This window comes from Caenorhabditis remanei, chromosome I (genome assembly GCF_010183535.1).
Source record: "Caenorhabditis remanei strain PX506 chromosome I, whole genome shotgun sequence".
NCBI lineage: Eukaryota > Metazoa > Nematoda > Chromadorea > Rhabditida > Rhabditidae > Caenorhabditis > Caenorhabditis remanei.
In genome coordinates this window covers 1663731-1783208 of record NC_071328.1, presented here as the reverse complement: position 1 = coordinate 1783208, position 119478 = coordinate 1663731, and the positions used below count along the sequence as shown (strand labels likewise).

Below are 119478 nucleotides of genomic sequence, written 5' to 3'. Positions count from 1 at the left end.
GAAATTTCTCTTAATTAAATTTTTCTTGAAAAATTCTCTCATTTTACTGTGAATGATCAGAATAATATTGTGTTTTCAGTCAGTCCGATGATCCCAAAAAGAGAAGCAGCAGCGACAGCTAATATGGAATCAATTCATCGGTTTTCTCAAAGGTTTGTAATAGTATTCAGCATTTTCTATTAAAAATAAACTTCTTTCAGTGAGGTGATTCGATAAAATTGGATAAAATTCAAGGGCAAGACTGCCGGACAAACTTCTGATTTCTAAGTCTAATTTGCTGTGTTTTCTTTTTTTTTTTAATCATTTTTAATGTTCCTTCCATCTTTTTTTAAAATAAAATAGTAATTTTATCTCAATTTTTCTTTGTTAAATGACAATCTCAACCGGAAAAAAAGTAGGAAGAGGGCTGGAAGTGCGAGCGACTACGTCCGCGCGCGGACTCAAAACGGACCGTATACGGACCACATACAATCCTCAGCGAATTCGTGCTGAGTCCACGCGCGGCCCATATATCGCCCATATTGCGTCCGTGGCGGACTACCTGTGTGTACGGAATGCCATTTTCCGAAAAACCGGAATCCGGAATCCGGAACCGGAATCAAAATTTTAATTTTCCGGAATCCGGAATCCGGAAAACTACTTTTGAGGTTCAAAACCGAAAAAAGAGGTAATGCAGTTGTCTTTAAAACTCAAAAATTTAAAACTTCAGGATTCCGGAAAAAAAATTCAAAAAACCGGAATCCGGAATCCGGAATCGGAATGAAAATTTTCACTTTCCGGAATCCGGAACCGGAATGTCAAAAAAACCCGGAATTCCGGAATCCGGAATTTCCGGAATCCGGATTCCGGACAACTATGGAATGCATTACAAAATATGTAGAAAATACTCAAAAAATCCTTCAGAAAATGATGGAATTCCTCTTTGCGGGCAAACGTGGATAAACGTCGTGTACTCCGCGTGGACAAGTGAAATTCGTAATTTTTGAATTTCCAGTCGGTTTTTCAACAGTTTTCTCGAATTCTTGTGGAATTATAGGCCTAACAACAAGGAAAATGAGTTTTCTCGAGTGGATTTTTATAAAATCGTAACTTTTTGTCATTTTTAACGGAACAATCTTGCAAAATTGTGACTTTTCGGTTTGTTTGATTTGAAAAGCTAGTTTTTTCGGAAATTTTGAAGCAAAAAACGTGATTTTTCATATAAAAACGGGATAAAAATGCAGTTTTAAAAAAAAAAGTTTTCTGCTTCAAAATTTTCGAAAAATGTGCTAAAAATCAAATTTTTCTGGTAAAAAAATCATAATTTTCAATTTTTTGCTGAAAATTGACTGAAATTATGATTTTATGAAAATCCGCTCAAAAATTCGTCACATTTTTGTACTTTTTTCTCACGAAAATCAGCATTTTTCGACAAAAAACAGATTGAAATCTCATTTTCCTCGATTTTCACCCTAAATTTAACTAAAAATGTTGTTTTTTCATCATTTTTTCAGCAATTTAAAGCCGATTTTCGGTAATTTTTCATGAAAAAATGTCATTTTTCGCTCAAAATTGGCGTTTTTTTCCGCCAATTTTTCGGTTCTGGACATAAAAATGCGATAAAAATGCAGTTTTTGGCTCTGAAATCCGTTATTTTCTGTTTTAAAACAGTCAAAATTTGATATTTTTTATCATTCTGAGCGATTTTCATCAATTTTTAGCCGATTTTTCATGAAAAAATGTCATTTTTCGCTCAAAATCAGCTGTTTTCTCTCTCAATTTTTCGGTTCTCCTTACATTCGCATTCTTATTGGGACTCTTCAAGTTCTCAACTCTCCAATAATACCCCCGTATCATCTCCTCCTCAATCATCTTCTCATCTTCCCAAGTGCAATCAGAGTACGGTAGTCCCGACCACTTAATCAAGTATTCCGTAGCAAAGGATCCATCGGGTGTCTTATCTCGAGACGTCTGATGAGCCACCACTCGTTCCACTTTTTTGTATTCTTCACACAGCTCTTCAGCCATTTGTTGCTCACACTCATAGAATTCAATGTATTCCTTATCAGCAGACCGTTTCCATTGCTCCACTTCTTTTTGCTTTTTCAAATAATTCTGCACTTTTTTTATTCCTTTCGCATTCATCACCCCCAGAGACCCTTCTGATTCCCATGTATTATGCAAATGACTCCATCCTGTCCATTTTATAAAAAACTGTTGCTCAGTCTTATCCGCACCGCCCGTCGTTTCATTCGGATCGCCCTTCTCTGCCACGTTGTAACACGTCGTCGGGGATCCCGTCGCTCCGGGAATTCCCATTCTCCATTTTATCACTTTCTCCACTGTTTCGGTGATGACGGGAGGCCCTTCGACGGGCTCCGCGGGTCCTTCGTCCCATTCCAATACGTCGTCATCGTCGATCTGGAAATTAATGAAATTTATGGGATTTTCAGAGAATTTGGAGTAAAAAAATGGGATTTTCACGGTTTTTCAGCCGGAAAAGTCGAAAAAATCGAAAAAAAAACTCAAATTTTAGCAAGATTTAAGTCGAAAATCGAGGAAAAATGCGGTTTTTCGTGGGTTTCTGACTGAAAAATTAAGAAAAAACAGAACTTTTTCATGAAAATCACTGAAAATCGGCTTAAAATTGCTGAAAAATCGCTTTTTTCATAGTTTTCATGTCTGAAAAATGTGATTTTTAGAGGAAAATCGTGGTTTTTGACTGAAAAAAATGTGATTTTCACGGTTATTTCAATCTGAAAATGAGAGTTTCCTTGCTTTTGATGTTTTTTTTTCAAAAAAAATTTCAATTTTTATCCAGTTTTGGGTCGAAAATCGCGGGAAAATAGAAATTTGACGGTTTTTGGCTTAACATAGCTGAAAATAGGCTTAAAATTGCTGAAAAATCGCTAAAAATATAATTTTAAAGGTTTTTTTTCTCATTTATTTTCATATTTTATTTTTAAGAGTTTTAAAATCGCATTTTTCCCTGTTTTTATGTGTTAAATCTCTATTTTCACATCTAATTCTCCTCTGAATCTGGAAAAATTGAACAAATGTGATGTTTTAGAAAAAAAAACACGGTTTTTAACTGAAAAATGTGATTTTCAAGTTTTTTTTCGTTAAAAATTGACAAAAAGTTACGATTTCTTATTCAAAACTTTCATCTAAAGAGACTCAATTCTCTGAAAAAAAATACCGAAAATTGCGGCTTTCTCTGAAAAAAATCAGCGGATTTTTCAATGAAATCACAATTTTCGTCAATTTTTAACGAAAAAAATCTTGAAAATCGTGATTTTTTGGAAATTTTGAAGCAAAAAAACGTGTTTTTATACATAAATACTCGAAAAATGCAATTTTGGCTCTGAAATCCAAAAAAATCGAGTTTTTAATCTTAAAAATTGATGAAAATACATGAAAAACCGTCAAAATTCGATGTTTTTCAGCAATTTTAAGCCAATTTTTGTGAAAATTCCTACAAATTTTAAATAACCACTCCTCAAACTCACATCATCATCCGAGTTCTTCTCCGCATAATTCACATTTCCCTTTCCTTGACACTTCCGTTTTATCACCGATTGTTGAACAGTGACTTTCTTCGTCACTGTGGTCTTCTTCACCACTCGCTTCTTATTCTTCTTCTCCCACTCATCGTCAGTGGATTCTGAATCGGATTCCGATTTGTCTGAAGGCGTCGCCGATTCTTGTCGTTTAGATCGTTGAGATCGTCGGAAATAGTTCTCTTCTTCGAGGAGCTGCAAATATTGTTTGAAAAATCGATTGATTTTGAGGATGCGGCGCCCCCCGGGTATGTCTACCGCCTCGCCCATCGGCCGCGAGCTGCTCGGTTGGCCTAGTGGTTAAGGAGACAGGCAGGTAGACAAGCGACCAGGGTTCGATTCCCACCCCCGATAAAACTTGTTTTTTTCTTTTTTTGCGGCTTATTTTTCGATGATTTCGATGAATTTTTCGTTGAAAAATATAGATTTTTGACTAAAAAATCTCTAAAAACATCATTTTTTCGATAAAAATCCCTAGAAATGTCATTTTTCGATCAAAAATACCGTATTTTGACCAGAAAATTCTTTAAAATTTCATTTTTTTGGATGAAAAATATAGATTTTTGACTAGAAAACTCCTAAAAATGACATTTTTCAATCAAAAATACCGATTTTCGAAAGTTGGCCGAGTGATTGAGGAGACAGGCTGGTAGACAAACGACCAGGGTTCGATTCCCACCACCGCCAAAACTTTTTTTTGGTTTTTTTGCGGCTTATTTTTCCATGATTCGATGATTTTCTCAATGAAAAATCTTGATTTTAGACTAGGAAATTCTTGAAAATCTCATTTTTTCGATAAAAATACCGATTTTTCAGCGATTTTTCACCCGAAAAACCCACTTTTCTGGTCTTCTCATCCATCCCCCGACTACTACTAATCGTCTTCTTTTTCGGTGCCGTCGGCTCCTCGGAACTCGTCGTATTGTCCTCACTTGACTCCTCACTATCGTCACTTGATGAACTCGATTTTTCTCCTAAAAAAATCGATTTTTCCAGAATTTTTTCCAGATTTTCAGATACCTTTCGTCTCCTCCTCAAACTCACTATCATCCTCATCTTCTTTGTCTTCACTCCCACTATTCACCGTCGTCGTCGGATTCAGATTCACTGGCTCGTCGTCGGGTTTCTCTTCTGATTCACCATCGCTTGCCGATGAGGATTCAGACGGATTCCACATTCCTTCAAATCATTATTTTATATTAATTAATTTAAAAAATTGAGTCTCGCCACGAAATTACAGTAAGAATTTTTTTTTTCAAAAATAAAAAATTATTTTCTCTATTTTTCTTCAATTTTCTCGGATTTTCAGCAATAATTCAGACAAATAAACCTTTTATTCATTTTTATTTCAATTTTCTACCTATAAAACGTCGAAAAAAAATTAAAAATGATTATAATTTGAAAATTTCAGAAAAAATCGATTTAAAAATTCCAGCACGTTCAGAATCGATTTTTGGCTTAACCATCGTGAAAAACGGATCGAAATATGCTATAAAACATAAAATTTAATAAAATTCATCGAAAAATTATTGAAAAATCTGCAATTTTCCACAAAATCTGGCGAAAAAGCCGTCCGAGATAATCGATTTTTCTCGGCCTATTTCAGGCGGTTCCCAATGGATTTTTGTGTTTTTTTATGCTGAAAATCGATTGAATTGAGTTGATCTACCCCTGGAAACTTTCAGAATTCAAAAATTTACATTTTGAGCCGAGAAAAAGGGTCGAAACGAGATGCGCACCCCGGAAAAACGAGAAATGCCAAGACTTGAACACCTCAGAGACCGCGACGCGACCGCTCGCAATCAAGGGTGCTCGTTTCATTCGCCGCCAATTCAAACTTGCATTCTTTGATAGAATTCGTCACTTTCGACTCAATATTGTTGTGTATTTGTGTGGAAAAAGTCGATATCCAGTGACCAGAAGGTTTATTAAAGGAATCAACGCTATAAACGTCGGATATAAGGCACCAAACGGTCCTTTTTACATCATAAAACAAGAAAAAACCGTGATACAACCGTCAAGTTGAAAAAATCTTCGATTGGAAAACCCTATACGAAGCAGCAAACAAATAAATAAATAAATTACATGAAAACAAGTGGGAGGGGATTGATAAAAATCTGCTAAAGTAATAATTCAAATTACAATTCAGTGTGCTTCTTCTTCTTTCCGTCGCGGTTGAATCCCTTAAGTCCATCAGTGGAGTGCTTCGAGATGAAGTTGACGAAATCCTTGACTTCGCGTCCTCCGTTGTATGGGATTGGGTTGGACTTGGAGTTCTTTGGAAGCCAGAAGAGAGTTGGGAATCTGAAAATAATTAATTGATCTACTTTCAGAAGATGTTGATTGTATTAACGTACCCTCTAACTTCGAAGAGTGGTGGCACATCGTTGGCAGTGGCATCCATCTTGGCAATGATGACATCTTCCTTATTGAGCTGAAAATAAACAAATTAATAAAAGACTTCCAGAAGTTAGTCATGAATATATGATCCTATCAAAGACTGTAATCCCGTATTACCTTCTCAGCGAGCTCGTCGTACTTTGGAGCCAAAGACTTGCAGTGTCCGCACCATGGAGCATAGAACTCAATGAGGACGTCCTTATCAGAATCCATGATGAGTTGCTTGAAGTTCTTTCCGACGGCAACCTTGACGTCTCCTTGCTCCTCTGGGATTGGCTCAGACTTCATGTATGGTTCGGAGTTTCCGGCGAGGACCTCGTCGACGAATTGTTGAAGATTCTCAACGCTAAAAATAATAAATTAGTTAAAGTTCAGTAATACTAGCTACACGACATTAAAATTAGAAGCTGGAACAATTATACTAACCTGAATTCTTGGTCCATTGGGAACTTTCCTTCGTTGGTGAGCATGGCAACAATTGGCTTATCAGAGTCCTTACGCTCTCCGAGTCCGTTGGTTTCAATTTCAGAAGAGAACTCTTCCTTGTTGGAAACAGCGAATTGAACCTTTCTCTTGTAGTTTTGAGCAACCTTGAGGACACGGTTACGCCAGTAGTTCGATCCCTTTGGATCCTTGACGTAGTCAACGTTGTAGTAGACAACAACGATTGGCTTCTGCTCGAATTGGAACAAGTTTCCTTGAGTACGGATTCCAGCAAGTCCAACACTGAAACAACATGAATCATTTTTCAGTTTAAGACATGAAGCAACTTACGTCTCGTGGGTCAAGAAGTTCTTGATCTTATCAGTGTCGTAGTTTCCGTCGTACTTGAACTCGTTGGAGTCGAACTTGTTGTGAAGCTTCTTTGGAACGAAGACGGCAATGTCACTGAAATAATAAACAAATTAATCATCACAAATTATATTAATAAGGGTTGATCGTACTCAGAGTATCCGGCCTTCTTGATGATGTCCTTGTTGGAAGTGTGGGCGAAGGCGAAACGGTCACGCTCGGTGTCAGCAACCTTGAGGAAGGAATCCTTGAGCTTGCTCTCGCTCTCGAAGAATCCTGAAAATGATATGATGATTGATATGATTAAGTAAGACCGTTACTGACCAACAACGACGTTCTCGTCTCCTCCGGTGAACTTTTCGAACTCGGCGACAGTCTTCAATTCCTTGGATGATGGTCCAGATTGTCCGCGCATGAACTTGACAATACCGTCAGCGTCACGTGGTCCATCATAGTCTTGAGCTGGAACTCCGTTACGGAAGATCTTCAAAGTTGGGAATCCCTTGACTCCGAACTTGTCACAGACGGTCTTCTCGGTGGTACAGTCGACCTGGAATTATAGAATATTGTTGTTGTGTACTGCAAAGTGGCAATGCCACGTCATAACTCAAAATCCATTTTAAGAACGTCCGTTCATTTTTGTGCATGTTTCAGGAAATCGAATATTGTGATGGATATTTCACTAAACAATATCTTGCAATCCAAACAGAATAGAACAGAGACTGATGAAACGCTAACTAACAGAATGAAGAATGAGGACACTTTCGATTCACAATGCGGCTGCTAAACACTGACTACAATTCACACATTCAACTACAATAGGACAGACTACATTTTCAGATTCGGAAGTAAAATGAAAACACATTCTTGGACTTTGATGCTTCGACTAAATAGACTATGACTACGAACTGCGATTATCGATATCGATAATCAAGGTTTAATTAACCTTGATAGTTAACCGCGATGCTTGTTTCATTGATTTTAACATTTTTGTCTAATGTGGAAAATAGAAGTGTGATACACTAATGCAACGGAAAGCTGAGCGATGAAACATTACATTTAAGCCTCATTAGTACATATGCCAATTCTTTTAGGTTTGCTAGCGAGAAGTGTCGTCACACTTTCCCTTACACTCGAGCAAGTCGCTTGAATGTAAGCCTTTCGAGCACGTCTGTTGTGCAACCACATGTTAATTAGAATCTCATGCGGACATTTGAGTAATAAGGAAGAAAACATGTAAACAAGTGAGAGCCACTAGATATTAGAGAAGCGCAGAGATTCAAGCTGACTTATTCAAATACGCACTGCTAAATCCGGGTTCCCAAATATTGAGGGGTTTTCAGCTTGTAAAAAAAGCAAGGTTTTTCATCTCTCTGCTCTGTTTCTTATCAGAACGTTTTCGTGAAGAGAGAAGTCTGTCGAGTTTCTTGTAATGATCAGAACGCTGCGTATATGCGTACACTGAAACGACAGCGTCTCTTGTTCGTCCTTGACAACTAGTAAGACATTGATTGGAGAATCTCCACTGGAGATAGTCACGAGAAATTGAGAATGAGGTGTTCAAAGGAGAGATAGAGCGATTTTGCAGAAATTAGATGAAACTAGTTCCGCCGAAACAGTTTGTCGCGTGATTCGAAAAAGGAAAGATTTTGTCAGAAGTTAAGTTTTCACGAAAATTGAAGGTATATAGGGACTTGTTATTCTGAAAATGCAAGCCATCTTCCTTCGAAATTACCACAGACCTCCAGTGGCAGAAATAGTGTGACGTGGCAACTCATGTTCTTGTTTTCTCTAACGTTCATCTCTATCACTATTTCGAGAACTCAGTTTTTAGCACTCTAAAATACACTTTCACCTAGCAGCAAACGTCCATTGCACTCTGAATGCACTTTTCTAATGATGAGATGATGCAATGTTTTCGAATTGAAAACAGAGCTCTCTTTTTCACTTTACATCGACAACTGTTGCTGTGTTGAAAACGCAGTCTTGTGATGTTTTCGGTCTCACTCTCGACCTTATCATTAATTACTTCTCCCCAGTGCAGATGAAGACGACAAACACCCGAGTGATACGTGGACAAGTACAAATTCCATTTAGTCAGTCATCGCTTTCGACAAAGCCATTATTACAAAACGACACAAAAGAGTGGAAAGCGGTATACATAATATATGTGTGGGCACATGTTTCAATATGCATAACGAAACCGCAAAACGACACAAAGGATCCTTTGTGTTTGTCTTCATCGTATTCAATTCGGCGATTTGCCGAGCTGTTTTATCAGCTTTCATTGTGTGCCATTCGTATGGCATCGCATCAATCCAAATACGACGATAAGCTGTACAAATAGACAGTTGATAGTTAGCTTACCTTGACGAGAGCAACTGGTGGGTCGTTGGAGGCGAGTTTTGGGGCAGCCTTCTCATATTCTGGAGCGATCTTCTTGCAATGTCCACACCATGGAGCGTAGAACTTGACAAGAGCAATGTCGTGTGTCTGGATGAGATCGTCGAAGTTACCGTCGGTGTACTCGAGGACGGCTCCTCCAGCGCTGGCGAAAGCCAGGAAGGAGGCGACCAAAGCTGCCTGGATCCAACTCATTACCTGGAAAGAAGAATAGGTTTAGAGGGGGATTTGTGGGGGATGGGAACGAGAAAATTGGCGAGTGAAGACCAAAATTTTGGAATTCTGGCCTAAAATCAACAAAACAAAGCTCAAAAATGGAATTTTCAGCTGGGAATCCACAAGGAGGGCTTCAAAAGACTTGTTTTCTGGTGAAAGCTTGCGAGAAAATCGGGAAAGAGACAGCGGTTCAAAAAACAGCGGAATTGTCATCATTTTCGCGACGTGAAAGGCGATTCAGATCAATTTTTTGGTTTCTAGACTGAATTTTCAGATTCAGAGCTCGAAAATCGTATTTTTCAGCTGAAATTGTATGCTTAGGTGTCAAAAATTCAATTTTTAAGCATTTTTCCGAGAAAAAACGAGCAAAAAAGAGACGAGCGGCCATGTACTAATTTTTACGATTTGTGGCCTAAAATTGACGATTCAGAGCTCGAAAATCGTATTTTTCAGCTGAAATTGTATGCTTAGGTGTCAAAAAGTCAATTTTTAGGCCTTTTTACGACAAAAACGAGAAAAAAAAGAGACGAGCGGCCATGTGCTAATTTTTACGATTTGTGGCCTAAAATTGACGATTCCGAGCTCGAAAATCGTATTTTTCAGCGAAAACCCGGTGTTTATGTGATAAAAATCCGTCAAAAATTAATTTTGTATGAGAAAAACGAGCAAAAACGCGCAAAAGAGAGACGGGCGGCGCCGGCGTCGAGAAAAACAACAGCGACCGCGCTCGCGCCACGTAGTTCGAGTGCCGCCAGAGGCGTGACGTGTTTTCGTGACGAGATATCGCGAACGCAAAATTGCATGTTCCTTTAATTTAATTTTTTTTCAATTTAATTCGCGGATTTTTTTCTGGATTTTTATGGAAAAATCATTCAAAAATGATGAGAAAAGGGGATTTTTGATGGAAAAAGTGGAATTTATAGGTGCAATAAATTTTTGTGGTGGTTTTTGAATGGTTTTTAAGCGTAAAAGTAAGAAAAGGTGGGCGAAAAATTGTATTCAAAATTTTTTTTTAAGTTTGAAAAATTTTTTTTTAAAGAAGCTAGAGATGGATCCTCACTAATTATAGGGTAGATTAGATCTCTAATAAACTAATAACACCCCTAAAAAGGGGGAAAAAGGACAAAATTCCGCTCAATTTTAGTCACTTTACCAGCCGCAAGGTCCACGTGGCACTATGTGTGGACACCAGGGATTGGTAGGAAGTGAGCCAATAACACGTCGCCGAAGACACCCCCTGATTCGCTGACTCCGCCCATTTCGGTCTCGACACGAAGAGACCACATGCGGTCGGGGGTAGATTTACGGGGGAGGAGGAAGCCAACGTTTATTGATCAATGATTATATTTTATTTTATTTATTAAAAATACAGTTTTTGGGGTTAAAATCTTTAAAAAATCTTTGAAAAACCAGGAAAAACTAAGAAAAACCCGAAAAAAACTCAAAAAAAAAAATTTCCAGAAATTTCTGTGTATATAGAATATTCTAGGGCTTTAAAAATCGATTTTTCGCGTTTTAAACTCGTTTTTTCTTGTTTTTTCTTGATTTTTATCAATTTTCTTCAATTTTTAATGTTTAGATGTCGGAGGAGAGCGCACTTATCAAGGTTTTCGTGAAATCGCCGACGCAAAAGTATGAAGTCGAAATTGCGCCAGACGCAACGGTGTCAGATGTAGGTTTTTCAGCTTTTTCAGCTTTTTTGAGGAAAAAAAAACCCAAAAAAAACTCCAAAAATCGATATTTTCAGCTTTTTTCGAAAAAAAAAAACCCAAAAATCGATATTTTTCAGCTCAAAGACAAGGTTTTAGTGCTCGTCCCAACTGCCAACAAGGAGCAAATATGTATTATTTATACGGGAAAAATTCTGAAAGACGAGGAGACTTTGTCGCATAATAGTGAGTTTTTTGTGGTTTTTTTTTTGGTAATTTATATGAAAAATCATAGAAAAATTCATGTTTTTCGAGAAAATTCGACCAAAAATCGATTTTTTGAAGGGAAAATGTGATGAAATCGGTTTTTTTGCTGAAATAAGCTTTCCGACGATAAATTTGAAGATTATTGCGGAAAATGATGAAATCGCATCAGAAACTTTGAGAAATCTGTAAAAAACGTCGAAAAACAGCGCTAAAATCGGATTTTGCGCAAAGGAAAACCAAAAATTTCGTAGTTTTTGAGCTAAATCCGGTCAGAAATGACTGAAAATCTATTTTTCAGTGAATCAATTGAAAAATGCGAAAAATCGCTCAAAAATCGGAAAAAAAAACGATTGAAAACTCCTAAAATGGGAGTCTGGCGTGCGTTTGGCGCGTTTGAGTACAATTTAATAGCTCAAAATGCGACTGAAAAGGGGGTTCCTTTGACGCGTCAAATAAAGTTACATCTGGCGTGCGTTCGGCGCGTTTGATAGGATTACTGTATCCATTTGGAGAATATGAAGCATGGCGTGCCTTTGGCGCGATGTTTCGTGTAAAAATCTCTTAAAACCCATCGAAAATCCATCTTTAAACCACTGAAAACTCAAAAAATGGGAGTTTGGCGTGTCTTCGACGCGTTGGAAATAGACTGTATTCTCTCAGAAGTATAAAATTTGGAGACTGGGGTGCTTTTGACGCGTCTCTGAATCATAAAAATCAAGAAAAACAGGAGTCTGGCGCGCCCTGGACGCGTCTGAAACTCGGAAAATACCCGATTTTTCTAGTTTTCGATTTGAAAATTCTGCTAAAATCTCCATTTTTCACTCCAAATCATCTCAAAAACCCCCATTTTCTTTGCAGAAATCTAATAAAAATTGACTAAAAATCGATTTTCGCATTTTAAAATGGGATGAAATGATCGATTTTGGACAGAAAACTGAAAAAAATACATTGAAATTTGGAGGAAATAGTCAATTTTTGCTGAAATCGCGGTTTTTCTATTGAAAATCGATTAGGAAAGCACATTTCTGTGTACTTTTGCATTGAAAACTGCGATTTTAACAAGAAATGTCGATATTCTTTTGCAAAAATTGTTGTTTCCCATCGAAATCCTTAGAAAACTGCTGCTCAATCTCCTGTCTGAGGCGCCTCTGACGTTTTCAGACTTTGCTCAGAAGTTAAAAATTTGGAGACTGGAGTGCTTTTGACGCGTCACTGAATATTAAAAATCAAGAAAAACCTAGTCTGGCGCGCCCTGGACGCGTCTGAAACTCGGAAAACACCGATTTTTCAAGTTTTCCATCTGAAAATTGTGCAAAAACCATCATTTTTCCTTTTCAGAAATCGGGGACGGCCACACCGTCCACCTTGTCATCCGTAACCAGAATCGACCAGCGGCCACATCTTCTCCTGCTCCAGCAGCCACCACCACCGCTCCATCCGCCACTCCATCCGCTACTCCATCCTCAACTGATGCCCCACCTACGACTCCTCCTCCAAATCCATTCGGATTATTCGGAGCCTCCGGAGGCGCTGCTCCAACGCCAGCCGAGATTCTTGCGAATCCGAATCTTTTGAGAAATGTGACGGAGAATCCGATTGTTCAGAGTTTGATGGGAAATCCGGAATTCATGAGAACTATCATCTCGTCTAATCCAACTTTCCAGCAAATGATCGAGGTGTGGTTTTGAATGGAAAAAAGTGGGAAAAATGGCATTTTTAAACCCGGAAATGTGAAAAAAACGCGAAAAATGTATGTTTTTCGCGACAATTCGACCAAAAATCTATTTTTCTTGGCAAATTCCAACCTGAAAATCGTCGAAATACAATATATTCGGTGGTTTTTGAGTCTAAAACCTTGCATTTCAGATTTTTCTCAGCTAAAAATCACAATTTCTTCATTTTTAGAACGTTTTAAAGCGGTAAAAGTGTTAAAAAATCTGTAAAAATCCAAAAATGCGTATTTTTCGCGAAAATTCGACCGAAAATCGACTTTTTAAGCGGAAATGTGTTATTTTTGATGAAATTTCGTTTTTCTGAGTCTGTCTTTGTGTCTAAATATCCGGATGTCCAGATTTTCTGTTTCAAATGTTGAATTTCGGACATGCAGATACACAAACAGACACCGATTTCTAAAAATAAATAAATTTCCGAATTCAAATCGATATTTTTGTAGCAAAAATGGTGAAAACGACATTTTTGAACTTGGAAATCGGAAAATTAAGCTGAAATTTATATGGAATAAGGCAAAAATGTAAATTCCACGTTGATTTTGCTGTTTTTTGAGCAGGAATTCATGAAAATGGTTGTCGAAACGAGATTTTTCACTTTTTATAGAAAAATCTGTAATTTTTGTGAAAAATCACTGAAAATTTCATATTTTTTCGAAAAAATTCGATTGAAAATCGGTTTTTTGAGGGAGAAATGTGATAAAATTTCTTTTTTTTTCCTGATATAATTATCACGACACGCTCCTTACAACCGCGCTCTACCGAAACCTGAGAAAATAGTGTGCGAAATTGAGAGACGCAGAGAAAAAATGACATTTTTCAATGGCATTTCTGTGGAGCGCAGTTGTAGTAACTGTGCCAGAGCTTATGAAAATTCCAGAGAATACGCTAAATTTGAAGATGTTTGCGGATGATGAATAGCAAAAATTTCGCATTTTTCAAGCTAAATCCGGTCTGAAATGACTGAAAATTCTGTTTTTCATCTAAAAAAATCGTTCCGAGCTCCAAGTTTTCACCTGAAAAACTATAATTTCAGCTGTTTTTTTTTTGCAAAAAAGGGTTCAGAAATTATATTTTTGATGAAAATGACAAGTAAAGACGATTTTTCCAGTTTTTAAGAGTTGAAATTCTCAAAAAAACCAATTTTCTGTTGAAAAAACCTATTTTTTCGACAAAAAACATCAAAATGACACTGAAATCTTGCAGAGAAACCCGGAACTCGGTCATATCATCAATGATCCGAATATGATGCGTCAAACGATGGAAATGATGCGTAATCCGAATATGATGAATGAGATGATGCGTAATCACGATCAGGCTATTCGCAATTTGCAGGTAAGACGATTCGGATCGATATTTCAGCTGAAAATCGATTTTTTAGCGTCAAAAGGTGTATTTTTGATGCAGAAATTGCGAAAATCCTCATTTTTTCGAATAAAAAACACAAAGTCGCGGTACGAAAACTCAATTTTTCAGCGAAATTAAATGTTACAGATGAATTTCAGCTAAAAAAGTGTTTTTTTGGCTGTAAATGATAAAAATCCTCGTTTTAATCAAAAAACTGTAATTTTCGATCAAAAATCATTGAAATTAGTTTAAAATCACCAGTTTTTCTTTGAAAAGCTCTTAAACTGCCTAAGAATTGCAGTTTTTCAGCTGAAAATTGGTTTTTTTAAGCGTCAAAAACAGTGTTTTTTGATTCAAAAGTTGCAAAATTGTGATTTTCAGCCCGTAAATCGTAATTTTTTGAATGAAAAACACAAAAATTCGGTACTAAAACTCCATTTTTTCGATCATAAAACTCTGAAATGGGTTGAAAAATCATCTGTTTTTCTCTCTCTGAAACTACCTTAAAATTCCAGTTTTTCAGCATAAAATCGCTGGAAAAATTGCTGAAAACCCCTATTTTTATCACTAATTTTCTATCTTATCCACGGTTTTCAGAAAAAAAGTGTGTTTTTTAATGCAAAAATTGCAAAATTGTGATTTTCAGCTCGAAAACCCTCATTTTTTGAATAGAAAACACCAAAAAATTGGCGTTTTTATCACGAAAACTTTGGTTTTTACTATCATAGTTCTATTTTTCAGCTGAAAATCACTTTTTTTCTCAAAAAAAGCCTAAAAATTACAGTTTTCAGCTGAAAATCACTGAAAAATTGTCACTATTTTTATCACTAATTTTCTCTCTCATTCCAGAGTATAAAATACTTTTTTTGGTTATAAAAAATCGCTGAAATCCATCTGGAAATTCTCGTAAACTCTATGTTTTTGTTGAAAATCATCATTTTTACTCTAAAAAAGCCTAAAAATTACAGTTTTTTAGTTGAAAATCACTGAAAAATTACTGAAATCCCTCCAAAACCCCTAATTTCATCAAATTTGTCACGGGCCGGGCCGGTCCGGAGTTTGGAATCCAAAAACTGTTCTTCAAGCGTCAAAAGCGCCCCAGGCTTATGATATCGTCATGACTTTTTAGAGTTTTCAGTCAGTCTGGGGCGCTTTTGACGCATCTGAATGTGAAAAACTAAGAAAAACCAAGTCTGGCGCGCCCGGAACGCGTCTGAAAATCGGAATTTTTGATGTAAGATATTTAAATTCAAGAAAAAGGTCAAAAATACTTTTTTGGCTATAAATCGCTGAAATCCATCTGGAAATTCTCGAAAACTCTATGTTTTGGTTGAAAATCACCATTTTTACTCTAAAAAAGCCTAAAAATCATAGTTGTCAAGGCCCGGGCAAATTGGCGCGAAAGTCAAATTTTCAAATTTTTTCGAATTTTTTGAATTTTTTCGCGAAAAAGTCAAATTTTCAAATTTTTTCGAATTTTTTGAATTTTTTCGCGAAAAAGTCAAATTTTCGACTATGATTCAGAATTAGAAGAAAATCTGAAAAATAGTAAAAAAATGGTCACATTTTCGATTAAAAAATTGAAAAAATTTCGTTAACAAATTAGGAAAAAAGGGTCATTTTTTGAAGCCTGGCCTTCGGGCCGGGCCGGGCCGGGCCTTGAAAATTTTCTACCGGGCCTTGACAACTATGCTAAAAATTACAGTTTTTTAGTTGAAAATCACTGAAAAATGTTCGTAAAATCCTATTTATCACAAATTTCTCTCATTCCAGGGTCTCCCCGGCGGTGAGGCAGCTCTCGAACGTCTCTACACCGACGTCCAGGAGCCATTGATGAACAGTGCGGCGAGCTCACTCGGCGGAAATCCGTTCGCCTCTCTCCGTTCTGATCAACAACAGCCACGTGTCGACAGAGCTGGACAGGAGAATAATGAGGCTCTACCGAATCCATGGGCTTCCAATAATAGTCAATCATCGAATAATTCGGCGCCGAACAATAGATCCAACGATTTTAGTTGTGAGTTTATTCCCAAAAATCTGGGGAAATCTGCGAAAAAATCGCTGAAAAACACTGAAAATTCGTGAAAATTGGAGTCTGGCGTGCCTTTGACGCGTTCTTTTATAAAATGAGGAGGCTGGGGTGCCTTTGACGCGTTAATTTAGAAAATGAGGCGGCTGGGGAGCCTTTGACGCGTTCGAGTACAATTTAGTGGCTCAAAATGCGGTTGAAAACTACGAAAAAAGTTTTGATGAGGCTGGGGTGCCTTTGGCGCGCTTAAAATCCGACGAAAAGCTATGTCTGGCGTGCGTTCGGTGCGTTTTATCCTGTCGAAACCGCTAGGCTCGGGTTACTGTATCCACCCAGGATCTGTCGAGAAATGGGTGTCTGGCGTGCTTTTGGCGCGATATTTCGTGTAAAAATATCTCGAAACTCGTCGAAAATCCAGAGAATTTGACTCAAAAAGACTGAAAACTCAAAAAATGGGACTCTGGCGTGCCTTTGACGCATTGGAAAATTACTGTATTCGCTCAAAAGCATTCAATTAGGAGTCTGGAGCACTTTTGACGCGTTTCTAATGTAAGTATTAAAAATCAAGAAAAACCGAGGCTGGCGCGCCCTTGACGCGTCTGAAACTTGATTTTTCCAGGGATGTGCCGGAGGCGCTTTGGGCGCTGAAAGATTTCAAAGTGGGCGAAAATGCGACGAGAGAGAGTGTGTAAAATCGAGAGAGTATGTCTGCGTCTCTCCATTTCGCACACTCTTTCTCGTCGCATTTTCAAATTTCGGCTGAAAATGCGAGGCGCTCAACGCCACCCGGGCACATACCTGGATTTTTCTAAAATTATTTTCAGCAATGATGGATTCGCCTGGGATGAGCTCGCTTATGGAGCAAATGATGTCGAATCCGAGCATTCAGGCGAGCATGTTCAGTCCGGAAGTCATCGATTCTATTCGTCAGAATATGTCTAGCAATCCGGCACTCATTGACTCGGTTAGTACCCAAAAAACTGGAAATTAATGATAAAAACGCTGGAAATTGACGATTTTTGGGTTGACGATCAACTTTTTCAGCATTTTTACATCTTAAAATAGAGAAAATTGATGAATTTCGGCCAAAAAGGACCCAAAAATTATAATTTCGTATTGGAAATGGACGATTTTTGGGGATTTTCCATCGAAAAATCTTTTTTTTTTCAGCAATTTTACTTCAAAAACGCTCAAAAAATCATAATTTCGCAGTAAAAATCGACGATTTCTAGCGATTTTCCTTGAAAAAATCCGCCTTTTCAGCATTTTTACATCTGAAAATGAAGAAAAGTGATGCATTTTATCTAAAAACGCATAAAACATCAATATTTCGAACTGAAAATTGACGATTTTGGGGATTTTTTAGAAAAAAAACCCACTTTTTCAGCATTTTTAGCTCTGATACGCTCCAAAATCATCATTTCGAACTGGAAATTAACGTTTTTGGGCGATTTTCATAGAAACAATCAATTTTTTTCAGCGTTTTTACCTCTTAGACGCTCAGAAAATTATAATTACGAACTGAAAATTGACGACTTTTGGGGATTTTCCTGCGAAAAATCGTTTTTTTCAGCAATTTTATTTCTAAATTGCTTAAAAATTATCATTTTGAACTGAAAATTGAGGATTTCTTGCGATTTTCTAAGAAAAAATCAACTTTTTCAGCATTTTTTAACTCTGAAAATGGAGAAAATTGATGAATTTCACCCAAAAACGACCCAAAAATCATAATTTCGTACTGGAAATTGACGATTTTTTGCGTTTTTCTAGGAAAAAATTCACTTTTTTGTCGTTTTTAGCTCTGAAAATGTAGAAAATTGACGAATTTAACCCAAAAATGCTCAAGAAAACATCATTTCCATCTGGAAATTGACGATTTTTTTGCGTTTTTCTAGGAAAAAATTCACTTTTTTGTCGTTTTTAGCTCTGAAAATGTAGAAAATTGACGAATTTAACCCAAAAATGCTCAAGAAAACATCATTTCCATCTGGAAATTGACGATTTTTGGAGATTTTCTATGAAAAAATCCACTTTTTCAGTTTTTTTTTACCACTGAAACTCACAGTTTCAGCCCCCGAAATCTCCAATACTCCCAGCGGAAAAATTGAGAAAAATTGATGAGTTTCGCTGAAAAATGCTCAAAAAGTCATCATTTCAAACTGAAAATTGACGATTTCTAGCTATTTTCTATGAAAAAATCCACTTTTTCAGCATTTTTACATTTGAAAACGGGAAAAATTGATGAATTTCTTCCAAAAACGCTCGAAAAATCATAATTTCGAATTGAAAATTGACGATTTCTGGCAATTTTCTATGAAAAAATCTATTTTTTCAGCATTTTCAGCCCCCGAAATCTCTCTCTCTCTCAATTCCAGATAATCGGCTCAATCCCATCGGCTCGTGACAATCCACAAATATCGGAAGGAATTCGCAGAAGTTTTCCCCAAATGTTGAATATGATGACGGATCCGTCGGTTCTCGCGGCGATGAGAAATCCAGCAGTGGCGGAGGCGTTCCGAAAAATTCAAGAGGGATTCAACGTTTTGAGACGAGAAGCACCGCAATTGTTGAAGTAAGAACGGAAAAATAGCTTTTTTTCCAGAAAAAATGGTCAGAAAATGTCATTTTTCGAGAAAAATGATTGAAAAATTGTCATTTTTAGAGATTTTGATCGTTTTTTCCAGAAAAAATGATCGAAAAATGTCCCTTTTTGCTTAAAGTCAGTCATTTTTAGAGATTTTAATCGTTTTTTGAGAAAAAACGGTAGAAAGTGTCCTTTTTGCTTTAAATGCGTCATTTTCCGAGATTTTCAGAGTTTTCGTTGAAGAAAAATAGTCGAAAAATATCGTTTTTCGAGAAAATATGGTCAAAATCTGCCAATTTTCGTAAAAAATGATCGAAAAATGACATTATTCGAGAAATAATGATGGAAAAATGTCCTTTTTTGGTAAAAAAAGCTCCCATTTTTCGAGATTTTTAGAGTTTTTTGAGTAAAAAATTATGAAAATATCGTTTTTTCGATTAAAAGAAACCGAAAAATGTTCTTTTTTTTGCTTAACAATGCGCCATTTTCAGAGATTTTCAGTTTTTTTTTTGCATAAAATTCTAGATTCTGAAATTTTCAGCATGTTCCAAGCGGGAGGTGCCGCTAGTGGACTCGATTCGTTGTTCAGTGGAGTTGGAGGAGCAGGAGGTGCTGCTGGAGCTCCAGGAGGTGGAGCCAATATCGCCGACTTGTTGAATGGATTGAATATGGGCGGTGGAGTGGTGAGTTACGACTGAAAATAGGCTGAAATTCAGGTGAAAATAGCGATCAGAGTGGAGAAAACGCGCCAAAAGGCGCCCCAGACTCGATTTTTTCGATTCGCTTAATGCCTTTTGATTCTGGATCCATAGTTCACTACCGTAGTAAGATTAATCCCACATCTGTTTGAAAAACGCGTCAGAGACGCCCCAGACTTGATTTTTGTGCGATTTTGGAGTTCTCTGCTGTTTCTGGGTCTGAGCTACAGTATCCCGATTCTCAGGTTTCAATTAACCCTAAAAACGCGCCGAAGGCGCCCCAGTCTCGATTTTTCGATTTGCCTTATGTCTTCCGATCCTAGACTATTACCGTAGTCCTATTCGACCCATATCTGATGGAAAAACGCGCCGACGGCGCACCCGACTTCGTTTTTCCCGTTCCGAAGGATCCAGCACAGCTACAGTATCCCGATCCTACAACAGTGTCTGCATCCAAAAGCGTCAAAGGTGCTCCAGTTTCTTGGGTTCAATTGACTCTAAAAACGCGTCAAAGACGCCCCAGACGGAGATTTTCGACTGAGAAATTCGTAATTTCAGCCCTAAAAACTTAATGTTCCCAAAATAAAGTCAAATCTTCGATATTTTCACTCTTAAACGTCTCATTTTCAGCCCGAAATCTTTATTTTCAGTTTGAAAACTCGAGCTTACAAAATTCTATGATTTCGACTAGAAATTCCCAGATTTTAGCCGAAAATCGAGTTTTTCTGAGTTCAATTGATCCTAGACGGATACTGTAACCGAACCACTACAGTATCCGGATCCTACTCTTCTCCTGAGTTCAAAAGCGCGTCCAAGGCGCGACAGCTCTCCCAGACCCCTCGGTTTTTCTTATTTTCATCGCCCCACCCTCGTCACTTTTAATCATCTAAATTTGTCTCTCGTCAACATTTTGAAGTTCCCTCCCCCTCCTCGTCTTCAATTTTCAATATATCAAAAAGTTTTTGCTCTCCAAATTTGAGCAAATGCTGCTGGCTGATGAGTTGACTTTGAAAACGTCGCGGGGGTCTCACAGAGCGGAAGTGCGCGCAGCGTCTTCTGTTCTGAATAATGTAACAAGACGAAGAAGAAGACGACGTCTTCTTTTTCATCTCTTGTTTGACATGCTATGGATAAATGTTAGATAATGAGTATAAAGTGACGAAAGGGGCCGAGGAGAGACGTCTCGCGAATCGAAAATCTTTTCCTGTTTGCTCTCTCTTTTGGAAAAGAAAATGCAATTATCATATCGAATTTCATCTCCCCCGTTTGTTTCTATTTTCTGAATAGAATTATTCGGAATTTTGATTTGTGGAATGGAGAGAAGAAGTGTGGGAATTAGCGCACGGAAACGAGAAATCTCTGAGCATTTTCAGTGAGAAAATCTGAAAGATTTCCCAAATTTCGGAATCTGGAAACAGCTGACAGTCTGAAACCCGAAAACCGGGAAATTCTATGTCAAAACTATTGAAAAATCGAAAATTTTCAGTTTGAAATTGCGATTTTTCACGATTTTCACTACCAGTGTGCTTAAAACGACTTGTACTCAAAGTTGCTGAAATTTCCAGCAACTTGACTTCAGCAATCTCTGAAAGCAGAGCATTTTCCGTGAGAAAATCTGAAATTATTGGCTGAAAGTCTTCCAGGCGGCCTTTATTCCAGATTCTTCTATGTATATGCAATCTGGAACCCGAAAAACCGAACAATTTTTCACGATTTTCACTGCCAGTGTGCTTGAAACTGGCTTACCTGAAAGTTTTGACTTCAGGAATCGCAGTTTCGGCTGAAAATGGTCTGAAAATAACATTATTAGAGCTAAAGTTGGTCCAAAATTGTCAAAAATCGGCTGAAATGAGCATTTTCCGTGTGAAAAGTTGAAATTATTGGCTTCCAGACGGTGGCGTTTCAAGATTTTGCTGTATATACAATCTGGAACTCGAAAATTTCTGTTTGAAATCACGATTTTTCACGATTTTCACAACCAGTGTGCTTAAAACGACCTGTACTCAAAGTTTCTGAAATTTCCAGCAACTTGACTTCAGCAATCTCTGAAAGCTCAAATTATTTGCTTCCAGACGGTCTTGATTCCGGATTCTGCTTTATATGGAATACGGAACCCAAAAACGTTTGAAAAATCGAAAATTCCAGCTTAAAATAACTGAAAATTTTCGTTTTCCATCTCAAAATGTCATTTTGGAACCCGAAAACTGGGAAATTCCACTGAAAATGTGATTTTCGAAGTGAATCAGTGCGATTTTTCACGATTCTCACTGTCAAATGGCTTGAAGCTGCCTTTCCTGAAAGTTTTGACTTCAGGAATCTCAGTTTTCGATGTTTTCTGTCTAAAAATGATGGATTTATCGCTTCAAAACACCCCAAAACGCTTCAAACTAGCGATTTTCAGCATCTGAACATCTGCAAGTCATTGAAGTCCGATTTCCTCTGAAATTTCATTTTCTGGACGGCAAAAATCAGCCTGGACTGAAATATCATCAAATTTTCAGTCTAGAGAAGATTCAGAATCCCCAGCTTTCCAGTTATATAGATATTCTATGGAAGCTCTAATTCCTGTCATTTTCATTGGAAAAGTGACAGAAACCTGTCTGAAAGTTCCAATTTCGAGTCACCTGCCTTCTGGAATTCAGAAAACGGTTTTGAGGTCTAATTCCTGGAATTTAATGAAAATCGTTTATTCGATGCCTACAAGCTCTGAAAATAGCGATGTTCTACGTCTAGAAATCTCAAAAACGGCTAAAATCACCATTTCGAGCTCTATTTTTGGGTTTTTTGAAACTTACACCCAAAAAAAGAGTGAAAATCTGCTGAAAATGGGTGTAAACTCGAAAAATGGGAATTTTCTTCAAAAATTTGCTGTCTTTTCTCCTCAAACGTCAAGGATTCTGTCTTCTGAAGGATTCTAGAAGACGTCCCCCCTCATTTTTGATGTGTCGAAACAATTTAGACACACACACAGACAAAGGGCAATTATTCTTATGCAACAATGAGAGAGGAAGGGCGGTCTCTTATCCATACGAATAGATCAGATTTTTCAATTTCTCCATCTTCTTGCACTCTCATATTGTGTGTTGGAGGGCACATACACATATCTATGCGCCCATTTTTCGATTAATTTCGCGTTTTGCCGTTTTGTAGAAATGAATGGCGGATGAGTGTTTCCCTATGTAAGGGGGGCACCCATAAAATGATATTAGTTGAAAAGAGAAGGGCGAGAAGAGGAAACGCATAAAAATGTGATCGACAGACACATATTTTGTGGCGAAAAAAAGCATTAAAATGGAGAATTTTTCGTCGAAAACTTGAGATTTTTTGCCTAGAAATCACGAAAATTGACCTTTGAACTTGGGAACAGAAGGAAATCTCTGAAAATGGCAGGAAATGGCTGAAATTTAGCTTGAAATGACCGAAATTTAGCTGAAATTCAGCTGATAGTGGCTGAAAACGGCTGAAATTTAGCTGACAATGGCTGAAATTTTATTTTCCAAATCGAAGCAGTTTCAGACCTGTAAAAGGCTGTAAACGGCCACCTCTGGACGATTCTTCCGGCTGGAACTCGTTTATCTGAAATTCTCAGACCGGAAATGTCTGGAAATTGAGATTTTTCGAGGTTTTGAGGTCTAATTGCTGGAATTTCTCGGAAATCTGAAAAATCTCTCCGAAAATAGAGGTATTTTAAGTCTAGAAGGCTCAATTTCCAAGTTTTTTGAAACTTACACCATTAAGAGGCTGAAATTCCGCTGAAAATCGGTCTGAACTACTCAAATTTTTGTCGAAAACTCGAAAAATGGGACTTTTCTTCACAAATTTGCTAATTTTTTGGGTAAAACTTCAAACTTTCACCCTAAACTCGCCGATTTTGCTCATCAGGGTACTGTAGCTCCCACTTTGCGATCTACAGTACCCTAGACACTGTAACTATGGGCTACGGTAGCTGTCTATATTAAGCGATTTCTGACACTTTTGTAGTAGTTTTTGATGACTCAGTGGTATCAGATGTGACTTATCGCATTTAGAAGCTGAAAATCCGTCTGAAAATGTGGAAATTTTCCGAAATAATACCAAAAGTTAACCAGTTTCTCGAATCCTCTGGATCCCTCGATTTTACAGTAACCCAGGATCTTGAAATCTAACTTTCTCTGAATCCAGAAATTTGACCGGATCGTTGACTAGGATTCTCAGAGTCTCCAGATCTTGGAAACCCAGAATCCTGGAATCCTGGATTTCCCGATTCCCTCCATATTCCAAGTTGTACCAATTCCTCCAATTCTCAGGATCCCTAGATTCTGAGATCCGAGCCTACAGTAACCCAGGATCTTAAAATCGGAGAGTCTCCAGATTCTGAGTTCGAGTGGATCTAGGCATTGTGACTATGGGTTACGGTAGCTATCTGGAATGCGTTATCAAAGCGATTTCTGACGTTTTGGAGTCTACTGAAAAATTCACCCTCAGAAATAGATTTCGATCCCCCTTCCCCTCCCATCCGTCACTCATTATAAAATCTCAGTGTTTCATTGTCCAAAAGCACACATGTTTTGTGGCATATTTGGGATGCGCGCGACGGAGGAGACGATGTGTATTTTATTTGCACACATTCCACGGATCGGATGTCACACACAACACACTATAATCTCATTCCCCATCGCTATCAAATTTATCCCGTATGTTTCAAGCAATTGGTTGGAGCAGCAGAGCCCTCCCCGTTTTCTTGCTCATTAGACAATTGTTTTGACGACATCACCCAACATTTGCATAGATCATACTAAACGATCTCTCCCTATAATAGAATATTGCGGGAGACGACGGCAAACGGCTCAACAATTGCCTAATCGAGCCGCCGCCGTTCCCGCCGTCCGCCCAGCTGGCCTCTTCCGGTCTTTTTTAAAGAAGGATGAGCCGATTCGCGTTTTGTGCAAATGATATTCGAAGTGATTAGTGTCGATGGAGTCTATTAGAACACGCCGACAATAGGAGGCACTTAGATGGCGAGGCGATGAATGGGGTGTTCAATTGAATGACAAGTGAATGCACAAGTGTGTAGACAGACCAGATGGCTGGCAGGAAAACGGAGAGGTGGTACGTACCTACTGTAGGTATTACGGATCTGGATGGTTCACAGTGATCCTAAAGGATACTGTAGTCACTGAAAGAGATCTTACGGTAGATCTCTGAAAGACACAGTATCACGGTGGTACTGTAGGTGTATCAGATCCGGATTCCTCACTGTAATCCTACTGTAGATACGAGCAGGATACTGTAGTCATTGAAAGGCTTCCTAGATTCTGAAATCCGAACCTGCAGTAACCCTGGATCTTGAAACTAGACGTCTCTAGATCCAGAAATTCGACCGGATCGTTTTGCTAGGTTTCTGGATTCTCATAGTCTCCAGATTTCACGGTACTCTAAAAGACACAGTGATACTGTAGGCATAGATACAGTACCCTCCTCTACGCTTATGGTAGATCCGACACTGTAACTATGGGTTACGGTAGGTCGGATAGGATTCGGGAAATCCAGGATTTTGGGCTCCCAGGATCTGGAGACTCTGAGAATCCTAGCCAACGACCCGGTCGATTTTTTGGATCTAGAGACGTCTAGATTCAAAGATCCTGGGTTACTGTAGAATCTAGGGATTCTGAGGAATTGGAACATCCTGGAAAAGGTTTTTTTTTCGAAAAATAACCAATTAATTCTTGTGAATTCGTAAATTCAGCTGATTCTACACGATTTAATTCAAGTTTCTTACATTTTGGAGTATTTCTTGATGATTCAGTGGCATCAGATGTGACTCATCGCATTTACAAGCTGGAAATCCGTGGAAAATGAGTTAAGTTCTGCTCAATTCTGGAAATCTGGAAATTTCTGTGTTTTTGGGTTCTGAATTGAGCAGTTTCGAAAATCCTTAGGATCTAAAAATCTGGGATTCGAACATACAGTAACCCAGGATTTTGAAATCAAGACGTCTCTAGATCCAGAAATTTGCGCAGATCTCCAATGAACCAGAATTCTGAATTTTGCAAGTTCGAGGTACCGTATGGTCCACGATCAGCCTATTTTTCTGAATCCTCCTACTCCGGCCTACAGTAACCCATGATCCTAAGTTTCTCAGATCCTCAGGATCTCTAGATTCTACAGTAACTCAGGATTTTTAAATCTAGACGTCTCTAGATCCAGAAATCTGACAGGATCCTAGGGTCCGCAATCTCTGACCTATCGTAAGCCAGGATTCTCAGAGTCTCCAAATTCCAAATCCATCTGAATCCCTTCCCGAATCTCTCCAGAATCCAAGTTGTTCCTCTCCAATTCCTCCAATCATCACATTAATTAGTGTATACATTGTTTCAATTCAAATTGTTAGGGACATGTGTATCACTTAATGCATGTTGTCCCCCCCCCCCCCTCACCGAAAGTATGGTGTAATGCATATAAATCGAATAAGGAGTGGAGGGGGACCTCCAGGAGAAAAGAGGGAAAAGACAATGGAAAAACACATATGACGCTTGGATTCTGTCATGTTCCTCCTCGTCACTCCTCTCCTTCCGTTATTATATTCGCGCACTCATTTGTTTCGAAACAAATGACAAGCCGTTTGGCACGAACAGATAAACATCAGGCAGGCTAAGGCAGTACTGACTCGTAATATATAATGAGCAATTAACGAATGGCTCTCTGCCTGAATTTCGGAAGAATAGGAGGATCTGTGGATTTACGGAGCGTTTTGTGTAGATTTACGGGAGATGATTCACAGGAGACTTTCACACCATTTGGGCTGAAAATGCTCAGAATTTCGGTTTTTCAGTCGGATTTAAGCTTTTTCAGTCGGATTTAAGCTTTTTCAGTCGGATTTAAGCTTTTTTCGTCGAATTTAAGCTTTTTCCGACGAATTTAAGCTTTTTTCGTCGAATTTAAGCTTTTTTCGTCGAATTTAAGCTTTTTCCGTCGAATTTAAGCTTTTTTCGTCGAATTTAAGCTTTTTTCGTCGAATTCAAGCTTTTTCCGATGAATTTGAGCTTTTCCCGTTGAATTTAAGCTTTTTGCGTTCAATTCAAGCTTTTTCCGTTGAATTTGAGCTTTTTCCGTTGAATTTAAGCTTTTTCCGTCGAATTTAAGCTTTTTCCGTCGAATTTAAGCTTTTTCCGTCGAATTTAAGCTTTTTCAGTCGGATTTAAGCTTTTTTCGTCGAATTTAAGCTTTTTTCGTTGAATTCAAGCTTTTTCCGATGAATTTGAGCTTTTTCCGTTGAATTTAAGCTTTTTCCGTCGAATTTAAGCTTTTTCCATCAAATTTAAGCTTTTTCAGTCGGATTTAAGCTTTAAGCTTTTTCCGATGAATTTGAGCTTTTTCCGTTGAATTTAAGCTTTTTCCGTCGAATTTAAGCTTTTTCCATCAAATTTAAGCTTTTTCCATCAAATTTGGTGTAGATTTACGGAAGATGATTCACAGGAGACTTTCACATCATTTGCACTGAAAATGCTCCTTGAAGAGCCTCTTGAACAGAAAAGTTCCCAAAATCCGGAGCTTTTCTCCTCGTTTTTCACTGAGTTTCGCCCGTTTTTCAATCGAAATTCCATCAATCAGATGAGATCTCTCAATTTGTATTCATTTTATAGAATTAGCGGCTGAAAAATCAGTTAAAAACTAGATTTTCGAGAAGTTTTCTCTAAAAATCATCTGAAAATCCGTCCTCCTCATTTGTTTCACAACAAGCCGTTTGGCACGAACAGATAAACATCAGGAGGCAGTACTGACTCGTAATATATAATGAGCAATTAACGAATGGCTCTCTGCCTGATGTTCTCTCTCTGAGGAAATGTTAATTTTCTATCTGAGAGCATCGCTATTTTCAATCAAGTGGGCTCCGCGAGCCAAACCATATTTTTGTGGTTTCTTGAGGGAATAGAGAATAGATTTTCGAAATGATTGCCTCGAGGAGAGAGAGAGAGAATTGAGTCTCAACTTCCTTCATGACCACCACCAGATATATACTAGAATAATTGAGTTTTTGAAATACGCAGAATGGAAGATAGAGAGAGATGGAAGTTTTAAAAACAAAAAGATTCGATTCCTTTGGGAGAATTGAAAATGGTTTTTGGATTAGATGGAGGAGACAAATGGGCAGAAGAAGAGCATATTAGCATTCAATTTCGGCGAGGAAATAAGAGTTTTGTGGATTTACGGAGTGTGGATTTACGGGAGAAAATGCTCCAAATTTCAGCCCTTTGAACATGAAAAGTTCCAAATTCTACGAGATTAGACCTGTTTTCAGTCGGATTTGAGCTATCAGATGTGGATTTACGGAGCTTTTGGTGTAGATTTACGGGAGGTGATTCCCGTGACTTTCAACCCATTTGATGCGGGAAATGATCCGTTTTCCAGTTTTTAGAACGGCTTTCAGTCGAATTGGAGCTTTTTTCGACGAGTTTGAGCTATAAGATGAGAGAAATAGCTGAAAAATCAAGTTTTTAGTAGGAAAATGGCTGAAAAACCAGTAAAAACTGGATTTTCAAGAACTTTCCATTAGAAATCTGCATGATTATCGAAATCTATAGTAACCATCTGAAAATCCGAACATTTTGGATCAGTCTGAGCTGCTACGCTTCTGAGGCGCTGCTTAGCACTTGAAATTTGAAATGTGCATTTTTGAATTTTTAACGGTAAAAATTGTGAAATTTTGCGATTTCTGACATAAAAATCCACTGTGTGAGTCATTTTCAATCTCAAAAACGCTGTTTCTGTTGAAAATTTTTAAATAAACGAGATTGTCAGCTGGAATACTGATTTAAAGCTGAAAATTCTCAATTCTGTGCTGAAAATCTGAGTTTTTTTCTATGCCTAACGTCAAAAACGACCAAAATCGTCATTTTTCACACGAAAGCACAGAGAATTCAAAATTTTTAATTAAACCCTGAAAAAGTCAGTTTCATTTCGAAAAATGTGTTTTCTAGAGTAAAAATAGTGAAATTTTGCGATTTTTGACATAAAAATCAACGATAAGACCCATTTTTAGCTCTTGTCGTGAAAATTAGACCCGATTTTCCAAGTTTGGTAGCTAAGATTCTCAAGATCGATGCTGTTTTTTCGGGAGCTCTCGTGAAAACCGCTCCAAGATGTTCCCTCATTTTGCGGCCAGTAAACGGACCCTCCCCCCTCAAGAACACAACATTGTGTTGCCAATCTCCCTGTCTCAAATATTGAGACAACCCTTCTCATATCCTTCCCCTCTTCCACTCATCTAAGTGATTAGTGCTGGAGTAACCGAAATATGAAGAAGATTCTCTTCTCAGGTGTCGGAGGGGGGGACCACAAAAAGGTGGCCGAGTGACAACTGTTGCTCCAATACTCTTATTGAAAAGAGACAATCGGCTATGTGTTGTGAATACAACAAATCCTCTCCGTCGCCGCCGCGAAATCATCAAATGACACATTAATCATATCTTGGGACCCGGTGAAAGCGGTCGATAAAAGATAGAAGAGAAGAGATTCTTCTAGATCTAACCGCCGCTCTGATCGACATATGATTGATTGAGCTCTATGATATTTACACGTAAATATCACAAAAGTGTGAAAAAAGTGAAATTTTACAGTCTGCTGCACCACTCAACCCGGAACAAGCTTATGCTTCCCAACTCGAACAGCTTCAATCGATGGGATTCTCGGATCGTGCGAGAAATTTGGCGGGTAAGGCTGAAAAGTAGAGAAAAATCCGTTCAAAATGAAGGAAATTGGAAAAATTTGGAGTTTGAGCCTCGTGTACTCCTCGTGGACAAGTTGAGAAAATTTTTGGGAATTTTTGAATTTTCTTCGATTTTTGTCTAGATCTAGAAATCCGAGGGGTAAGGCGGAAAACTTGAAAAAAAATTCGTTGAAAATGAGCGAAATTGGAAAATTTTGGAGTTTGAGCCTCGTGTACTCCTCGTGGACAAGTTGAATTTTATTGGAAATTTTCGAAATTTTTTAATTTTTTCGAAAATAGTCTATTCATTCTGGCGAATTCGTATATTCAACTGATTCTAAATGATTTAATTCGAGAAAAATTGGAAACAAATTAGAACCGACTTGTCCACGAGGAGTTCACGGAGCCCTTTCTCAATTTCTTCGATTTTTATGTTTTTTTGAAAAGAAAACCTGATGATATACTCTATTTGACGCAAAAAACCTGAAAAAACTGAGAAAAGTCCCATTTTTATCGTGTACTCCTCGTGGACAAGTCAATTCAAAATAACTTGTCCACGAGGAGTACACGACCAACTTTTCGTTTTTCGTCAATTTTTCAGTTTTTTTTTTCCAATTTTTTCTAAAAACACCAAATTTTCAGCGCTGACCGCAACTCTCGGCGATCTCAACGGAGCCGTCGAACGTCTTCTCAACTCTCCATAATCACCGGACGCCTAAACACCTGACGCCTATATTTTGCCTCCTTCAGAATCCCTTTTTTTTCAAAATAAATTCCATTTTTTTCGTATTTCTATTGGTTAAATTATCATTCGATTCCCTAAATTTTGATTCTTCAGTAAGCTCCGCCCCCAACTCTTATATTTGGTCTGTGATCTAAGCCTCTCTCGTCTATTCAAGTTGAATTTAGTCACCCCTTCTTTTTTTCTATGATTTTCCCCTTACATTTTCGTCTAGTATAGTTATTCCCAAAAAAGTTTTTGTAATTTTTTTTTTCACTTCGAAAAAAAAACTTAAATTATTCACCTTATCCAATGTTCCTCTAAATAAATTTGTGCTTACTCAGTTCTCTTGTTGGTCCCTCATTCTATTCAGGATATTCAGGAGGCTATTCAGATTTTCCCAATGGTCAAGTGGGCGGAGCCGGATGGAGCCCAAGAGGGGGAGAGACAGCAATCTGCTAATTCATTGTCTCCTTCTGGATGCTCCACTGTTTTATCGCTTTTTTCTTTCGAAGACTCTTTTTTATGTTACCAAAATCAAAGTTATTTGTTTCTTTCTGTTTCAAGATTTGAGAGACTCAATTTGTGAGATTAGGGTGGGAAGGGGTACTGTAACTTGGTCCCTAAGCACCTCCGAGGATTCTTAGTACCACTAGGTTACTTGGAATAAAAAGCAAAAAGAGAAAAAAAAAGATTGGGGACTGCAGGGGTTCGAACTTTGGTCGTGAGATTGCTAGACCGCGTTGTTACCAGCTGCGCTATGCGAGGCGACCAGAGGCGATAACAGCTTCTCCTTATCAGTTGGGTGGCAGGCGGGGCGCAATGAAACAGTTCCCCCGCTTTTATCATCACCTTGAGGCGCTTTCATAAGTGTGGACGAGTGGCGCAGTAGGGTAGCGTTTTGGTCGAGAATAGAAGGATCGCGGGTTCGATTCTTTTGTGTGGTAAATGTCTTTTGCTTTTTTAATTTTAACTTCTAAGTGGTTTCTAAGCAAACTAGCAGTGTAGAAACCACCTTTTTCCAGAAAACCCCTCTAAAACCGGGGGGAATAACCAAACTATTAAGTAAAAAATAAAATTTGAATCTCTTCTCACTGAAGAGTGCCCTGTTGATTTATTCTCTCTCAAACGATATGTTTCATTTGAAAGTGACTCTCTCTTCTTTGCCACATCAAAAGCAATAATTCACAAAAACGCACCGTTCTTTCTTTTCTCTTGTCTTCCTTCTACCGGTGTGTAACAAGAAGACACTATCCCCCCTCCCAAATAATATTTACGAGCCCTCAGAATAGACAACTGCCTTCCCACCGCCCCCCCCCCCTTCCCTCAGCACACCGCTTATTTTCTTCAGGAAGAAAAAAGAAGACGTCGTGATGCTCTGTGCACTGCATGGACCGAGAGAGAGAGAGAGAGAGAGCATCTTCCCTCTTTTTTGATTGACATCAGTGCTAATATTGAATAATAGATAATATACAAGGTGACAAGGCACACAGGAAGCAGGCGGGATGGGGAGGGAAAGATGTTGTATTATTCATTTGAGACAATATGCCACTTTTAGTACTTAAGAAGAAAGAGGAGACATGATTTTATTTGAAATTAGAGTGGTTACAAGGCCCATGGGAAATTAGGAAGGGATTGTAGAGTATGAAACAGGAATGCAAAAGAAAAATAAAAGTTTGGCATGCAGTGGGAATCGAACCTGGGACCCCGGGACCCACAAGGTGACAGGTCAAAACGCAACCGACTGCGCCACATGGATACACAAAAAAGAGAAAGGGGAGGGTGGTGATAAAAGCGGCGCTAATCAGTGAGGAGCTGCCGCCGCCGCCGCCGCTTGATTACTGATCTCAGGAGTGGGAGGATGTGGCGCACCCGGTAAGGAGTCGGGCCAGTAAACTGAGGGTCCCAGGTTCAATTTTTTCTTCTTGCCAATCATTTTTGCTTTTTGTAACTATTATATTGGTAGAAAAATTATCAGATATGAGTCTCTCTTCGGCGAGTTATAAACCCTCAAGGTACCTTTTAGGCTTGAATTTGGATAAAAACCATTTTAAACCGGTTTTTCTTATTTTTCAAGTTCAAAAGTTGTCATAAATTGTAGTCCCCCGCCGCATCACCAACACATTTTTATTTGACACAAGTCCATCAAGATACGATCTTCATTCCCTTCCCCTAGAAGAAGTTAGGGGGAAGGAAGATATATTTTGTATCACATAAAAACGTCCACTTTTTGAATTTTATATATTGGTATCGGGAATGGAAATCTAAAGTTGCTTTGTTGGGAAAAGGTGTCCGAAAACAAAGAAAATTTACTTTTCAAAAAAAATTGTACCATTACGGCCTTACGGTTTTACGGTTTACGGTTGACGCTCTTGAAGTCTCAAAAACTTTCCCCTAAGCAAAAATCCATAAGTGCGCCAAAGTCACGCCAGCCTGTCCCCTAAACTTCAAATTCAAACGAAATTGCTCGAAATTGGGTAAATAAAAGACGCATTTTCCAGTCGAACCCATCCCATTTCCGCTTTTCTTTTATTTTCCCATCCCATCCCCCCTCATGATTGTTATAGTCATCAGAAGAGCATCATCATCATCAGATTCATTTCTCCTATACATGAATAGAATAGGCGTGTGGCGCAGCGCAAAAAGGCGTTTTTAATTAAATTTCATTTCAATTTCGATTTCACAAAACGACACGGGAAATTCGTTTCTGCTCCATCTTCTTCTTGCTCTTCTCTACTGCGTCGTCCTACGGTAGTTATGACGGAGCACGCGAGCGGAGAGGCCACGCCCCCTTTTTTGCTACGAATTATTATTGGTCGGCATAAAAATTTGGGGTGGAGCCTAAAGAAGAAGGCGCATGCTCCAATGCTTTTTCGAGAAAATAGAGAAAATAGTATTTTCTTAGAGGGGATGGGCACACAAAAAAGAGCAGCTAATAATCGTGTGTGGAGAAAGAAAAGAAAAAGAGCTTCTTTTGTGTCTGGTGAGCTCTTTTGTGGTCCCATCCCGTCTTCACATTTCATCATTTTCCAGCCAGACGGCTTCTCTCTCCCATTTCATTTTGATGAAAATTTTTGCCCAAAAAGTTCAAAAATCGATTTAAAATGGTTTTTATCCAAAATCGACACTACCACCGTGCTCATTACAAAAAGCAAAAATGATTGGCGAGGAGAAAAAATTGAACCCCGGACCCTTTCTTTATCGGACAGTCTCCTTACCGGCTGCGCCACATCTTCAATCAGTGATTAGGCGGCGGCGGCGGCGAGCTTCCCCCACTGATAAGCGCCGCTTTTATCACCACCCTCGCCTCCCCTTCTTTCGTGTAGGCGCGTGGCGCATCCGGTTGCGTTTTGTGATGTCACCCTGTGGGTCTCGGGGGTTCCAGGTTCGATTCCCCACCCCGCCAAACTTCTTTTGCATTCCTATTTCATAGCCTACAATCGATTAAACTTCCTCCCTTTGCATTTTCTCTCTTTTTAGTCTCTTTTCTGTCTCTTTTCTATTTCAAATTTTTCCCAAATGACATCACATGTCACATCATTCCTTGATCCCCTTCCCAGTTGTTGCTCTCTAATTAACGGACACACTCACCGCGACGGTTTAAATTAGAACAGATTCTTTTTCTTTGACTTTCGAACGTCGACCTGTCAACTCTCCCTATCAATATTTTGACACAGTTGTAACAGGTCACCCTCTCTCCTTCTCTCGATAGTCCGTTCCGCAAAAGTGTGATTGTCACCGCGATCGTAAATCATATAGGCTTCCTCAAGACCCGGAAACCTTTTTGAATTGATTAGTCTTGGAAAATTGATCTACCAAAGGCGTAACTTTGTTCAAAGATGCTCAAAATGAAAACTTTATCTACCATTAGAATTGTTACAAAGGACAAAAATTATTGGCAAGGAGAAAAAATTGAACCCGGGACCCTTAGTTTATCGGTCAGACTCCTTACCGGGTGCGCCACATCCCCCCGCTCCTGAGATCAGTAATCAGGCGGCGGCGGCGGTGGCGGCTCCACACTGATAAGGCCCGCTTTTATCACCGCCTCCTCCCTCCTCTCTTTCTGTGTGCCCTTGTGGCGCAACCGGTTGCGTTTTGACCTGTCACCCAGTGGGTCCCGGGTCCCAGGTTCGATTCCTCTTCCCCTCAAACTCTTTTTCTTCTTTTCTTTCTCACTTCCAGCTGTCACAATATCGATTTTTGGTACCCATTCCCCCCTAATCCAATATGTCTTCCAAATAATGGGCACAATGTCATCTTATTATATAAGCATACACCCTATATAACTTTTGCGCTCATCGAATACTAATTTCATTTCTCCATCCATTCTTCGTTTTCTCTTTTTCTCACACCGTTATGAATTCCAATTTTCGCTTTCTTGGCGTCGGGGAGCCTTCGAATTCATATCAAATGAATGCTTCTTCTTTTTCGCGCCTTCTCACCACCTACAGTACTCCCCCTCTCTCTTTCCGGGAGCCTTAGAATGATGTGTGAACCCATAATTGGCACGTTGCCGTCGAAATAATGATTGCCAAACGAATATTTCATGGATTGGGAATAGGGGGAGGGGCAGATTGCCGGTTTTCAATTCCCCGGCTCTTTTTTTTGCTGGCTTTCTCTCTCTTCGGCTCCTAATCTGCACAAATTGACTAGGGGCCGTCCGTCGGGGCGTCGAGGCATAAAGTTACCATAATCGGATGGATGGGCGGACGGCGCGGCTCTCTTCTTTTCTTCTGCGACGTCTTCAGAGGGAAACAAATTGAAAAAAAAAGAGAAGAAAAGAGAGTTCTGTTTTAGAGAAGATAGAGGAGGGTAGGCTCCTCAAGGGAATAGTTTTCGAGAAAAATCTATGCGATTCTCATATTAAAGGCGACTCGTCTCCGAGATAAACACATTTGGCCAGGATTGAGTGGATTTACTACTTTTACATATATATTGAAGGAAAACGAGAAGAAATAGATAGAGATTTGAAATTGGAAGAATAGGAAGGTTATTAGATTTTGAATTGGAATTGGGGAGTACGGTAGCCTTAAAGGTACCAAGGAGTGGCTCAAATCTTAAAATATCACTACCACTGTAATCCTTACAAAAAACAAAAATGATTGACAAGAAGAAAAAATTGAACCCGGGACCCTTTGTCTATCGGTCAGACTCCTTACCGGGTGCGCCACATCCCCCCACTCCTGAGATCAGTAATCAAGCGGCGGCGGCCGCGGTGGCGGCTCCACACTGATAAGCCCCGCTTTTATCACTGCCCTCCCCTCTCGTTTCCTTAGTGTGCCCACGTGGCGCAGTCGGTTGTGTTTTGACTTGTCACCCTGTGGGCCCAAGGGTTCCAGGTTCGATTCCCACTGCCCGCCAAACTTTTTATTTTTCTTTTGCATTCCTTTCTCATTAACCATTAAACTTTCCTTTGTCTCCTAGACGTTTCTCAGAAGACGTGAGGGGCGGTCTCGATTTGATTTATGACGTGGCAACAGGTTCCCCTCGTTTGAAAATTGTCTTTTTTTTTTGAGGTCGGAAGTCTCTCTTCCCCCTCTAATCTTCTCTTTCACCGATTTGCAACATAATTGTTCTCCTAATATATGCAAAATGTGTGTCTGAATTTTTAATCGTTTCAAATGGATGATCGTCTTCTTCTCCCTTTTTTCCTTTTTTTTCCGTGGCGGATGGACGGTGCACAAAAGAAATTGAAAAATGAACGTTAGGCGATTACTGTATGTCGGGATGTGAGAAATAGTATAGGAGGATCGAGAGACGCAGACATTTCTTTGTCTTGGGGTGTCTATGTGTTGCACAACGAATTGTTAATGATTTTCTTCGTCCCCTCTTTTTTTGACACATAACATATATGAGGTTGGCGTGATGTTGATGAGGACAATGTTCCCTCTCCATTCAATTCTATTAGATTTTCATTGAGAGAGCGAAAGATTATGGGGTTAGGAACGGAAATGTGACATGTGGAGATGGAGGGGGACCATGATGATAAAATAGGAAAGGACACGGAAATGGTATGGAGGGGACAGATTATTAGGAAGTTGGAGTGAAGGGGGACTAGGGAAATCGATTTTTCAACTTTGATTTTGCTTAGGAGAAGAGTTTTGTGACTTTGAAAAATTTGACTTTTTAAGGCAGACTGGGGGTGTCCTAAGTGAAATTTAACTACGGAAATCGATTTTTCAGCTTTAATTTAGCTTTGGAGTAAACTTAGTACACTTAGAAGGCTTCTTACCGTGACTTTGAAAAAACTTTGAAAAAATTTTTTAAAGAGAAATTGACCAACTTTGAAACATTGTTACGAGACTAGTTTTAGATTTGAAACAATGATAGTATGGTATGTTATAGAACATGACTAGCATGTTATTTTTGCAGTTGACAACTTTTTTGAAAAACGCTTTTCTTGCGAGTTATGGCAATTCAAAAAAAGGTGTTTTTTTTTGAAATTTTTATTTCTGAAAATTTACTGACTTCAAAACCTTACCCTTCCTTAACTTTTAACACCAACCCTTAGAATTTTTAGTATGTTATAGTCCATGTCTAAATCTTCAATTTTGCAGTTGACAACTTTTCTGTACAAACCCTCCCTAGCAAGTTACGACACCCTGACGTCAAGGTGCGCCCCCCCCCCCCCGGAACTTCAAAAAATGTGCGTTTTTTTTTCAAAAAAGGGGGCGGAGCCGCTTCAAATTTATTCAAAATAGTACAAATCGAACATTCTCATAATTATCCCCCCTTAGCTCCCCCTCTGTCATAGGGGACGGCTCAACAGATGGTATTACGGCTCCCTAACATGACGTGGCATTTTTGATGAGATTTTTTGAAAAATCTGTTCAGAATGAATATAAAATTTTTTGATTGTTCCCTATTGGCGACATGACAATCCAGTTTCTACTATACCTTACGTTGTTGCGAAACAAAAATTAATCAAAAATTAGTCGTCCCACACGCAAGTGTCATGATTTAGTGGTCGTTTTGGCGGGATGAGAACTTTTGAAAAGTCTTTTTCTGTCTTTCGCGCCTTAAATAGCCTTAAATAGTACCTTTGAGATTCATAACTCGCCAAGGAGCGCTCCGAAATTGAAAATTTTACTACCACTGTAATCCTTACAAAAAACAAAAATGATGGGCAAGAAGAAAAAATTGAACCCGGGACCCTTCGTCTATCGGTCAGACTCCTTACCGGGTGCGCCACACCTACAATCAGTGGTGGAGGCAATGGCGGCGGCGCGCTCCTCCTCTGATAAGGATAAGGTCCGCTTTTATCACCACCCTCGTCTTCACACTCAATGTGTGCTCTCATAGCGCAGCGGGTTGCATTTTGACCTGTCACCCAAAGGGTCCCGGGTTCGATTCCTCTCGGTGGTAAATCCTTTTTTGCTTTTTCGATTTCACTTCGAAGCAGTTTCTAAGCACAGTAGCAGTGTAGAAAATGTGTTTTTTGTACAATTCAAGTCTAGATCCCCCAGTTAAACCATGTTTTTCTTTTTTTGCAATTCGAAAAGGGGTCATCCTAATGGAGTTGGCTGAGCACTTTGTACAAATGTACATACATTGATGATGAAGCAATTCGATCCTGTCATCATGTTCTCTTGTCCCCTCCCCTAGAGGTTACCGCAAAAGCAAACCGCAACTAGCCGAATAAAGGCGAAAAACGAAATGTCAATATTGTGATGATTTATATGAGAAGTAAAAGAGGAGAAAAATGAGCCGTTAGAGTTGGGACGACACAAAAATGATTACTTTTTTTTTGCTTGTCTTACCTACCTGTATACACTCTCTTAGCTTTTCCCCTCTCTCCATCCTTCCCGTTGTTCCGCAATCCCCTCTCTCACCTAACCAATTTATATTTGTTCTTCTCCCCCCTTCTACCGAAAATGAAGAAAAAGAAGACATCTTTTTTCTTGTGTCGTGTCTTTTTACCACCCCCCGATGTGTCATCATACATGGATTTTTAATTTTTTGGGGAAAACACAATTTTTGACTTTTTTGGGGGAAAACCCCATTTAGGGTCAGGTTTTGAGGAATAACGGAGTTTTTTGATAATTTTAAGAATCTGTCTGTCCAGATGTCCACATCGAACTTTTTCAGCTTTTCAGTGCTGAAAATTGTCTTAGGGTTGATTTTTAAAGGAAAAAAGCCTTGGAATTTTTTTTTCGAAATTTTGATTTCCCGCTATTTCCCGAACTTAATAAGTCTGAATTTTTGTTTAACTATGGTAGTGGACACATAGTCAGACTGATTACTGAAAACTGAAAAGTGGTTTGGCCTCTGAGCCAAATTTGGTGAAAATCTTCAAAATTTTTTGAGCATTTTTGACTATTCTATATTTTGACTGACCATCTGGAGGGTAAATTTTGAGTCTAACGGCAAAATTTTATGATTTTTGGATTTTCGGACATTTTTTTACTCTTTTCCCCCTAAAACCCAAAAAATCAAAAATTTTCACTTCGCTAAAGTCTAAAGCTCAAGTTTCAAAATTTTTTGTCCTTATTACCGTCGATAAGCTATTTTTAGCGCAAGTTAGTCATTACAATTCCAATATATGTCCTTCTAGCTTAGTATTCATATTCTTATATGTTGCATAACCCTGAAACACTCAGCGTGAAATTTCTTGTCCGCGAAACAATTTGTCCGCCAAATCTCGTCATAATCATAATCAAGCTTACAAGGTTGTCTACCAATGTTCGAAGATTTGAAAATCTCAAAAATTTGACTCTAGACTCAAAATATGTCCTCCAAACGTAAGAATTTTTGAAATTTTTACTGGGCTTGAAAAATTTGAGCTTATTCTTTAGGGAAGTGGAAATTTTTTAAATTTTGGGTTTTAGGGTGAAAAAATTTTGGCCCAAAACTTCAAAGTAAGTTTCAATTGGTTACCGTTTTGTTGCGTGACCGAATTTTCGGGTGTCCTAAAAAGCAAAAATCCAAATTTGGTATCTCTAGGCCCAAAATTTCAAAAAAATAATTTACTATCCCAAAAAATCGATTTTTACGTTAAAAGAGTTGCTTTACAGTCCAGAAACTAAATTTTTTTCAGTTTCAATAATCAGTCAGTCTACGTGTCCACTACCATAAATAGACATAAACTCAGACTTATTAAGCACTGAAAATAGCTGAAAATCAAAATTTCGAAAAAAAATTTTAAGTTTTTTTCCTTTAGACCTTCAAAGACAGGAAATCCACCCTAAAACTATTTTCAGCAGTTTTTCAAAAAAAATTTCGATGTGGACATCCGGACAGACAGATTTACAAAAATTTCAAATCCTGAACCTTGGGTGTCCAAAAACCGTTTTTTTTGCCAAATATGTGGTTTTTCTCGAAAAAATTGAATTTTAAGGGTTTCTGTGCGTGAATTTGAGTTTTTACGGTGTCGCAAAACGCAAAAATCCGAGTTTGACCCAAAAAATTTGTTCTCGGAAATTTGACACCCTTAAACCCTTGTTCTAAGATTGAAGTACCTTAAAAAACTTTTTCCCAAAATCTGTCCCTCTTTCCCTCCATCCTGATGTCCTCCTTCCATCAGTACCGCCCAAAAAATCTAATTCTGAGAATGAAATTGAAATTGGTTCCCCCCATCATCATCATCATTTTTCTTTTCTCTCTCTCTCTCTCTCTATCCATCTATCCAAATCATAAAATTGCAACAACAGCCCCTCTCGGACCCCCATCAAATAGGCTCCGCCCCCCCCTTCTCCCCCCTCATCACAGTAGTAATTCATTTGTCTCCCCCGTTTCGCCCCTAACTCTTTTCGCTTTGAAAACTAAAACCAATTCAAAATTGTCTCTATTGGGAGGGGCGGAGCGTCTTCTGAAATGAGAAAGTGGGCGGAGCCTCCTGAGACGTCGGCGGTGTCGCGTCTTTTGCAACAACTCATATTTTACCAGATCATATCTCGTGTCCCCCCTAAGGGTACCGGCGCCGGGCGCCGTGTGAATCGCCCCGGGTGACAATTTTCATCTTTCTCGAATTAAGAAGACGTCAAAACGTCTTCTGATGATGAACAAAAAAATTTTTGTCTCCTTTTAGTTTTTGAGTGTCTCTATGTGTGTGTGTGTTCATTAATTCAATTAGTGTTTTATCAATCATTCAACAAATCATGCAGCAAGTAATTCAATTCATCGATTTGGCTTATTTCCTCGATGAATCGCTTCGATTTTTTTATTGAAATCGAATAAAATTTCGGTCATGTGACCATTAGTTTAAGTATTTTTCCTTAAAAAACGTTTTTTGCTGTGAAAAAAGTTTTTTCGCTTAAATTAAGTTTTTTGCCGTAAAAAAGTTGTTTGCCTTAAAATTTCATAGAATTCCTTTTTTTCCCTGAAAATTTTTGGTACCAAATTTCCGTTAAAGACGGATTTTTGTTTTAAGGAGGTTTAGGGTCTCAAAGTGCCCTAAAATAGTTTTTTTCTACTTTTGACCAAATTTCCCGTGAAAACTTTTGATTTTGGTAGCTGTCTAATTACAAAGCAGCGTAAAATTCAATTTTTTGAAATTTAGGGTTTCAGGGTGTCCTAAGCATCTCCAAAATTGATTTTCTCGGAAAAATTGTTTAACCGTCCCATTTTTGAGCCTGCTTAGTGACTACCGTGAATACCTTTGAAAAAATCCGAAAAAAATACTTTTGAACAAAAATTAACAAAAAATATGACGTCAATTATGGTTAATTAAATTTGAGGGGATTTCGTCATCGCTTTGTCATCATTTAATCTCTCCTTCAATTTTTACGTTTTTTTTTCTAGCCCCAAAATTTTTTTTCCTTAAAATAAGCTACCCTAAAAACCCTAAAAACCTAAATTCTTAGAATTTTGATTTTTGAATATTTTTCAGGGTGTAAGGCTTCAGGGTGACTTTCAAAATTTTCGAAATAAACATTTTTGTTCAATTTTTACTTTTTTTTCTAACGCATCGTTCTAAAGAACCTTAGAAACCTAAATTCTTGAAATTTTGATTTTAAAAAACGTTTAAAAAATTTTTAGTATTAAGGGTCCAGGTTTCAGGCCGGCGAAGCTCAAAACTTCGAAAAACGAGAACTTGAGCAAAAATCTTGTCCGAGAGGACTACACGGAAAAAACTCTTCACTAAAGCAATTTTTAGCATACGCGTCAATTTTTCCTTAGAATTTTCTTTATAACTCCAGTCCCCCTTTAATGACTCATCACCTCGAATTTCCACATGTAGAATGTATGTACCGTATGCATATGAAATCTCACAAATCTATCTCCACGTCGTACTTTTTTTTAACCGATCCGATTTTCTTTCATGTAAAATGTGAAAATGCAACACCACCACCGCTCCTCACCGTATTCCTTATTTTGTCGCCCCCCCCCCCTTACCGATTTTCATCTCATACCTCTCGATGCCGCTGATCATTTTTTGAGATAATTTTTGGGTCGATTCTTTTTTCCAAAATTTTTTCAATAACTTTTTTTGGACGGTGGTATGGTAGGTACCCTTAGTCATGTCCCCTTGTCCCTTTTTCCCTGTGTCCAGATGTCCGTGCTCATAAAAATTTTGATGATAATAGCCTTGTTTTCGTCGCCATTGTCCCTCCCCCCCCCCTGTCATCTTTCTAATATAAATCGTTTTTGTTTTTATTTCTGTTGTTTTCTCATGTCCCCCCTCAACTTTTTCTTCTTTTCCCCAGTCATCATGTGTACCCATCACCGTGATGCTCAAAAAACTTTTTACCCTAAAAATTTTTTTAACGGAAATTTTTTGTTCAGAAAAAACTTAATTTAAGGATATTTCCAGAAATGAATGAGCTGCTCGCCGAGATGGCCGCGGTCTCATCACGAAGGAAACAGCCGAAGCCGAGAAGGATGTCCGGTGGTGAGTCCCAAAAATTTTTTGACTCAAAAAATTTTTGCCTCTGACTAATCTAAAAAGAGGAAAATCATCAAAATCGGGAGAGAAGGAGAGGGAAAAATGTTTAATGAAGTAAAAGACAAGAAACACGAATCATCTATGAGCGAAATAGTGTATTGATTGGAGAGACGCAGCGAAAAGATTCTGCGGAGGGAGATAGGTGAGGCGCCCCCCTTTTACCTCGTTTCGACCTTGAACAGAACTTTACCAACGAAAAATATTTTTTGGTATATGACGAGTGTCGGTTGAATATATTAAAACATGACGGAAGGGAAACCAAAGGAAAAAAATTTGGAAAAAAAAATTGGGAACTTAAAGTTTAAAAAATTAATTTGACCTGTCCCCCGCAAAAAACCTGTTCATTCAGGTATAAGATGTAATGAAGAGCGTTCGGAGACGATATCATCAATTAATATTATCATCTCTCTTTGTCATAACTAAGTTTTTCCGTTTTGGCAGTTTTTCTCAAGTTTTTCGCTAAATAAAATATGCTAGCATACTCGTTAAAGAGTGCAAAAAATAATGACGGGAAGAAAAAATAGAACCCCCAATGGTCAGATTACCGGTCAGTCTCCTTACCAGTTGCGCCATGGGTGGTTTTTCCTTAGGAAGTTTTTAGGAAGCTCGGTGAGGCGCGGCCAACAGTTCCCCCGCTTTTATCACCACCTGGTGGTGCACGTTCTCTGTGTGCTCATATGGCGCAGCGGGTTGCGTTTTGGCGCGGCACCCCGCGGGTCAGGGGTTCGACTCCTCTCCAATGCAAAACCTTTTTTGCTTCTTTTTAAAACCTTCATAACTTACCGTAGTCCCCTCCTCTCATCATTCCCCTCTTCTCTCCTCTTCTCTCCCCGCTTCCCGAAGAGAAATGACACACTTATTATTTCTCTTCATCTTTTTCTCTCGTCTCCTCCCGGAGAGGCTCCGCCCATTCTGTCAATTTTCCATCCAATCATAAGTGGGGACCCCGCCGCCATGAGAGAGGGAGCAGAGAGTTAGAGCATTTCCATGAATGGCCGAATAGAGGAAACAAGGATGGGAAAAGTGCAACGTAATTGAGAGTGATGGGTGTCTGAGGGGGGAAATTTGAACTTTTCGAACTGAGAAAGTGCATGAGGACTATATGGACTACGGTAGTTATATAACTTGTTTGTTAAAGTTACAAATTTTGAAAAAATCGAAAAAAAATTTTGGTCAAAATTTTTGAGCTCAAAAAAAAACGGAAGGAGTGACTGACTCCACAAATCATTTTCCGTCCCCGCCGGTGACGAACAAGTGGTGATGACTGACTGAGGGGAAAACTTGAGACTTATTGTCACCGCACGTTATCTATATATTTTTTGATGGGTTTTATTGATTTTTTTTCGTTGAAGGCGGTGCAAAAAAACCTTTGAGGAGGTTTTTGAGGCTTTGATAGAAGTTTTAGGTCTGAAAATTGGCTAAGCCACCGTTTTTTCATTTTTGGAGCGTGCAGTATCACACTGCCTAAAATAAGTAATTTTTTTATTCAAAAAAAATTTGTCCCATTTTTTGAGGGTGTCTGACCCTTCGCTAACGGTAAACTAAGCCTAACTGTCTAGGAGACCAGGGAATTGCTTAAAATTGCTAAACGGTGTCCTAAAAAATTTTTAACGGGTGTCCCAAAAAATTTTGGTCACCTTTTTGTTTTGTTTAAAAATTTAAGCTTAACAACTCTAAAATTGTCATTTTAAGCAGACCCAGCTGCATTTTCTGCTAGTCACACCTTACCGTTCTTTAAGCCTTTAAGCTTCAAGCTCTTAGCTCTAAATGTTAAAAAAAACTTTAAGCGCCATAATTTTTTCCCTTAAGGTCCCCCGATGCTGCTTATTTTTTTCACAAAATATGAAAAGCACGGTAGTCGCAACGAGTTCGTGCCGAACTTTGAGCGAACGGTCGAAAATTTGAGTGGAAATGGCATAGAAATCGCAAGAACGCGCTGTTGTCGATTAACGGGCGTAAATCGAGCCAAGGTTATCGAAAAATCGTTTACAATGAATTACAGAAATGTTTCAACTGAAACAATTTTCGAATTTTTTTTCCTTGAGGCACTGCTTTCCTCTAGGTGAAATACTGTCCTTACGCGGACCCGGCGCTGCCTAGTCCTCACAAAAACTAGTATTACCCATTCTATCCAGTGACTGACCAGTTCAGATTGCGAAATTTCGATATTTCTACCGTACCGTACCCATAAAAACGTTTAAAAAGTTTTTTTTACGGTAGTCGCCAATTCGAGCCAAACTTTGAGCAAACTGTCAGCCACAGCAGCAAAAATTTGGATAAAAATGGCCTAGAAATCGCAAAAACGCCTTTTTGTCAATTTACGGGCGTAAATCGACCCAAGGATATCGAAAAATCCCAAATTTTAAGGAAAATGTTTTTTTGACAAAATTTTTATTTGTTGGCGCTGCTTAACTTCTCTCTAAGCCTCAAAACTTTTTGCAACAAAAACTCTTTGTTGTGCTCTCCGTGTCCATCTTTCCTCCTCGTGCTCCGCGACAACTATCATAAAATCGAATTTATGATCGAACACAAAGAAGAAGAAGAAGAAGACGTTGTTGTTGCGAATCCCCCTTCCCTTTCGAAACTCGATCATTTATTATAGTGTTTTTGTGTAATCCAGCACCATTGAGATATCTTGAGAAAGAGAGAGGGAAAATTGAAACATTATGTTGGTGGAGATGAGAGAAAAGAGAGAGCGGACGGACCCGAAGATATATTTTATGGATTTTTGAGAAGTTTTGATGATAGAAGAGCAGGCACGGAGGGAGGGGGGGATCGCAACAATCACCGACAGATAAGACTCATTAATTGCCCCTCACACCGGAGGATTTTATGAGAAGATATTGAGCCACTCGGATCTATTATTTCAAAAAAAGATACCAACTGACTCGAAGGTTTTTTGATTGGAGATGATGAGTAGTTGGTGTGGATCTAATGGACAGGAGGCAGGGAGGAGAGTCAGTCATGAGGGGTTTTTAGAAAAGGGGGGCGGTGCTTAAAATTGAAATGTTTATCATTGACAGGCGTAACTCTCTTAAAACTGAGTTGTATGAACTGAAAAATATACGGAAATGTAGATCTCGTTTCTTCTTACAAGCCGGATGACTTAACTTAAGCACCATATGTAACATTTCTAAGGTGGGCAGAGCCTTAAGCTTAAAAAGTCCTGTAATATCCGCTTAACTTCCTTCAAACTGAGTCTTATGAGCTGAAAATTATACCAAAATGTAGATTTTGACGAGTTCTACATCCCTGATATAATTTCGACCGGATAGCTATCTGTTAATGTACCGCGGGCTGAGCTAGAACGGCTTTTCTGCCGAATTTTGCGTTTTAAAGCCTTTTTCCCGGTTTTAAGGTTTTTAAGCACTTGAGGAATATGTCGTAAGACACTTATGTTTGAGTTAGGACCTTTTTTGAGCACCAGGAGGTTTTTATTACAAAAAATCAAGAAAAAAGCTTTAGTCGTGATGCAAATACCACTGCCATGTCAAAGACGCAAAAATTTTTTTTTCGAAAATTCGAAACGCTCTAACTTTTTCTATTTTCCACCGATTTTCAAAATTTTGGTATTTCCGAGTAGCTCAAATGTAGATCTCCATTTTTGTAGTTCACCACTTTTTTGTACGGTCTCACCCTAGTCGGTTATGGCGTGCTGAAGCGCTTAGAACCCTGACTTCACGGTGGTTCACTAACTCGCTAGGGTGGTGTTAAAATTAAATAGTGTTAACTACAAAAATGGAGATCTAGTTGTGATCTACCTAATCAATATACATTTAGTTATCCAGGGGGACACGTTGGGAACATGGCAAAGTTAGTCAATTTTCAAAATCGCGAAATTCGAAATTTAAGATTTTGCCAGTTTTAGGCCCCAAAGGCTCAGCACAGTTCTTACAACTCCACCGAAATTCCTTTGTCTCTTTTTCTCTGCGTCTCTCAATTTTGCACTCAAGGTTTCGGCAGAGCGCGGTTACATCAAGCAGCTTTTGATCTTTCTATCTTTCCTAACGATTTTGAAATTCTCTATTATAAATTTAATGCGAATCTCCACATTTAGACGTTATCATATTTACAGTAACCCTCTCCCCCCCTCTACCCAAATCAACTCGAATTAGTTGTAATATGTGTGTGCGGAAAAGTTAATCAAATCATACGAATCGCCCTTTTTTGTCCCAATAATCAATTGGAATCTTCTTCCCCCCCTTCTTCGTCTCCCTTTAAACCGTCTCCTCCTCCTCCAATTTTAATGTTTAATAGAGCGTACTTAACCTTTTCCCTCCCTCTTCTTCTTTTCGAGAAACATTTAATTTTGGCTAATTATGTTTTTTTACTTTGCCTAGGTCAAACTTGACTTCTTGGGGAGGGGATGGCGACGACGAATCATGTTGCCGATTTTATGAGATCATTAAAATACAAATTTTTGGGAGAAATTGTAATTTTCTTCTTCTTTTTACTTTGAGGGTTGCTACCTTGGGGTATAGAAATTATCGCGACAGTAAGATCAATTGATTAGGCTAAGCCTAATTAGGATACAGCTATCTTGTAACAAATTTTAAGCTGATTCCGAATATCCATTTAATTTTTCAAACGGACACCCGGATCTTGAGATATTTCACTTTGAAGCTTGAGGTCTTAACCTTGGTACGGCTTTTACGGGATTATCTTGTAGCAAATTTTACGCTGATTCCAAATATACAAATAAATTTTTACATGGATTTCTGAGTCACGAGATATTCAGGCTCAAAGTTCACATTCTGCGGATCAGACTCAGTTTTTGTTTAACTAGGGCAGTGTCTCTTCTAGGATGGTCGCCCGAAATTTCGAAAATGACCATCTGATAGGAAATTTTACGCTGATTCCAAATATAAAAAAAGATTTTTCCATGAATCCCTGAGTCACGAGGTATTCAGGTCCAGAGTCACGATACCGAAACTAGTTGTTAATCCTTAGCGTTGTCTTACAAGGGAAGCCCTCGAAGCGTCTTTTTTCAAACAAGTCAAGAATTTGGTCCCTGATACTTTTGAGTCCGTAAATTTCGAATCTGAAATAAAAATTTTTAAATGCCTGCTGTGAGCAGTGTTATGGCCTGTCAAACTTTTTCTTTTCCTTTTCCGCGTGATGTGAGCGATTTCCTTGGTACGGTTTCCACTGGCCTAACCGTCTAAATTTCCGGGTATACCTCATTCTGTTGTAGATTTTACTCTAATTTCAAATATGCTCTGTAGTTTTTACTGCCATTTTGAAGTATCTCAAAAAATCCCCCGCTTTTACCTGAAAATTGTTTCTTACCTCTGTAAATATAGGTTCAACTCATTTTTTATTAGAAATTTTTCACTGTTGGTCAAATTTTGGCCCCCATATCTCACTACCCAGCTATTCCTTCTCAAAACCGTTTATATATTCAGAGTCCCCGAGAAATATGCTACAAAATAAGTCTTGTTTAAAATCTAAAATCTCAGAATCTTAGAGCCTTTAACCATTAAATTCGGAAATACCTTCTTTTTTTCTCGATTTTTTAGCTCCCATATCTCACTCCTCTATTATCCCTATCTAAAACTGTGTATATATTCAGAATTCCCGTGAAATTTGCTACAAAATAGGTCTAAAATCGTCTACCCATAAAAACTTCCTGATGACCTACTTTTCGTTATGCAACATCGATTGTTCACCTAATTTCCATACCTAAAGTAAACAAACTTTCTAACCGGTCCTTCTCTTAGGGTCTGCTTACCCTAAGCATCTCCCCCTCAATAATTTCGAAATTTTGCTCCTCCCCCTCTCCCACCGGCTCCACGAGCCCGTCCCCCCTCTCTCCTCATAACCCACTCATAACTAGGCTCCGCCCCCTCACCAGTCGCCGAACGCGGCGTTCGTCGTTCCCCCTCACAGGGGGTTACGGTAGTCTTCCGGATCATTAATTCCTATAAAAAAGGGGGAAACAATTTTTCGGAAATTATATGTATATCTTTAAAATGTTGCGAAAAGAGACAGAATGAGACAGGTTCCGAACCCATAAAGCCTCCTCCCCCCCTCCGACACATTAATGGTTAGGAGGGGGGACGTCTCCACCAATCCACACACTATTTCGTCGCCATGACGGCATCTGACTTGGTTGGTGTGTGTGACAAAAAGTTAACGAGCAACCGATGTCAAACTGTGTCCGTCGCTTCTGTTTGTTGCCGAATTTTTACGACGTTGGGGCAGCGCCCCGCGTTTTTGATCGGAAGAAATTAAATGTGAAGAGAAATTTGTTAGATTTGAGGGAAATGGGGGATCTAATATGAGCAAAATTTTTAAGGAAGGGGGCGGAGCTTAAAACTTCAAAAGTTGCATAATAATGAGTTTTTTGAGCTGAAAAATATACGAAAATGTAGATCTCGGAGAGTTCACTGTCATAGATCGGACGGACATTCGTAATGTGTCGCGGGGGCCGGGCTAGAATGGTTTTTTGAAATTTTTTAAAATTGTGATAGATTTAGCCCTAAAACTACAGGGTTTTGCGGAAAAAGCGCAATTTTTTTGCCCAATTTTTGCTTTTTTTTGGCATTTTTTAAATCAGAATTAGGGCTAAAACTACGCGGTTTTAGCGAAAAAACGTGATATTTGATTTTTGTGAACAAATTACAGAATTTAAGATTTTACAAGGTTTTTTGACAATTTTTCTCGGGATTTGAGTTTAGACACATGGTTTTTAGGTTTAGACACAATTTTTTGCTACAGTATACCATTTTTTGCTCAGTATATGCCTAATTTAATTTTAAGCCATAAGGCTTAAGGTAAGTGCCTAAAAACCCAAAAATAGCCAAAGAAGTGATTCCAGCCCGGCCCGCGGTACATTAACAAATAGCTGTCCGACTTTTAATATGTCTCAGACATAGAACTTGCCGAGATCTACATTTTGGTATATTTTTCAGCTCATAAAACTCAGTTTTAAGCGAGTTACGTGGTCCCGAAGCTTGTACTTTCTGAATTCATGTTTTTGTCCCTCCTTAAAGCTCTTAAGTGGGGAAAAACTTAATAACTTAAAATTTTTGCAGAAGGTGATGCGATGATGTCGCCTATCGATTTATCGACAAAAGGATTCGACGAGAACAACGAGAAATGTGGAGCCGCCACACCGTTGGAAGATCGATCCAATATTCTACCACATTTTCCCGTGCCCTTTACGAGTCCGCAGCAGGTATGTTATAAGAAGGGGCCTGTTTCCAGATATCTCGGTTCCCAAAGGAAATATCAAACAGATGATAACTGACAAAATATAGCTCAATGCTCATAGAATATTTCTTTAGTTGAAAAAATTTTAATATCTTGAAAGACAGCCGAGATAGAATGCTTCTTTTGTGGTAACAGACGTGGGCGGTGCTTAGCAACCACGTTGTGAGCCTCTTAGATATCTTCTGGAGCTGCTTAGCGTTTCCTGACCGATTAAAACGTATCTCAATATTCAAAACCTAGTTAGAGACTAATTGTAAGTTTCTATTAAAAAAGTAAAAATAATTTTTATTAATGAAAAATTCATAAAATAGTTGGCAAGCAAAACTTGACGCTTGGTAACGTTTTTAGATTTTCACTTACAATTTCAAAGTTTTGATATGTTAGAGCCCTAGTTTTGTTCTTTACTTTTGTAGTTGACATTTTTTTTGTAAAAGGTTTTCCCGACGAGAGAAAACGCTTCGAAGTTTGGACACCGTTTTTTTTTTCAATTTTTTTTTCGAAATTTTCAAAGATTGTTCTTTACATCAACATCGCTGAAACCAAATCATCAATTTTCTCATTTTTCCACATTAACCGTCCTTGGCAGCATAAAACGATTTCTAATTACTTACGACCAAATTATATTGGAATTTTCCCACACCCAAAATAATTTTTTTCTCGTTTTTTCAATTATCATGAGTAGGGACATAGGGGCTAGAGAGAGGACTGCAAATTGTTAATGAAAAATTTCTGGAAAACGCGTCAAAGGCGCGCCAGGGTGCCCTAGGGGTCCTAAGGGCTCTAAGGCCTTAAGGGGGTGCCAAATTTTCAAAATTTAAGTTTTTTCGAGTTTTTTAGCGAAAAAAGTCAAATTTCTGACTAAAATTATAAAAAATGTTCACATTTTCGGAGAAAATTTGAAAAAAAATGTCAAAAAAAAATTTTGGGGCATTAGGCCTCTAGGGTTATGGTTTAGGGTCTTACTTTAGGGACAACAAAATGTTTCTGAAAAACGCGTCAAAGGAGCGCCAGCGGTGGTATTTGATTTTGAGTGATGGCAATGAATAGAGGTAATCAAGACGGTTCAGAAAAGTATAATCATGCCGTGATTTGAAAAAAGTTGGGTCCCACCACGAAAACTACAGTAACCCCGAAATTTTCGCGGCGGGACCCAAATTGCTTGGCATGATTATACTGATTCGAACCGCCTTGACGTGTAGAATCTAAATATATCATTTTCTGGAGTCTAGGTTTAAAACTGACACAGTTACAGTACTTTCAGTTTTTAAAAATTTCCGATTTTTGAAAATTTTCGAAACTCTGTAACTTTTCGAATTTTCAACCGATTTCGCTGGTTTTTAGCTTAAAATGTGTCAAATTTCAGTTCCTATCATTATGTGCTCAACTGGGCAATTCATCATCCAGCCGGAACGTGTCATCAACGGCGTCAACAACGACATCATCATGTCCAATTCAATCGTGCTCCCAGGTATGTCTAATAACATGTCTGTGTTCAAGGGGAACCCTACAGTATACCTCCATAACTTTAATGGTATTATTTTGGGGTCGTTTACTTCTTCGACACACACACAAAAGACCTCCTAAAAACGAGATGTTGCGAGTGTGTCGTTTTGACAAAAAAGAGGGGACGAAGAGGGAGACAAAAACCAATAAAAATGAAATTACTGTATCTTTGTCGCCGCATGCGCAATGGAGGGAAAGAAGGGAGAGAGACCCCATAATTTTCGGTATGAAAAGAATTGTATTATGTTGGGGGCAGAGGGAGAGAATGTTGCCGAATGAATAATCCAAAAAAAATTTCCAAAAAAACTTGATTTGCAAGGGACCAACTTGACAACTTTTTTGCAGAGCTTTACCTCCGCGGCGGCGCTGACGTGGCACGTGTTGGATGCTCATGAGGATGAGCAAGAAATTTTCTCGTGTGATGGGTGTGGTACGACGTTCTCAAATGGGCAAGATGTGAGTTGTTATGCAGGGACTGACTAGGGAATGATTCGGAAGTATTTTGGGTTTCTGAAATATGATTTAAATGGTTGAATCGTTAGAAATCGGAGGATTTCAAAACTGTTTTCAAATTTTGCAGAGCGCTTCTAGGAATCGAGAACAAAGAGCTCAAAGTTTGAGCACCAATCCGAGTTAATTTTCATTTTTTAACCATTTGAAACACGAAAGTCAGGAACTATGTTTTGGATGATATACGTGACTTCAAAGTTTCTATATTTAGTACTGAGGTCTCATAAAAACCTGAATAGATTTTTTCACGAAATCAGTATGCAAAATTTAAATATATATATATTCGAAAACAGCACGTTTTCAGCTTTTCATTAGACCCAGATCTCCGAAATACGTCTGAATCATTCCCCAGTATTCTAACCGCACGCTACGCAACCGCGCCGCTTGAAAAATTGGTTTCCGCTCTATACAGACAACCCTCAATCTGATAACCGACTTATAGCGTTTCTGACAGCACAAGTTTTTGAGAGTTTAAAAAATTTGAAAATCACGCTTCTTGAAGAAGTATTTGACGTTTTACGGATCGCGTTTGCCACTATTGAGCGTCTCTGAAATTTCCGACATTTTTTCAAACAAAAAAATCTTGAAACGATCTTAACGCTAAGCTTATTACGCTTGTGGAAAACGTGAAAATCCGTTACGCACGGAACGCGACCGCTCCGCATCTGAAAAATTTTAACCCCCTTCAATTTCCAGATCCGTGAGCACAAATGCTCCAAATCAGTGACCTCCCGAAGTTCATCAGTCCCTCCGTCGACCCTCCCCTCCTCCGTATGTTTCCTATCAACTCCAACCACACCGTGCCCTCAATTCTCAATAAATGAATCCATCGGAACGTCATCTGAAAATAGGGAAGAGGAAGAGGAAGAGGAGGAGATGGATACGGAGGATCAGGAGCAGGAGGCGGCTAATCAGTTTTTCGGACAACTTTTACAAAAATCTGAAGACCGATCGAAGATCTCCTCGTTGTTCAACAACTCGATGCCTCCATTCGCATCGTTTCCAAATATGCCACCGCATTGTGAGTTTTTCGAGTTTGTAGTGTTTGTAGTTTGTAGTATTCTCATATTTTGGGACGGTAATGTCAAGCTTGTCTAGTTCTGTGCTAGAAAAATTCAAAAAATAGATTCAGAAACGTTATGTGTTTAGCTTTTAATATATAAAAAATGTTTTTTAAATTTTGATTTTCTGACAGTGATACAATTAGCACAAAACTTTTTTTTAAACTGCGGTACAGCCGATAGAAGCCTAAAAGGGGTCCTTACGCACTTAAAGGAAAATTTTTAAGGAGGGCGGTGACTAAAACTTAATAACTTACATAATAGCCGCGTAACTCGCTTCAAAATCAATATTGTGAGCCGAAAAATATACCAAAATGTAGATCTCAACGAATACTATGCTTGTGACCTGCTACAGGCTGGATGGCTATTCAATAATGCGTCCCGGACCGGCTTAGAACCAGTTTTGTGATTTTGTGACTTTTTCCCTGGCCAAAATTAACCAAGCCTTTCGGTATCAGTATCACGTACCCTGAAAATAACATTGCCAATTTTCTGTTCAACAAAATTTTGGCACATCTTTTGAGGACGTCTGTTCGATGAGCCAACCTTAAAACGCAATTTTTTCCTAAAATTTAAAACAGTATAACTTTGCATGTTTTCAGCCAATTTTCAAAAGTTTTGTACTCGTTAAGGTGTCTTTCCCGTTAATATGCCGCGAACCGGGAAATATTGTCAAAAAAATCATTCGGCCCGTCTCGCGGCACATTAACAAGTAGTCGTCCGAGCCGTTGCAAGAAGAAAGTTACACTGGCCAATTTACAGTAACCAACTTTTAAAAATTTTCCCGTATTATGCCACAGACATAGATCTCGCTGAGATCTACATTTCGGTATATTTTTCAGCTCATAAAACTTAATTTGAAGCGAGTTACGCGGCTATTTAAGTTTTAGGCTCCCACTCCTTAAAAACTTTACTTAGAGTGCTTAAGGACTCCTCGATCTCCCTTTGACTTGTCTCACAATGTTTTCAATTTATTTCAGTTCTAATGCGACAACCGTTCGACCCTCGCACCGACATATTCTCCAGTCGACATGAAAACGACGACGATTGGGAAGCTCTCATGGAGATCTCGACGAGCGACGAAGCCGAAAAGATCCGCGCCCTCGTCGGCGACAAAGCGGTCCCCACAACCGACCCAAACCAATGTATCCTCTGTCGACGTGTTCTTTCATGCAAATCCGCCCTCCAAATGCACTACCGTACCCATACCGGCGAGCGGCCGTTCAAATGTAAAATCTGTCAACGGGCGTTCACGACGAAAGGGAATCTGAAGACACATATGGGTGTGCATCGGTCGAAACACTCGTTCCGCGGACTCCCTATTTCCCTGCCACCGCATCTCGCTGCGGCTCATCAGATGCCTCCACGACTACAACTTCAGAATCCGCCGACGTCGGTCGCCGCTGCGGTCGCACAGATTCAGGCGCAAGCGGGTGGACAACAGTGTCCGATTTGTCAGCAGAGGTTTATGAACGCGTCGGAGATGGCTGTGCACATTGCGGAACACCGGAATTCCTTGACGCAACCACCGAGGGGCATGCCGACGCCGCAACAGACTAGAGTCCAGTGAGTTTTTCCTTTTTTCAGTTGGTGGTTTTTGGCGCGAAATTCAAAATTTTCAGTTTTGAGCTTGAGGTTTTTTCCTTGAGAGTCGCAAAATTTTGTGATTTTTCAGTTTTTGGCTCCAAATTTTTATTTAATTCAAAATTTTGACATTATCCCAAAATTTTACTGTGAAAATCCGTTTTTTTTTTGTGAAAAGTAGACGCGAAATTCGAAATTTTCAGTTTGAGGCGTAAGGTTGTGAAAACGCGCTCTGTTGCACGGTTGGCACTGTGCCGAATTTGAGAAATTTGAATTTGGCACAGTGTTACGGATTTTTACGTTAATTTGTCAACCGCGACGCGCACGCAACGCGACTCGAAAAAAATTGGAAAACATTTCAAATCTGTTCATTGCGGACCTTACGCCCTAAAAACGTAAAAGTTTGAGATTTTTCAGTTTTGGGCCCCAAAGACAAATTTTTGACACTCTCCCAAAATTTTACTGTAAAAATCCGTTTTTTTAAACTTTTTTGTGATAATTAGTGAAAAATCGAAAAATGACAGCTATCAGAGTTTTAAGCGTATTTTCATGAGCTTAAAATATTTTTTAGGTAAGACCACAAATGCACTCTATAGAAAATCCCTAACACGCTCAAAAACTCGGTGAAAACGCATATATGAAAATTTTAAGCCCCCCTTAGCGCATTTGCATATTTTGAATAAATTTGCGGAAACACTTTTTTTGGTTTTTTTGAACATTTGATAGTACGGTATTAGGGTGTCTATGAAAATTGGTACAGTACCAATTTAAAAAATTTTGAAAAAAAACCTTTAATAAGGTCCACAAGGGATTTTTTGCTTAAGGGGGCAGAAAAATTTTAGTATGATACATACGTAGTAGCGCCTCATTTACCTCCTGAAGACATTTTTTGCTTAAGGGGGCGGAGCCTCGAAGAAATTACGCGGCAACATATTTTTTGATAGTACGGTATAAGGATTACTGTAAAAGTGTCAATTTTCAAATTTTCGAAAAAAAAACTAGTGGGCGGAGCCTCAAAACTTTTGATACCAAAATTTTTCTTTTATCACATTTCCGCATTTTCCCCTTTAAAATAGTCCTGTTAGAGTTGGCATAGTGCCAATTTTCAAATTTTTGAAAAAAAAACTTTAATAAGGTCCTTCCTCAAAACATTTTTAAGCTCGAAGGGGGCGGAGCTTTGAAAATAAATTTTTGCGTTTCCGCTGTTTTTTAAACCATTTTTTAACGCAAAATCCGCTTTTTTAAAACCTTGAAGGGGGCGGAGCCTCGAAATTTTTGATACCAAAATTTTTTGTCATATTTCCGCACTTTCCACTTTAAAATACCACCGATTGACCTTCAAATTTCAAAACTTTTTTTCCGATTTCAAAATTCTCATCTTCTTCTTCTTCTTATCTATCTCTCCTCATCATTTCCAACCAGTCGGTTTACGTCGCCTAACGGCGACTAAACCTCCTTCCCTACACTACCCTTCTCAGTTTTACAGCGCCTGCGGCGCTTCTTGCCGAGCAGTTCGTTCCGATAAAGCACAATTGTAAAATCCCTCGTTTTCATACCTAAATTCTACAAACTTTCTCAATGACTTTTTCTATCCTGATAGAATATGGAATTTAGAGCTGTTTTTGAATTTTACCAAGTTGAACTTTCTTCCTATGTTTTCCTTATTTTAAAATCTCACAGAAGAACGTGAACTTGATAACTCTTCCTTCTTCCCTTTCCAAGAGTGATCATGCCGATATGAGTTTTTTTGACTGATCGGCGGCGATGCCGCCTCCCTTCTCGGAATATGGCAGACTAAGACGGTGTTTTAACAAATTCTTATCCAAGATTTCATAATGTTTTTGTTGGCAACCGAGCTACGACGGGTTCTTATTCACATATCAGCTTCTTGAGTAGTGGTTTTCCATTTATTTTAGGCTTCGCTATCAGAAAACATGCTTTCCCGGTTCCTTTAATTCTCATTATGTATGTGAGCGGTAGAGCTGTGCGGAATTCCTTCCTCCGTCTTCCTCCTTCCTTCTTCCGGGCTTTTTTTTTTACTTCCGACTTCCCTTTTGAAAATTTCACTTTCTTTCTCCTTCTTCCGATTTCCTTTTTCAAAATTTTACTTCCCTTTACCGACTTCCTTTTTGAAATTTTTAATTCCCTCTTCTTTCTGCCTATTTCCTTTTTCGAAAACTTTACTTCCGCACAGCTCTGATGAGCGGTATTCAAATCTCAAATCGAACTTTCAAATCCGAATATACCGAATTCTATCGGCCTGGCGGGTTCATGAAGAAATATGAATTCAGTTCCATTTCATTCAGTTCTATTTCGTGGAGTTCTATTTTGTAACAGTTCCATTGTGTTCAGTTCCACTTTGTAGCAGTTCTATTTTAGTCAGTTCTATATTGTTGCAGTTTTATTTTGTCGCAGTTCTATTTTTCCGAGTTCTAAAATCGAGTACCCCCGTCAGAGTTGAGCGGAATGCGGTTTTTGAAATGGCGGAAAGCGGAATGAACATTTTTTGGGCGGAAAGCGGAAGGCGGAAGGCGGAATTTAAAAAAATATCGGCGGAAAGCGGAGAGCGGATGGCGGAAGCGAAAATTTTTTGGCGGAAGGCGGAAGGCGGAAAGCGGAATGGAAAAAAATGTCAAAAAGCGGAAGGCGGAACACAATGTCGCTTTCAAAAATACCATTTTGGCCTTATTTTGTAGTAAAAAACACTCAAATGGTTAAATTTGAGTTAAATTTTGTTATTTTTGATAAACACTGATAGCTTTGCTGCAAAAAACCACAAAAATATCAGTAAATTGGAATAGGTGATCAAATTTTTCAAGCTGAGGAAAAAATCTTTAAACAGCGGAAGGCGGAAGGCGGAAAGCGGAAATAGAAAAATTTCTGGCGGAAAGCGGAAAGCGGAAGGCGGAATAAAACATTTTTCGGCGGAGAGCGTAAAGCGGAAGGCGGAAAGAAAAAAGTGGCGGAAAGCGGAAGGCGGAAGGCGGAAGGAGGAATTCCGCTCAACTCTGACCCCCGTTTTCGGGCTCTTGACCAAATTTTCAATCCATTTTCTCTCTCGAAACTTTTTATCATAGTGACTGTTTTTCCCTCCATTTAAATCCGAACCTCAATAAATTACTTTCCCATAGCAAAAAAGCAAAAAAGCATATCCGATCAGGAGGGAACGAACTCAGCAGCCCATGCGTAAAAGTCATCTGTGTAGACCGCTTCACCAAATACGCGCGGCCGGGGCCCTCTCGAGAATGTAGTCAAGAAACACCGAGTCAGTAGTGTTAGGTTGATATTTTGGGCTTTCTACCACCCTGTCGGGACACACCCTATCAATGCAATTTAGCGCTGAAAACGTCATCGGCTCCAGAAGACGTCAAATTTGATATTTTTAAAAAACGAAAAGTTCGGGCATCAACTAAGTCAAATTTCCAATCTATCTATCCAGGTTTCATAAAAATCGGCCCACTACGGAGGGAGTTATGACTGGCAACATACAAACAGACAGGCGGAATCTGTTGAATATTATTAGTAAAGATAATTGTGAACTTTCGAAAGAAGTAAAACCTTTCGTTTTGCCTTGACGAACAAAGAAGACACTTTCCATCTCTCTCTCTCTCCCCCCGATATCATCATCTCTTTCTAAATGTTTTATGGTTTTGTTTTCTCATTGCAGAACTTTCCCATTCGTTCCCTTCTTCACACCGCCGTCACTCAATGCCACCGACATGTCGACGCAGTTCAATTTGGCTAATATACTATCCGCTCAACTCAAAAACGACTCATCACCGAATACCGACACGTCGAGTGTTATCGAGTAAGCGAATGGGGGAAATATTTGAATAAAATGGCGTAAAATACCGTTTGGGACCATCGTGGGATTAAAATCAACGGTATAATTCAGAAAAAATCAATTTGTAAAAACATTTCCATTTTAAGTGAAAAATTGGTCAACTTTGATGAGTTGTACCGGAATTAATTTTAGCCCAATTTTCACAACATTATATTATTAAGGTATATCAAAAATATCCCTCTGTTTTTGCAGTTAACAACTTTTTGATAGCTCCGCCCACTTTTGAGATGTTCGCCTTTAAAGATAGTCATCTCTCGGCGCGCATGCTCCTAGAATGACACTTCTTTAAAGGCGCATATCTCAAAAGCGTGTAGATCTATCAAAAAGTTGCCAACCATAAAAATTTAGCTTCTGAGTTGTTCTACAAGAAAAATATAAATTTGGAACACCTGGGACAAAAATGACACCAAGGGGACATGTCAAAGTTAATCAATTCTCATTGGCGCCTTTTCTTGGCTATCTTTAAAGGCGCATATCTCAAAAGCGTGAATAGCTATCAAAAAATAGTTAACTACAAAAATGGAGATTTAGGTTAAATCTATCTAATCAATATAATATTGTGTAAATACTAATTATAATGGGAGCCGATACGGTTTCTTAAAGTTATCTGTTTTTCCTTAAACTGTGTCAAAGCTTGAAGAACTTTGCTTGATGAAACAAAAACCGTAAGATTTCACAAATTTTGTTTAGAAAAATTCAAAAATCATACCACCATTAAAATGCAGCTTAAAATTTTAAGTGCTTTAACACATTTTTTCGAAAAAAAATCGGGGAATTAAAAAAAAACGTTTTTTTGAATTTTGAAAAATTTTCATTCGCATATGTACACTTCATCGATTTTTTGCCTAAGAACCTCAAATTTTCAAATTATGTAAAATTCTGAGTGTTTTGGTATATTTTTCAAAAAAAAACTTGAATTTTGAAAAAAATTCAGATTAAAAAATAGTAGTTTTAGGCCTAAAAACCTCAAATTTTTGAAATAATTTCCCATTCTTCCAGAGAGAAAATCACTCGAGATGACCCGCCGCCAAAAATGGCGTCTCTTTCCCCATCAAATAGCTCGGAGAGCTCATCCTCCGTCCGTCAAGAAACTCTAGAAGAGGAGGAGAAATTACACCTCAAAAAACTGGATGACACTCCTCCAATTCTCGAGCAACAAGTCTCTCCATCGCCCACCCCAACAGGAGGTGTCAAAAACGAGAACCCCCTTTTGGCGATGCAGAAAATGTGGGCGGAGACTGAGCCACCACCGCCACGAGCCATTCCTGTCTTGTCGAAACATCAGTGCGGCGTGTGTTTTAAGCATTTCAGTTCGAGTTCTGCACTTCAGATTCACATGAGAACGCATACAGGTTAGTTTAAAAAAACTGGAGGGCCTGGCGTGACGTTGGCGCGTTTTTGGAGACAGAGTTTCGGGTTTTCATCACCGTTAGAAGCGTTTATTTCTTAAGATGAAATCCAGAAAAAAACTAGAGAGTCTGGCGCGCCTTCGGCGCGTTTTTCGATTGGTTGTGATAAGCTTATAAAAGCCTGGCGCGTCGTCGGCGCGTTTTGTATATCTGCGATTTTTAGGATTTTCAGGGGAACCGCACTCAAAATTTTTCCTTAATACATAAAACCTTGCAAGATTTTACAAATTTCGTCTTTCTGTGCCGCGACAGTCAGGCCTTCTGACTTACCAGAATTAAGGATTTCGAAGAGATAGGCTGGCGCGCCTTTGACGCGTTTTGAATTTTTTAACGCGTATAAAACCTTAGTGAGAGAGTTTCTTAGGCTAAAACTACTATTTTTAGAATCAGCAAGAGATTTTGAGTTGTTTTCGTATAAAATTTGAAGGAATTGAGAAAAAAAAATTTTGATAGTTTTTCAACTTTTATACAAAAAAACACGTGCAACCGACTTTGAACACTTCAGCTCAGATGCTTGAAAACTTAAAACGTCTGTAAAATCTAAAAGTGAACGTTTTGGCGAATAAAATTATTATCCTAAGAATCACCGGAAAATTCTACGTTTTTTTTGGTATAAAAAACTGAAAACAGAATTTTTTTTTTGAAAATTTCGAAAAACGCATTTTTCCTCGATTTTTCTTCAATTTTTATCCCGAAAAACTCGAAATTTCTTGCTGATTCCAAAAATAGTAGTTTTAGCCTGAAAAGCTCTCTCAATAAAGTTTCATATGCGCTCAAAAATTTAGAAATTCGCGGTTTTGAGATGCGTCACGGTCGCGTAGCGGCTCAGAAACAAAAAATTTGGAAAAAAGTGATTTTTTTCCCTTCAACCTCCATATAAAAAATTTCTCAAAAAAAGTGCAAAATTTTGAGTGCAACGGGGCGGAGTCTTAGGCTTGAAAACGAGACATTTCAAAATTTTGAATTTTAAGATGCGGCGCGGTCGCGTAGCGGCTTTGTGAAATAATGCAAGATTTTAGGTTTTATGGTTTGAGCGAGCAATTTCAATCTGAAGATCTTAAATTTTTAAATTTTCAAGAAAAATAATTTCCAGGCGACAAACCGTTCAAATGTGAAATGTGTGGCCGCGCGTTCACGACACGTGGCAATCTGAAAGTGCACATGGGAACGCATTCCTGGCAACAAAGTCCGTCGAGACGTGGTAAGTACCCCAGCCACCACACATTATATCTCTATCCTAAAATATAGATACTTCAGGACGACGAATCTTCGACGTCGCTTCCTCCGGCGGTGGCGGCGCCGGCGCCGAGAAGCCAATGATGCCTATGATGGGGGGCGGAGCCAATGGAGGGGGACCGTCGCCGCTTGCGATGCTCGGACCCAACGGGTTATCCGGTTTGGAGATGATGATGATGTTGTGGAGGACGGTGTGCTCTGTATGTCAAAAAGTTTGTCAGTCACCGAATGAGTTGGAGCAACACCTCAAAGAGCATCTCAATAACGGATCGAATGCCGGAGGACAGACGGCACTCCCTGCCACACCGCCGCCTTCTTAGCGCTTTTTAAGCATTTTTGAGTATTTGCAAAAAAAAATTTTTTTTGCAATTTTTTCATATTTTCTAAAAAATACCTGATTCATTCCTAAATCCTTTTTTTCTCTACCTGTAAACATTTTTCTTAATTCTTTTTGCTAACATAAGGTTTAGAAGAAGGAAAAATAGGGAAAATGAAAATTTGAGGTTCTTAGACAAAAAATCGATAATGTCTGAAAATTTTTCAAAAAATAAAAAATTCCGATTTTCTCCAAAAAATATACAAAAATACGTAGAATTTTACGCTGATTATAATGGAATCTAACAAAATTTGAAATTTTGAGATTTTTAGGCTAAAAACTGGAAAAATCTGAACATTTTATGAAATTCAAAAAGCTCTTAACAGTCTGGCGCGCCTTTGACGCGTTTTGAAAACTTTGAACGCGTATAAAAACTTACTGAGAGAGTTTTTCAGGCGGAAACTATTATTTATTGAATTAGCAAGAAATTTCCAGTTTTTTTGGTATAAAATTTGAAAAAATTGAGAAAAAATGTTTTTTGAAGTTTTTTCAAAAAAAAATGATATTTTTATATTTTTGACTTTTATACCAAAAAAACTCAAAAATATACTTCCTACTGTTTTTTTTTCGGTTAAAAACTTTCAAAATACTTTGAAATTTTTTTTAGACCCAGTTCAAAATTTTTTGGTCGTGCGGCTTTGGGGCACTTTTGCTTAAAGGCCTATAACCTTAAAATGCATGTAATTTCTTAAAATGAGTGTTTTGAACAATAAAATTACTACCGTTAAAATCAGCGAAAAATTCTGCGTTTTTTGGTATAACTTTTGAAAAATTTTTGGAGAAAATTTTTTCCGAAAAAAATTTTCAAGTCAAAAAACCTCAAATTTTATATTTTTCTACTCCATTTTCCTTATTTTTTTTCTTTCAAATCTCTTTATTTAATTATCCCGTCTCTATCTAAAATATGGTTGAATTGGGCTAGTCGCTTTAATTGTGCATCACATCCGGTTGCTTCACCCAATGGTCTCTCTGTCTTTTCAAAATTTTCAAAATTTTTCTCAAAAATTCAAATTCCCGCGTATTCTTCTCTCCACCCGTTATCTCTTATTCCGATTCTTTTGGTGCTTCCTTCCCCCTCATTCTCATTCTTTGTCTCTTCCTCTGCCCCTGAGTACAGATTCCAAAAAATTTAAAGGTGCATACAGTACCCCTCGCTTCTTTTTCCGCCCCACCCCCATTTTTATCCATTTCTTGTTGTGATATATTTTATTTATGGAAAAGAAATCATTTTCTACTTCCGCATCCCCATTCTTCCAAAAAATCTCTTTTTTTTGTAATCACTTTTTTTCCCATGTTTTTTAATTGTGTATGCAATTGTGTCAATAAATTTTTTTGCAATTTCAAGATACTGTAGTTTTTGTCGTGGTGGAACCCAGAGTTAGCGCTTACAGAAAAAAGTGGTGTACTCCTCGTGGACAAGTCAACACAGCAGGTCAAGGCGTACGGTCGCCACGACACTTGGTACAAATTAAATTTGGCACACTGCCAAAGATTTTTAAGCTTATTTGTCAACCGCGACGCGCACGCAACGCGACTCAGAAAAATTTGAATTTGCTCATTGCGAACCTTTCGCCTGTTAAAAATTGGGATTTTTAGGTTTTTGGCTCCAAATTTCTGTTCAAGTCAAATTTTCGACATTCTCTTCAAATTTTGGTGTGAAAATCCGCTTTTTTCACATTTTTGTGATAAATAGTAAAAAAAACCAAAAATTACAGTTTTCAGGGTGTTAAGCGTATTTTCCTGATGAGCTTAGAAAATTTTGGTTGAAAAATTTTTTTGGAATTTTTGGGGGCGTGGCTTATTTTGGAAACTCTAATTCTCGGAAACAACGAATTTCAAGGAATCCTAAAATTTTCAAAAACTTTTTGCCATATTCAGTCAAAAATATATTCACCTTAAATCTGGAATTTCGCCTATTCAGAAAATTACAGATTCACTTTTTCTACGGTTCGGAGATATGTAAATGCGCTCTACTGCAAAATCAGCAAACTCGAAACTTTCCAACTTTTTGTAAAGCTCTGTATCAGTTGAGTCGCTGCGCAGAGAATTTGATCTTTACTGATAGTTTTGAGGTTTTTTGTAGCAAAGCTATCAGTTTTTACCAAAAATAGGGAATTCTAAGGCCTTTTTAAGACAAAATAAGGCCAAAATCGTCAATGAAGACTTCCGCCATTTTAAAAACAGCATTCCGCGCAATAAAATTTTTGTGCAGTGACCAAATTTGCAATGACATAGAACCCCGGACATCTGGACATTCCAAACCCCAGGTGGACATTTTTGCTATTTGTTATCAATGACCATTTTTTATTGATACCTGCTACAGTAACCCGAATCGGAATTCAGAAGTCATATCGGTCGGAAATAATTGTTGCGACACACACGCACACTTTATGACTAATAAACATTTTTATATTCTTCTTCTTTTCGATACCAATTTTATTATCTATTCGATTTGATCTACCTCTTCTGTTTCCGTGTGATTCATAAAAATGGAGATAGGAGAAGTTAGAAGAGAGATGATTTGAGGCGTCGGCAACTTTTTTTTGATGTTTTATTTTTATTAGTTAAGGAAGGAAGGGACAAAGAAATCATAAAAAGGTACTGGTTGATGGAAATAAACAACTCTGAAAATAGAATAAAGATGAGAGAAGAAGAGAAGTTTTGATGGTAGATCATAAATAAAGTTCAGAGAGAAGTGGAATGGAAAGTGGGAAAATTGAGGAGAGATGGGGGACTGAACATTTTTAAAACTTGAGGTTCTTAGGCTAAAAATCGATAAAATCTGAGTCAAAACTATTTTTGAAGCCTTAGGCCTTAGGCCTCAGGCCTTACTAGGGAATGACTCACACAAAGTATGGAGATATACAACATGATATATATCGCTGGAAAGCTGACGTTTCCCTGATTCCGAATCTATGTTCAGTTTTTGCAGTGGCCCTCCCAGTTTTGAGAAATCCGGCTCCAAAGTTTGGGTGAAATTTAGTGCTAAAACTCGAGTTTCCAACCCGCGTGTTGCCCCAACACGTAAATCCATTCGGAGGATAGTTAAATCGGCGGTCGAATGGTCGAGGGGGTTACAGGTGGGGTAGCATGTGGACACTCTATGGTTCGATTCCATGCTTTTTTTTCTCTTTTTTTTATTTTTTGTAATCCTCGTTTTTGTGTCCCATGGTCATCACCATGTGTCAGAAATCGGGGTTTTGAAGCTTTTCCAGTCCATATTGACTTCCTACGACGTTTTAAGAAAAATATTTTTTATCAAGAAAATTTACTTTTCTGTGACCAAGTCCATGATGAGAATGTAGTCGGAGTTTTTAAAAAACTTTTCTTTAAAATTTAAAAAAACAATAGAAAATTTGATTCCAACATGTTTGCATGATAGAGATCTTCAGACTACGACTTTAACTTCGAATCACCACATATGAAGCAGAGTAGTTGTTTCAAAAAAGTATCTACCGGTGCAACAAGAAAAGGAAATTACGGAAAAATCTTTTTTATATCTTGTCATAACATTATCTATTGTTTTTTTAAATTCTAAAGAAAAGTTTTTAAAAAACTCCGACTACATTCTCATCATGGACTTGGTCACAGAAAAGTAAATTTTCTTGATAAAAAATATTTTTCTTAAAACGTCGTAGGAAGTCAATATGGACTGGAAAAGCTTCAAAACCCCGATTTCTGACACATGGTGATGACCATGGGACACAAAAACGAGGATTACAAAAAATTAAAAAAGAGAAAAAAAAGCATGGAATCGAACCATAGAGTGTCCACATGCTACCCCACCTGTAACCCCCTCGACCATTCGACCGCCGATTTAACTATCCTCCGAATGGATTTACGTGTTGGGGCAACACGCGGGTTGGAAACTCGAGTTTTAGCACTAAATTTCACCCAAACTTTGGAGCCGGATTTCTCAAAACTGGGAGGGCCACTGCAAAAACTGAATATAGATTCGGAATCAGGGAAACGTCAGCTTTCCAGCGATATATATCATGTTGTATATCTCCATACTTTGTGTGAGTCATTCCCTAGTTAGGGGTCTAGCGACAACATAATGTTTCTGAAAAACGCCGCCAGCGGTGGTCTCTGATTTTGAGTAATACTAATAGATAGAGCTCATCAAGACGGTTCAGAAAAGTATAATCATGCCCTGATTTGAAAAAGTTGGGTCCCACCACGAAAACTACAGTAACCCCGGAAATTGTGTTGGGACCCAAATTGCTTGGAAGCATGTCATGAGTATACTCATTCGAACCGCCTTGACGTGTTGATTCCAAATATATTATTTTCTCGAGTCTAGGTCTAAAACTGACAGAGTTACAGCGATTTAAGGGATTTTCAGATTTTTTCGAAAATTTGCTACTTTTCGAATTTTCAACTGATTTCGAGTTTTTTTTTTCGAAAAATATACCAAAACACTGTGGATTTTACGGTGACTCTGATGGTTTTAATTGTGTTTCAAAGAAAATTTGAAAATTTGAGGTTTTTAGGCTGAAAAATGATAAAATCTGAAATTTTTTTCTAATTTATCGAAAATTATACCGAAATACGTAGAATGTTTCGCTGATTTTAATGAGACCAAAGTTTTGTTAGCCCCGTCTAGAAAGTTTTCAATTTGTTTTCAATTTTCCAACATACGAGATAGAAGATACATGTTTAAAGCAACTCACGATACCCCTAAAACCTAAAAACGAAAAATTTGGCGAATTTTGTGTTTCTGAGCAAAACCGCGAACTTTTACATCTTTGAACGAGTATAAAACCGTAATGAGAGAGTTTTTCAGGCTAAAACTAATATTTATGGAATCAGCGAAAAATTCCGAGTTTTTTGGTATAAAATATGTAGAAATTGAGAAAAAAAAATGTTGAAGCACGTTTTGAGCTATTTTGGCTTGGAAAATAACTTTCCCCGAAAGAAAATCCAAAAGGACCATCTGAAAGAAAAAGTTGTATGCTCCTTTTTAAGCTATCATATGTTAATTTTGGTCGTCTGAAAATGCCGGAGACGCTTAGAATGTGATTTTTCGAAAAAAAAATCAGGCTTTTTGGAGCAAAATTCAATCCATTACTGGCTTTTCAGTGCTGAACAATATAATTTCATTACGGGGCCCAATTTTTCTAATGAAAACATTAAATATGATTATGCCGGTATATATTTTATTCGTTCAAATAATGTTATAGAAAAAGCAGGAATATTGAACAATTTGATTAGTTACACTTGTTCTTTGGTATCAACTCCAAAGATTTAAGTGTCACACCAGCAGGCTCCACTCCAGAAGCTGCAATGACCATCCTTGTAGCCCTCGTCCTTACAAACGCCTGCACAATTGCTATCCGAGTAACATGGCCCTGAGAAAGGTTATTATATAATTAACTCAATTAACTCAATTAGACAAACCTTTGAAATTTCCGCTCATGACATCAGCCAGAGTCATTGTGCTGAATACAGCCAACAGGACGAAAAGATAGAGAAGAGAATTCATAATTATGAAAACTTATACTTTTAACATGGACAACGCTTCTATTTATATGGAAAACTTTTGGATTAGTGCAAACAAGTTTAACATCATATAACACATGTCTCAGTGTTCACAAAAATAAAGGTGACGAATTGAATAATAATAAGGTCTAAAAAGGAAAAGATTGTTCAGGAAAAGAGTTTGCATAGCTGTCACTGACTTTTTCAAAAACATCTGAACATGTTCTCTGTAAATAGTGTACTTTTTTCATGTTTGGTTTCATTTTCGAAAATACATGATGATATGTCGTGAGCAATTTTAAATCATAACAACATGCTACAGAGTTTCCATATAAATATAAGCGTTGCTCATGTTAAAAGTATAAGTTTTGATATCAATCATGACTGCTTCTCTTGTCTATTTCCTTGTCCTGTTGGCTGTATTCAGCACAATGGCTCTGGCTGATGTCATGAGTGGAAACTTCAAAGGTTTGTGAAAATTAACTAACAAGGGAAGTCTTTGGAGACGCCACTTTCAAATGACCATTTTCGACCACGGGGAGTCCATTTCTGCAGTCAAAACCTGCTAAATGTCTATGAGATCCGAGTTATGAGCTCTCTAACTTTTCATATGGTTTGAGAGCTCATAACTCGGCTCACATAGACATTTCGCAGGTTTTGACTGCAGAAATGGACTCCCCGTAGTCGAAAACGCTTATAACCAAGTTTATAGACCGTTTGAAAGTCGCGTTTCCAAAGACTTCACTTGTAAGACATTTAACCCGGATAAGGGATAACACATGACTCTGTCTCATATACGTTTTAAATTTCAGGACCATGTTACTCGGATGGCAATTGTGCTGGCGTCTGTCGTGACGAGGGTTATGACTCTGGACATTGTAGCTTCTGGAGTGGAGCCTGCTGGTGTGACACATAAATCACTACATGCAACATGTTTTGTACACTTGTAAATTCAATAATTCAAATGAATAAAATATATACTGGCATCTCTTATTCATATTATGAGACGGATCAATCACATTGTCATATACATTACCACGACGAGGCCAGGGCTACCAATGCAGCCGCGTTCTATTGACAAGCATGGTACATTTTTTTGCGTCATGGTGAACTTAGAATTTATATAGCTGGTTTAGTATGCACATAAGTTCGAGTATTTATCGACACAAAACATGTACCATTCTTGTCAATAGAGCGCGGCTACATCGGTAGTCCTGACTTCGTCGTGCGTTACAGTACCCACTTCGAGATTCTCAGAAACTGAAAACGAGACAAACTTTAAAAAAAAAGTACACTAAGAGTTTCTGAAACGAGAACTATATGGTTATAATGGGTGAGCATTGTCAAATTTTTGTGATGCATTTATATTCATCATAAGATATTAAAACAGTGGTAATCAGAAAATAGTAAACAGGCACGAATTGAGAATAGTAACTGAAACAACGTGAACAAGTCTATGATGCACACCAACACGCTCCGCCGAAATAGTTGCAATGACCAGATACATATCTCTCGTCACGACAGACGGCTCGACAGTTTGAATATGACCAACATTGTCCTGAAAGCAATAGGTACCGTAACCATTTATTAGAAAAAGGTATTTGTGTTAAATTTTGTTTGTTGATTGGTAAAAATTGATAGTTTTTTGTTAGAAAAGTCTCCAAAAATTACAGTAAATTTGAGTAGACAAACAACTTATTCAAGCTGATATCCTCTATGTGGAAGGCGGAAAGCGGAATTACACTCAACCCTGATCATATTGAACATACCTCTGTAATTTCTGCTGACGACATCAGCCAAAGTCATTGTGCTGAGTACAGTCAACAAGATGAGAAGATAGAGAATAGAAGATTTCATGCTTCTGGAAGTTTCTCATTCCGACTTGAACGGTTAACGTATTTATATGGAAATAAGTTGTTTATTCATTTATCTGTCTTTTCAAAGGTCGTCATTCCTTCCTTCTGTTCCTGATAAACTAAGTGATAAGCTCGGAAAGGACACTGATAAGAAACAATAGCTAAATGACACCGGAAGATTACTTTCCTAGCTTATCTATAGAGAAACCAAAAGTTCAAGCATCATTTCCGATTTTGTTTGATATAAATACGCTTTTATTGAAATAAGAAGTCAACCATGAATTCCAATACTTTTCTCTATCTTCTCCTCCTGTTGGCTGTCTTCAGTACAATCACTTTGGCTGATGTCATCAGTTCTAACTTCAGAGGTTTGTGATCCTCTTTTAAATAACCTTATTACTTTCTAATTAACTAACATAATCACTTCCAGGACTCTGTTATTTCTCCTCCAACTGTCGAGGAGTCTGTCGTGGAGAGGGTTTTGTATCTGGACATTGCAGCTATTGGGGTGGTGCATGTTGGTGCTCTGTATGAATACGAAATGCGGTTTAAAACAGAACAATACTATTTTTATGATTCTAATTCATTTTCTGTAACAATTATTTTGATTTTTCTAAAATGATTGCCTATTCTATTCTTATATGCTGGAGACTTAATAAATAATGTGTGATTCTGATTTTCTCGGTTTCCGTTTAATCTGTAAGTAAAGAACATGTGCTTCAATTTTCAAGGGGTCTTTTGGGTGTGCTCAAGTTTTTCAAACTGGGATTTAGTCTACTCGTACTCTAACAAAATACTGAAAAATGCGAAAATGGCAAAATGGGAGCTACATATATTACAGGTTGGCTTCTAATTAAGATGTGTTTCAATTACAGTATTTACGGTATCTGAATGAAACGTTGTCTTGAAAAAAATAGCTGCAATTGTGGGCTCTTAAGGGACAAAGTCTGGCATTTATTCGCAGTTTTTTGCAGTGATGGTGCAAGTAGTAAGTTGCATATGTTTGTGAATTCAACATGATGATGCCGGTATATATTTTATTCGCTCAAATGAAAAAATTCGCAAATGTAAGAAGAAAATTGAATAATTTGATTATTTAAACTTGTTCTTTGGTATCAACTCCAAAGATTTAAGTGTCACACCAGCAGGCTCCACTCCAGAAGCTGCAATGTCCATCCTTGTAGCCCTCGTCCTTACAAACACCTGCACAATTGCTGTCCGAGTAACATGGTCCTGAAGAAGGTAATTATTTAATTAACTCAATTAACTCAATCAGACAAACCTTTGAAGTTTCCACTCATGACATCAGCCAGAGTCATTGTGCTGAATACAGCCAACAGGACGAAAAGATAGAGAAGAGAATTCATAATTATGAGAACTTATACTTTTAACATGAGTAACGCTCCTATTTATATGGGAAGTCTGTAGCATGTTGTTATGATTTAAAGTTGCTCACGAGATATCAAATGAAACCAAACATGAAAAAAGTAGATTATTTACAGAGAACATGTTCAGATGTTTTTGTAAAAGTCAGTGACAGCTATGCAAACTCTTTTCCTGAACAGTCTGACCATATTATTATTCAATTCGTCACCTTTATTTTTGTCAACACTCAGACATGTGTTATATGATGTTAAACTTGTTTTCACTAATCCAGAAGTTTTCCATATAAATAGGAGAGGCTGATGGCATGAGTGGAAACTTCAAAGGTTTGTCTAATTGAGTTAATTGAGTTAATTAAATAATTACCTTCTTCAGGACCATGTTATTCGGACAGCAACTGTGCAGGTGTCTGTAAGGACGAGGGCTACAAGGATGGGCATTGCAGCTACTGGAGTGGTGCATGCTGGTGTGACACATAAATCACTGCAACATTTTTGTACACTTGTAAATGCAATAATATAAATAAATAAAATATAAACTGGCATCCCCTTCTGACAGTATAAGAAAATCAATCTTAAACACAGTCATTCTCCACCTTGTATAATTAAAGCACATGTTCTTTAATTTCAGTTTTAACGGAAACCGAGAAAATCAGAATCAGTCATAATTTATTTGAGTCTCCAGCATAAAATAATAGATTAGGTAATCATTTTAGAAAAATCAAAATAATTGTTACAGAAAATGAATAAAAGTTAGAAAAATCTTATTTTACTGCTTCAAACCACATTTCGTGTTTATGCAGAGCACCAGCATGCACCACCCCAATAGCTGCAATGTCCAGATACAAAACCCTCTCCACGACAGACTCCACGACAGTTGGAGGAGAAATAACAGAGTCCTGGAAGTAATTAGGTAATTAGAAAGTAATTAGGTTATTTAAAAGAGGATCACAAACCTCTGAAGTTAGAACTGATGACATCAGCCAAAGTGATTGTACTGAAGACAGCCAACAGGAGGATAACGCAGATAAGAGTATTGGAATTCATGGTTGACTTCTTATTTCAATAAAAGCGTATTTATATTTAAAAAAATCGGAAATGATGATTGAACTTTTGGTTTCACAAATGATAAGCTAGGAAAGTAATCTTCCGGTGTCATTTAGCTATTGTTTCTTATCAGTGCCCTTTCCGATCTTATCACATAGTTTGTCAGGAACAGAAGGAAGTAATGACGACCTTTGAAAAGACAGATAAATGAATAAACAACTTATTCCCATATAAATACGTTAACTCCTAAAGTCGGAATGAGAAACTTCCAGAAGCATGAAATCTTCTATTCTCTATCTTTTGGTTCTGTTCGCTGTATTCAGCACAATTACTCTGGCTGATGTCATAAGTCGAAATTACAGAGGTTTGTTCAATTTAAGATGATAAATTGTATACCGTAAAACCTCCATGTATAGTTCGAGGACCCTGACAAGACGCGTCTTGAGAGCTTCTTTTTCAAACCTTCAAGAACTAAGCCGTTTTACAAGAGGCTACATTTTCTAATACATGCTTACGGTACCTATTATTTTTAGGACAATGCTGGTCATATTCAAACTGTCGAGCCATCTGTCGTGACGAGGGATATGTATCTGGTCATTGCAACTATTTTGGCGGAGCATGTTGGTGTGCATTATAGACATATCGTATTCTGCCGTCTGTTTCCGTTTTACTATTCTCAATTTGTGCCCGTTTACAAGTTTATCATTACCACTGTTCTAATATTTTATGATATTTATAAATGTTAAAAAATCGAAATTTGAATCTAGATAAGAAGACTTTTTTCAATTTCAGAACCGACACGGCAGTAGAAAATAATGATGAGAGCCAGTTATATGTTTTATTCAGTTCAATAACAGATTATACAGTTGTTTCTATATACATTTGATAACGTGGCTTTCTTCTACTTCAATTGCAAATTTATGTGTCGCACCAACAAGCTCCTCCCCAACGGCTGCAGTGACCAGATTTGTAGCCCTCATCCCGACAAACGCCGTTACAATTCTCGTCATGGTAGCATGGTCCTCAAAACTTTCATTATGGGGGTCGGTTAACTCAACTAAATAAGGCAAACCTTTGTAGTGTCCACTTTTGACATCAGCCAAAGCCATGGTGCTGAATACAGTCAACAGGACAAGAACATAAAGAAGTGTGTGGAACTTCATGATTGAACACACAATCGAGCTTATTAAAATATTTCCAGCCGCCGTATTTATACCAGAAAAATTTCAAAAACATGTTTTTAAAGCTCAAACTAACTGTTCACGCATTTCTATTTTTCCTTCCGGCTTATTTCCGTCTTTACTTCCGCACGGCTCTGCTGAATAGTCATGAATATTTTTGACTGATAAGCATGGATTGTTATTACGTTTTTTCATAGAATTCAGTAAACAGTACTCATTTGTTCCTTTTTTCCTCTTTTCATGACAACTAAGCATATTTTTTTTACTTTATCAGTTTGAGCTTCAAAAACATGTTTTTAAATTATTTCTCGTATAAATACAGCGTCTGCAAATACTTCAATAAGCTCGATTCAGTATTCAATTATGAAGCTCCACACTCTTCTTTATGTTTCTGTCCTACTGGCTGTATTCAGCACCATGGTTTTGGCTGATGTCAAAAGTGGACATTTCAAAGGTTTGCCTTATCCAGTTGAGTAAACCGTCCCCCATAATAAAAATTTTCAGGACCATGCTATCATGACAGTAATTGTAACGGCGTTTGTCGGGATGAGGGCTACAAATCTGGTCATTGCAGCCGTTGGGGAGGAGCTTGTTGGTGTGACACATAAATGTGCTGTTCGACTCAAGAACAATGTTGATTCATCAAATATTTTTAATCTTTATAATTTCTTATTTGATTGAATAAAACATATTACAGGCTTTCATCATTCTACTCCCGTGTCAGTTTTGATATTGTAAAACGAACTTCTTATTTGTTTGTTATAAGTACACCATTTTGATGCTTATATTTTATTTACAAAAAACAACGTTTAATGATTTAGGTGTCACACCAGCAGGCTCCACTCCAGTAGCTGCAATGTCCATCCTTGTAGCCTTCGTCCTTACAAACGCCTGCACAATTGCTGTCCGAGTAACATGGTCCTGAAAATTATAAATTATATAATTTACTCAATTAAAACAGTCAAACCTTTAAAGTTTCCACTCATGACATCAGCCAGAGTCATTGTGCTGAATACAGCCAACAGGACGAAAAGATAGAGAAGAGAATTCATAATTATGAAGACTTGTACTTTCAACATGAGCAACGCTTCTATTTATATGGAAAACTTCTGGATTAGTGCAAACAAGTTTAACATCATATAACACATGTCTCAGTGTTCACAAAAATAAAGGTGACGAATTGCATGGAAACAGTTTGGATTAAAGTTTGCAGAGCTGTCGATGAAACACCTAAACATGACATGTTATCCGATTTTCATGTTTGGTTTCGTTTTCAAAAATACAGGATGATAACTCGTGAGCAATTTTAAATCATAACAACATGCTATATAGTTCCCATATAAATAGAAACGTTGCTCAAGTTTAAAGTATAATTCTTCATAATTATGAATTCTCTTCTCTATCTTTTTGTCCTGTTGGCTGTATTCAGCACAATGACTCTGGCTGATGTCATGAGTGGAAACTTCAAAGGTTTGTCTATTTTTAATTGTTATTTTTAATTGAGTTAATTATATAAATACCTTTTTCAGGACCATGTTGGTCGGACAACAATTGCAACGGTGTTTGTAAGGACGAAGGCTACAAAGCTGGTCATTGCAGCCGTTGGGGTGGAGCTTGTTGGTGTGACACGTAAATCCTTGGAGTTGCTGTTTAACAAGAACAATGTTTAGTGAAAGCAATGTTGTGTGATTCCTGTAAAACTGTACTATAATTTCCTATTTAACCCAATAAAACATATACCGGCATAGTCAACGGTTACTCTTAACCTGAAATGCAAAAAAAACATTAATTTCGTAAAACCTCCGATTAACGAGCGGAACATGGAAAAAAAGGTGAGCTCTATTCGAAAGAATTAACTCCCTATTGTTCATCCAGAATGTAAACACGCAATTTGGCTGAGCGGCGACTCAATTGGCTGCAAAATTGTCAACTGTATACCGTTCGCAAACATAGTCAAGACATAGTTTCAGCACTGACATCAACCGGAAAGTTACAGTCCAAAAAGTGGAAAAGTGTGTCACATGATACAGTCGGAAGAGAAAGGAAACTGTAAAGGGTAATGACACTGTAAACATTGAAAATATCACTCTAGTTTTATCATCCGACCAGTCGGGCGATCAGTTCCGGTTTCATTCGCTTAAATACGCAAGTCGAAATGAGAGAAGCTTCCAGAATTCTCATTCAACATGAAGACCCAAAATCTTCTCTATGTTCTTCTCGTGTTGGCTGTATTCAGCTGTATTACTATGGCTGGTTCGGAAATTAGAGGTTTGTGCAGTTTATTCACACAGATCATCAAATTCTTGATTTTGATTTTGATTTCAGGGCCATGTATAGACAGATTCTGTCGAATTATCTGTCGTAACAATGGATATGAATCTGGTCATTGCCACCGATGGGCTAGAGGATGTTCGTGTGCCTCTTGGATCGGACGGTGAATGAAATGACGTCATCTATTCAGAAATAATGTCCCGTTCCTTTGATAAATGAATTGCATGATATTTTTGTATGCTACACACAAATGTTACTAAAAAACTAAAAATCATTATTCAATAGCACCGCGAGCCACAGGATTGTCAAGTCAAAATCGTTTTTCAAACCAAAATATTTATACATGGAATATAGCAATGTTAGAATGTAGTGGAGAGATCAAAGTGTTAGAAGGAAAAAATCACAGTAGCATTAAATAGTATCACAAAAGGTATATTTTTATATCACATTGGAGGGAGGGGGAACTAAGAAAAACCGCGCTCGGTGGATAATAGCGAAATTTTTGCCGCGAAATTCGAAAAAAAACTGAAATCACGCTTCTTACAACCGCGCTTCACTGAAACCAAAGAAAACTGCGTGCGAAATTGATAGATTCGGAAAAAGAGACATTTTTCGAAAACATTTCGGTGGAGCGCAGTTGTAAGAAGCGTGCCGAGCTAATAGTAAAAAATAGAGTCACCGATTAGGCGCCGTATCAAAAGATCACAATGATGCAGCAAATTTCAAATCCGATTTTGCCGCCGAGTCTAGTAGAGCGCGCTATTCAGTACTTGATTATTTAAGCAAAAAATGGAAGTTAGGTATATAATGGAAATGAAAAATCTCAAAATTATGATCAAACTTTTAAGCCCCGCCTCCAAAACGCAAGTAGGACGCTGGATATGACAAAAAATATTTGGGGGCGAAGCTTAAATCGAAATTACAAACGTTTCAGCTCCACCCAGAACTTGTCCGCCTTGTTACTCTTCTTACGCAACCATTTTCCATTGTTCTCGGTCTCCCACTGGAATTTACGTAATTTTTGACAATTTGACAATTCTAAGCCACGCCTACCTTCTTATAGAGCAACTTTTTCATGTACTGATAGTGACCAGCCTTCTTCTTAGCTCGCGAGTACTTTAGAGCCGACTTGTTAGCGGCTCCCAATTTCAGATACGCCTTGAAGATCTCCTGTTTGCAGATAGTGGATCCCTTGCCTTCTGGCTCGAGTCTTCCGTCTGCTCCGATGATGTCAAGGTTGCTCAATCCGAGGTACCAGACGTAGGTGCGAGTTAGGACCAGGTTTGGAGAGTCTCTCTGGAAATGTTTCTGGCTAGGGGATGGTATGAGACGTTATGAGTTGAGACACGTGGTTTTAGGTTTTAGACAAAATCTTTGCTACAGTATGCCATACTTGCAGGAACGGACTGACGCGTAGCTTGCTAAATTTACCATTCTAACTGGCCCGCGGCACAGTAACGAATAGACAAGGGGATCACAGACATAGAACTCGCCGAGATCTACATTTTGGTATATTTTTCAGCTCATAACATTGCGTTTTAAGGGAGTTACGCGTCGGTTCGGTTCGTAAGTATGATTCGTAAGAAGTTGAGATACTCGAACTCGGAGTTTGAGCACAGAAGCGTACCACATACGGCACCCCTATGTCTCCAATAATCGCCGGTACTGACTGACGCGAAAACGGATTACTACCAAAATGATCAACGACTTAAAATTAACTATCATAACATTTCCATGCTAAAACTCAGAGTTTGAATATACAACATTTGCTACAGTATACCATACGAACACCACGAACGTCACAAACGGCCATATATCCCATACCCCAGTAAGTTAGCTTACCGGTATCGCTTCCATCGGTGGACACTCACGGTCCTGGAAGTTCATTGCGCCGAATAGAAGGACCCAGAGATCGAAGATGGGAATGTTGGGTGTCGATCCCAACACGATTTTTGTGATGTATATTGGATTGATGATGTTGGAGAGAAGTGCTCCCTGGACACCTAGTGAGACCCAACGACGGATTTTGTTCATGATGCAGTGGTTGTTGTCGTGACTGGAATTGAGATTGTGATTGTGCTCTAGTGAAACTTTTCGCTCAAAGTGTGTGTTTTGGGCGTTCGGTAGAGCGCAGTTGTACACATATTGGTCTATACCGTCAATTCGCTACGATGCTGGACACATTCGATATGCAGCTTAACGCTCACTTTGGATATTCAAACGGTGCCTATGCAAACGCGCTTCATCGAATCTAACAGCATTGCACGCTTTTTTGCAATCGCGCTCTACCGCAACATGTGAAAATCTCTTTGTGCACCAAATTGGGTTATAGGGAATGTTTCATACTTTTCAAGTACGCGACCGCAACGCCTTACTTAGGTTCCGTCTGAGCCAGATAAGCTTCCAACTCACCCCTTGGCCTCCTCCATTCCCCAATACACATTCTCACAGATATACGAATAGGTGGAATACATGTACAACTGACACGTCATCTTCATCTGAATCTCGCCCTCTCTGTTCTTGTCGAACACGTCCGAGTTCCCTGACTCCAACTTTTTGAGTTCACTTATAAAGTATCTGATGAGTCCACGTCTGGCCAAGACGAGCGGGTTTTTGTGGATTATTTGGTCTTTTCCTTTTTTTGACACTAGTTTTTTGCGATCCGTGTTCTCGTTGGGTGAACACGCGTAGGAGATCATACGGAGGTTTCCGGCCACGTTGAGGAGGAAGCTGAAATTTTTTAAAGAAGTTTCTGGGAGCTGTCGTGCGGCTTTGTTGTGTAAAATCGTCAGAAAGAATCATTATTCAGTCAAATTAGCTTGAAATTCGCTATTTTTAGACAAAACCGTCAAAAATTGACTTAAAGAGGACTGAACTCATATTTTTCTTATTGCAGATTTCGATACTTCAGACAATTCTAAGAAACTTTTATTATTGAATCATATGTTAATAATCGCGTTCTCTTGACTCAAAAGAAGCCTAGGTGGAAGAGTTTTTCCGCGCGGCGGTGTAGTCCTCTCGGACAAGATTTTTGAAGATTTCTCGTTTCTCAACGTTTTCTACCAAATTTTTGTAGTTAAATGTTGGAAAAAATGAGGAAAAGAGGAATTGAGCATGATCTTGTCCGAGAGGAGTACGCGGCCGCGTGGAAAAACTCTTCCACCAAAGCTCACTTTGAGTTTTTAGCATTTGCGTCAATAAGAAAAGTTTCTTAGAATATTCTGAATTATCGGAATCTGAAATCTCTTAACTCACGCCGCAAAAGCCTTCGGATCCTCGTGATACTGCTCACACTTCTTTGCGTAGAACTGAATCGCGTATTGATCGATTTCTCCGGAAGTTGACTCTTTCGGAAGGAACACCTCGTCGTCTTCTTTGTCCAGATCCATGAGATCGGCTGGTTTGGAAGCAAGAGACATGTTCTGGAAAACTGAGATAGAGCGCGCTTGCATCGCTTCCAAAAAATTCTAAAATTCGGAAAAATTACGAAAATTTTAAGACATTAGAAACTTCGCAAGCCCGTGTAGTCCTCGTGGATAAGGTTGGTTACAGAGCGAACTGTGAAAATGCGCTCTACCATAAATAAGACTAACCGTAATACTTCTGACAAGAGAAGACACTGCAGACTCGCTTGATTCCATGTTTGAAGAGGCGGAGCTCTAAAATTTCAATTTTCGAGAAGAAAGCAAATGAGCTCTATCTCATGAGCTGTGATCTCCGAATGATCAAACTTGTTTTCGAAATTCCAAAATTTCTCTATATGATCTCTATGTATCACGCGATTTCTCCCTAAAGGTTTGTGTTAATCACCGGCTTCCAATATGATAATTAGATAATTCTTTGGAAATGTTTTTCGCTTTTCGAAAACTTTCGTATAGTTGGAAAACATTTTATGAAATGCGGAGGTTTAGCTCCGCCTACTTTTGCAACTCGAGACGCGGTTTTTTGGGGAGATCAGAGCTCAGTTTGCGATGAGATCGCAAAGTGGGCGGCGCAGAAAAGAGTTGAATAAGAAAATAATAAATTCTGGCAATAGTGAAAGAACGCTCTGTCGAACTTTTTGAAAAAATTGCGAGATAAGGAAACTATGACCCATTCGTGTACTTCTCGTGAACAAGATTATCATCTTGACTTTATCTTGCGGTAGAGCGCATTCACATTGGAGAAACTTCGAATTTTTTTCTAACAATTCGAAAAAATTTAGCAGAAATTGCGATCTGAGGCAAAGCGTGGACAATTGTTTTTCAGAAAAAACGCGAATATTCCGGCTGAAAAAGTCTGAAAGTATGATCATGGCCGAAATCTTTATGTTTGGGCTTCTAGGCCAGCGGTCTCAAGGTCAAAACCGCTGGCCTAAAAACCCAAACTGAAAAATTTCTGCCAGGATCACACATTATCCGCATTTTCAGTACTGAAAATTCGCTGTTTTTTGAATTTTTTCTATATTGTTCTACACATTTTGAAACAATTCGAAGATCACTGAAAATCGACAGTTTTTGGCAGCGAAATCGACTAAAAAGCGTGGAAAAGTATAGTTTGTAGTTTGTAGTCTAGAATTTGAGAAATTCCTTTAAAATCTGTTTGTAGAAATTTTTAACAAAAAAAAGTCCCGAAAATTGCATTTATGACAAGAATACGGGGTTTATCGAGTAAAATTCTCCTTTCTTCGATTTTCAGCTGTAGAAAGTGTAGTTTGTAGTCTACTCCGCCAAAAAGTCTTTTTTCGAAAATTTGACCTGTCTATTGTTTCTATATTTTGCAGGTGTTTTCTCATTTCTGCTTTTTGGCCCCGTTCTCTTTTCTTATTCCACCTGCCGCTTTTACCCAAAGAATCAAAATTAAAAGAAAAAAAACCAATAAAAAAACTAAGCAAGGCGCTTCTGACTTGATATAACAAGACAATTCTGAATGAAGGGAAAAGCAGAAAAAGAAGAAGAAGAAGAGGAGGAGGAGAGCCCCATCGGCTCCATTTCTCCCGTCGCCTTGGAAACACGTACTTGAGTATATACTCTATACTCAATGTGTCGCCTCTTCATGTTGTTGTTTCACACCCTTATCGATTTATTAACAGAATTTAACCCGACTAACTGAAACAACCAGAAAATGCAATAAATTATTTGAAAAAACCACAAAAATTTGGAAAAATTCTTAAAAATCAAAAACCCGGAAACATCCAAACACTCCACACTTTCGAACGATTGCGAAGACTTGTTGAAGGGCGGCGAAACTCAGAAAATCGGTCCAATCGTAACTTTTAAGGAAGGCGAGTTTCTCGGTTTTGCACACGTCACAAAAGTCACAGTTGAGATAACAGTCGACGTGGGATTTGAACGCTTCTTCTTGGACTTGGGCACAGCTTGTGGAGAACTGCAATGAGACAGAGAACAATTTGGTTATAGGAAAATCACGATAGGGTTGAGGCTGTGTTATGAAAATTCCTATGGATTATACTCAAAAACCCAAAAAAAAACATATAAAAAATTTTCAGCTCGCAAAATGGTCATGGCCGAACTTTTCCTGTTGGGTTTCTAGGCCAGCGCAATTTTGGCCGTGACCACATTTGAGCATTTTCTCGATCGATTGTTCGCGTTTTCGCGTGTATTTTTTTCAAGTTTTCAAGTGTTTGCTTGGAATTTTCACGTTCTTTTGACGTTTTGGCAGTGAAAACTAGATTTAGGACATCCGGACATGCAGAAAACTAGAATCTTTGTATGTTTCTGCACATTTTGACGTAATCTACACAGATTTTCCTGCATTCAAAAAATATTACTGGATTTCCGATTTTTACAGTTGGTGGAGAACTGAAGAATCTGGGAATACATATGTTTTGAAATGTGTAGAGATTCTGGAAATTCCTGGGGATGAGACTCAAAATCCCTGAAAAAACACCTGAAAACGCGAATTTTCGGTCGGATATATGCTGAGTGGGCCCATACTCCCAGGGGGCATTGGGGCAGGGGGCATCGTGCTCATAGGGGGCATTCACTCAGAGGGGTCACTAAATCTTAGGGGGCATTTCACTGATACTCTTAGGGGTCATTTCTCATATGCTCATAGGGGGCATTGACCCTCATTCTCAGAGGGGTCATGGAAATTCTCAGAGGGGGCATCATTATTTTCAGGAGAGGCATCAGTTTTCTCAGAAGTGTCATCAGAAAAATTGCTATAAAAGTTGAATACGGTTAGTTTTCGATGATTGGATGGCCAGATAAACTTGATTTCGCGGGCTTTGAGAAATTTTGATTAAATGTTATGATTAAATGTTATTTTCCTCCAAAAAGTTTTCCTTCGAAAAGATTCTCTCAATAATTTACAACCCCAATATCAAAGGCTCTTTTGCTATTTCTTTCTCTTATAAGATTTTTGTTCGTTTGTCAGAAAGCTTCTATTGGGATAATCTTTTCGTAGAAGATGTATTGAAATAATCAGTGTCATTACTAACTTTTTCAAAAAACATCTATTTAATCATTGTGAAATTTATCGGCAAAAAATCATTGAATACACGTCGCAATGACTACATTTTTCTCAAGGACTACAATACTCATCATTGACAATCTCTCATTGACTATATCTACAGTACTCTCCAAAAAGAACGCGATACTCGCAGTTTTTAGTTAAAAAGCAGTCAGCTTTGAGCATGTGTCTCACTAATTGTCTCAATATTTTAATTGTTTATCTAACTAAAAACTTCAAGTTTCACATGTTTTTTTTAAACTGTATTCAAAATGACACTAGATATCATTTATTTGTGACCTGTAGAGCATTTCGAAATACTTTTCATAGATTAAAAGCTCGCGGCATTTCTAACATATTAGAAAGATGGGGAATGTTGTGAATGATTTACGGTGGCATTTCAGAATCTCTAATATCTAGCGTCACATCATTGGGCTAAAACAAATGTGAATTCGATGAGTCTTTGTTGTCATTGAGTTTCTGCCAAATTTCTCAAAACACTTTTATAGCAATTTTTCTGATGACACTTCTGAGAAAACTGATGCCTCTTCTGAAAATATTGATGCCCCCTCTGAGCATTTCCATGACCCCTCTGAGAATGAGGGTCAATGCCCCTTATGAGCATATGAGAAATGACCCCTAAGAGTATCAGCGAAATGCCCCCTAAGATTTAGTGACCCCTCTGAGCGAATGCCCCCTATGAGCACGATGCCCCCTGTCCCAATGCCCCCTGGGAGTATGGGCCTGCTGAGTGTGATCATGATATGTTCTGTTTGGATTTCTAGGTCAGCGGCCGCAAGGCTACAAGAAGCAACTTTCCATTTTGAGAACGCTGGCCTAGAAACCCAACAGAAAAATTTCGGCCCTGATCAAACTTTCAGCATTATATATGCTGATTCTTCTGCAAAAAATTCGAATTTTCGACAATCTTTCCAAATTTCAATTAAAAGTAGGATTTCTTTTTGACGCAAATTTCCAAAAAAAAATGTCAAAAATGTTGTGAAAACTGTTTCTGACCCGAAATCACATTTGCATGCATAATTCTCTGAAATACTGGTCAGAAAACCAAAAACAACACCGGATTCTCCCCGAAACTCACTTCAGAAATATTTAGTATAGACTTGACGAGACAACGAGTGGAGCAGCCGACGAATTCGCGGCCTTTTGGAGTGAATTTGTCGATGATGGCTAAAAAAGACGAGTTTACCAAAAAATCAAAAAAGGAAAAAATATTCCCACTTTGATTATTAAAGACCAAACAATTCCTCAGACCAAAATGCAACGGATATCCACGCGGCCCGCAGTTGAATTTCCGTTCAACCGTCTCATAGGCGTCACATAATTCTGGTTGAGCGGTGGCCGAGATAAGGGGGACCTAAAAATGTCTTGGATGGAAACTAAAGGCTAGTGCGCTCCACTGAACAAACCAGAAAACTGCAGAAAATAAGGCAATAACTTCTCATAATGTAGCGTTGTGTTGTTTGTAGGCCAGTGATCACTGACTGATAATGACAAATAGCTAGCAGCGGGGTGAGAAGAGGAGGACGGAGAGAAAAATGGCCGAGAGAGAGACAAAAAAAGTGAGAGAGAACTAATTGTGACAGTGGCTTATTTTGTGGGAATGGCAGATGGGGTGGCGGAGACACAGACAACACGTGTTATTGTTTGTTCAACAAATTTTGTTGCGAAGTGGGCACAGATGACGTAAAAATGAAAGATAAGACAGAAAGGTCAAAAAGTGTGGACAGGATGTCTGTGGACCAAGGCTGTCAGAAATCGCGGCCGGCCGCGTGTTTATATCAAACCGCCGCGGATTTCCAGACTTGCAAAATTCCGGGCCGGCCCGGTCGGCCCGGATTTGAATTTTTGAACTTTTTTCACTACAATTTTTTGTCCAAAAATTTATTTTCTGAAAATTTTTCATATTTTTCCTCAAGTATATTTTTCAAAAACCTTCGAAACCTACAAAAAATTGTTTTTTAAGAAATATTTTTCAAAAAAAAATCGGGAAATTTTCGAAAAAAAAATTTTGAATTTTTTTCTGTACTGAATTTCCGGGCCGGGCCGGGCCCTTGAAATTTTCATTCCGGCCCGTTGCAAGTCTGCGATTTCTAGAGTTTCAACTGAAAACATGACTTGATATACTTTTGACTGTTTGGTACCAGTCTGACCACCAGGGTTCGACCCCTTCTGGTGTCAAAACTTTTTTGGGCCAGCCGCGGCGATGGTACTGGAAAATGTTGCAAACTTGATTTCTACGCAGAAAAGTTCCCACTTTGAATTCCTAAACAATGAAATTGACAAATCTGCACCGTCTAAAGTGGATTTGAGATTTGCAGATTTTGCCGATAACCTGCAAAACTAGGTTTTAATTTTTAATTTTTTTTTCCTAACAGCTTCGGACGGATTATTAATGTTCGATAACTTGTATTAAAACAGTTCGGAGAACTTCTAAGTAGCTCAGACCAGAGATGACCGGAAGGCGGACAACGGAAGGAGGAAATCGGAATGAAAAAATACTGCCAAAGGGCAGAAGGCAGAATAAAATGTAATACTTAGAAGTTGATTTTGACCTTATTTTGTCTTAAAAAGCCCCTGAAAATGGTTAAATTTTGTTTTTGGTAAACACTGATAGCTTTCCCGCACAGGGATGCGAGGCGTAAGGTCCGCAACGAAAAGTTTTGAAATTACCGGCCGAGTCGCGATGCGTGTGCGTCGCGTTTTTCATCGAAAGATGCGACAAACACACGCTAAACTTGAACTTGGCACTCAGCCAAGTTAGTTTTTGGCACCGTGACAACCGCTGAGCGACGGAGCGCGTTTAAGCGACCTTGCGTTTTGCACCCCTGTGTCCCGCAAAAAACCTCAAAAAATTTCAGTAAATTCGAGTAGGCGAACACATTTTTCAAGCTGATAACTACTAGGTGGGAAGCGTAAAAAATCCAAAATTCCACTCAGCACAAATGTCGACCAGAGCTGTGCGGAAGTAAAATTTTCAAAAAAGGAAGACGGAAGAAGGAAGAAGGAATAACATTTTTAAAAAGGAAGAAGGAAGAAGGAACGAACATTTTCAAAAAGGAAGACGGAAGAAGGAAGAAGGAAGTAAAAAATGCCCGGAAGAAGGAAGAAGGAAGTGAAAAAAGAGCAGAAGTCGGAAGAAATTTTTTCAAAACGGATGTCGAAATTTGTCAGCTTGTTTAGGAACATTTTTAATTGAATTTTAATTGCAACCGGGTAATAAAAAACAAAGAAATTAGTATTTAAAATTTCAAATATATTACGAAAAAGACGTTGGCAGTAAAATTTCAAAAAAGGAAGACGGAAGAAGGAAGAAGGAACGAAAATTTTCAAAAAGGAAGAAGGAAAAAGGAAGAAGGAAGTGAAAAAATGCCCGGAAGAAGGAAGAAGGAAGAAGGAAGAAGGAATTCCGCACAGCTCTGATGTCGACGTTGATCTCATTTATATACGATTCTCACTCGAAAACATGACTAAAATCAGGAAAGTACTGTTCTTTTTTTTTGAAAACAACAGTCTAAATCAATTTGTTCAGCTGTGCAAACTTGCACTTGTCAAAACATGAAGGACAGGTCAACAATTGACAAAACATCTGATTAAGTTGTTGCAAAATGTTATCGTTTTGAATTACAGTTAGGAAAAATGGGTTTTTAACGAATTTGTTAATTTCAGTCACGGGCATGGCTTACTTTCATAGGTTTTACGACATCAGTTATCCTCAAAATGTGTTCGGGTATTTAAGGTAACATGAACATCCCAAGCTTTTTCAGAATTTTTGACTGTTAATATTCCTAAGCAACTTTATTCTTCTATGATCCAGAAATATGCATTATTCAAACAACTTTGGCATTTTTCAGTTGAAAGTGTCCTGGGGTTACGGTATCTGATTGTACCACCAATAACATTCTTTATGGATCATACAGAACAAAGATAGAGCCTTATTTTTGTAGTTGACAACTTTTTTGTACGGACACTCCCTAAAGAGTTATGGTCATTTTAAGACGAAAATTCAAAAATCGCACTGAAATTGGTCGATTTTAGTGACATTTTTGAGTTGTTCCCTTAAAATGACCATAACTCTCTAGGGAGTGTCCGTACAAAAAGTTTTCAACTACAAAAATGGAGCTCTATATCTGGTTTGTATGATCCTTTATAAATTTTACATAGTGGGACTATCAGTGAGACCGTAACACTCTCTTGGACATTTTCAACTGAAAACCGCCAAAGTTGTTAGAATTCTGACCATTACTGTTGGTAAAACTGGAGTTCTTCAATATGCTTGTCTCGGGCCACGTGGATTACACAAGGTTTATCTCCAAGATTTTCGAGTATCAATATAATCAGCTTGGCACAGCTCTAACAGCTGCGCTCCACCGGAATGCCCTCGAAAAATGTCTCTTTTTCTCTCTGCGTCTCTCAATTTTGCACACAATTTTCTTCGGTTTCGGTAGAGCGCAGTTGTAAGAAGCGTGTTGTGCTAATACAGGTGTAGCGCATTTCCCGAATAATTCCCATTAATTTTTACCTCAATTCCCAATTTCCTGCTCCAACTTCTTGCGCACCTCGTCGATAGTCAACCGTTTCGTCTCAATCAACACCACTTTGCTACGCGATTTTGCTCCCTGAAACATACACAAATGACTGATGTAATATGGATGATCGTTCATTGTGAGTTCTCGCAATCATCTAGATTGCTTCTAATCACGGGAGTTTCACGTGAACAGTGTTTTTGGTATATATTGTCGAAATAAAAAAAGTGATACCCGGTGTTTGCGGACTTAGTGGAAAAATTATTAAAATTAGCATTAAGTCCGCAAACACCGGGTATCACTTTTTTATTTCGACAATAAATGTTCTACCACTGGTTTCTCTCCCTTCCTAAATTGTTTTGTTTACAACATCGTCTTCCCCTCATTCGGTACTTCAGATAACATCTTCTAGTTCATTCGATTATATACTTGTACGTTTTGAATAGTAAAATCGATTTATTTCACTATTTTCGCTCTACCATCTTAATTTTACTTATTCGAAAAATAAACACGGAATTTTGCGTGATTTTTTGAATTCGGTGATGGAAATGCGCTCCGCCGAGCTTTGTGAATTTTAGATGAAAAACTTGAAAAAACTGAAAATCAGCATTTTTTGAGCTAAAACAATAAATGTTAGGTTTCTGATAGCGTAAGTGCGCTCCACGGAACTTTGCGCGGTGGTAATTTGAAGAAAACTCTTTTCTGAACTGAAAATTGAAAATTCTCAGTTTTTGGTGATGCAAATATGCTCTACCGGACTTGACGCAATAATCCCGAAATTTCAGTCAAATCGGGCGGTTTTATCTTAAACAAGATTAAAAAAATAAGTCGAAAATTAGACAAAAATTCCGGTTTTTTTGCAGTTTTTGAGACATTTATTTCAAAAAAGTTTTTAAAAATACGTAATTTTTGCATGTAAACCGAGATTTTCACACAAAAACTCGAATTTTTCGGGATAACTGTCTCAAAAACTGAAAAACGGAATTTTTGTCTAATTTTGAATTTTGACTGATTTTCATCGGATTTTATCATAAAACTGCTCTCGATTTGACTTAAAATATCAACATTATCTCGTCAAGTCCGGTAGAGCACATTTGCACCACCAAAAACTGAGAATTTTTCAATTTTTAGTTCAGAAAAGAATTATCTTCAAATTACCGCGCAAAGTTCGGTGGAGCGTACTTACGCTATCAAAAACCGAACATTTACAGTTTCAGCTCAAAAAATTCTGTGATATCGTTAAATCTTTCAAACAGATTCTCAGACTTGTCACGGGCCGGGCCGAACTCAGGAAAAATCTCGGCCCGGTCCGGCCCGGCTCTTTTGAAACATTTTGAGTTTTTGATTTTTTTCTGGAAATTTTTTGAAATTTTAGGAAAAATGTGAATATGTATGATAATTTAAGCATTTTTACTCTATTTTTTCGAAAAATTTCAAATAAAATTTGGTAAAAACGGGTTCCCATTTTTTGAAATCAGGAAAAATTTTGGCCCGGCCCGGCCCGCCCCGCCGAACTCAAGAAAAATCTCGGCCCGGCCCGATTTTTGACAAGTCTGCAGATTCTCACTCAGTTCAACTGCGCTCTACCGAAATTCCCTTGAAAAATTTCTCTTTTTCTCTTATCGCACACAATTTTCTTCGGTTTCGGTAGAGCGCGGTTGTGAGAAGCGTACTGTGATTCAAATTCCCGCGCAAAGTTCGGCGGAGCGCACTTGCATTTTTCAAAATTCAAAAAACCACGCAAAATTTCGTTTTTTTTTCGGTTTTCAAAATTTGTTTGTTTTAATCAGTTTTTACCATTCTCTATGTACCTTATCAAACTGTAATTCGTTCTTGCGCAACCCCAACGCCGCCATCAAATACGAAATGAGCTCCTCGTTGGCGGCTCCTTCTCTCGGCGCGGCGCCAATCGAAACGTCGATTTCTGATTCTCCGATTGCTGCAGATTTTTGGGAAAATTTTTGTAAACAATATCTCTCTTTTTATCTCACCAACCTACTACACAACTCTTCTTGGCGCCCGGTTTCGCATGAATCCGCAGTCCGATTCGACCTTCGGAATCGGCGAAAATCGCTGATTCCGCCGCTTTTTTATCAATATTTTGGGCGGTCGTTCCGATTGGTTTCTAGAAGAAAATTGGTTTTTTCCTTTCTTTTTTTTTATAAACAAAAAATTTTTACCTTTGGTTTCACCATTTTTTCTCTGAAAACTGCTGTTGTTAGCCGAAATAGGCCGTTTTGCATCAATTTATCTGAAAATTTGAGAAAATTTGAACTAAACAGCGACGGAAAACAAAAATAAATCGAGCGACGGCTATTTTTTTCGATTTCTCGATTTTTTCCTTTTTCTCTGCGTCTATGATTGGAAAGTGTATTTTTCCGATTTTTCTATACAATTTACTAGAGAAAAACCCCCATAAATCCATCAAAAATCACTTTTCAAAAATAAAAATAAAAATTTTAATTTCAAAATTTCAAATTCTACAGTAACAACTTTTCCATTTCCCCCATGCGCCTTTAAAATTCTACCGTAATTTCTTATAGGCGCACGGAATTTTCCAGATGGGTCTCGACGCGATCTTTGAGCTTTATGGCGCCATTTTAAAAACGAATTTTGTTTACAACCGTTCTCGAAGCCAGTTTCTTATCAGTTTTCGGGTAATTTCCGCGAAATGTTTGCATTTTTTTTCGGCGAAAATTCCTTGCGGGGGTTGCTTTATCAATTTGTCCATTTTTACAGAGTTTCAGTGGGGTTGAAGTACATAAATCAAAAAAAATCAATGATTTTCAGTGGAAAAATTGGGAAAAATTGCGAAAAAATGAGAAATTTTGAGTTTTTCCCTTCAAATTTGTCTCGATAACCGCTTTTCGCACTTAAAATTGGAGAAAATAGCGAAAAAGTGAGAAATTTTGAGTTTTTCCTTTCAAATTTGTCTCGAAAACCACTTTTTGCACTTAAATTTGGGGAAAATAGCAAAAAAAACTAAAAATTTTTTAGTTTTTCGCTCCAAATTTGTCTCGAAAATCACTTTTCGCACTTAAAATTGAGAAAAATAGCGAAAAAAATGAGAAATTTTGAGTTTTTTTCCTTCAAATTTGCCTCGAAAACCACTTTTCGCACTGAAAAATAATAAAATTAATTAAATTCCAAAAGCTACAGTCAAAACTTCTCAATTTTTCCCCTGCGCCTTTAAAATTCTACCGTAATTTCTTAAAGGCGCATGGAGTTTTCCTGATGGGTCTCGACGCGATCTTTGAGCTTTATGGCGCGATTTTTAAATAAAATTGTTTACAACCGTTCTCGCAATCGAATTTTTCGGTTTTCTTATCAGTTTTTCGCCGAATTTTCGTGATTTTTTATGTTTCTAGTGTTTTCTGAGCGATTTTTCTCAAACTTTCGCAAGAAAATTCTATTTTTTCCAGTAGCAAGGTACACGCGCAATTACACGTATGTTTCCTGGGGCTACAGGGCTACAACGTAGTTTTCTAGGTGAAAAATCCTCAAAATGAACGGGAAAACGTATTGCGAAACTGAGTCACCCCATCATCTGTCGTAAGGGGGGCAAAGTACGCGTAGTGAGAGAGAGAAAAGGGGTACAAATACTTGCTGACCACCGCCGATTTTTGCTATCTCTCTCGGTGTGATAGCGCTTCCCTCATTTCTTCTTTTTCCATGATTCGAAGATTCTCGAACAATTATTTACTTTTTTCCCAAGGTTTTCCCCGAAAATTCCAAAAAATTTCCCCATTTTTCAGCAGAAAAAGCAGAAAAATGGCTGAAGTCGAGCAGTCCGCACAGGTCGAAGACCAACAGGCAGAGGCACAAAGCTACTACGATCAGTTGCTCGGAAACGCTTATGTCAAAACGGTAGGTGCAAGGATTCGAGTGGATTCTCAATGGAGCGCACTTCGAAAAGATCGAAAATTTGAAATTTTTGTGCTCACATTCGAAAATACGCCAATTTTCGACTGAAAATAGCAGAAACGACTCGTTTTTCCACTGAAACAATTCTGAATCTGCAATGTTTTCGGCCAAAAGTCTAAAAACTGTGGAAAATTCGAATTTCGATCGTTTTTCAGATAATTTTTGACGATTTTTATCACATTTTTTCTCAAAAACGTGAAATCTCGATGATTTTTAGCGGTAATCCGTAGGTGCACGGAATCGAGTGGATTATCGGTAGAGCGCGCTTTGAAAAGCTCGAATTTTAGAATTTTTGTGCTCGAATTCGAAAATACGTCAGTTTTTGACTGAAAAAAGCAATTTTTATACGAAAAATAGTAGAAATTACTCGTTTTTTCGCTGAAAAATCACTGAATTTCGCAATTTTTCCGGCCAAAAGTCATTTTTCGGTGTATTTTTGACGATTTTTATCGCATTTTTTCTCAAAACCTGTAAAGAATGGCCCAAAATCTGAATTTTGCAACAGAAACAATAACATTAGCCGTTTTTCTGTGAAATCTTGAGGCTTTTCAGTCATAATCCGTTAAATACTAGTTTTCCTTCTGAAAAATGATGAATTTGCTATTTTTCCGGCCAAAAATCAATTTTCAGTGAATTTTTGACGATTTTTAGCGCATTTTTTCTCAAAACCAAAAAAACTTGCCTAAAAATCGGATCTTGGGTAGTTTTTCAGCAAAATCTCGATGACTTTTAGCCATTATCCGTTCAAAAAACGCAAATTTCCAGACTTGTCACGGGCCGGGCCGGGCCGGGCCGGGCCGGGCCGAAATCAGGAAAAATTTTGGCCCGGCCCGGCCCGGCCCGGCCCGGCGGGCCAAACTCAGGAAAAATCTCGGCCCGGCCCGGCCCGGCCCGGCCAGGCTCTTTTGAAACATGTTGAGTTTTTGATTTTTTTTGGAAATTTTAGGAAAAATGTGAATATGTATGATAATTTAAGCATTTTTACTCTATTTTTTCGAAAAATTTCAAATAAAATTTGGTAAAAACGGGTTCCCATTTTTTGAAATCAGGAAAAATTTTGGCCCGGCCCGGCCCGGCCCGGCCCGGCGGGCCAAACTCAGGAAAAATCTCGGCCCGGCCCGGCCCGGCCCGGCCAGGCTCTTTTGAAACATGTTGAGTTTTTGATTTTTTTTGGAAATTTTAGGAAAAATGTGAATATGTATGATAATTTAAGCATTTTTACTCTATTTTTTCGAAAAATTTCAAATAAAATTTGGTAAAAACGGGTTCCCATTTTTTGAAATCAGGAAAAATTTTGGCCCGGCCCGGCCCGGCCCGGCCCGCCGGGCCAAACTCAAGAAAAATCTCAGCCCGGCCCGGCCCGGCCCGAGGCCCGGCCCGGGCCGGCCCGATTTTTGACAAGTCTGCAAATTTCCCATATATCTTGTCCCACATAGTTTTAGTTCTGAAATTCCAGTTTCGGTTATTCAGGCTGGCTTACACTATAGTCTACCAATCAATGTGCTGAAAATAACGAAAATATGTCGATTTGGCCATGAAATTTCTAAAAAAAATCTGGTTTTTAGCATCGAAACATTATGAAACTTTCTTAAATCCAGGGTTGGGAAATTCCGGCCCGGCCCGGATTCAAAAAATGTACACCATTTTTTCACAAATTTCTGCAAAATTTTCATTTTAAAAAAGTCAAAATTTCTCGTACGCTAATAATTTTTCTACAGGAGCCGGGCCGAGGAAAATTTCTCAGTCGGGCCGGCCCGACCCGGCCCGGCCCGGAATTTCCCAACCCTGCTTAAATCCGTGAAAAATAGCCGAATAACTCGAATTTTCGCCGTTTTTAGTGAAATCTTGATGATTTTTAGTCATATTTCGTTCAAATTCCTCATATATCATGTCTCATATTGTTTTAGTTCTGAAATTCCGGTTGCGGATATTCGGACTGGCTCAATTTAGTTATTTGAGCTGAAAATCACAAAACTATGTCAATTTTCACAGAAAATGAACACATTTCTTGGTTTTTGTGCTAAAAGCTGAATTTCCGAGTAATTTGGAGCTCGCATTACTGCAAAATCTGGTTTTTAACGCTAAAACCAAGAAATTTGCTCAATTTTAGTGAAAAATGGCATGTTTTCAAGATTTTCAGCTCATATAGGTCAATTGATTAGGAAAACCCGAAAAATCGTTGTTTTTCAATGAAAAATGGCAGTTTTTCTGCTCAAAAGCACAAAATTTCACAAAAAAAAACCCTTTTTCTATCATATCGTCACAAATTTGGAGTTTCTAGATTCATTTCTCCATTTAAAATTGCTCCAAAACGCTTCGAAACTGAAAAAAAAACGAACTTTTTCAGTTTTGAAACGTTCTGGAGCCGTTTTAGACGGGAAATTGAGGCTAGAAATTACCAATTTGTGACCATACGATAGAAAAAGGGTTTTTGATGGATTTTCGAGCTTTTTGAGGAGCAAAACTATAATTTTTCACTGAAAAACTACCGGTTTTAATGTTTGGATGCGAAAAACCTGATTTTCAGTGATTTCGGGGCCAAAATTACATATTTTCGTGATTTTCAGCTCCCTGGCTTTCTGAATCGATTCAAATCAAAAAATCTTAAACTTTGGGATAGTGGTGTTTTTCCCCCAAAACTCGCTATTTTTGACACTTTTTCTCAATTCCGAGGCGTGCGCCGAGTCGAAAGTCTTGTTTTGACCAAAAATTACAAAATTTTGTGCCCTTTTATCTCAAAAAATTCCATTTATATTTCAAAAATTTAGAGATAAAAGTGCACAAATTGATCAAAACAGTCGGACTTTCGACTTGGCGATATTTTGGAATGAAGAAAGTGTAGACAATAGACTATTTTTAGGCAATCAACGCGTACACCAAGACCAAAGAGTTCCATCCACTAATCAACTCGACGTTCAACGTTGCCGAGGAGAACGTGTCGAAAGTGAGCAATTACGCGACACAAAAAGCGTACGACGGCTACAATTCGTACTATGTGAAGCCACGAGACACCGCCTACGAGGCCGTCAGTTATGGTACCGAACGGGCGAAGACCGCTGTGGAGAGCGGAAAACAGGCGGCCATTGTGACGGGAACGTTCGGAATCGGAGCCGCCGTCGTGCTCACTCAATTCTCGTTGGCGTTGAGTGCCGGTGGCGCCGCGCTCGTTCTCGATCAAGTCGATAATGCGAAGAAACTCGGTACCAGTGCGATTTCGACGATTAAGGAGGCGGAGCTTGCTGTGGAGCATCGAATCTACTCGGCTCTTCATCAAGCTCAACGAATTGCGATGGTGCCGGTGGAGAAGGCGACGGAGAACACGAACGCACTGTTGGATGTTCTCGAAGGGGCGGTGCAGAAAGGGTTGAATGTCGAGGTGACACCGGCGGTCGGTGCCTCCATCACGCAGAGAGTCAAGAATTTGGCGGCGTTGATTGTGAAGGGTGTTAATAATAAGGTAGATTTATAGTTGGTCGAGATCTCAGAGTTGGTGACTGGAATTGTAAAAAGGTTTTCCCCGATTTTTACTCAAAAAATCGAGAAGTTTTAATGAAAATCCGGAAACTAGATTTTCGGCACTTAATATTGGAAAATAACACAGCATTACCAAGTTTTTCCTCGATTTTTACTTGAAAAATCGGGAATTTTACTCAAAAAGAGGTTTTTTCCCCAATTTTTACTCAAAAAATCGGGAATTTTTAATAAAAATCCAGTTTCGTTCATTGGAAACTAGATTTTTGACACTTTTCAATGGAAATTTCCTAAAATAATCGATCTTCCCCAATTTTTACTTAAAAAATCGTGAATTTTGCTAGAAAGTGTTATGATAGCACTGAATTTCCAAGTTTTCTTGATTTTTTTAACCAAAAAATCGTAAGATTTTCCGAAATTTTGATTTTGTGTCAATCAACTTTAGTTTTCAGTCAATGTTTTCGATTTTTTCGCTAAAATGTGAAAAATTTTCTGAAACGAGCTTCTTTTTTAATAGCTCGGCAACCATATTAGCCGACCATTTTTATGACAACTGCGCCCCACCGCAAATTAGAGAGTGCCGACGAGAGCCGTAGAGTTTTTTCTTGCACCGACATAGATTTTCATAGTTTTGACATATTAGCGGCCCACCCCCTCTTACAACCGCGCCCCACCGCAAACGAGAGAGTATCGGTGAGAGACGCAGAATTTTTTCTCGCGCGAACAAATATTTTTACCATTTTTGACCTATTTTCGCTGTTTTTAAGAACAAATTACATTAAAACTTTCGAAAAATAGTGAAAATAGGTCAAAAACTGTGAAAATAATTGTTGGCGCGAGAAAAAAATCTGCGTCTCTCGCCGATACTCTCTCGTTTGCGGCGGGGCGCGGTTGTAACGAATTTGCTCGGCTAATATTCTCGCATTTTTCATAATAATTTACCGAAAAATTATGGAAAATAGCGAATATAAGTCAAAAACTGTGAAAATTTGTGTTGGTGCGAGAATAAACTCTGCGTCTCTCACCGATACTCTCTCGTTTGCGGTGGAGCGCAGTTGTAATAAGTATGCACGGCTAATATTAATGTTTCAAACTCAAAAATTCTAAATTTTTCTTAAAATTTCACAAATTTGTGCTATAATTCCAACTCCAAGTCTGAGACCTCCCCTTCGCCCCGCCCATCTAATCAGACTCTAATATTTCAAAAGTTATTTAAGGCCCACGATCACGTGATCGATCCGATCAACGAGAAAGCGCGTGCGTATCTCGAACAACTCAGTCAATCCTTTGTCCTTCTCGACATTGTTCGCGAGAAGAAGACGTGGGTTATGGAGAAGACGAACGAGATCACGACGTCTGTGTACGACTTCAAGAACAAGTTGGAGACGGAGGCGAATCAGTACAAAGTGGCACCGGAGGAGATGTTGATGAAACATATTCAGTCGACTTCCGAACAACTCGCCACACAGTTGAAGGCGTTGCGTGAGAAGGGACAGATTGTGAGTAGATCATGGAATGCAGTGCGGTGGAGCGCAGGTTAAAGGCGCATAACTGATTCCTGCAGAATCCATTAATTTTTCTTTAGTTTTTTCTCCAAAAACCGGTTTTTCGTGCGAACATTGAGAATTTCGTCCTAATCCGTCAACTGTTGTGTGCACACTTCAGTGCGAGGCGTACGGTCGCGGAAACGCGCTCTGTCGTACAACGGTTGGGACGGTTCCGAGGATTTTAAATATAAACCGCGACGCGCACGCAACGCGAATCGGAAAAGATTCAATTTTTTATACTGTGGGCGCCAATTGATTCCTGCAGAAATCCACTAATTTTTCGCCAATTTTCTCGAGTTTTTTGCTCAAAAACCGGTTTTTCGTGCGGACTTTGAACATTCCGACCAAATCCGTGAATTTTTGAGTGTTTTAGCTAAAAATGCGGATTTTTTCGAAAAAAATTTGTCGAGATTCCCAAAAAATTTTGATTTTTAAAACATTTTTCTGAGAATTTCGTTGATAACTGCGGATTTTTGCGAATCTAGACGAAACAAATTTGAAAAATCCGCATTTTTCGTAAAAACACTCAAAAATTCACGAATTTTTTTAAATATCGGCACGAAAATCCGAAATTTGATGGTCTTTTCGACTTTTTCTGACCAAAAAACCGTCAAATTTTTGAGAAAACGATCACCTAGCTCTGCCACGTGTTTATCACATGAATGTGTGAAAAACACGTGGCAAGGGAACTACGGTGATCGTGTCGAGACCCTCCACATGCGCCTTTAAATATGCCACGTGTAATTCACGTGATTCCGGTCAAAATCGTGTCGAGACCCAAAATCTGTCACGTGGCAGCACGGAATCTGGGAGTGAGTCTACCGCGCTCTGCTGAAATCAGCCAGAATTTTAGCGCTAAATTCAAAATACATTTTTATTTTATAATTTTTCAATTGAATTTGGTCTCAAAAAGACACCCTACAGTCGAAAAACTGTCCAAAAAGGTAATCGTGTCGGGACCCCTCAACATGCGCCTTTAAATATGACACGTGTCATTCACATGATTTTCGTGTCGAGACCCAAAAATTCAAAAAAATAATTCCAGGTCTTCGGTGACAACACAAAAATCGAGACGACCGTCGACTATCTCGAGAAGCTGAAGACAAACCTCTCGGAAGCCGGTGACGTCTATCAAGTTCGCGATGAGGTACGAATTCGAAAATTCTGAGAAAAAAGAAACTGAAAATTTCAAAAAAAAATTAAAAATTTTGCAGGTTCTCAATGAGGCTCGCCAACGGATCGCCGAGTTGTCCGCGTGGACTACAAACCTTCTGGTTCGTCAACAAACCGAACAGTAAACTCACTAACTATAATTCATGTCAAATACCCCTTGATTTGTTTTTTTTCCCCTAAAATTTTTTGATATAATAGAAGAAAGCAAGTGATGATGGCAACTGTCAATCTTTCTTTTTTTTTGTTTTTTTTTGTCTCCTCCCCCTTTTCCTCTCAATTTCTTCTTCCATCATTACACCCCGTGTTCATCACTATCTCCCCCCTCGATTCCCCCTTACTTCTCAATTATAGAGACAAAATGTCTATTTTGCCAATATTTTGTCAGCAGATGTACGATTACCTCATCGCCCAATTATGCACAGTAAGCTATTGTATACGTGTAACCAATCCAACAAAAAAATCTGAAAATTTTTTCCATTCTGACTACTACTCGAAGCAAAAAGCGCTTTTTCCAGGTGATCTCCGCCGAATTGGAATTCGAGCCGGACGATCTCCACATCGACGAGCTCTACTTTGAAGCGCCGCCACGTGTCTCACTTCGCGAACGAATCTTGTTTAGGAATCGTGCTTAATTACTGCTAGAAATCGATGAACAAGACCTGTAAATAAAGTAAAAACTACTTTTTTCACCACTCTCAGCTGATAAGAATTTGATAACAATGGGTTAGCGAAACACATGTGACAAATCATTTAATTACACTTTTGAGATAAGTCTGATTTTTAGTTTCTCCCTCCCTTGGCGTCGCGCGGAAACTTCTTCTATGCCCTCCTCACCCTCTTTCCGGATGTGCGCGGATGGCCGAGTGGTTAAGGAGCTAGAGCGCCGCGCAGAGGGTCAAGGGTTCGATTTTTCTCCCGTGTCAAACTTTTTTTTTCTTTTTTGAAATTTAGGTTTTATTGATTTTATTCATAGAAATCGAAAAAAAAAGAGTCAAGCCATCGCTTGCGACATGGACATCAAATCGGAATTCATGTTATCCGACATGATTGCACTCTTCGACGGATTGAACACCTTCACCTCCTCCTCAATAGTATAATCCGCGTCGGCCACGGTCTCCAACTGAATTCGTTGTTTCGTCAGATGCCAGAAGACGACGGTCAGAACCAGAATTATAAGTTGAGCAGCGGCGGCGCCGAGAAATGCGGCTCCATAGGCACCCGTGCCGGTTCTCGGTTTTTTCGCGCCTTGTTGTTGACGGAATTTGGCGGGACTCAGACTTTCCGGCACGATGCTATCGAATACGATGGCGAGGGGATGGACGAGTTTTGTGAGGGCTTTTCTGGAAAAATTGATTTTTTTTAAATTCAAACGGTCTGTAAATACGCCCTAAAGCTAAAATAAGAATGCAAAAAAATTTGGGAGGCATGAGGAATCGAACCCGCGCCGCAAGATTGGCAGCCAGACTCCTTACCAGGTACACCACGGGTGCGGGGCGGCGGCGCGGATTCGAAGGTGTTGATGAAGGTGGCGACAAAGCTGGCAAGATGGAGGTGCGTCACCTTTATCACCACCTTCGGTTTCGCGCCGCCGGCCTTCACCCATGGTGTACCTGGTAAGGAGTCTGACCGCCAGAATAGCATCCGGGGTTCAATTCCCACTGAGTGCTATTATTTTTTACTTTTTGTAACAAGCACTCTGATATAAAAAGCGTTGAATTTGGGTTAAAAATAGCGGAGTTTCAGAGAAAAACTCACTTTCCCTTTGCCTTTTCGAAAGTGGTCGCAATTAAGCCATGTTTATAAGGAGTGTCCGGAAGACAACACAAAATTCCATAGGTGTTGGTACCGGGGAGAACCGTACGAATCATTTCACATTTCTCACAACATTTTCCTATTGTTTCGAATCTTCCAGATTTCTCTTTTTCGGTAACGAGAAAATGGGGTTGGTCGAATGCTCGTTGGACACCGTATTTGCACGGTGCGATCGTTGGTTGGTGCTTGTGGGCTGAAACGAAAATGCGCTCTATCGCACTATCTTAAAAACTCACCGAGATACTGCGTCTCCTTTAAAGTAATTGTACTTGGAGGAGGGTTTTGACTTTGACTAAAAACCAAAATCGGCAAAATGGCGAGGTAGATCAAAGCTCTCATTGTATTGGTTTTCTGATTTTATCGATTTTTGTTGGAAATTTGGAACTGAAACTTGGAAAAATTCCATAGCATACCATAGCAGGAAGTTCACGTAAGTTTTTTTTTTCAAATTTTCCAAAAAAAATTTTTTTTGAAAATGTTGCAAAATTCGGCATTGCAAACGTGCTCCAATGCGAAATGCAAAGAACAAAAAAGTTTTGGCTCAAGTGGGATTCGAACCCCCGTCATGAGATTCCCGCCCGCCGCCTTGCCCCACTACGCCACCAGGGGCAAAGAGGGGGCGGTGAACGCGAGGGCGTATGCAACTGCGCTCCAATGATAAAAATTGTTTTTCAAAGTAAAATCTTTCCAAATGCTCATTATTTATATAATAAAATTAAACAAAATGTTAAAACCAGTCGTTAAAATAATTATTAGGTAATAAATTCCACTTTTTTTTACAAATCCTCAATCTCGATGTTGTAGCGAAGTTGTTTGGCGGAGAACCACGAGTAGTAGTTGTCAAATTCCAGAACGTCTGAAAATTTGAAAGTTAATATTGTTTTAATTTAAGAAATTTAACGAAAATCCAAAACCCACAATTTCCGACGTCGGTCACATCCAAATGTCCGGTGATTGGAACATTGGTGCATTCCAGACGAATGTATGGATAGACAGTCTCCATTTCAGTCAATTTGTCGCAGGCGCCAGTTTTATCGTAGTGAATTTCGAAGCCGATGTCGTCCTCGTCGGTCATGTAGGTCCAGCTGAAAAATTGTCAGTTTTTAAGATCAGAAAACGCGCTCTATTGATAACTGTGCTCTGTCCAACATTTGGTATCTAAAAAATTGGTAATTTTTGACACGATTTTTTGAAGCCGATTTTGATCGAAAATTGGAAAATTTTAGATGCTTTTGTAGATCAAGTCAACGACAATATTTTTGTAGTTAACAACTTTTTGATAGCTCTGCACGCTTTTGAGATATGCGCCTTTGGAAATGGGCACCTGGAAGATGGGGAGGGGAGGAGACGCAGAGAAGCGAGACGCCCTCCTCTTTTCGCGCACTCTTTCGCCACCTAGTCTTTCAAGGCGCATATCTCAACACCATGAATAGCTATCAAAAAGTTGTCAATTGCAAAAATGGAGACCTTGACTTGATCTATCAGAAAAATGTAAATATGTAAAATTTGGACAAAAACTAGCAAAGTTACTAAGATTCAAAGCTGAGAGTTTTTCAAAATTTTATTTTAATTTTCCATTTTTTGGAAAATAGAAAATTTTTTAAATCCTTCGAAACTTGCCTATACCTGACATCGTCATAATAGCAATTTTTGAAGTGAGTGAAAATCACCAAACTTTGACACCTTGTAACTTTCTTCAATAAACTCCCAAATTTAAAATTCAAAAATTTTCATGTAGATCAAGCCATGTTCTTCATTTTTGCAGTTGACAACTTTTTTCTATCTTTCCACACTTTCGAGATATGCACTTTTGAAAATGGGTGCCTGGAAGTCGAAGAGGGAGAGAGGGGGAGGAGACGCAGAGAAACGAGACGCACTCCTCTTTTCACATGCTCTCTCGTCTCCCAATCTTTAAAGGCGCATATCTCGACAGGGTGAAGAGCTATCAAAAAATTGTCAACTACAAAAATGTAGCCCATAACTTGATATACAAGAATATTATAAATTTGAAGGAAAAAAACCAAAACTGACCTAATCCGACTTGGTCGTTTCACTTTAATCTGAATCAAGTGCTTATCCCCCGCATAAACAGTTGTCAACTGATCGTAATCCGCCATCGCTTTCTTCGGATCCACGAAATATGACTCATCGACGGCTCCGCCCCCATACTTGATACGTGATGGACATTTTGGATCACCGTTCTCCACGAGGTTACCTCCCCAGTACATTGGCCAACCTTCGAGATTCACGATTTGAGCGAGAGACCATTTCCAGTCGGACTGAAAAGGAAGGAAAATGTAGATCAAAAAATTATTTTGTAGATCACTCACCTCAGATGGCATTTCGACAAGACGAGTGATTGGATCCTGAAGGATAGCGGTAATCGATGCATAGGCGATTCGTGCCATTTCGGGGGCTCTGAAAAATCAATCAATACTTCTCCTCCATAAAATATGACCTACCGAATAATCAATATTTTCCTCAAGACCATTGGATAATGATCCTGGAATAAGCTGACGAGAGTGGTGAATGACGAAGCGAATTGTTTGCATGAGAAATGGGCGGATGTGATGTTTTCCAGGTCGAACACCAATGTCATTTGCTCAAATGGGCGGCCGGACTGAAAATGGGTTAATTGAAATTGAAAATTCAAAAATTTATTGGAAAAATTTGCTAACTTTAACAGCTTGAAACTTTATTAGTTTTGAACAAAATTTTCTGAATTTGTATTTGCCATGTAGACCAAGTCAAGGACTATATTTTTGTAGTTGACAACTTTTTTCTATCTCTTCACCCAACTGAGTTATGCGCCTTTGAAGATAGCCGATTTGCGCGGCGTGAGAGAGAGGAGGGGGAGGAGACGCAGAGAAACGAGAAGCCCTCCTCTTTCCGCACGCTCTCTCGCCCCCAATCTTTAAAGGCGCATATCTCAAAAGCGTGACGAGCTATCAAAAAGTTGTCAACTGCAAAAATGTAGCCCTATTTTTGATCTACCTATTTATAACAAGAAAAATTTGAAAACGTTTAATTTTGAAGGCATGACATACTGTTAAAGTCTGCCACAGAAAGCTTTTTTTCTAAACTGTATCTCTTAAGTGCTTCTAGATATTGAAAAATTGTCAACTACAAAACTGTAGCTCTATTCATGATCTATCTAACCAACTCACCTCCGCCGCCTTCTGCTCACAAAGTTTCATTCCCTTCTCGATTGCGGCCAATGAGAATTTGATATAATCCAGTGAGGCGACAGATCTCAACAATCCCTCGACATCAACATTTCCCAGAAGTGACATCAGAATCGGACGTCCCTCGGTGTCACCGAGAAGTCCATATCCACAATATTTTTCGAGGCACTCTGGCGGAGTCCACTGATGAATCGTGTCCAAATGCCACGCGTTTCGAAACGTCACATGTTTTCTCAGACTCTCTGCTGTCTCATCGAATCGTCCGCCTTTTGCACGAAGCCAACGCAGCACGTATCCATCGTTCAAATTGTCGATTTGTGGGAGGATTGATCTGAAACTTGGAAATTAAGGCACTAGGCGGCAAAAGAAATATATCAGGGTGATCGTTACAAAAAGCAAAAATAAATTGAAGGCGTAAGGAATCGAACCCGGGATGCCAGATTAGTGGGCAGACTCCTTACCAGGTACACCACAGGTGTCGACCGGCGGCGCGGAACTCAAGGTGGTGATAAAGGTGACGGGTCACTCTCTCGCCACCTTCGCCACCCCCGTTTATCACCACCTTCGGTTCCACGCCGCCTCCCCTCACTCATGGTGTACCCGGTAAGGAGTCTGACCAGTAATCTTGCATCCCAGGTTCAATTCTTTATCCCCGCTATTATTTTTTGCAATTTTTGCCAAGCATGGGGATGTGTTTATTTTCAAGTTTAACGCATTCTATTCCTATGAAACGAGATTTTTGCGTTTCCCGCATCCCGTCTTTTATTCTTTTCCGCATGACGTCATTATTTCCCCCATTCTCATTCATTCGGAATAAATGAGGGAATCCCCTCGGTATATGTCGTATAATCTAAGAAACAAGGTCACATATCTGGAATCTCTCCTCTTTGTTTATCGAAGAAAAACGCATTTTTTCATGTGACTCTAGAAAGATTCGAGATAACAAGAAAATTGTGTTATGAAATTCTCTGGCACGGTACATAGTACACATTCTAAGAAAAAGATCCTCTCAATTCTTATCAATGGATGTTGTGTTTTGATCACGTTTAGGGGAAAGTAAAAAGCTTGGAATACGTTTCAATCGATTTTCTTCGTAAACGGATCAAAAGATACGAATCTGGAGGGCAGGGAAAGTGGGTTCAAGACGAAAACGGGAAATTTCGAAAAGTTTTGTAAAAATAGAAACATGTACACTGACAAAAATACACTGACAAAAATACACTGACAAAGTTGTCATTGTAGTTACACCGACCACTTCTTTCAGCAGAGCGCATCTGCAATTTTTTTTTCAAAATTTCTATAAATTTGGTCATAGGTACTTTCAACTACGCGGAGTCCATTTCTGCAATCAAAACCGACCAAATGGTTCTGCGAGCCGAGATAATGGACCCCAATTCGAGGAATGTGGAAAATGTGAAAAATCTCATAACTCATCTTGCAGAACCATTCAACTGGTTTTGACTACAGAAATGGAATCCTTGGACCTATGACCCTCTCTCATGCGCATCTGCAATTATCTGCAAAAGTTCGAAATTTACCACTGTTTCCAAATTTTGTGGTTTCAAACTATCTATAAGTTTGGTCATAGGTCCAAGAATTCCATTTCTGTAGTCAAAATCGGCTATATGGTACTGGGAGCCGAATTATGAGCTTTTTCACATTTTTCACATTAGCCGACTTTGAGTTTCATAACTCGGCTTACAGAACCATTTTGTCGGTTTTGATTGCAGAAATGGACTCCGCGTAGTTGAAAGTACCTATGACCAAGTTTATAGAAATTTTGTAAGCTGCAAATTGTAGATGCGCTCCACTGAACAAAGTTGTCAGTGTAGCTAAACTACAATGACAACTTTGTCAGTGTATTTCTGTCAGTGTATCTTTAAAGCAACATAGATAATTTTTCTTCCGTTTTATCACAGTTTTGAAACGTCCCAATTCCCACTATATATGCTATACCTGAGATCATGAATAGTCTGCTGTTCAATAGAGGTTGCAGTGGCCGTCGGCGACACCAACATTACTTCGATTGGAATGAAAAGGAAGAATGAAGAATCGAGAGAATAGGAAGGAGGCGGCGGATTCTCTCCATCTCTCGTTCTCTCTTCCGAATCCCCCACGCACACTATTTCTCAGTTACTGTAGTATTGTCTGTGTTGTGTAATATCTCCGCTGAATCTTTCCCGCCTTCGGCCTTCTTCTTCTTCACCGGACGATTCCTTTCTCTTTTCTTGCAGATTTCAATCGGTGGAAAGTGGGAGACGATGAAGAAAGGATGACCGGAGAGAGACGGATGTGTCACATGGTTTTTAGTGATTTTTGTTGGGAGGAAAAGAAGGAAAACAGTTTTTAGTGTAGAGAGGAGGGTGGTTGAAAACTTTTTGATAGTGACATGTTTTGAGATATTATGGTCACGGCTTCGGTTTCTGCCTAAATTTTGAACATGAAAAACTTACAGATGCGCTAAACGGAAGAAAATTTATTTATGTTGCTTCAAAGTTACACTGCCAAAATTGTCATTGTAGTATAGTTACACTGACAACTTTGTACAGTGGAGCGCATCTACAATTTGCGGCTTTCAAAATTTCAATAAATTTGGTCATTGGCACTTTCGACCACGCGGAGTCCATTTCTGCAATCAAAACCGACTAAATGGTTCTGCGAGCAGAGATAATGGACCCCAATTCGAGGAATGTGGAAAATGTGAAAAAGCTCATAACTCGGCTCGCAGAACCATTCAATTGGTTTTGACTACAGAAGTGGAACCCTTGGAATTATGACCAACACAAAGTTTGGAAACAGTAGTAAATTTCGAACTATTGAAGATAATTGCAGATGCACTCTACTGAACAAAGTGATCAGTGTATCAGTGTCAGTGTAACTTTGAATTTATTCGAAATTGAAAATTATCAAACCTGGCGGGTAACTCGCTTCAAAATCAATATTATAAGCTGAAAAATATATCAAAATGTAGATCTTGGCGAGTTTTATGTTTGTGACCAATTCTGGGCCGGATAACTATTCGGGTGCCGGCTTGGAATGCCTTTTTGACCATTTTAGTGTTTTTTTGCACTTTTTCCCGGCTCGCTACACGTTAACGACTAGAATTCCTGAGCTTTTTCAGGAGCTTTTTAGACACTAACGTATTTTTCATGTATTTCTCAACAAATTGGTACTATTCCGATAATTTCATTTTTTGAAAATCCGTGATTTGATGATCCGTCGAAAAAAAGAGATTGGACAACTGTGCATACACAAAACTGGCTCAAAAATAAAGATTTGGACTCGATCATGAATGAAACTGAAAAAGTCCATTTTTAGTGTTTTTACGATTTTCGTAAATCTATCAGGAAAGTTGAAGAAATCGATATTTCCATAATGATTTTTGTGCTAAAATATTCCTTTGTGCCCAAAAATGTTTTCTCAAATTTTCAGGGTCTTAGCTTCTTAATAAGACAAGTTACAGCCAAAGGAAGGGCGATGGAACGGCTTAAAGGAGGACTGAAATCATATTTTTAATTTGAGCTTCCGATAATTCAGAAAATTCTAATAAACTTTTATTAATGACGCATATGCTTAAAATCACTTGTTCGATTGGTCGTGTAGTCCTCTGGGACAAGATTTTCCTCAATCATTTTTTATTTTCTCGATTTGAATGTTGGAAGTATTAATAAAACGAGGAAATGACCAAAAATCTTGTCCGAGAGGACTACACGGGAAAACTCTTCCACCAAAGCTCATTTTGAGTCAGTTAGAACGCTTAATGGAGCGATTGCCAGCATATCAGTCAATAATAAAAATTTATTAGAATTAACTGAAGTATCAGAATCTGAAATAAATAACATATGACACCTTAGTCTTTCAAGCGATGGAACAGAAGAATGTGCACTTTGACCGTTTGATTTTTATCAATTCATGTGGAAAAATGCAATCAATGTCGGATTCGTCTAGAACCTGTAAAAAGTAAACAATTATTATAAAAATAAAAGCTTTTTTTTTGTTTGAGCTGGAATTGTCTTCAAGAATCGTCTCGAAGCATAGGGGGAAAACTTTGAAAATACTGAAAACAAATTTAAAGGTTTTAAACTTAAAATTGATATATTTCTGTTGTTTCAAATCACCGCCAAAATTTAATAACAGATTCAGAATCCTGCTTTCCAAATATACAGTACCGGTCAGAAGGATATGGATTTTGGCATTTTTCAGTTGAAAAGATCCGACTTTGAGAGTGTGTCATGGTAATACTTATTGTCCCATCAGGTAGATTTTTAATGGATCATACAGATCAAAAATTGAGCTCCATTTTTGTAGTTGATAACTTTTTTGTACGGACACTCCCTGGAGAGTTATGGTCATTTTAAGGAGACAGCTCAAAATTAGCACTAAATTCGGTCGATTTGAGGGAGAGATTACTGTAACTTGCTAGAGTGTGCCAGTACAAAAAAGTTGTCAACAACAAAAACGGAGCTCTACTTTTGATCTGTACGATTCATTAAAATATTTACTTGATGGGACAATAAGTATTACCGTAACCCATTCCCAACATTGGTCATTTTCTACTGAAAACGGCCAGAGTCCATATACTTTTGACCAGTACTGTAAGTTACACTCCATGGAAATTTCAATTTTAGTTTTTTAATAAATGCCAATCTTCCTTCCGATGGAAATCAAAAGAAGAGAGATTGTGTAAACACGGCGGAGTCCAATTTTTAATAGAAACGGAAAAACATGTGTAACGGATCGGACGCACTTGAATTAGATACTCCTTGTTTATTTTCATCTTGATTTCTTTATTTTCAAATGAATTTGATCTCTGTGCTTAATTTTTGAAGGAGCTTGATCTTGATTGAGATGGCACTGCTGAATGAACTATTTTAATGGCATATTTTCTAGACACGACAACGTCAGTTCAGTTATATAATCTAGCTGCTTTCAGTTGAAAATTATCAACTTTGAGAGGATGTATCGGTATTGACCAACAGAGAAAATTTTGTGTGGAATATAAAGATCAAAAATAGAACCGTAAAAGTAAACCAGTCAAAAATCACAATACTTTGAAAAAAAGTTAATTATTCGCCGGCCTGTAACTTGCTAGAGAGTATTCCTAGAAAGTTCTACTTTTGCTGTGTGTGTAGTTCATACAAAAATATTCTTTGTGGGTCAATCAGGAATACCGTAACACATTCTTGTGTTTCTAGACTCACCTTCATGTGTCACTGTGTTGCCGCGTTGACCTACAGCCGCGCGCGCGTATGTTCTTTGACGACGGCACTTTAGGTGCGTAGTCACTCCTTTTTTGCAGATTTCTTTGGTTTTTAGACCGTTTTGTGTAGTTTTTGGAGCGCTGACCGAGGCAGCTGATCTCTTATGGTTTGGTTTACCTTGATCTCTGCGTTTTAGACCTGGTCTGTTAGTTTTATAGTATTTTTTTTTAATTTATGCACCAGACTATGAGATAGTGACACATTTATGAATTTGGGTGAACACTGTGTGTTGTTTTTTTTTGTTTTCGAAAAACTTATCTCATCAGAAATTTAAACACTTATTATCCTCTCTTATCGGGTTTTGTGAAAAATAAAAAATTGGTCATTTTTTACATGCTGTTTTTCAGTTTTGAATTTTGATTAAAAATCTTCAAATTTAAAATGGTTGTGTAGAACAAGTCAACGACTATATTTTTGTAGTTGACCATTTTTTGAAAGCTCTTCACACTTTTGAGATATGCGCCTTTAAAGTTTGGGAGGCGAGAGAACGCAGACAGAGAGACGCAGTGAAGCTAGACGCCCTCCTCTTTTCGCACGCTCTCTCGCCTCCCAATCTTCAAAGGCGCATATCTCGAAAACGTGAAAAGCTAGAAGAAAGTTGTCAACTACAAAAATGAAGCTCTCAATTTGGTCTATCTAAAAAATATAGTTTTGACCCAAATGCAAGGGTATATAGGTCTCAAAGTTGGTCATTTTCCGTTTCCTTGACACCTCCTCCAATTGAAATGATATAATCTGATTTCAAGTTTTCCTCTTCTTTCTCCAATTGTTGTGTTATGCTCTAGTGGAGACAAGAAGTGTCAACAAGAGACCGCCCTAGGAAAATCCGCACTCAAATACACTTGACTCGCTAGCCGATTACTCTGAAGAAGGGGAGGGAAGAGTGTCTGGGAATTACTCGGTTTGCAAATCAGTTCACAATGACGTCGCTTATTTTGACCAGGGTTTCACAGTGTCCCAAGCAGTTTTAGGGGAGGAGGGCATCATTTTTAACTTTAAATTCTCGTTTTTCAATTTTCGGATCTGGATCCAAGAGATTTTTCCTTTTTCCTCAAATTCTGAGTCCATTCTTACGAAAAACTTTAATGTTTAATTATTTTGGTTTCTTCAAAGTTACACTGACAAAGTTGTCATTGTAGTCAAACTGGAAAATGTTCGATTTTCGGTTGTCCCTTTGGTGTCACATTTTGTTCCAGGCCTCCTAAATTTGTATGTTTCCGGTAGATCAAAACTCTGGCTTCATTTTTGTAGTTGACAACTTTTTTGTAGGAATTCTCTTTCAAAAGTTAGAAGTGTATAAAGTTATAGTCGGTCGAGATGGTCGTTTGACATTGTAACTGCGAAGAATCACATTTTTGGATAAAGTTGTCAACTGCGAAAGTGTAGAGCAGGGTTTGACCTACCGGAAAAATGTAAAATTTTACAGACATTGGTTGATTTTCGGAAAAAAAGGGGAGCTGAAACATTTTTTTGTTGAAAAATTGTAACTTTGTCAGTGTATCTTTAAAGCTACATAGATAATTTTTTCTTCTGTTTTACACGAAGCAGACCCAGATTACTTAAGCAGACCGAGAATCCTAAAGATCAGTTCCGATTCTACCACCTACAGTATCAATGCCTCCTCGGTGTCATCTCTCAAATAAAAAAGAAAAAAAAGAAAAAATGGCAGAAATATGAGCTTGTAAAAGAGAATGTAAAAGAGAAGAGAGTACACAAAATGAGTTCTCTTTTTCCTATTGTTTTATCTCCTTTTCTTCTTCGTTTTGCTCATTCGGTGAGCAACAACTTGTCAAGTATCCCCCCTACGTTTTCTTTTGTGCTCCCCCCGTGTTCTTTTCGTAAATTTTTTTTTGCTAGAGATTGATTGATTACTTAACAGATTAATTGACAAAAATTGTTTGACGGGAGAAAAAAGAAAAGAAAAGAAGAAAAAGATCACAAACAGGTGGCTCCGTTTCTTTTTTTTCCCCTCTTTTTTTCACCACATGTGTTCAACTTCTTCCAACATGTTTATGTTTGTCGATTCGTAGATCATAAAATTTTTCGATTTCTTTTTCAAGGTCGGTTTCTAAGAACGCACTTTTCCGTCTTTAGTTTGGGTGACAAGTTTAATCTTCTTGAGTGACAAGATGCGCATTAGACGCACCGCTCTGTTTTCTGAACCTTTCTGCTATGTTCATAGTAAAAATAGCGGAAAAATACCAATTTTTCAAAATTTTTCAACTGTAAATCGCTCAATTTTTGCTTAAATTCATTATTAGACCTATCACGGTACTCCTTACAAAAAGTAAAAAATTATAGCACTCGGTAGGAATCGAACCTCGGATACATTTTTACTGGCCAGACTCCTTACCGGGTACACCACGAGTGCGCGCCGGCGGCGCGGCACAGAGGAAGGTGATAAAGGTGGTGGGCGCCACGTTTTCCCTTGCTGTCGCCACCTTAGGCTTCGCGCCGCCGGTCGGCACCTGTGGTGTACCTGGGAAGGAGTCTGCCCAGCAAAAATGCATCCGAGGTTCGATTCCCACCGAGTACTTTTATTTTTTGCTTTTTGTAACGAGTATGGTGATAGGTGAATTTTTGGAATTTTAGCTGAAATTAGCCGATTTACAGGTGAAATTTTTTTTGAAAATGGTAAATTTGAGAAAAAAGCAAAGCTTCTTAAAGTCTTTCCAAAGTGGGTAATAAGAGGCTCATGAAAATAATAGCAATACCTTTTATGACCTACTTAACCACCACCACTTTTATGCTTCTCATTTATATATTCATTGCTTTGCCTCCCATTTACGAGTACATTTCCCTCCAGAGCTCTCTTTTCTCTCTAAATCTCTTCTCGTTTTCCCATTTTCCGTCAGCTCATTCAATTGAGACCCCCCAACTCTCTCTCTTTTTCCCTTTTAAAATGATGACATGGGGGACAAAACATTCTGTGCCCCTCCCTGTGCTTACACAGATTTTGATGCAAGTTTGTTTATAAAAACAACGTTTTTCTAGCTTTTATATGAATGTATATGCATTAGCGGGTTGACTTGTGACTTGAATTGTGACAATTTTGAGAAAAAAATTTGGAGTGAAATAATTTTTTTTAAATCTAATTTCGGCCGAAATAGCGTTAGAGTAGCCTTAGAAATGTAATTGCTTAAGTAGATCAAAAAGATCTCCATTATTTCGATGTAGACGGTTTCAAAATAAAGCTACAGGTTTTTGAGTTATGAGCCGTTGAAATTGGAAATCTTTGAAAAATTTTTTTTTCGAAATTTTTAAAAATTCTTGCAAACCTCAAACGATTTTTTGCGAATATCCGTGATTATGGCTAGGTAGATCAAAAGTAGGTCTACAATATTGTAAATGCCAGTTTTTGATAACTTTACAGGATTTTGAGGTACAGCGGTTTTTAGGTGCCTTAAGTTTTTTTGGTTGCAATTTTTAAAGGCGCATATCTCAAAAGTGGGCGGAGCTATCAAAAAGTTGTCAACTACAAAAATGAAGATCTAGATTTGATCTACCAGAAAATTGCAAATTGAAACAATATGAACAAAACTCGACATTGTGGCTAATGTTCAAATTTTGAGGTTTTAGACGAAATTTTTTTTTCGTTTTGCGTTAAGAATAGGGTTTTTAGAAGTTTTTTGAAAAAATCGCCACCGCAGTAGATCAAAAAGTTCCTCTAGTCTCTCCACAGCTATCTGTGTTCATCTAATTAATCAACCAACTCTCTTGAAAACGGAACATGATGGATAAGAGAGAGACAGGCGGCACATGAAGGCGGATGGAGGGTGGGGATGAAGAAAAGAAGAAGAAGAGGGCATATATTTCGAGTGTTGACCGCAAAGTGAAATCTCCCGTCTCTGAGTCTCCATATCTCTCATTCCTCCGTTCCCCTCCCCTCCCCCCTCTTCCTTCCTCTTTTCATGTCGTCTCGAGGGGTCACCCAGTGGCTAACTTATCTTCTTTTCCCTCACAACACTACTACTACTACGACTACTACACTCATTCTCATACATAGAAACTATAAAGTACTTTTTATCTTCGCACTAAAAAATTTTTCACCTGTAACTTTGCTATTTTAAACTTAAATTCAAAGTTTGACCCACCATTATACTCCTTACAAAATGCAAAAAATAATAGCACTCAATGGGAATCGAACCCCCGATGCCAGATTTCTGGCCAGACTCCTTACCAGTTGCGCCACAGGTGTCGACCGGCGGCGCGGTGGCGTTGGTGGTGATGAAGCCGCCGACCTAAGGAGTGTGCCACCTTTATCACCATCTTCAGTTTGGTGCCGCCGGCCGCCACCCGTGGTGTACCTGGTAAGGAGTCTGGCCAGTAATCTGGCATCCGGGGTTCGATTCCCACCTGGTCCTATTCTTTTTTGCTTTTTGTAACAAGTATGGTGGTGGGTGAATTTTTGGAATTTGAGCTGAAATTAGCCGATTTGTAGGATTTGTAATTTTCCGGTGTCTCTCTCCTTCCCTAATCTAAATCTATACGTTGTTGCAAATTATAATATATTCTCGGAAAAGATTTGCACATCGGAAGTATCGCCTCTTAATGTCAATGTAATCGGTGAAGTTTTAATGTAGCGCCGTGAATTTTTTCATTTTGCAATGGAGCGCATTTGCTATAGCTATCACATTCTTTTAATAGTTTAGTTTAGCTTTCCTTTCAAGTTTAGCCGCCCCCAGTTTTTCGTTTTGCATCTGCAAAAAGAAAAACGCAGACAATTTTTTTAATCTGTCTGCCATTCTAAACTCGTTTTCTTTGTCTTTCTGTCTAAACGCTTTTAACATATAATTTTAACATTAATTGTCTCTAATTATCCATATTGCACCTCACTGATTATATAATCTAATATCTTCTCTTTCCACCTCATCATTCATCTGAAACTCAATCCCTCCCCCCTCTCCCGTCTCCAACTCATCAATCCAGTGAGAAATTAGTGTAATGTGTATGCATACACACTTAATAGATATTTATACTAATGTCTTGCTAAATTAAAATTTTTTTGTTTTTCAAAAAAAAATTTCCACCTGGACCTTTAAAGCTCTTATATTGCCTTAAAAACCGCGCTTTGCTGAAATTCGCCTAGACTACAAACTACACCGACATAATTGAAGAACATGCCGTGTGTAATTATGCGTTGTTAATCGGTTATCTTATTCTCGGATCGTTTCTCGTTAATTTGACCTATTGTATACGGTTTGGGTATAAGACACATTTTTTACAATTCATACCACCTCTATTTTTTCTTTTTCTCGAATTTCCGATATTTTATTTATATTTTTTGTTCCCCCTCTCTTAGCCATGTTTCTTATTCAATTTTGAGCCGAAAAAAAAAAGAGTGGGCCCCTTGGAAAATTGGTTTGAATTCCATTGAAGTCTATTGAATTCCCTATTTTTTGTTGAGTATGTTGTGCGCCTTTAAATTGTAAAAACTTGAACCTTATTTTCAATTATTCAAAAATTTTACGTGAAAAATTATATTCCACATAACTTTCTTACTTTTGGCACAATTTTTGTGATTTATAACTCAAAATGACCGCCATAAAATTCTCTACAATTCCGGTTTAAAAAGTTTAAAAATTTAATTTTTTAAAAAGTTTTTTGAAAATTTCGATTACCCAAAAATTACTTTACAGACACTTAAAAATAATTATTAACCCGTCACCTTACTCCTTACAAAGAGCAAAAAATAATAACACTATGTGGGAATCGAACCCCGGATGCCAGATTACTGGCCAGACTCCTTACCGGGTACACCACAAGTGCGGGCTGGCGGCGCGGAACAGAGGGAGGTGATAAGGGTGGCGGGCGCCGCCGCTTCTACTTGCTATCGCCACCGCCGCCTCTCGTGGTGTACCCGGTAAGGAGTCGGGCCGCCAGAATAGCGTCCGGGGGTTCGATTCCCACCTGGTCCTATTATTTTTTGCTTTTTGTAACAAGTATGGTGGTGGGTGAATTTTTTGAATTTGAGCTGAAATTAGCCGATTTGCATTTGAAAAATTTCATTTTGTCGATTTTTTGTTCAGGGAGGTTTTAACCTCCAAAAACTCTTATCAGAATCGGAAACATGGTATTTTAATTAGATTACACAACAACGCCCATTTTATCTCCATTTTTCCGCATTTTTCTCTGTTTTATTTCCATTTTCTACACACGAAAATTTAACGATTCAATTCATTTGAATAATGCGTTTGGTCACCATTTATATTTTTGGACAACCAGTTTTTTTCGTTTCCGAAAAGTTGTTGTTTCTTCTCACTTTTTATGTTTGTGATTTTTTGTTAACAAAAAAAGAAACAAAGAGAAGAAAGCGGTTCCATTTTTATTATACTTTCTATATATTTTTCGTATGTTTTTTGTCTTGCGTTTTTGACGGAAAAAAGCCCTTATGTTCCGATTTCGAAATTTAACATGTTTACTCTAATGACTTAATCTTATCACCCGAATTTCGAAACCCGGTCATAGGTAAACATGAAAACCCATAAAAACTATTTAGTCACTCGATTCTTTTTCGTCACCAAAAAATAAAAACTGGAAAGAGTTTAGGCATTTACAGACGTCTAAACCTGAAAATTGACCTACCATCATACAAATTTTCCTAAAATGTCCAATTTCACAAAATTTTTCAAGTGGAAATCGTTCAATTTCTGCTCAAATTCAATATTAGACCCACCACCATACTCTTTACAAAAAGCAAAAAAGAATAGGACCAGGTGGGAATCGAACCCCGGATGAATATTTACTGGCCAGACTCCTTCCCAGGTATACCATGAGTGTCGGCCGGCGGCGCGGAACAATGGAAGGTGATAAAGGTGGTGGACGCCGCGTTCCTCTTTGCTGTCGCCACCTTTATCACCACCTTCGGTTCCGCGTCGCCGGTCGGCACCCGTGGTCTACCCGGTAAGGAGTCTGGCCAGTAATCTGGCATCGGGGGTTCGAATCCCACTGAGTGCTATTATTTTTTGCTTTTTGTAAGGAGTATCGTGATAGGTCTAATATTGAATTTGACCTAAAATTGATCGATTTACACTTGAAAAATTTTGTGAAATTTGCTTTTTTGGAAAATTGTTTGACCTACCCCCTCTTTTATTTGTATTTATATATTTACACATCGCAACATACACTACTTCGTTTTTTCTGCAAACATTTTTTTTCAAAATTTTTAAATTTTTTCCAGATATGCAAAAATGCTGGTAGACTGCGATGAGTGTGGAAAACAAATCGATATCTCCATCTCCAAACCGTCCTCCTCATCAAACGAGCATATCGTCGAACTTTGGTGGTGTCGAGACTGTATTTCGACTGTTTGCAAGTGAGTAAACGCGCCCCAATGATAAAATGTTTATTTTTTGCTGCAATTAGATATACCGGTAGATCATATGATATTTACACATAGAAATTGAGAAAAAGAAAGGGAATTTTGAGTTTTGACAAATCCGGGGGTAAAAGGTAGAAATTGCTAAACAAGAGACTCTGGAGTGGAAGCGTTGGCAGACATAATAAGGCATGAGACCCAGTAGATGATGTTGAATGCGACGAAGGCAAGTGGCACGACGAATCGAGCGTAGAAATCGATTTTCGCCGGTAGGTAGTCGGGTTTGGTGAAGTAGCGGCGGACTTTATCACGGAATGTTTCACGGGCTTCAAACTGCAAAAAAAACACGAATTGAAAATTTTGACTTTGATAGAAACGCGCTCCATCGGAACTTTGAATCCACGTTTTGAAAAAAGTGCAACTTGGTCAAAATTCGGACCGAGGAATATCATTTTTTCAAATTTTCATCAAAAATATAAGCATTTATGAATCATAGTCAAAAATTTGACTTTTTCGCGAAAATTTTTTTTTTGCAATTTTTAAAATAAATTTTATTAAAAGTGACCATATTTTAAGGAATCATTTAGTTCCTGGTCAAATTTCGATACATTGTCGAAAAAATGAGTTTTTTAGCAAAAAAAAGACCAAATTTTTTTTTTCGGAATTTTACAAATATTTCACTGAAAGTGCTCATGTTTTAAGGAGCATTGTTGAACAAAATACTTTTTCAAAAAACTGTTTTAAAAAACTGAAAAATTCTCAAAAAATGCGAATTTTGAAAGTTTGTACTGTAAGGTTTGGCGGTTTGGCGTCAAAATTCAAAATTTTTGAAATTTTTGAATTTTGAAAAACATTTTCAGTAAAATTTTCGTCTATGGTTCAGAATTAGAAGAAATTCTGAAAAATCATCCGAAATGTTCACATTTTTGATGAAAAATTGAAAAAAATTCAAATTTAAAAAAAAAGGCACTTTTTTGAAGCCAGGCCTTCGGGCCTTAAAAATTTTCTCTGGGTCCGGGCCTTCAGGTTTTCTCAGATCATGCCGAGCCGGGTCTTGAGAAAGGTGGGAAAAATTAGTCAAAAAAACTCAAAAAATTTAAAAAAAAATTGAATTTTTAAATTTTGTACCACCCGGCGAAAGTTTGGTTAAGGTATTGGCAATAGTCTTTCGTGTTTTTTTTGCATTTCCAATTCTTACCGTATGACAGGTACACGGTGGCTGATAGACTTCGGCATCCACCATTTCCAATTTTTCCCTCCGTTTTTGCGCTTTCCTCGCCGCTTTCTCCCTTGATCGATCATTCTGTCGGGCACTATCCTGATAGCTGACAAATGCGTATTCTAGAAGGGCACCGAACACAAATGCTTGGCACGCTGAAAAAGTACGGTAGGGGGGTTACTGTAGTTTTAAGACTCTTGTGTACCTCCCAACCAAACATCGACAACTTTCACGTAGGACACTGGTGGTAGTTTTGCGTTTATTGCGGATTGCTGTAAGGAAATAAAAATGCAAATTCGCTCCAACGCAAAATTTTGTGACCTACCATAGTAGTCATAGTGAGTAGGGTGGTAACTCCTAAAGCCACACGCCCTGCAGTTGAATGTAGATCAATCCAGAAGGACACCCAGGAGACTATCACGATCATGGTGGTTGGCGCGTAGAGTTGGACGAGATAGTAACTGAATTGACGTTTGAGAAGAAGATTCATCCGGAGGCAACCGTAGGATCCTGAAAGTTGGGTTTAGGTGGAACATGACCAAAAAATGACAAAAAATTGACCGATTTCGAAAACTTGTAACTCTGTTAAACCTTGTTCAATATTTTCAAATATTATACCAAATTGTAGATCACACCTTGATCTTTATTTTTGTAGTTGACAACTTTTTGATAGCTCTTCACGGTTTTGAGATATGCGACTTTAAAGATAGCCTATTTCTATAGCGAGCGCTGAGAGAGAGGAGGAGACGCAGAGAAGCGAGACGTCCTCCTCTTTTCGCATGCTCTCTCGTCTTCTAACAGTACGCGAGCTTTGACGCTTCGTATCTCAAAAGCGTGAATAGCTATAAAAAAATTGTCAATTACAAAAATGAAGAGCGAGACTTTTTCTATAAAATGGTATAAAAATTTGGTAACAGAAATTAAACCTCAACTTGTGACACGCTTTCAAAGTTAGTGATTTTTAAAACTTCTTCAAACTCGGTTTTTTGGTCTTTACATCTCAACATTTCTAATGATGTCAACTTGATGATTAATTCTTTATAGAAAGCGTGCAAACTTTATTTTTCGCAGCTATTCGCTTGTAGATTCCCACAGAAGCTTAACTGGAGTCCTCCCATCTCTAATTTTTTGTTTTTACTTCCAAAAATAAGTCATACAAGCTAAAAAAGCAGTTTTTGTGAAAAAAAATTAGTTAATTTCAAAAGCGTGCTGCGGACTAATTTGTAGTACCACAATCTCAAAACTATATGCATTATGTAGATCAAAAACCGGTTTATATTTTTGTAGTTGAAAGTTTTTTGATATCTCTACTCGCTTTTGAGATATGCGCCTTTAAAGATAACCAACTTTCAAAGGGCGCGCGACGAGAAGGGAGGAGACGCAGAGAAGCGAGACACCCTCCTCTTTTTGCACACTCTCTCGCCTCCCAATCTTTAAAGGTGCATATCTCAAAAGCGTGAATAGCTATCAAAAAGTTGTCAACTACAAAAATGTAGAGCGATTTTTGATCTACATAATGAATGTAATTTTGAACCCGGTGAATAATTACATTTTCTGTAAATCTCGGTCAAAATACATCTTCAAAATTTTTAAAAGTAATGTTCTCCCAACTCACCTGTATTAGTATGACTCGTACAATCCGCGTTAGTTGTGATATTTTGCAAAACGAAATTGGGTAAATCCAGGCCGACACCAGGTTTCAGTTGTACCGGCTTATCGGGGTCCCATTCATACATGATATCATTCATAGTATGCGCGTAACTGACCAGATCGAAATTACACGATTGATAGTCTAGAGGGTATAGCTGGAGACGCATCGGACAGGAACTGGTTAAGCTGATACGGGAACTGTACAGTACCTAAAAAGTGGAAATGTGTGAAAGTACGCTCTACTGATAACGATCTTACCGTCCCATTCAAATATATCCTTAGAAACATGTTCTCCATATCTATCAGATGACGGTGAGCCGCTTTTTCTGTCTAAAATTTTGAAATTTTAGACAAATTTTTATATAGTGAGACTCACTGGAAAGAACGTGTCTGGAATCCACAGACTCTTTTTGACATGAGGTACTGTAAGGTAGGCGGGTGGATTGTAGAACCCTAGGTGTTCGTAAGCTAGACGAGGATCTATCCATTGTTCACGGAATGTTAATTGAATTGAGTATTCCTGCAAAATACATAGAAAATATTAAAATTTTCAAGTTTTAAAGTATGAAACTCGGCCAGTTTTAGCCCAAATTCAAAGATTTCTATACCATTGTGCTCGTTACAAAAAGCAAAAAATTATAGCACTTGGTGGGAATCGAACCCCGGATGCTATTCTAGCGGCCAGACCTCTTCCCAGGTACACCAAATGAGCGAGGAGGCGGCGCGGCGGTGAGGGTTGTGATAAGGGTGCCGACTTCCCCCTCTCCGCGTGCCGCCGCCACCTTCATGACCACCTCCGTTTCCGCGCCGCCGGCGCGCATCCGTGGTGTACCTGGTAAGCAGTCTGGCCACCAGAACAGCATCCGGGGTTCGATTCCCGCCGAGTGCTATTATTTTTTGCATTTTGTAACGATCACAATGGTATAAAAATAATTGAATTTAGACCACAGGAACCACACTCACCATATTAACGACATCAATTTTTGAAAGCATTCGAATCATAATATTCACCCGCACATTCACCGCGCCCTCCGTCGACGAATTCGCCGGCGGGGGCCTCACCCGCATATCATAGTTTTTGAGCAATGTATTCAGTATCTCCTGCTCCGAACGCATACTGTACTCGCCGTGTATTCCGACGGGAAACATCAGGAGTAATAGAATTTGATGATGGATTATAAAATAGGAGAGAAAAGTCATAATTGCATTGTGTTCCGTGGCTTCTTTCACTGAAAATAGTAATACCATTTCGAGACGAGTGAAGACGTGAGGGGTGCTGGTCAGAAGGGAAGAAGAGGAAGATGAAGAAAGACGGAAATTAGAGAATTGATAAGGAAATAGTGTGGGGAGGCGTGGAGAGGATAGTGAACTTTTAATGTAAAAGAAAAAAAACGATTGGGAGAAAAAAGAAATTTGTGAGATTGATCTTTTTGAAAACAATTTATGATGGTCAAAAAAATTTGTAGTCTTTGTAGCAACTGCCCTAAGGTCTATTCCTTCTTAAAGTTTAGAAATTTTTGTACCATTTTATAGAAAAAGGCTCGCTCTATCTTTTTGTAATTGACAATTTTTTGATAGCTGTTCACGCTTCTGAGATATGCGCCTTTAAAATTGGACCTCATAGGAACAAAGTTTGAAAAAAACCTTCAACTTTGAGAACGCGCCACGAGTCGAGATTTAATTTCTTTTAGTAATTTTTTATGCCATCTTATAGAAAAAGTGTCGCTCTACATTTTTGTAGTTGACAACTTTTTGATAGCTATTCATGTTTTTGAGATATTCACCTTTAAAGATTGGTACCAGAACTCTCGAGAGAGAGGAGGGGAGGAGACGCAGAGAAGCGAGACGCCCTCCTTGTTTCGCACGCTCTCTCCCTTCTCAATCTTCAAAGGTGTATATCTCAAAAGCGTGAAGAGCTATCAAAAAGTTGTCAACTACAAAAATGAAGCTCATGGGTTGATCTACCTAGTCATCATAAATTTGAAACCTTCACCTGACTGCGTAGTACGCTTTCAAGGGCTCCAAGTGCTCCCACGTGACGAAATCTCAGTCAACCTCGTATTTTATTCAATCATCATTTTTCAAAGACAACGTAGGTGTAGTGTTCAAAAATTCTGACAAATATGAAAAATGAAACACAATAAGAGAGAAAAGAAAAAAATGACGGGGGGTACCCGGCAAAAAAGGTGTACATATCCCCCTGCGGATATTAGGAGTGGTGTGGACCATAGATGTCTAAAAAGTTGGTGGCCTCTCTCTTCCGAAATGCGAGAAGACATATCCGATTTCCTTTCTTCTCTCTCTCTCACTTCTTCTAGTAGACGTCGCGTGGTGGTGTTGAAAAATCGAAAAATAAGATTTTTTTATGAAATTACTGCTTCTTCTCGCTTGATTGTTCATCTTTTGGGGAGAAAGACGACTAACGACTGCATATAATCTAATCTAGGGATGAGAAATGAAGAAAATGAAGAAAATAAAGCGAAAAAACCAAATAAAATGGAAAAATTTATGACTAAAATTTTCAGAACAAAAACTATAAAAAATAATAGGGAAAAATGTTGTGGGTGTTTATTTACCCTTGAAACTTGAACATGGACCAAAAAGCTTTAAAGAATAACAAAAATTTCATTAATTTTTCAGTTGAAACTCCGCTATTTTTAGCCCAAATTCAAAGATTTTTATATCAGTGTGCTCGTTACAAAAAGCAAAAAATAATAGGACTCGCTTGGAATTGAACCCCGGATGCATTTTTACTGGCCGGACTCCTTCCCAGGTACACCATGAGTGCGGGCCGGCGGCGCGGAACCGAAGGTGGACACGAAGGTAGTGGGCGCTGCGCGCCTTCTTGCTGTCGCCACTTTTATCACGACCTTCGATTCCGCGCCGCCGGTCGACACCCATGGTGTACCTGGTAAGGAGTCTGGCCAGTAAAAATGCATCCGGGGTTCGATTCCCACCTACCTCTATTATTTTTTGCTTTTTCTAACGATCACAATGGTATAAAAATCTTCGAATTTGGGCTGAAAATAGTAATAGCCGAGGTTAAAAAAACCGACTATTTTTCGAATTTCAATTAAAGGATCCTAGACCGATTGTCAAGTCAACAAATTCAATTAATTCTCTAAAATATGTCACGAAATGAAAAGTGACAAGATGACAAGTGAAATGAAAAGAAGACGGAAAAGTTTTCGAAATGATATAATAGGAGGGGGGTCGAGAGAGAGACAGAGAGAAAGTAAAAGATATATTATTTACATAACACTCTAGGTATATCTCTCTCCCGTGAGAGGCACAATGAGACGAGTATCTATGATGGAGTTTTTGGAGAGGAAACGAGCACTGTGTGTGTTTTTGGAAAACTCGAGAGAAGATAGATAGACAGGAGATGAGATTTTGAACACGAACACACATGTTTTTGTTAATTGACACACACTAGGGGGGATATAAGGGCGTCAATGACGTTTTTGAGGGGGGAGTAAGTGGAAAGATGATAGGAGGACACTGCGGAAGTGTTCAGTAGATGAAAAACAGGAATTACCTATAAAAAAATAGCTCTAACATTGTAAGCGTACCACGAGTTTAGGCTCAAGTTTTGTTAGCAATTTTTTATATAATTTTATAGAAAAAGTCTCGCTCTACATTTTTGCAGTTGACAACTTTTTGATAGCTCTTCACGCTTTTAAGATATGCGCCTTTAAAAATAGCACCCGGGAAGAAGCTGCAGTGAAAGTTGGACAACTTTAACATGTCCTCGTGGTGTCATTATTTGTTGCAAATGTTTTAAATTTATATTTTTCTAGTAGAACAAGTCTTGCTCTACATTTTTGTAGTTGACAACTTTTTGATAGCTCCTCACGCCTCTGAGATATGCTCATTTGAAAATGGGTACCTGAAACCCAAGGGAGGGGAGAGACGCAGAGAAGCGAGACGCCCTCCTCTTTTCGCACGCTCTCTCGCCCTCTTCCAGCACGATAACTTTGAGCTTCCGTATCTCAAAAGCGTGAATAGCTATCAAAAAGTTGTC

General features: G+C 38.4%; 12 protein-coding genes across 12 annotated transcripts; 7 read left to right on the top strand and 5 right to left on the bottom strand.

The window, feature by feature from the left end:
* Positions 1 to 9176: 9176 nt before the first annotated feature.
* On the top strand, positions 9177 to 9425 carry GCK72_000241 (uncharacterized protein; the record flags this gene model as incomplete). The annotated part of the gene is made up of 1 exon (XM_053722355.1): positions 9177 to 9425. One exon carries the CDS (start codon positions 9177 to 9179, stop codon positions 9423 to 9425), a length of 249 nt encoding a protein of 82 aa, XP_053591000.1.
* A 1504-nt stretch (positions 9426 to 10929) lies between these two features.
* GCK72_000240 (uncharacterized protein) lies at positions 10930 to 19651 on the top strand (the record flags this gene model as incomplete). Its single annotated transcript, XM_003094070.2, has 8 exons — positions 10930 to 11022; positions 11140 to 11245; positions 12605 to 12942; positions 14200 to 14328; positions 16114 to 16357; positions 17194 to 17333; positions 18745 to 18941; positions 19495 to 19651. 8 exons carry the CDS (start codon positions 10930 to 10932, stop codon positions 19649 to 19651), a joined length of 1404 nt encoding a protein of 467 aa, XP_003094118.2.
* A 5037-nt stretch (positions 19652 to 24688) lies between these two features.
* Positions 24689 to 30040, top strand: GCK72_000239 (uncharacterized protein; the record flags this gene model as incomplete). The annotated part of the gene is made up of 3 exons (XM_053722354.1): positions 24689 to 24823; positions 29248 to 29341; positions 29979 to 30040. The coding sequence occupies 3 exons, from the start codon at positions 24689 to 24691 to the stop codon at positions 30038 to 30040; spliced, it is 291 nt and encodes a 96-aa protein (XP_053590999.1).
* A 38320-nt stretch (positions 30041 to 68360) lies between these two features.
* GCK72_000238 (uncharacterized protein) lies at positions 68361 to 69253 on the top strand (the record flags this gene model as incomplete). Its single annotated transcript, XM_003094085.2, has 3 exons — positions 68361 to 68384; positions 68447 to 68562; positions 69151 to 69253. 3 exons carry the CDS (start codon positions 68361 to 68363, stop codon positions 69251 to 69253), a joined length of 243 nt encoding a protein of 80 aa, XP_003094133.2.
* Positions 69254 to 71989: 2736 nt separating this feature from the next.
* Positions 71990 to 72551, top strand: GCK72_000237 (uncharacterized protein; the record flags this gene model as incomplete). The annotated part of the gene is made up of 3 exons (XM_003094080.2): positions 71990 to 72080; positions 72131 to 72223; positions 72448 to 72551. 3 exons carry the CDS (start codon positions 71990 to 71992, stop codon positions 72549 to 72551), a joined length of 288 nt encoding a protein of 95 aa, XP_003094128.2.
* A 1261-nt stretch (positions 72552 to 73812) lies between these two features.
* Positions 73813 to 75172, top strand: GCK72_000236 (uncharacterized protein; the record flags this gene model as incomplete). Its single annotated transcript, XM_053722353.1, has 3 exons — positions 73813 to 73894; positions 73952 to 74035; positions 75078 to 75172. 3 exons carry the CDS (start codon positions 73813 to 73815, stop codon positions 75170 to 75172), a joined length of 261 nt encoding a protein of 86 aa, XP_053590998.1.
* Positions 74817 to 77316, bottom strand: GCK72_000235 (uncharacterized protein; the record flags this gene model as incomplete). Its single annotated transcript, XM_003094078.2, has 5 exons — positions 74817 to 74900; positions 74951 to 75193; positions 75740 to 75953; positions 76310 to 76627; positions 77153 to 77316. The coding sequence occupies 5 exons, from the start codon at positions 77314 to 77316 to the stop codon at positions 74817 to 74819; spliced, it is 1023 nt and encodes a 340-aa protein (XP_003094126.2).
* Positions 77317 to 79045: 1729 nt separating this feature from the next.
* Positions 79046 to 87089, bottom strand: GCK72_000234 (uncharacterized protein; the record flags this gene model as incomplete). The annotated part of the gene is made up of 7 exons (XM_053722352.1): positions 79046 to 79264; positions 81450 to 81538; positions 81590 to 81725; positions 84928 to 84987; positions 86706 to 86833; positions 86890 to 87019; positions 87075 to 87089. 7 exons carry the CDS (start codon positions 87087 to 87089, stop codon positions 79046 to 79048), a joined length of 777 nt encoding a protein of 258 aa, XP_053590997.1.
* A 1576-nt stretch (positions 87090 to 88665) lies between these two features.
* Positions 88666 to 95641, top strand: GCK72_000233 (uncharacterized protein; the record flags this gene model as incomplete). Its single annotated transcript, XM_053722351.1, has 6 exons — positions 88666 to 88761; positions 91679 to 92275; positions 93507 to 93788; positions 94882 to 94983; positions 95051 to 95110; positions 95525 to 95641. The coding sequence occupies 6 exons, from the start codon at positions 88666 to 88668 to the stop codon at positions 95639 to 95641; spliced, it is 1254 nt and encodes a 417-aa protein (XP_053590996.1).
* Positions 95642 to 96000: 359 nt separating this feature from the next.
* On the bottom strand, positions 96001 to 97160 carry GCK72_000232 (uncharacterized protein; the record flags this gene model as incomplete). Its single annotated transcript, XM_003091703.2, has 3 exons — positions 96001 to 96349; positions 96765 to 97014; positions 97058 to 97160. 3 exons carry the CDS (start codon positions 97158 to 97160, stop codon positions 96001 to 96003), a joined length of 702 nt encoding a protein of 233 aa, XP_003091751.2.
* A 437-nt stretch (positions 97161 to 97597) lies between these two features.
* On the bottom strand, positions 97598 to 102024 carry GCK72_000231 (uncharacterized protein; the record flags this gene model as incomplete). The annotated part of the gene is made up of 7 exons (XM_003091699.2): positions 97598 to 97677; positions 97740 to 97906; positions 98853 to 99100; positions 99152 to 99239; positions 99284 to 99441; positions 99989 to 100337; positions 101963 to 102024. 7 exons carry the CDS (start codon positions 102022 to 102024, stop codon positions 97598 to 97600), a joined length of 1152 nt encoding a protein of 383 aa, XP_003091747.2.
* Positions 102025 to 112729: 10705 nt separating this feature from the next.
* GCK72_000230 (uncharacterized protein) lies at positions 112730 to 116570 on the bottom strand (the record flags this gene model as incomplete). Its single annotated transcript, XM_053722350.1, has 8 exons — positions 112730 to 112918; positions 113784 to 113959; positions 114010 to 114076; positions 114130 to 114314; positions 115420 to 115663; positions 115713 to 115784; positions 115831 to 115974; positions 116418 to 116570. 8 exons carry the CDS (start codon positions 116568 to 116570, stop codon positions 112730 to 112732), a joined length of 1230 nt encoding a protein of 409 aa, XP_053590995.1.
* Positions 116571 to 119478: the final 2908 nt, after the last annotated feature.